Below are 121,857 nucleotides of genomic sequence, written 5' to 3'. Positions count from 1 at the left end.
TGGGAGAGGGTTTTTTACTGATTAATTAGTAGATAAGAAATGCTTTAGGTGAAGGGAAGGACAATACTCAATACATGGAAGGTCAGCTCAACTGGACTGGACCAAAAGCAAAGAAGTTTCCGGGATAAAATGAATGCTTCAAAGGTCAGTGGAGCAAGGGCGGGGGGTTTGGGGACCATGGTTTAAGGGGACCTCTAAGTCAATTGGCAAAATAATTCTATTGTGAAAACATCCTGCATCCCACTTTGAAATGTGGCGTCTGGGGTCTTAAATGCTAACAAGTGGCCATCTAAGATGCATCAATCGGTCTCAACCACCTGGATCAAAAGAGAATGAAGAACACCAAGGTCACACGATAACTAAGAGCCCAAGAGACAGAAAGGGCCACATGAACCAGAGACCTACATCATCCTGAGACCAGAAGAACTAGTTGGTGCCCGGCCACAATCGATGACTGCCCTGACAGGGAGCACAACAGAGAACCCCTGAGGGAGCAGGAGATCAGTGGGATGCAGACCTCAAATTCTCATAAAAAGACCATACTTAATGGTCTGACTGAGACTAGAGGAATCCCGGCGGTCATGGTCCCCAAACCTTCTGTTGGCCCAGGACAGGAACCATTCCCAAAGACAACTCATCAGACATGAGAGGGACTGGACAGTGGGTAGGAGAGAGATGCTGATGAAGAGTGAGCTAATTATATCAGGTGGACACTTGAGACTGTGTTGGCATCTCCTGTCTGGAGGGGGAATGGGAGGATAGAGAGAGTTGGAAGCTGGCAAAATTGTCACAAAAGGAGAGACTGGAAGGGCTGACTCATTAAGGGGGAGAGCAAGTGGGAGTACGGAGTAAGGTGTATATAAACTTATATGTGACAGTCTGACTTGATTTGTAAACATTCACTTGAAGCTCAATAAAAGTTTATAAAAAAAAAAAGTTCTATTCTGCTTAGCTCAGTTGATTTATGCTGCTTTTAAGTGAAAACCCTGCTTGATTTGGGGAGCATGTTATAGAGGAGACCGAAGGGTCAAAAGGAAGTTTTGCTGGCCTTGTTATCCTCTTCCTCCCTACACCTGAATCTAAGTAACTTGCCCGTGCTTACATAGCTAGTGGCATAGCCATCACTAAAACCTCTAACACCCCTCTAACAGACCTCCTGATTCTTAGCCCCGTTGATTTCCTCTATCCCTGCCTTACACTTGGGAGTCAAATCATAGTTTGCTTAACTTGCATTATGTGCTTTCCTATAGTTCTGTTTCTTGAATTTACTGGATCTCAAATTCCATTTAATGGGTCTGAAATACAACCAGTTAGGTAAGAGCGGGTGAGGGCCATCACACAAATTGAGGCCTTAGATAGGAGCTTGGATTACAGGCCAGTGTTAGTGGGGAAAACATAGTATATAGGTAAATAGACATGGAAGTTGATTAGTAGATTTTATTGGTGAGAGGATATGAAAACTCTCTCTGGTTCCTTCTGTTTTCTCAGTGAAATAAATGACAAGGTCACCACCTGAAAGCGGGAGTGGGAAAAGGGTGCTGGACATTTGAGAAGGAGAGAAGTGAAATGGTGTTCTAGGGGAGTGGGAGAGTGAATTTAACTAGGGGAATTATTAAGGCTGCGATGCACCACTGAGGCCCACTTGAGGACCAATTAGCATAATTGCATAATTTTCCATAGTCTTGTTCAGGTTTCAGCTGAGCTTCCAGACTAAGACACACTAGGAAAAAGGAACTGGCAGTCTACTTCTGAAAAGAATTAGCCAGTGAAAACCTTATGAATAGCAGCAGAGCACTGTCTGCTATAGTGGTGGAAGATGAGCCCCTCAGGCTCAAAGGCACTCCAAAGATGACTGGGGAAGAGCTGCCTTCTCAAAATAGAGTCGACCTTAATGATGTGGATGGAGTAAAGCTTTCAGGACCTTCATGTGCTGTTGTGGCATGACTTAAAATGAGAAGAAACAACTGCAATCATCCATTTATAGTTGGAACATGGAATGTATGAAGTATGAATCTAGGAAAACTGGAAATCGTCAAAAATGAAATCGAATGCATAAACATTGATATCCCAGGCATTAGTGAGCTGAAATGGACTGGTACTGGCCATTTTGAACTAGACAATCACATGGTATGCTATGCCGGGAACGACAGCTTGAAGAGGAATGGTATTGCATTCATTGTCAAAAAGAACATTTCAAGGTCTGTCCTGAAGTACAATTGCTGTCACTGATAGGATAACATCCATATACCTATAAGGAAGACCAGTTAATAGGACTATTATTCAAATTTACTCACCAACCACTAAGGTCAAAGATGAAGAAATTGAAGACTTTCATCAGCTTCTGCAGTCTGAAATTGATTGAATGTGCAATCACAATGCATTGATAATTATTGGTGATTAGAATGCGAAAGTTGGAAACGAAGAAGGATCGATAGTTGAAAAATATGGCCTTGCTGATAGAAACGATGCTGAAGATGGCATGATTGAATTTTGTACAACTAACCACTTCTTCATTGCAAATACCTTTTTTTACCAACATAAATGGTGACTATACACATGGATCTCACCAGATGGACTACACAGGAATAAAATTGACTACATCTGTGGAAAGAGAGGATGGAAAAGCTCAATATCATCAGTCAGAATAAGGCCAGGGGCTGACTGCAGAACAGACCATCAATTGCTCTTATGCAAGTTCAAGCTGAAACTGAAAAAAATTAGAACAAATCCATGAGAGCCAAAGAATGATTTTGAGTATATCCCACCTGAATTTAGAGACCATCTTGAGAATAGACTTGACAGGTTGAACACTAATGACCAAAGACCAGACCAGTTGTGAAGTGACATCAAGGACATCATCCATGAAGAAAGCAAGAGGTCATTAAAAAGACAGGAAAGAAGGAAGAGACCAAAATGGATGTCAGGAGAGACTTGGAAACTTGCTTTTGAAAGTTGAGTAGCTAAAGCAAATGGAAGAAATGATGAAGTGAAAGGAATGAACAGAAGATTTCAAAGGGCTACTTGAGAGGACAAAGTAAAGTATTATAATAATGTGTAAAGAGATGGAGATAGAAAGCCAAAAGGGAAAAACACGCTTGGCATTTCTCAAGCTGAAAGAGCTGAAGAAAAGATCCAAGCCTTGAGTTGCAACAGCGAGGGATCTTATGGGGAAAATATTAAACGATACAGGAAGTATCAAAAGAACATGGAAGGAATACACAGAGTCATTATACCAAAAAGGATTGTTCGACATTCAACAATTTCAAGAGGTAGCATATGATCGGGAACCGATGATACTGAAGGACGAAGTCCAAGCTGCACTGAAGGTATTGGTGAAAAACAAGGCTCCAGGAATTAATTGGATATCAATTGAGATGTTTCCACAAATGGATGCTGCGCTGGAAGTGCTCACTTGTCTATGCCAAGAAATTTGAAAGACAGCTACCTGGCCAACCAACTGGAAGAGATCCATACTTATTCCCATTCCCAAGAAAGGCGATCCAACCAAATGTGGAATTTATTGAACAATATCATTAATATCACATGCAAGTAAAATTTTGCCAATGATCATTCAAAAGCAGCTGCAGCAATATATTGACAGAGAACTGCCAAAAAATCAGGTCGGATTCAGAAGAGGATGTGGAAGCAGGGATATAATTGCTGATGTCAGATGGATCCGGGCTGAAAGCAGAGAACACCAGGAAGATGTTTACCTGTGTTTTATTGACTATGCAAAGGCATTTGACTGTGTGGATCATAACAAATTATGGATAACATTGGGAAGAATGGGAATTCCAGAGTGCTTAGAATTGTGCTCATGAGGAATCTGTACGTAGATCAAGAGGCAGTTGTTTGGACAGAACGAGGGGATACTGCATGGTTTAAAGTCAGGAAAGGTGTGTGTCAGGGTTGTATCCTTTCACATTACCTCTTCAATCTGTATGCTGAGCAAATAATCCGAGAAGCTGGACTATATAAAGAAGAACAGGGCACCCGGATTGGAGGGAGACTCATTAACAACCTGCATTATGCAGATGACACAACCTTGCTTGCTGAAAGTGAAGAGGACTTGAAGTAACTACTGATGAAAATCAAGACCACAGCCTTCAGTATGGATTACACCTCAACATAAAGAAAATAAAAATCCTCACAACTGGACCAAAAAGCAACAACATGATAAGTATAGACAAGACTGAAATTGTCAAGGATTTCATTTTACTTGGATCCACAATCAACACCCATGGAAACAGCAGTCAAGAAATCAAAAGTCGCATTGCGTTGGGCAAATCTGTTGCAAAAGACCTCTTTAAAGTGTTGAAAAGCAAAGATGTCACCTTGAAAACCTAGGTGCGCCTGACCCAAGACTTGGTATTTTCAATCGCCTTATATGCATGTGAAAGCTGGACAATGCGTAAGGAAGACCGAAGAAGAATTGATGCCTTTGAATTGTGGTGTTGGCAAAGAATATTGAATGTACCATGGAGTGCCAGAAGAACAAAAAAATCTGTCTTGGAAGAAGTACAGCAAGAGTGCTCCTTAGAAGCAAGGATGGCAAGACTATGTCTTACATACTTTGGACATGCTATCAGAAGGGATCAGTCCCTGGAGAAGGACATCATGCTTGGTAAGACAGAGCGTCAGCAAAAAAGAGGAAGGCCCTTAAGGAGATGGATTGACACAGTGGCTGCAACAATGGGCCGAAGTGTAACAACAATTGTGAGCACGGCACAGGACTGGGCAGTGTTTCTTTCTGTAGTACATAGGGTTGCTGTGAGTTGGAACTGACTCCACAGCACCTAACAACAACATACAGTTCACACATTTAAAAAACAATTAAATGGTGTTTAGGGTATTTAGTGTTGGGCAACCACCACCACAATCAATTTTAGAACAATGCTTTACCCCAAAAAGAAATCCAAACCCCTTAGCAGTTATTAGGAGTGAAGCCAGTGTCTTTTCCAGTTGGAAGACAAGTCTTCTTTCTAACCAACTGTTGTATAATGGCTTTGAGAACTGGGATATCATATCGGCAATGCTTATTGAACACCTACTATGTGCCAGACACTTCTAAGCATTCTGTAAGTATTAACTCATTTAATGGCACTCATTCGAAGGTTTTTTTTTTTCCAGTGCCTAAAATAATGCCTGGTCAATAATAATTGCTCAATATATCTTAACTGAATGAATAAATATCTATTGTGGTCATATTATTAAGGACCTTATGTGCCAGCTCAAAAAATGTATTCTTAATCTACAGGCTAGTAGTGATTATTTAAAAAAAAAATTTTAAAATCAATATTTTATTGAGTTTTTGGTGAAAGTTTATACAGCGAGTTATGTTCCCATTTGACAATTTCCACACAAATTGTTCAGTGACATTAGTTACATTTATCACAACATGTCAACATTCTCTTCAATTGTGTTCAGTTTGTTTCCTTTCCAGAACTCTAGTTTCCTTGCCCCCTTATCTTCTCATCTTTGCTTTTGAGTAATTGTTGACCTTTTGGTCTCATACTGATGGTTTTTCAGTAGGGCACCGATCTTATCCTTTCTTTTTGTGCCATTCTGCTATTTTGCCAAGAGATACTGTCTGGGAATAGGCTCAGTTCTAGGTTTAAGGAGTGTCTCAGAGCGATAGTCTCAGGGAGTCTTCTGTTTTCTACTGTTCTAGTTTGTCTGGATTCTTCTCTCTCTTTTTTTTTTAATACAAATTTGAGTTCCACTCCATATTTTTCTTCCATTCTGTCCAGGACCAACTATTGTGACCCCAGTCAGAATGACCAGTGGTGGTAGCCAGGCACCATCTAGTTCTTCTGGTCTCAAGGTAGATGAGGTCATGGCTTGAGTAGGCTTGTTTCTTCTCCAAGCTTTTGGTTACCTTCTTATTGTTTCTCTCCTGGTGACCAGAGACCTGTAGTTGTGTCTTAAAAGGCCACTTGCAAGCTTTTAAGACCCCAGACACTACTCACTTCACTAGGTTGAAGATCATGATTTTTGTGGACAATATTATGCCAATTGACCATGAGACTATATGGTCCTAAGCCTTCAAACCCAGAAAACCAAAGTTGGAAGGTGCTTGGTTATATCTGTGGAGTATCCATATTTGTGTTTTCAATGAATATATGTGCCTGCACCTACATAATTGTATTTGCATGTACCTACTGGAAACCCTGGTGGTGTAGTTGTTAAGAGCTAAGGCTGCTAGGCAAAAGGTCGGCAGTTTGAATCCACCAGGCGCTTCTTGGAAACCCTACGGGGGCAGTTCTACTCTGTCCGATAGGGTTGCTATGAGTTGGGATCGACTCGACAACAACGGGTTAGGTTTGGTTTTTGGTATAGATATTTCTACCTGTTCTCACCTATGTACACTCCTGTACCTGCCGGTATACCAGTTTGCCTATACCCATCCATATGTGCTTAAACACTCGTTTTTACTTTGATTGTGCTGTGCTCACTATATCCATATTCGGCGCCACTTTTCCCATCACCAGATGTAACTAGTCTCTATGGTATAAAATGTATTTTCCCCACCCCGGTAATCACCAATGAACACTGGTCTCTCTATATTTTTCTATTTTTGTGTTCTTACAAAAAAAGGATCATACAATATTTGTCCTTACATGCTTGACTTATTTCACTTAGCATTATGCCCTCCAGGTCCATCCATGTTATGTTTCACGGGCTCATCATTGTTCTTTATGGTTGTGTAGTATTCCTTTGTATGTATGTACCACAATTTGCTTATCTATTGATCCGCTGATGGGCACTTTGGTTGTTTCTACTTACTTGCTATTGCGAATAAACCAGCAATGAACACAGGTGTGCATATGTCTGTGTCATTATATTTAGGTCTCTAGGGTATATACCGGAATGCTGGTGGTGCACTGGTTAAGAGCTTAGCTGCTAACCAAAAGCTGGCAGTTTGAATCCACGAGCAGCTCTTTGGAAACCCTATAGCAGAGCCCAGGACACTTCTACTCTGTCCCTACAGGGTCACTATGAGTCGGAATCAATTTGAAGGCAACAGATTTGTTTTGTTTTTTAGGGTATACACCTAGAAGTGGGATTGTTGGATCATAGGGTAGTTCTATTTCTAGTTTCTTGAGACAGTGCCATACCATTTTCCATAGTGGTTGTACCATTTTACAGTCCTACCAGCAATGGCTAAGGTTCCAGTCTCCCCATATCCTTGTCAACATTTGCTGTTATCTGTATTTTTTTTTGTTAGTGCCATTTCAGCTGGGGTAAGATGGTAAATAATTGTAGTTTTGATTTGCGTCTCTCTAAAGGCTTATTGGAGCCCTGGGGGCACAATGGTTAAGCATTGTCTGCTAACCAAAAGTTTGGCAGTTCAAATCCACCAGTCACTCCTTGGAAACCCTGTGGGGCAGTTCAAATCCACCAGTCACTCCTTGGAAACCCCATGGGGCGGTTCTACTCCATCCTACAGGGTGGCTCTGAGTTGGAATTGACTTGACGGCAACAGCTTTTTTTTTTAATGGCTAATGGCGGAGCCCTGTAGTGCAGTAGTTAAAAGCTACAGCTGCAAACCAAAAGGTCGGCAGTTCAAATTTACCAGCCGCTCCTTGGAAACCCTATGGAGCAGTTCTACTCTGTCCTATAGGCTCACTATGAGTTGTAATTGACTTGACGGCAACAAGTTTGGCAATGGCTTGTGATCATGAACATCTTTTCATGTTTGTTGGCTGCTTGGATGTCCTCTTTGGTGAAGGTTCTGTTCATGTCTTTTGCGTATTTTGTGATTGGGTTGTTTGTCTTTTTGTTGTTGAGTTGTAGTTTTCTATAAATTTTAGAGATTAGACCCTTGTTGGATAAGTCATTTCTGAAGACTTTTCCCAGTCTGTAGGTTGTCTGTTTACTCATTTAATAAAGTCTTTTGAAGAGCATAGGTTTTTAATTTTTATGAGGTCTTATTTATCCATTTTGTCTTCTGCTCTTTGTGCAATTGTTGTAACGTTTGTTATTCTATTTTCATAAAAGATTAGTTCCCATAAATTTCTCCCTATGTTGTTTTGAAGGAATTTTACGGTTTTAGGTTTAACATTTAGGTCTTTGATCAATTTTGAGTTAGTTTTTGTGTCTAATGGGTCCTGTTTCATTTTTCTGCAGATGAATATCCAGTTTTGCAAGCACCATTTATTAAAGAGACTGTTTCTGCCCCACCGAATGGACTTTGACCCCTTGTCAAAAATCAGTTGTCCATAGATGGCTGGGTTTAATTCTGAGTTCTCAATTATATTCTACTGGTCTACATATCTGTCGTTGAACCAATACCAGGCTGTTTTGATTACAGTGGCTGCATAGTATGTTTTGATATTAGGGAGTGTGAGGCTTCCTGCTTTGTTCTTTTTCTTCAGTATTGCTTTAGCTATTCAGGGTTTCTTTCCATTCCATTTGAAGCTGGCCATTAGTTTTTCCATTTCAGTGAAGAATGTTGTTGAGCTTTGTATCAGGATTGCATTGTATCTGTAGATTGGTTTAAGTAAATTGACATTTTCACTATATTAAGCTTTCCAATCCATGGGCATGGGACGTCTTTCCGTTTTTGTAGGTGTCTTAGTGGGCAGTGGGTTTAGTTTCTTATAGTAGTGTTTTATAATTTTCTTTGTGTAAGTCTTTTACGGCCCTGGTTAAGTTTATTGCTAGGTATTTTATCGATTTGGGGACTATAGTAAATGGTATTGCTTTCTTAATTGATTTTTCAGAGTTGTCTTTGTTAGTGTAGAGGAACCCATCTGATTTTTGTGTGTTGATCTTATACCCAACAACATTGCTATTTTCTTCTATTTGTTCTAGCAGTTTCCTTATAGAATCTTTAGGGTCTTTTATGAATAGGATTATGTCATCTGAAAATAGAGATAGTTTTACTTTTTAATTTCTGATTTCTTTTATTTCTCTTTCTTGTCTTATTGCTCTAGCTAGGACTTTCAGTACAATGTTGAATAAGGGTGGTGATAATGGGCATCCGTGTCTCATTCCCTTTCTCAAAGGGAAGGCTTTTAGTCTTTCTCCATTGAGTATAATGTTGGCTGTTGGTTTGCACATATACCTTTAATTATGTTGAGCAATTTCCCTTCTATTTCTATTTTGCTGAGTGTTTTTATCAGGAAAGAGTGCGGAATTTTATCAAATGCCTTTTTTTGTATTGATTAGTATGATCATGTGGTTCTTTTCCTTTGTTTTATTTATGTGGTAGATTACATTGAGTGATTTTCTGATGTTGAACCACACTCATAATCTTGATATAAATCCCAGTGGATCATGATGTATGATTCTTTTGATATGTTGTTGAAGTCTGTTGGCTAGAATTTTGTTGAAAAATTTTGCATAAGGGATATAAGTCTGTAATTTGCTTTTTTTATGATGCTTTTGCCCTGGATTAGGTATTAGGGTTACGCTGGCTTCATAGAAAGAGTTTGGTAGTGTTCCTTCCTCTATGATGTTAATGAGGCAGGACACAATCTACAGGATTAGGTTGTATCTTGAGTTAATCTCTTTTGAGATAAAGAGAAGCGAGCAGAGAGGAAAGGGGTCTCATTGGAGCCAGGAACACAGTGTGTCACTTGGACCCGGGGTCCCTGCACCAAGAAGCTCCTAGACCAGGGGAAGATTGATTACAAGGACCTTTCCACAGAGCTAACAGAGGAAGAAATCTTTCCCCTGAAGCTGGCACCCTAAATTTGGTCTTCTAGCCTACTAGACTATGAGACAAAAAATTTCTGTTTGTTAAAGCCATCCACTTGTGGTATTTCTGTTATAGCACCACTGGATAACTAAGAAAGTGGTGTTTCTCCCATAGCTAGGATTCATGGGGCCAGGAATCAAGGGGTGGAAATGGGAGTGGCACCACTGACTATTACCCATAGTGACCCACTTGCAAAATTTTTGCTTCCTGTCCCCATGACCCTATGCTATGCAGGTCTAGAGGTCTTAGTTCCAAAGGGAGAAATGCTCCCACCATGAGACACAACACTGATTACGCTGAACTGGAAGTTAAGAATGCCACCTGGCCACTTTGGGCTCCTCATGTCTCTGGATCAACAGGCAAAGAAGGGAGTTACTGTATTGGCTGGTGTGATTGATCCTGATTATCAAGGGGAAATTGGATTGATATTACATAATGGAGGTAAAGAAAAATATGTCTGGAATACAGTAGATTCCTTACGATGTCTCTTAGTACTACCATCCCTTGCAATTAAAGTCAATGGAAAACTACAGCAACCCAATTTCCACATTTTTTACTAATGGCCCAGGCCCTTCAGGAATGAAGGTTTGGGTCACCCCACCAGACAAAGAACCACGACTAGCTGAGGTGCTTGCTGAAGGCAAAGGGAATATGGAATGGGTGGTGGAAGAAAGTAGTTCTAAATACCTGTTATGACCATGTGACCAGTTGCAGAAACGAGGACTGTAATTGTTATGAGTATTTCTTCCTTGTATGTGTCCACCAAATATTTTTGTTTTTTTCGCTTATAAAATATAAGATGAAAACAGGGCTAGCGCATTTTCAGTTGTCTGCATGTTTAGTTGTATCATGTTAGGTGCAAGTATAACTTTGTGATTGTCTTTATTTAGAGATTGTATATGGTTTAAGGGGATGTGTATAGGTGCCAAGTTTGCAAGGGGTGGATTGTGATGGCTAAGGTTGTGTGTCAATTTGGCTGGGCCATGATTCTTAGTGGTTTGGCAGTTATGTAATAATGTAATTTAGCAGTTATGTATCGATGTAGTTATCCTCCATTTTGTGATATAATTACCTTCATGATGTGATTCTTTTTGATCAGCCAATCAGTTGTAAGGGGAGTTTTCTCAGGGATGTGGCCTGCATTCAGTATACATGGACATTCTGGTAAAGCTCACTGGCTTTTGCTCAGTCTGGATTCTGCATCTGGCTCATTATCATCTGACCTCCAGTTCTTGGAATTTGAGCCAGTGGCCTGTTATATCCTGCTATACTGCCTGCTGATCTTGGGAAATATTAGCCTCTGCAGCTTGTGAACCAGCAGCCCACTGACCTGCCAATCTTGGGTTTGTCAGCCCCTGCAGCTACGTGAGTCAGGAGAAATCTCCAGCCTGATGCCTGACTCACAGACTTGGGACTTGCCAGCTTTTACAACTGCATGAGCCATTTCCTTGAGATAAATCTCTTTCTCTCTCTCCATCTCTAAGTATATGAAGCATATATATGTGCTTCACTGGTTTTGCTTCTCTAGAGAATGTAGCCAAAGACAACCAGATAGAGACGTGTAGGAAATTGGAAAAGCATGAATGGAGCATGGTCAGGACAGAACAGAGATTTGGAGGTGACCTACATGGAGGTTAGAGTTGAAACCATGAAATTGGATGTGAGAAATGTAAAAGAAGTATATTATTTTGGATGATATTTGGCTGCATGTAACAGAATATCTCACAATAACAGTGGTTTTAACAAGGTAAAAGTTTATGACTCTTTCATAGAAAAGAAGAGTGGATACCTGCAGTCCTGGGCTAGAATAGTGACTACATGCAGTTAACGGGGGTCCAGGCTCCTTTCAGTTCTCTACTTTGCCATCTGTAAGGTGTGATGTTCATCTTGCAGTCCACAATTGCTGCTGAATTCCAGTCATGTCATTCAAGTTTCAAGCAGCAAAGTGAATAAATGGATGGAGAATGGTGGGCCCTCTCCCTTTAGGGAGACTTCAGGAATATGAACTTCTGTTTTTATCTCACTGGCCAGAACTTTGGTCGTATGATGAAAGGGAGAAGGGGAAATCTTAATTCTTTGGGGGATTTATGGCCACCCTGAATAAAATCAGAGTTCTGTTACTAAACAGGAAGGAAAGAAGGAAGTTGGGTTAGATAAGTGGCAGTCACCAACTCTGACAGTAGTTCAACTAATTTACGTTTTTACTACTGAATGTTATGAGCTGCTTCACCTTTGAATCACAAAGCATCGATTAGGGGCATAAATGAACATGAATGTGCAAACAGTTTAAGAGGGACATAGCTCCCATGACCTCAGACCTGGTGCTCTCCAGGTCAGGGCTTGATAGGTTTCTTTTGGACTTTGGGCTGACACAGTCATGGTACCCTCCAGCCTACCTGACTCCAGGGACAGCTTCTGAATCTGGGTGCCAGAGGTAATTTAGGCCTATATACTCTGCCTGAGAGACTGAGAGAGTCTTCAGGTGTCTGAGTTATTAGATTTCTAGGAAGCTATGGCAGCATCCAAGTGTTTCCTTGAAGGCTGACCTGAGCAGGGCTCACGGGGGCATCCTTCGGGGCAGGCCTCAATGCCTGTGGGGTCCATGTGGAAGCCCTTGTTTGCACTTAGCCTGCCACTTTCCTTGCCAAATGAGTGTGATGAACACTAACAATAGTGCAAATACTGAAAGGGCCAGAAGTGTGAGCAGGTACAGACATTGCAGAGAAATAAGTTTGCTCAACACAAGGAGATTCTTGGATAAGACCTTTGTCTAGGTGATTGGAGGTGGGGGAGGAGACTGGAGAAAATGTCAGGGATGAAGGAAGCTGTTCAGAAGAATGCTCTGTTAAAGAAGCCAAGGGAGGATAGAGTGCGAAGGGGTGGTTGTCCCATAGCATTAAATGCTGTTAAGAGACCAAGAAAGATAAGAATTGGAAAAAGGTTGGGCTTGATAAAATGAGAGGAACACAGAGGAGGGCTTAGGGATAAGTCAATCAAGGAAGACTTCCTACAGAGGACTAATTTTGAATTAAGCCTCAGCAAATGTCAAGAATATGAATTGACAGAAGAGTAGGGAATCTAAGGCAAAAGGATAGGTTTAGGGAAAATGAAGGAGGAATGAACAAGCTTAGCACATGAAGCCCATTGATTTTATTGCCAAGAAAGGTGCTCGGGACAAAAAAGAAAAGAAAATCAATGGCACTGATGAGATTGGGGAGATAGTTATAAAAACTACATGGGGTGGAGTGTCTGACCTCCTCCATCCCCAGAATGGGGAATAAGAACCAAGTCAACAGCCCAAGGCTTATTCCTATGAGGCCTCGGTCAGACACGCCTCCTCTCTCCACTATCTTTACCTATTCTGACACCAACCATCCCTCCTACAGCATTCTCTACTTTTCTGCTGGGTTCAATAATTCCTTGCAATGGCTACACAAAACTCACAGACCATACTCACAATTATGGGGTTTATTAGGGAATTAACAGGTTACAGTTCAGGCTCGGGAACACTCAAGGATATAGTTCTTCCATCAGGACAGCCTCTACTCAGCCGTGCTCACAGGCATACCTCTCCCTGGCCCTCAGTCTCTGCCCTTGATGTTCTCTTGCTAAACATGAAGTATTTTACAGGACATCAACATCAGACAAGGCCACTCTGTGACCATGATGATTAAGACAAAAACAAGACCACTCCATAATCATATCTGAATACAGACAAAACATGAACATTGTCCAAGCCACAAAACACCAGACATTCCTCTATTCTGGCTGATACGAGTGACTGATGCTGTTTTACCAATTAGTTTTAGCTTTGCTCTAGTCTGCCATTTCTAGAAATGTCATTCATTGAGATGCCGAACCATAGAACTGTCCTTGCTTTCCGACAGCACCTAATCTAGAATAAATTCCCCACTTCCTTGTATCCTCTCCAGAATCACCCAACCAGAGCTCAGAGCCCTGGAGGTGCAGTGGTTAAGAGCTTGGTTGCTAACCAAAAGGTTGGCAGTTCAAATCTACCAGCTGCTCCTCGGAAACCCTACGGGGCAGATCTACTCTGCCCTATAGGCTCATTATCAGTCAGAATTGACTGGACAGTAACAGGTTTTTTAATTTTTATTTTTTTAGTACCCTCTGACTGAGGCACCCCACTGCTCCCCAAGGTATGTATTCTCCCTGCTGCAACAAGAAATATATTAAACTTGTTCAACTACAGGAGCGTTCAGCTAGTGGAGGACACTGACGGTGTTTAGGATTATAAAAATATAAGTTTGTGTTAAACTAAATTGAATCATTATGCTAACGAACTTATTTCCATGGTAATTATTTTTGTAGTATGTCAACCTGAAGACAAGTGCAAATTGTTTGCACCACACAGAGACCATCAAAATTCTTTAGGTAACTGAAAATGGTGCCCACTGTACCATGAGGGCTCCTAAAATGGTGGACTGATACTAAATTGAGTTAATTCATGGAGAATCATTGACAACCTAGATAATGTCAAAGTAATTTAGACTAATACAGTATAATATAGACTACAGAAACATTGATTATTACTAAGCACACATACTTTTGCTTCTTATTTTTGTATACTATAGAGAGGCTGTAGCTTTGGCTCATTAATGTGTTCATTTTCTACCACTTTAAGAAGTTGAAAAAGAGATGTATGTGGCTATAGAAAGTTGTATTATGTGTGTTTGAGAGCTTTGTTAATATTCTAAAATGCTCCTGTAAAATAGGAAGTTCTCATTTACTCATCTTCCCAGTTTCCTCTGTGCAATAGAAGTTAGTTTGTTGTTGTTATTGTTAGGTGCTGTCGAGTTGCTTCCAACTCATAGAGACCCTGTATACGACAGAACAAAACACTCAGTGCCTGGTCCTGCACCATTCTTACAATCCTTGTTAAGCTTGAGCCCATTGTTGCACCACTGTGTCAATCCATCTTGACACAAAGGGTCTTCCTCTTTTTCGCTGACCCTGTACTTTACTAAGCATGATGTCCTTCTCCAGGGACTGATCCCTTCTGACAACATGTTCAAAGTATGGAAGATGCAGTCTTGCCATCCCTGCTTCTAAGGAGCATTCTGGTTGTACTTCTTCCGAGACGGATTTGTTTGTTCTTTTGGCTGTCTGTGGTATATTCAATATTCTTTGCCAACACCACAATTCAAAGGCGTCAATTCTTCTTTGGTCTTCCTTATTCATTGTCCGGCTTTTGCATGCATATGGCGTGACTGAAAATAACATGGCTTGGGTCAGGCGCACCTTTGTCTTCAAGGTGACATCTTTGCTTTTCAACACTTTTGACCTCTTTAAAGTGTTGAAAAGCAAAGATGTCACCTTGAAAAGAAGTTAGTTACTTTGGCTGAGAGTTACAATTAGTATGAGTGGTTGAGACTATTCCAGGAACGATAGTTATAAAAAAATACAACTGTGAATGTCCTTTTGTTTTTCAAGGAAACAGAGTAGTTTTTATTCTAAAACAAAAATGCTCAGTTTTTTTGGTCTTCAGATTCCTTTACACTTATAGTTATCATATTGGAAATTGAAACCAAGAAAATATTTAAAGACTTTCATTTGATTCATTTGAAGATAGCAATGGTGATCCCGTTGCACATTAACATATTAACATCTTAGCATTATTATGAAAAGGTTTTGACTTCACGGACACCTGAGAAACACTGTCCTAAACTTTAGTAAGGTGTCAATTTGTTCCAGAATACTAAAGAGCGTGATGAAGGTTAAACCTTCAAAAGTGAATTTTATTTGCTTTGGCTTATGCTAACTGAATTTGAAAAGAAGCTGTAAAATGGGTTAATATTTTAGTCAAGTTCATTCTTTCTTGATGAGCTTTTTTCTTTGGTTTATTGATTAATGTCTTTGCTTATAATAAGAGAGGCTAGTCTTTACTTTCTGTGTAATATGCTTAGATAGCAAAGATATTGTGTCTTACTAGAATAATTTTCTGTGCTTTATGTTGAGTTTATTTTATTTATTTTTTTATTAACTTTTATTAAGCTTCAAGTAAACGTTTACAAATCCAATCAGTCTGTCACATATAAGTTTACATACATCTCACTCCCTACTCCCACTTGCTCTCCCCTTCTTGAGTCAGCCCTTTCAGTCTCTCCTTTCGTGACAATTTTGCCAGCTTCTCTCTCTCTCTATCCTCCCATCCCCACCCCAGACAAGAGTTGCCAACACAATCTCAAGTGTCCACCTGATATAATTAGCTCACTCTTCATCAGCATCTCTCTCCCACCCGCTGACCAGTCTCTTTCATGTCTGATGAGTTGTCTTCGGGGATGGTTCCTGTCCTGTGCCAACAGAAGGTCTGGGGACCATGGCTGCCAGGATTCCTCTAGTCTCAGTCAGACCATTAAGTTTGGTCTTTTTATGAGAATTTGGGGTCTGTATCCCACTGATCTCCTGCTCCCTCAGGGGTCCTCTGGTGTGCTCCCTGTCAGGGCAGTCATCGACTGTGGCCGGGCACCAACTAGTCCTTCTGATCTCAGGATGATGTAGGTCTCTGGTTCATGTGTCCCTTTCTGTCTCTTGGGCTCTTAGTTGTCGTGTGGCCTTGGTGTTCTTCATTCTCCTTTGATCCAGGTGGGTTGAGACCAATTGATGCATCTTAGATGGCCACTTGTTAGCATTTAAGACCCCAGACGCCACATTTCAAAGTGAGATGCAGAATGATTTCATAATAGAATTATTTTGCCAATTGACTTAGAAGTCCCCGCAAACCATGTTCCCCAGACCCCCGCCCTTGCTCCGCTGACCTTTGAAGCATTCATTTTATCCCGGAAACTTCTTTGCTTTTGGTCCAGTCCAATTGAGCTGACCTTCCATGTATTGAGTGTTGTCTTTCCCTTCACCTAAAGCATTTCTTATCTACTGATTAATCAGTAAAAAACCCTCTCCCACCCTCCCTCCCTCCCCCCCTCGTAACTACAAAAGTATGTGTTCTTCTCAGGTTTACTATTACTCAAGATTTTATAATAGTGGTCTTATACAATATTTGTCCTTTTGCCTCTGACTAATTTCGCTCAGCATAATGCCTTCCAGGTTCCTCCATGTTATGAAATGTTTCAGAGATTCGTCACTGTTCTTTATCGATGCGTAGTATTCCATTGTGTGAATATACCACAATTTATTTACCCATTCATCCGTTGATGGACACCTTGGTTGCTTCCAACTTTTTGCTATTGTAAACAGAGCCGCAATAAACATGGGTGTGCATATATCTGTTTGTATGAAGGCTCTTGTATCTCTAGGGTATATTCCCAGGAGTGGGATTTCTGGGTTGTATGGTAGTTCTATTTCTAACTGTTTAAGATAACGCCAGATAGATTTCCAAAGTGGTTGTACCATTTTACATCCCCACCAGCAGTGTATAAGAGTTCCAATCTCTCCGCAGCCTCTCCAACATTTATTATTTTGTGTTTTTTGGATTAATGCCAGCCTTGCCGGTGTGAGATGGAATCTCATCGTAGTTTTAATTTGCATTTCTCTAATGGCTAATGATCGGGAGCATTTTCTCATGTATCTGTTGGCTGCCTGAATATCTTCTTTAGTGAAATGTGTGTTCATATCCTTTGCCCACTTTTTGATTGGGTTGTCTGTCTTTTTGTGGTTGAGTTTTGACAGAATCATGTAGATTTTAGAGATCAGGCGCTGGTCGGAGATGTCATAGCTGAAAATTCTTTCCCAGTCTGTTGGTGGTCTTTTTACTCTTTTGGTGAAGTCTTTAGATGAGCATAGGTGTTTGATTTTTAGGAACTCCCAGTTATCGGGTTTCTCTTCATCATTTTTGGTAATGTTTTGTATTCTGTTTATGCCTTGTATTAGGGCTCCTAGGGTTGTCCCAATTTTTTCTTCCATGATCTTTATCGTTTTAGTCTTTATGTTTAGGTCTTTGATCCACTTGGAGTTAGTTTTTGTGCATGCTGTAAGGTATGGGTCCTGTTTCATTTTTTTGCAAATGAATATCCAGTTATGCCAGCACCATTTGTTAAAAAGGCTTTCTTTTCCCCAATTAATTGACACTGGTCCTTTGTCAAATATCAGCTGCTCTGTTGAGTTTATTTTGTCCATGATTATTTAAGACAGGAAAAACAACAAAGTTTACTTGCTTATGTAAAAGCTGAGGTTCTTTTTTTTCTTCTGATATAGGTGAAAGTTTGCAGAGAAAATTAGTTTCTCATTCAAAAGTTTATACACAAATTGATTCATGACACTGGCTGCAATCTCGCATTGTGTCAGCACGCTCCCCATTTCCCTTTCCACCCTGTGTTCATTGTATCCGTTCATCCAGTTTTCCTGTCCCCTACCACCTTCTCATCTTTGATCCCGTATACAAGTTTTAAATCTTGTATACTTGATTGATCTAAGAAGCACATTCCTTATGTATGTTATTGTTTGTCATATAGGCCTGCCTAATCTTTGGCTGAAAGGTGAACTACAGGAGTGGCTTCAAGACTGAATTAGAAGGGTGTCCGGAGGCCATAGTCTTGGGGGTTCCTCTAGTCTGTGTCAGGCCAGTAAGTCTGGTCTTTTTTGTGAATTAGAATTTTGTTCTACATTTTTCTCCAGCTCTGCCCTGGACCCTCTATTGCAATCCCAGTCAAAGTGGTTGGTAGTGGTAGCCCGGCACCATCTAGTTCTTTGGGTCTCAGGGTGGTTCATTTGGGTCTCTGTGGTTCATGTGGTCCATTAGTCCTTTGGATTAATTAGAGCTAAGGTTCTTTATAATCATGTTACTGTCTATGTTTATTTTGAAACATTTTATTGTTAACTTTATTTAAATAGGTAACAAAGTATTTTTTTCTCAGACACCAGTGTGATCCTATCTTAATCAAGAGTCCAAACCTCCTCTTACAACTCTTTGGCTTTCTGCCTTCCCCAGAACAGATCTTTTACACCTATAACTGCCTTTTAGACTTCCCAGAGGAACCCTGGAAAATAATGAAGTTTTTTGTTCTTTTACCTTACAAAAAGAGAGATGTTAGAAATAATTTGGTTTGTTTGAAACTGCATTATTTGGTTTAAGATTTTTTATGGGAAAAGCTGTCAAGCAGAAGAGATGCTAAACCTGCCCAGTTAAATTTGTATAGGTAAAATAGAATTGATATAAATATTTCAGAAATTGTATGCTTTAAAGAAAGTCCCTAAAGATTTTTTCAATGAATAGACTCTTTGGTTTAGGCTTGTGAGCTGACAACTTTCAGACTGTACTAGCGGATTGAGTCAGGATTCTCAGGGTTCTTTTTAGTCCAGAAGAAGTACTAGACAGCTTCATAAAAGACAACTGCTGACCCAAGGTCCAACAAACAGGAATTTAATTATGTAGGACCAAATGAAATGATGAACGGATTTTTATTTTGGTCATGTTTGGAATATTGATCTTGTTTTAATGTTCTTTTTTTCTATACATATAACAAAGCCCTTTATCTTTCTTCTTAAACTATTTCTAACCCACAATTTGGTAAGCTCTGCTTTTGTAAACTGAAATGAAACTTTTAAAAAATGGTATCTGAAAAATAATATTTGATTCTCACTAACCTCCCAGGGTTCAGAAACTCGTAATGCTTCCCTTTACTTTTTATGGCCATATACTTATTTGCATAGGCTCAATAAGAATGTCTTTCATTTTAACTGGATATAATTGGACAAATCTTTTGTACAACTAAAACCTTACCTGGAATGTCATATTTGAGAATGATGCTTATTTAATCAGATATGACCAGCCACTTTTAAGAAATTAAGGTTGATTTTACTTATGGATCTAATGCCTACAAAGTCCTCCCAGGAAAGCTGGCCTGGCATCTGGCTCACAGGGTCCCAGCCTTACAGGTTGTAAGGAAGATCACCTTCTGGTAGAACAAGAACTTTAGGAAATTTGGGGATACCTAGAAAAAAGAAGTCTCTGTGTGGTGCAAATGGTTAATGCCCTTGACTGCTAACCAAAAGGTTGGAGGTTTGAGTCCACCTGGAGGTGCCTCAGAAGAGAGGTCTGGCAATCTGATTCTGAAAAATCAGCTATTGAAAACCCTACAGAGCACAGTTCTGCTCTGACACATGTGGGTTAGCCGTGAGTTGGAATGGACCTGATGGCAACTGGTAAATATTAAGAAAAAAGAAATTCACCCCAATTTATAGGTACCTCTGGTAAAAAAAAAAAAAAAAAAAATGGAGTTTCTTGGGTATGATTTCCTAGTCTTGGGATAACATATAATAAAGGCTTTAAAAAGGCCAATCCAAAATTTCTTGTGAAAACTATATGACAACCCAATTTTAAAAATGGGCAAAGGACTTAATACACAAATGGCAGTAAGACATGAAAAGATGTTCAAAGTCTGTCATCTGGGAAATACAGCTCAAACCCACAGTGAGGTACCACTTCATACTCACTACAATGACTATTATCAGAAAAACAGGAAATAATAAGTGTTAGCAGGGATGTGCAGAAATTAGAATCTTCATCCATTGCTGGTAAGAATGTAAAATGGTGCAGCCATTGTGGAAAATAGTTTGGTGGTGCCTCAAAAACTCAAACATAGAATTAGAGATGAAGGCCACAAATGGGGCCAACAGCATGGATTCCTACTTACTAAGGCTGATTTAGCTACTGCTGCCTATGGATGGCCAACTTGTCATCAATGGAAACCAACAACAAGCCTCCAATATGGCACTATTCCTTCAGGAGACCAATTAGCCACATGGTGGCAAGTTGATTACATCTGGCCTCTTCTATCCACTTGGGAACTTCCTGGTACTCCTTTGCATATTGCAATGATGAATGGTTATATGCAACAAACCCAGACTGAGAAGGGTATGAAAAGGATTCAGACTCCTCAAGATAAAGATTTAAGTTGCACCACCAGGTAAGCCACTATCTTAATTATCTAGTGCTGCTATAACAGAAATACCACAAGTGGATAGCTTTAACAGAAATTTATTGTCTGACAGTCTAGTAGGCTTGAAGTCTGAATTCAGGGTGCCAGCTCCAGGGGTGGATTTTCTCTCTCTGTTGACTGTGGAGGAGGGTCCTTGTCATCAATCTTCCCCGGGTCTAGGAACTTCTCAGTGAAGGGACTCCCGGTCCAAAGAACATGCTCGGCTCCTGGCACTACTTTCGTGGTGGTATTAGGTACCCCTCCTCTCCACTTGCTTCTCTCTTTTATATTTCAAAAGAGATTGAGACATAACCTAATCCTGTAAATTGCATCCTGCCTCATTAACCATAACTGCTTCTAATCCTGCCTCATGAACATCACAGAGGTTAGGATTTATAACACATAGGATAAGTACATCAGATCATAAAATGGAGGAAAACCACACAATACTGGGAATCATGGCCTAGCCAAGTTGACACATGAATTTTGGGAGGACACAATTCAATACATAACAGCCATCAAGACCTGCTGAATTGGTAGCTAAGGGTGAGAGGAATTTAGAATGAACAGTGGAAGAGGAAGAGGATGAGAACTAGTCGAGGCCTTGAGATCAGCTGCAGCAATGGGTGCTGTAATTTGTCTTGCTCACCTCCCTCAGGAAGTTTCCGCTTAGGAAGAGATGCCCATGGGGATCGTGGAGGAGCTGCTCTCTAAAACTGGAGTGAGAAGTAGATCTGCATAGTGCAAGGGGTAGACCGTGTCAGCTATGAGAAAGTGCCTCTCAGGTTTCTGACTATAGGGGGCATAATTGACTGTGGGCCCCAGATACTGTGCTCTGAAATGTACCCTCATGTTTGTTTTGAGTTTCGTTCTTCCATGGGCTTCCCTCAGCCAGTGACTGAACATAGCAGGGATACTAAGGTAGTCTCCTTCCTGGGAGACTTGGTGCTCCTCTTATGGAGACTTCAGCTGGATGACCACTTGTTGGCCTGCCAAACTTTCTTTAGAATTATGTGACAGTCCAAGCACTCTACCCAATCTCTCTTTCTTCCTTCTCTCCTTCAATGGAGGCCAGATTTGCATTGTGATCTGACAGCTTTCTCAGCCTTCTCTGGCTCCCTATCCATTTTCTCTCTCATAGGTATTTCCCTAATATATTCTTTGCATGTTTAATCCTGCCTTGATGTCTGCTTTTCAGAGGACCAAGAAAACAAATAAACAAATTAACCAATTATCCATCCATCAATGTATATATTTACATAAAACCATGAATTCATGCTTCTTCCAATTCCAATCCAATACCATAGGGTTCACTCTAGCCTTCTTGCTTTCCATGTTTTTACTCTTTTCTGACAGTGAGAAATCTGGAAATTATCCACATATATTTGCTAATTTTCTCTATCCTAGAATACACAAAAGGTAGTTTCATAATTACTAACTTGTTCCATGGCAAAAAATAAACCTACTAACTAGAATTTAAAATTTGCTTATAATTCTTTTTGTTTTTAACGTCAGGGGATAAACAAATCTTCATTGAGTCAAAATACTATGTTCAAAAGTTACTTGGGTTAGTTACGTCACCCTTTAATTTTGACCATACTCTGTGGTCTGGTCTGGCTCATGATTTCAGTTAAGGGCTAATTCCAAAGCCAATGAAAATGCTAAACCAATCCATGACCAGTCCAAGCATATCAATTCAGAAGGCAGTTCACAAACCAGTCAGAACCCCAGCCAGTACCATCTCAATACATTATGGCATCCAGAGTTGTGTTGACGTAGATCGACAACCATGCTGACCTCAGCGAAGAGATCAGCTCAGGCTCAGAACATAATTATGTGCCAGTTCAGCTTGACATAGAAACCAAATCAGTTGAGACTATCCCAGATCAGAACCAAAACCTGATGTAAGACGGCTGAGAGCCCAGGATATGCTAGCTCATTCCCAGAGCTCATAATAGCATAAACTTGGCACAAACATGAGGATAAATTTCAGAGCACAGTAGCTGGGGCCTACATTCAATTATGTCCCCTATAGTCAGAGACCTGAAAGGCACTTTGTCATAGCTGTCATAGTCCACTCCTTGCATCATGCATATCTACTGCTCTCTACATTCATTCATTTATTTAACAATTATTTATCACAGGCTTACTATGTTCCTGGGACTACGGTAGATTCTTAAGCTTATCTGGATGTGAGAAAATTTCCTGGAGGCCTGTGCTACCCCAGTGGGCCCAGCTCCTCTTCCTGTTATAGTCAACCCTTTCAGACCATTGTCATCAGATAAATATTCATAGATTTTTCTCAAGGCGTAGTGTTTTGCTTCATCCTCCCTGGAAACTTTTTATTACATAGTTGCATGTCCCATCATGGCCCCATAACCTTATGAACTAAAACCAAAAACCAAATCCAGTACCGTCGAGTCGATTCCGACTCACAGCAACCCTACAGGACAGAGTAGATCTGCCCCATAGAGTTTCCAAGGAATGCCTGGTGGATTCAAACTGCCGTCCCTTTGGTTAGCAGCCGTAGCACTAAACCACTACACCACCAGGGTTTCCACCTTATGAACTAGGAGGGGAAAATTACTTTAGATTGAGGGGTCAGAGTGGGTTTTTCTTAGGGAATGGCATTTGACTGAGTTTTAATGAATGAGAAGAATTCAACCATGCAAAGTATAGGGAGAATAGTGGTCTACTTTAGTGGGCACAGCTTTGGCAAAGGCCTTAGGTGGGAATGATTTTGGAGTACCGAAAAACCAACATGGCTAGAGTACAGTGATTGTGAAGGAGGTAGAAGAATAAGTTGGGGAGAAAGATAGGAAACACATCATGCAGAGTCCTGACACAGTAATGAGTCTGGATTAGAAGTCATTGTTTTCAAATAAGGTAGTGCGGTAAAGAGGTCTTTTGCGGCAGATTTGCCCAACGCAATGCACGGTTTGATTTCTTAACTGCTGCATTTATTGTGGAACTGAGTAAAATGAAATCCTTGACAATTTCAACGTTTTCTCTGTTTATCATGATGTTGCTTTTTGGCCCAGTTGTGAGGATTTTTGTTCTCTTTATGTTGAGGTGTAATCCATACTGAAGGCTGTATTCTTCTATCTTCACCAGTAGGTGCTTCAAGTCCTTTTGGCTTTCAGCAAGCATGGTTGTGTCATCTGTGTATCACAGGTTGTTAATGAGTCTTCCTCCAATCCTGATGTCCGTTCTTCTTCATATAGTCCAGCTTCTTGGATTATTTGCTCAGCATACAGATTGTATAAGTATGGTGAAAGGATATAACCCTTATGCACAGCTTTCCTGACTTTAAACCACGCAGTATACCCTTGTTCTGTTCAAATGACTGGCTCTTGGTCTATGTAAGCTTCCACATGAGCACAATTAAGTGTTCTGGAATTCCCATTCTTCGAAATGTTATCTATAATTTGTTATGATCCACATAACAAAAAGTCAAATGCCTCTGCATAGTCAATAAAACACAGGTAAACATCTTTCTGGTATTCTTTGCTTTCAGCCAAGATCCATCTGACATGAGAAATGACATCCCTCCTTCTGCGTCCTCTTCTGAATACAGCTTGACTTTCTGGCAGTTCCCTGACGATGTACTGCTACAACTATTTTTGAATTATCTTCAGCAAAATTTTACTTGTGATATTAAAGATACTGTTTGACAATTTCTGCATTCTGTTGGATCACCTTTCTTTGGAATGGACACAAATATGGATCTCTTCCAATCAGTTGTTCAGGTAGCTAGCTGCCTTCCTAATTTCTTGGCATAGATGAGTGGGTACCTCCAGTGCTGCATCAGTTTGTTGAAACATCTCAACTGGTATTTCGTCAATCCCTGGAGCCTTGTTTTTCACCAATGCCTTCAGTGCTGCTTTGACTTCTTTTCTTCGATACCATTGGTTCTTGCTCATATGCTACTTCCTGAAATGTTGAATGTTGACCAATTCTTTTTGGTACAGTGACTCTGTGTATTTCTTCCGTGTTCTTTTGATGCTTCCTGCATCATTCAACATTTTGCCCATAGAATCCTTCAAAATTTCAAGTTGAAGCCTGAATGTTTTCTTCAGTTCTTTCAGCTTGAGAAAGGGCAAGCGTGTCCTTCCCTTTTGGTTTTCTAACTCTAGGTCTTTGTGCATATCATTATAATACTTTACTTTGTCTTCTGGAGCCTTCCTTCAAAATCTTCTGTTCAGCTCTTTTACTTCATCATTTCTTCCATTTGCTTTAGCTACTGTACATTCAAGACCAAGTTTCAGAGTCTCTTCCGACATCCATTTTGGTCTTTTTTTCTTTCCTGTCTTTACAAAGACTTTTTGCTTTCTTCATGTATGATGTCCTTGATGTCATCCCACAACTCGTCTGGTCTTTGGTCGTTACTGTTCAATGCATCAAATCTATTTTTGAGATGGTCTCCAAATTCAGGTGGGATATACTCAAGGTTGCATTTTGACTCTCAAGGACTTGTTTTAACTTTCTTCAAATTCAACAGGGACTTGTATATGAGCACTTGATGGTCTGTTCTGCAGTCGGCCCCTGGCTTTGTTCTGACTGAGATATTGAGCTTCTCCATTGTCTCTTTCCACATAGTCGGTTTGATTCCTGTGTATTGCATCTGGCAAGGTCCACGTATATAGTCACTGTTCCTGTTGTTTAGAAAAGGTATTTGCAATGAATAAGTCATTAGTCTTGCAAAATTCTATCATGCATGTCTGGCATTGTTTCTATCACCAAAGCAGTATTTTCCAACTACTGACCCTTCCTCTTTGTTTCCAACTTTCACATTCCAATCACCAGTAATTATCATTGCATCTTGATTGCATTCAGATCAATTTCAGACTGTAGAAGTTGGTAAAAATCTTCAGTTTCTTCATCTTTGGCATTAGTGGTTAGTGCATAAGTTTGAATAATAGTTGCATTAAGTGGTCTTCCTTGTAGGCATATGGATGTTATCCTATCACTGACAGTGTTGTACTTCAGGATAGATATTGAAATGTTCTTTTTGACAATGAATGTGATGCCATTCCTCTTCAATGTGTCACTCCCAGATTGTCCAATTCAAAATGGTCAATACCAGTCCATTTCAACTCACTAATGTCTAGGTGTCTTGGTCATCTAGTGCTGCTGTAAAAGAAATACCACAAGTGGATGGCTTTAACAAAGAGAAATTTGTTTTCTTACAGTCTATTAGGCTTGAAGTTCAAATTCAGGGTGTCAGCTCTAGGGGAAGGCTTTCTCTGTGGGCTCTGGAGGAAGGTCCGTGTAATCAATCTTCCCTTAGCCTAGAAGCTTCTCTGTGCAGAAACCTCAGGTCCAAAGGATGTGCTCTGCTCCTGGCACTGCTCTCTTGGTGGTATGAGGTCCCCCTGTCTCTCTTTTATATCTCAAAAGAGATTGTCTTAAGATACTATCTGATCTTGCAGATCTCATTAATATAACTGCTGCTAATCTATCTCATTAATATCATAGTGATAAGATTTACAACATATAGAAAAATCACATAAAATGGTGGACAATCACACAATATTGGGACTCACAGATCAGCTAAGTTGACAGATATTTTTGGGGGACACAATTCAATCCATGACACTAGGATATCAATCTTTATGCTTTCCATTTCATTTTTGATGACTTCCAATTTGCCAGGTTTATACTTTGTATATTCCACATTCTGATTATTAATGGATATTTGTAGCTGTTTCTTCCCATTTTGAGTCATGCCACATCAGCAAATGAAGGTCCCAAAAGCTTTACTCCATCCGTGTCATTAAGGTCAACTGTACTTTGAGGAGGCAGCTCTTCTCTAGTCATATCTTTAGTTCCAATCTCAGGGGGCTCATCTTCCAGCACTATATCAGACAACTGATTAAGATGAGGACAGAAAATTGTTCATTTAATGAGAGCAATCTCAGTGGTGTAGTGGGGATGGAAACTGGACTAGCATAAACTAAGAGTAAAAGGGAGGGGAGCAAGAAGATAAAGGAATTTTTCAAGAAATCTGAATGAACAAAAAGCAGGGAAACAAGTAGGAAAGTGATTTGGGGTCATGGAAGGAATTTTATTTCCAACATTATTTTATGAAAGTTTTAAACATACAAACAACAAACAAAATTGAGAGAACTTTACAGTAAATACACTAAATTCTATAATTAAAATTTTACTATACTTGTTTCATCACATCTTTTTATTTATCCATTAGAAAGGTATTTTAAAAATGGAAGACACTCCTAGAGCATGTTTGTATTCCTACAGTGTGATTCTATAGCTAGGGAAAGATTAATGATATAGGAAAAAAAGAGGACAGCCAAATGAAGGAATAACGTCCTTGAGAAGGTGAGGATAACGGGATTCAGAATATAGGTAAAAGGACTGCCTTTTTTTTTTTTAAATAATTTTTATTGTGCTTTAAGTGAAAGTTTACAAGTCAAGTCAGTCTGTCACATATAAGCTTATAAACACCTTACTCCATACTCCCACTTACTCTCCCCCAATGAGTCAGTCTGCCCCCTCCTTCCAGTCTCTCCTTTCGTGACCGTTTTGCCAGTTTCTAACCCTCTCTACCCTCCCATCTCCCCTCCAGATAGGAGATGCCAACACAGTCTCAAGTGTCCACCTGATACAAGTAGCTCACTCTTCATTAGCATCTCTCTCCAATCCATTGTCCAGTCCCTTCCATGTCTGATGAGTTGTCTTCGGGAATGGTTCCTGTCCTGGGCCAACAGAAGGTTTGGGGACCATGACTGCCGGGATTCTTCTAGTCTTAGTCAGACCGTTAAGTCTGGTCTTTTTATGAGAATTTGGGGTCTGCATCCCGCTGTTCTCCTGCTCCCTCAGGGGTTCTCTGTTGTGCTCCCTGTCAGGGCAGTCATCGATTGTGGCCGGGCAACATCTAGTTCTTCTGGTCTCAGGATGATGTAAGTCTCTGGTTCATGTGGCCCTTTCTGTCTCTTGGGCTCATAGTTATCATGTGACCTTGGTGTTCTTCATTCTCCTTTGATCCAGGTGGGTTGAGACCGATTGATGCATCTTAGATGGCCGCTTGTTAGCATTTAAGACCCCAGACGCCACACTTCAAAGTGGGATGCAGAATGTTTTCATAATAGAATTATTTTGCTAATTGACTTAGAAGTCCCCTTAAGCCATAGTCCCAAAACCCCCACCCTTGCTCCGCTGACCTTTGAAGCATTCAGGACTGCCTTTTGCTGTTAGAGAAGGGAAGAAAGAGGACACATGTACAGAGCTATGTGAGTTTGTGGATTTGATAGTGAGAAGGCAAGGCAGGCACTGTTGCTTAGCTAACTGGTAGCCTCTCTTTTCCCTTGCTAATAGAATCCAGCACACAGACCCAGGGCATTGTGTTTCATCTAAGCCAATCTTGACTATTGGATTCCCCTTGCCATCCTTGTAGTTGCAAGGTATGCTGGAAAATTTAGTATCTGGCAAAGGATAATGCAATGGACCAGATGTGTTGGCCTGGTTTCATGGAGGCAATATGAATGTGGGCTGAGTCCTTATCTGGGGTATTTTGACCCAAAACACATCCCATAGCAGAGAGTGGTCTATTAGCATATCCCTCCCCTTTTGCCCTGAGCACACGTCAATGTTTCCAGGAACTGCTTAGCTAAGTGTGTGCATTATTTGGCACCCGGCCAACCCCACTGCTATATATGTACCTGGGAGAGAGGGAATGGGGCCCTTGACCTGCAGCACAAGAGGGTATAAACAAACAATCTTCCTGCATCAGCTGTAGAGCAACACCTGCTGGCCATGGGGAACTGATATCCACTATTGAAGCTGATTTTGTTCTGTATTTTCTCTATGTGAATGAAGTACTGTTCCATCCATTGCCTGTGTGAGCTGTGTCTTTCTTGGCCAACTCAACACCTGCAAACAATGGAATGGGTTAACATCCTAGGGCTGCTGCTTGTGGTAGCAGGCATTATGCTCTTTGCTATCCTCCATGTGGTGGGGCTCGGCCCTTGGAGGTGGTAACAGGTGTCACTTATTCAACAATTTGGGAGTGATTTTACTGATAAACCAGAGAAATTAACATGGATAATGATGGAGAAAAAGACAGGAGAGAACTGATAAATAAAAACTAATAAAAAATATCAAGTCGATCCACATATCAGCAACATTGTTAGAAATACAAAAACTCAGCCCACCATCATAGATCTACTGAGTCAAGAATCTGCATTTTAAGAAGATCCCCAGGTTATTTTGGAGCCCTGGTGGCACAGTGATTAACAGCTTGGCTACTAGCCAAATGTTGGCAGTTCCAGTCCACCTTGGAAGTTCTATGGGGCAGTTCTACTCTGTCCTATAGGGTTGTATGAGTTGGAATCAAATCTACGGCAATAGATTCTGGAATGACATTGAGCATCTTTTCATGTACTTATTGGCCGTTTGTGTATCTTCTTTGGTGAAATGTCTTCAAATCCCTTGCCCATTTTTTGACTGGGTTGTCTTTTTGTTGTTAAGCTGCATCTTGCTATTTAGTATTATTGTCCTGTCTTCCTTGTCATCTTTTTCCTTCCTCCTAGAATACTGATGCGAATAATACCAACATTTCAGTCACCAAGCTAGTGTTTATCACCCTTTTCCTTTTATTATATTGTTGGATTAATCCAATCTTCTCATTTTCCAGGTTTTCCTCATCTCCACTGAATTACTGTAAGTAATCCAGATAGATTTTCACCACATCTCTTAGGCTTTACCCTTAGAGGGTCTATCCTAGATTTCAGTGCCTGGCTCAGGAATTGCGTGTTAGGCCCTGTGCTAGATATTGGGTAATAAAAATGGGCAAGATAGTTCCTGCCTTTTACAATCTAATGATTTTTACAGTGTTGGGATACAGTATTATTTTCTTGATCTGACATTGACAGTGATTACTAGTGATATATACACCAATACCCAGGAAATAATATTTCTTATATTTTTCAAATTGGAATTTAGTAAGAGGCCCTGGTGGCACAATGGTTAAGCACTCAGCTGCTAGGTGAAAGGTCAGTGGTTTGAATCCATCAGTTGCTCCATGGGAAAAAAGGCCTGGCAATTTGCTCTCATAAAGATTACAGCCTCAGAAACCCTATGGGGGACTTCTACTCTGAGTTGGAATGTGCTGAGTCGGAATCAACTCAACAGCGCACACCACCACCACCATAACAAGGTTCCTGGCTGGCACAAATGGTTCACACTTGACTACTAACCTCAAGGTTGGCATCTGAACCCACCCAGTGGTGCTACAGAAGAAAGGCCCGGAGATCTGTTTCCGTAAACATTATAGCCAGGAAAATCCTATGGAGCAGTTCTACTCTTTAACACATGGGGTCACCATGAGTCAAAATTAACTCGGTGACTCCATTTTTTTTTTAACACCGTAATCTCCTGAATATCCTTTGTTTCTCTAGTGTCTTTACTCTTCAGTCTATCCTTCAGCACTGAATATGTCTATTTCCCTTCCATTTGCTTCTGCTGTTAACCCTTCAGTGGAGACAGTTACTACATTCTTGGACTTTCATGATAAGGTAGATAGATTGAGATCTTCATTTAGAGAAAGTGGACAAGTGTCCCTGTGTAGTAAATGAGCTTGCCCAAAGAGAGGTTTGGCCTTTGCCCTTGGTTTCTGGGAGATAGATCTTTAAACCCTTGGAATATTATGCCTGAGTGTTTTTGTTTACCTGTGGGCTTTGGGTCATGCCTGGTAGTCTAAAAAAGTGATTTTTCAGTGGACACTGGCTACAACAGAGAGTCTAACAATGTGATTAAGGGTGGGGGCTTTGGTCACAAGGTATCAGCTCTCAGCTTGTTGTCTAAGAGGCTAGAGACTGCAATTAGCCACAGGGGCAAGTAACCATGCCTACATGATAGAGTCCTAATAAAAACTCTGGCCACCAAGGCTATGGTGAGTTTCCCTGGTTGGCAATACTCCATGTGTACTGTAATATGCATATTGCAACACAGTCTATGACTCTACAGGGAGAGGGCAACTGGAAGCTCTACATTTGAAACTTTGCTGAACTCTGTCCTATGCAAGTGTTCCCTTGGCTGATTTCAATCTGTATCCTTTAGCTGTAACAAACTGTAACCATGAATATAACAACTTTCAGTGAGTTCTGTGAGTCCCTCTAGCAAATCATCAAACCAAAGGGTGGCGCAATAGTTAAGAGCTTGGCTGCTAATCAAAAGGTTGGCAGTTTGAATCCACCAGCCACTCCTTGGAAAGCCTCTGGGGTAGTTCTTCTCTGTCCTATAGGGTTAAGGGTGGTCTTAGAACCCCTGAACTTGCAATTGGTGCAAAAAGTGAAGGTAGTCTTGTGGCCTGTTTCTCTAACCTTACAGTCCCCTTCTGAACCTCAAAGAGGAGATTAACTTTGAGGTACTGGTCTACGAGTAAGAGGTATTTAAGACTAAAGATTGCTGGTTTTGAAATCCAGAGACCTGAGTTATAGTCCTAGCTCAGTCACTAACCTGAGAGAGGCTAAAATTGAGCACTTACTAATGTTATATGAGCATTACATTATATTAATTAATTTGTTATGCTGCAAGGAGGAGTCCACCACCCATTGTCAGTCTGTTACGGTGTGGTGGCTTGTGTGTTGCTGTAACGCTGAAAGCTATGCCATCAGTATTTCAGATATCAGCAAGGTCACCCCTGCTGGACAGATTTCAGTGGAGTTTCCAGACTAAGACAGACTATGAAGAAAGGCCTGGCAATCCACTTGTGAAAAACAGCCAATGAAAACCCTAGGGATCACAACAGGATACTGTCCAATATAGTGCTGGAAGATGAGCCCCCTAGGTCAGAAGGCACTCAAAATACACAGTGGCTGCAACAATGGACTTGAGCATACTAATGATCATGAAGATGGCACAGAACTGGACAATGTTTAGGTCTGTACTTGGAATTGCCATGAGTTGTAGCTGGCTTGATGGCAGCTAACAGCAACAATAAGGAGGTGGTACTATTAGCATTCCCATTGTATAGGCAAGGAGACTGAGCACTTAAGTAACTTGCCTTCAGCCATGAATTCCTTCAGAGTAGAGTTGGGTCTTGCAACAGAGGCGGTCTGGCTCCATGTTGGTGCAGTTTCCTACTACGTTGTTAATTGCTGATAATAGTAGGTACCGTTACTAGCTACTGTTTAGCAGGTTCTGTATTATCATTATTTTTTTGGAATGTTATCCAATCTTCATTAACAATCCTGAGATGGATATATTACCTATTTTTATAGACGAGAGAACTAAGGCTCAGAGAGGTGCTACTACTTGGTAAACACAAGCTTTGAAATGAACCTCGAGGCTCCGAAAGTTTCTTTAGCACTCGAGTCACTTACATCTTTAAGCCTCAGTTTCCCCACCACGGGAAGCCCTGGTGGCGTAGTGGTTAAGTGCTATGGCTGCTAACCAAGTGGTCAGCAGTTCGAATCCACCAGGCGCTCCTTGGAGAATCTATGGTGCAGTTCTACTCTGTCCTATAGGGTCGCTATGAGTCGGAATCGACTCGAGGGCAGTGGGTTTGATTTTTTTTGTTTGTTTTCCCCATCTTTAAAATGAGGGGTTTGAATAGATGTCTCAGTTTTACAGGGGGAGAGTGTAGAAAAAGGAGATGTTTGCAGATGGATCTGATAGGTGAAGAGATAAATGCTATCAAGTCACAGTGACAGAGTAAGATACTCGCTATACAGGAGGTCCGGGGCGTCAGAGCACAGCGAGGCTTGTGGGCGAGAATGGGCCTGACCGTCACTCTCCGACTGATTGAGTCGCTGCCAGCGCGGGCCTGAAGCCAAGAAGGAGGAGATCCTTGGGGTTTTGTCCCAATCCAGGGGTAGCACCTCACCCGACCAAGACCTGCTCTACGGGCTCCTCCGGCAAATCGAGGGAAGGAAGAGGCGCGGCTTTCCAGCTCGGGTCGCAGAACGCCACGTCCCTCTAGGCTCAGTCTCCCCAGGCTCCTTCGCGCTCGCGCTCCACGCCGCCCGCCTCCCCCCTCGGGGGCGAGGCCTTGTCTCCGACGCAGCCAATTGGTGCCCTCCGCGATCCCGAGCCGGACCAATCAGTGACCGCCGGGGGGCGGGGGCTGTCGCCATGGCAGCGAGGGGGCGGGAGCGCGCGGTAGGTGGAGGGACCGAGCGAAGCCGCTGGCCCGGAGCTGGAGAGTCGGGCTAGTGCGTTGTGGACATTCAGCAAGCTCGCCGAGGCGGGGCTGGTGGCTTCGAGGTGGGTTCAGGTCAGCACGGCTGGAAGCCTGGGGCGGGTCCTGAGATAAGGCTCAGGCTTTCGCTCGCCCTGCTTGGGCAGCGTGAGGATGGCGGGGGCCGAAGAGGGGGCACGCACCGGTGGGGAGGGGGCGCCTACGGCGCGGGGTCCCCTTCTCCGCTCCTCTCGCTGTCTGCAGGGCCCCCAAGCTGTCTTAGGGGTCGATGAGGGAGGTGGGCTCTTGGCGAGGAGCAGGACCAGACGCCGGCGGGGGTCCAGGTCAGCGTTGGCCACCGGGACAGGTAGATAGGCTAAGGAGGTGCCCACTGGTGAGGAGGATGTACCCACCAGGTCTGAGCTGATACTACACCCGCGCCTCGGAGCAAAGCTAGGCCGGTGAATCCTGCTCTTCTGCCGGTTCTTTTAAGGCAGCAACCCCTGACGCCTCCTAGGAGAGAAAGTTCGTGCTAGTTGTGGTATTGTTTTCCCTTAGGTGACAAATTAGGTGAGCCCTTTCGATTTTAGGGAATGAGAAAGATGTTACTTCCTTGTTGCACCTGCTAAGTGGTCACTGAGAGAGCAAATGTGGTTTTTGTGGTTGGTGCTGGTAACGGTTTTAGGATGGCTATTTTACAATATGAGGGTGGGAGGGAAGAACAGGAACCATTATTCTGACATCTGGGAGACCAGAACCTCTTGAAACTCTCAAAGTGTCATCTGAACTCCTAAATTGGATAATGTACATTTTATGCAATTGAGTAAGTGCTACCATCTGAGGCTATTAAATCCATTAATGAACATGAATGCGAAACGGTAACAAAAATAAAACAAAAAAAGGAGCAAGGAAGGTTAAATGGAAAAATCTCTGATAGCCAATTTTGTTTGAAGGAGATTGTAGACTTTCTGTATACCAAAACCCAAACCCATTGCTGTCCAGTCGATTCCGACTCATAGCGACCCTATAGGACAGAGTAGAGCTGCCCCATATGGTTCCCAAGGATGGCCTGGTGAATTCGAACTGCCAACCCTTTGGTTAGCAGCCTAGCTCTTAACCACTACACACAAGTTTAAAGATGAACTGATTAGATAGTTGCTTCAAAGAACTGATTTAAAGCAGTATGACTAATGGTATGACAGACTTGGATCAGATGACCTATAGCTTCCTTTTTTATTTTAATTATTTCACCCTCAAGACCTTTCGTGTTAGATTCTGTTAAATATCTGGATTCAGGTAGCATCCAGATTCTTGCTTCTTTTTCTTGAAGGAGATTGTGAATTTTCCCTACAGGGGAGTTGAAAGAACTGACTGTTAGTAGGTGCTGTTGAGTTGATTTTGACTCATAGTGACACCATGTGACAGACTAGAACTGCCCCATAAGGTTTACTGGGTTATAATCTTTACTGGAGTAGATAGCCAGGTCTTTCTCCTGGACAAGTTCAAACCACCAGCCTGTCAGTTAGCAGTCTAACCCAGCACTTAACTATCGTGCCACAAAAAGGAAAAACAAAAACATGGCCATCCAGTCGATTCCGACTCATAGTTACCCTATAGGACAGAGTAGAATGGCCCCAAAAGGTTTCCAAGGAGCAGCTGGCGGATTCTAGCAGCTGTAGCTCGTTGTAGCTCTTAACCACTGCGCCACCAGGGCTCCATTGTGCCACTAAACCAAAAACCAAACCAAACCCACTGCCATAGAGTCGATTCTGACTCATGCCACTAGGGCTCCTTAAAGAAGTGATTAGACAGTTGCTTTAAGAAATTGGTTAAAAGCAGTATTACTAGTGGTGTGATAACTTTAGATCAGATAACCTATAGCTTCTTTTACAACCTTAAAAAAATTTTTTTTTTCCCTAAGGGCTTCCTTGGTAGATTCTGTTAAAATAATTAGATTCAGGGAATATCCAGATTCTTACATCTTTTCCTTTATAGAAACTGTCTCAGTATCCATCCTGATTTAAGCTGAGTGTGAGTTTTCGTTTTATAAAACCTGAAGTAGGTATGCAACAAATGTTCCTCAGCTAATAGGGTTAAAACTTTAAGATAAAACTGTGTAAATTTAGAATCAGAAATGAAATCTCAAATAACATTTGCAGTTTCACTCTTATTATTAGGGTGAATATGGAAACATATTTTTTATCTTGGTCCTGAGCCCCTCCATGATCTATCTGGTCAAATTTTCTAGTATGAGTGAAAAATTCATTCCTCTCTCCTTGTAGTTGCTCGTGCTGTCCTCTTCCCTCTATCCTAATTTTACCTATCTTCAAAGGCTCAGTCCATCTTATGCTTACCTTTCTTTCCTGGGAGATCATATCACACTTTTGGTACATACCCTTTCAGGGTGCCTTTTTCCAAGTTAGTTTGTGCTCTATAAATATCAGCTGAAATGAAATGTACAATTAAGGCAGTCAGGATACCTTTCAAAAACTAGTTATTAGTTATAGGCATTAATATACAGTATCAGTACCATGATCAATACCAGTAAATTTTTATTTGGGAATCTGTGTATCTCCACAGACAGACCAAATTAATTTTGCTTTACTGAGACTAATGTCTAAATTAGTTTCCAGTTTCTAAGGACCCTTTTGATGGCCAGAGTATGTGTACAGTCAGAGTACTGGGTATCTGTAGGAATCAAGTCTAAAATTTTTAAATGTATTGAAAACAATCCTTCAAGTAGATAATCTTTTAAGTATTATGAATAATTGAGTTGACTATATTTGGAGTGATAGATGATGAATTTTTTCTAAACACTCAAAGGTCTGGAAAGGAAAAATTTGTCAGTGGCCTGAAACAGATATTAGGATGTTTCTATGTTTGATACTTGCAGTTAGTTTATAGACTTTAAAAAGCAGGTTCCTAACAATTTCAAACCCACCCAGAGGTGCCTGAGAAGGCTGGCCTGGTGATCTACTTCTGAAAGTTCACAGCCTTAAAAACCCTGTGGTGCAGTTCTACTCTATATATGGGGTTGCCAAGAGTTGGAATTGACTCCACAGCAACTAACAACAAGTTAAAATAAAAAAGAACCTCAATAACTTTAATAATTTTTGATTCAAAACAAAAAACCCCCACCCCCAACAAAAAACAAGATCTGGTGGAATGTATACTTAATTCAGAATTTGATGGCCAGGTTTCAAACCTGGCTCTGCCAAATCCTGGCCAAGTCACTTAACTTCCTTGTGTGTTATAATCTTTTATAAAAGTAGGCACTGAATCAGATCACCTCTAAGATAATTTCTGGTCTGAGAATTCTCTGATTCTAAAATTCTAGAGCAACTTAATGGAAATTGCGATAGTAGTTACATGCTTTTATTTTTTTGCAAAGCTTTTTGACTTGTTATATTTTAATTGTCTCTTGGTGGCACAGATGTTTAAGCTCTTGGCTACTAACTGAAAGACTGACAGTTTGAATCCATACTGAGGTGCTTCGAAAGAAAGCCCTGGTGATCTGCTTCCAAAAGATCACAACCGTTGCAAACCCTGTGGTCCAGCTGTGCCTGAAACATACGGGGTTGCCATCAGCCTGAATTGGCTCATGGAACTGTTTGTTGTTTTTTTTTTGTATTTTATTTATGTGAAGTACATGTAAACAATGAAGACATGGTAATTTTAATAAATATGCTCGTGAATGATACAGACAAGCAACAGTATGTTTTTCATGATCCCCAGTGGTGCAGTGGTTAAGGGCTCAGGCTGCTCACCAAAAGGTTGGTAGTTCTAATCTACCAGCTGCTCCTTGGAAACTCTATGGGGCAGTTCTACTCTGTCCTGCAGGGTCGCTATGGGTCAGAATTGACTCTTCGGCAACAGATTAGGTGTTGGTTTATTACCAGATATTGCAACCGCTTGTTAAGATGGAACAAAAGGAGATATAATGACTTCTTTGATTGATGTCCTTTTCTACAGTTAAAGGCATCAGAGATTTTAAGTCTATACTGGTGGTCTCGATACAGGCAAGGTTGGAGTCCAGCTCACCTGGTCATACGTCTGATGACTTTGTTCGTGACTTTCCCATTGATTCTCATTTTTAAAGGGAAAAATGTAGTTGAACACCCACTTACCTGTTATCCTTGTCACTGCTGCCATCGAGAAACTCAAAAGCCATTTAATTTTTTTTTTCCCTACCCCTTTTCATTGTCAGAAGTATGACATTGCCAGTGAGAAAAAGCAACCCAGGTCTCCTGGCTCAGGGCAGTGTCTTGGAGGAAGAAACCTGGGTCTCTTGCAACTTGCTGTTTGAATGGCTGGGAGGAAGAGCTTGTGTTCCTCTTTTGTTGGACATATTCCTTCCTCTGGCCTGCGGCTGCATCAGGGCTCTGGCTGTGGCAATGCTCAGAGGAGAGCTCTAATGTGGCCTTTCAAAAAATGACATTTAAAGGCTGTGTGTCCAACTGGTTCCTTGCTTAAGTTCTATATCTTTGGGTATTTGTGAACAGATTTTCATTAAGGGCAAGAGGGAAAGGGCATGCATATTTACTGAGAATTTATTATTGATGTGCATTGTATTAGTCACTTTGCCTTCATTCTTATTTTCATCATGTCAACAAGCATGTGAAGTAGTATTAGCTCAGTTTTATAAGTAGGAAAACCAGAGAGGCAAAGTGCCTTGCCAGTAAATGAGGTTAGAATTCAATCTGCTGTTTATTTTTTTTACCATATTGTCTGCATAATAGTCGTAAACCTTTTCTAACATACAACATACATGTGATCACTCTTTCCCATAGATAACTTGATGTTAAGTGTAACATATAAAGAAATATGTGTTTTTAGAATTTGAAGACATTTTATTTGCTTATTTTCTTTCCAGACTGCTTAGAAATAATTGATTATATTCTCCAGTTAGTTTATACATGAGCTAAATGCCTTGTATTTTACAGTTAGGTAGTGGGGTTTCAAAAAAGAATTTGGGATGCTTCTTATTACTGATCTCTGCCACTGAGACTAGGGCCAGGATTAATTTTAAAATTGGTGGTAAGAGTGAAGAAAAGTTCCAGTTAAGAATTTTTAAGAAAAAGTTCATTTAAGGATTTAACGGGAAAACTTATCATATATTGTAAAGTCTCATTACTGAGAAAAATAAGCTTTTAAACTGAATCCTTTTTAGTTACTTAAGAAGGGAGGGATACAGTAAAACTTAGGGACAATAAATCATATCTCTGTTTGCTCTGGTCTTTGATTCTATTTATTTGCTATTATCCTCCCTCCCATTGAAATATAATTTAGTCTCCATCCATATCATAAAAATTTAGTGCTTTTTCTTTTTACAGTGTGTGACAAATGATGCCCTATCATGTACCATTGTCACTGTAACAAAGCTAAATTTATGCCTGTACTTATTGTGTTTTTTCGTTTTTTATTTTTATACAGCTAGGACTGCTTAAGAGGCAGTTTTTAGTGAAAAAACATCGGGCTGAGATCAAGACCCATCTCTTCACTAATTTGACAGTGTGCAAGTTCTCCAACCTCTTTGGATCTCATTTGCTTCATCTGTAAAGAAGAAATAAACATTCTTTACCTGTCTGAAGGTAAGTGATCAGTTAAGAATTGTGTTTGGTTGCAATAAAAACAAAAACGGAGACTTAACAATGATGACTTAATTACACAATATTTTATTTTCCCATAAAAATAATTCTGGGAGTAGCCAGTCCAGGATAGGTATTATGGCTTCACAAAGTCATAGTACCTAAACTTCTTCCAGTTCTTTGGTCTCCTATTCCTAAGGTATGGCTCTTACCCTCATAGTCCAAGATAGCTGCTAGCGCTCTAACCATCACAGCCAAGTTCTAGGAAGCAAGGAAAAGGCAAAGAAGTATGCATCTCCCCTATTAAGGAGACTTCTGAATCAAAGCTCAGTCTAATGGCTACAGCTAAGCGACTCGGGCCTTGGGAAATGTAGCTGAATGCAATACACGGGCCTTGGGAAATGTAGCTGAATGCATGGCTGCCCTGAATAAAATTGGGCTTTGTTACTGAGGAGAAAGGAGAGATTTAGATATTCACAGGCAAATAGAAGTCTTTGCCACAGTATGAATCTTTTCCTCTTTTATCTCTGAGATCTGTAAGCTATGATTACCATTCGTGGAAGCTTCAGTAATTTGCATGGCAAAGCTTTAAATCTCACCATTGTCTACAGAAGGATATATCCATCATCTAATACTTTGTTATCCCATGGTTCATTATAGAATCCTTTCTGTCGTCATTGGATATTTGCTCTGTTTATTTTTTAAAATTACCCATAAATGCTCAATAAACATTTGTTGTTAATAAATGTGTTGAAACAACCTAATATCAGTGGTGTCTTAGAGTTGATGAAATACCATATCTTGAGTTTTAAATCTGCCACCTTCTTTTGGACTTCTTATTAGTTCTACGTGCTTAATGTTTCTTTTCTCCCCTTTCTTGCCTTTTTTGGTTTTGGTTGATGGAGATTTTTTTTTTTTTTTTAATTTTTATTGTGATTTAAGTGAAAGTTTACAAATCAAGTCAGTCTCTCATACAAAAATTTATATACACCCTGGTATATACTCCTAGTTGCTCTCCCCCTAATGAGACAGCACACTTCTTCCCTCCACTCCTTCTTTTCGTGATGGAGAATTTTTCTTTTTTTTAATAATTTTTATTGTGCTTTAAGTGAAAGTTTACAAATCAACTCTCACATAAAAACTTATTTACACCTTGCTACATACTCCCAATTACTCTCCCCATAATGAGACAGTCCACTCCCTCCCTGCACTCTTTCTTTTCTTGTCCATTTTGCCAGCTTCTAACCCCCTCTACCCTCTCATCTCCCCTCCAGGCAGGAGATGCCAACATAGTCTCAAGTGTCCACCTGATCCAAGAAGCTCACTCCTCGCCAGCATCCCTCTCCAACCCATTGTCCAGTCCAATTCATGTCTGACGAGTTGGCTTCGGGAATGGTTCCTGTCCTGGGCCAACAGAAGGTCTGGGGGCCATAACCAGCGGGGTCCTTCTAGTCTCAGTCAGACCATTCAGTCTAGTCCTTTTATGAGAATTTGGGATCTGCATCCCACTATTCTCCTGCTCCCTCAGGGGTTCTCTGTTGTGTTCCCTGTCAGGGCAGTCATCGGTTGTGGCTGGGCACCATCTGGTTCTTCTGGTCTCAGGCTGATGTAGTCTCTGGTTCATGTGGCCCTTTCTGTCTCTTGGGCTCGTAATTACCTTGTGTCTTTGGTGTTCTTCATTCCCCTTTGATCCAGATGGGTTGAGACTCATCGATGCATCTTAGATGGCCACTTGCTAGCGTTTAAGACCCCAGACACCACTCTTCAAAGTAGGATGCAGAATGTTTTCTTAATAGATTTTATTATGCTAATTGACTTAGATGTCCCCTGAAACCATGGTCCCCAAACCCCTGCCCCTGCTACGCTAGCCTTCAACACATTCAGTTTATTCAGGAAACTTCTTTGCTTTTGGTTTAGTCCAGTTGTGCTGACCTCCCATGTATTGAGTGTTGTCTTTCCCTTCACCTAAAGTAGTTCTTACCTACTATCTAATTAGTATATACCCCCTCCCACCCTTCCTCCCTCCCCCCTCTTGTAACCACAAAAGAATGTGTTCTTCTCAGTTTAAACTATTTTTCAAGTTCTTATAATAGTGGTCTTATACAATGTTTGTCCTTTTGCAACTGACTAATTTCACTCAGCATAATGCCTTCCAGGTTCCTCCATGTTATGAAATGTTTCACAGATTCATCGTGATGGAGAATTTTTGAAATACACTTTTTCCCCTCTACTAGTTTCTATTCTTGTGGTGTTTATTCTAGAAAAAACTAGAATAACTAACTTAGCAAAGTCTAAAATTAATTAAAATATTTAATCCTTAATAAGGCCTCAATAAATGTTAACTTATCGTAAAAGAAAAAATGGAATGTGTTCTAGCACATTAGATAGAAAATTAACGATAGAAAAATCTCTTTAAATACCAAGATAATGTCAAATGTGTCAGAGATAGGTTGTAAGGATTTTTATGAACTGGAAAATACACAAATATCCATACAAGAGATGCAGAGGTGAGAGGTAAGGAGAGGCAATGGGAAGAAGAGGCAACTAACCAAATTTTCTTCCATTATAAGGTCAGTAAGTTTGGCCTTCTCTTTTCTTTATCCCTCTCTTCTTCCATAAGAAGGATAAAGACTTGAAGAGGAGACACTGGGCTGAACTAGGCTGAAACAACAGACTGATGCAAACTAGGGTGGGCTGGTAAATTGTTTGTCCAAAGTAGAAAAATGTGAAATCCTAAATGAAGCAGTCATCCCAAAACAGCAGGGAGAACATTGATCCCACAGGCATCAGAGACTTGGGAAATTGCAAAGCAGAGTTCCTGAGCCTCTCAGAGCATTCAGTAGATAAAAAATAATTTCCCTAAATTCCTAAATACCAAAAGGAATCTTGTCTCCCTTTCCCTGTCTTAACCAAATCACGTAGAGGCGGACTTCTTAGTTATTGACTCATACCATATCTAGATTAAGTTTATCTGATACATATGTAAAACAAACAAACAAAAAACCAAACCAGTTGCTGTCAAGTAGATTTTGGCTTATGGTGACCCTATGAGTTACAGAGCAGAACTGCACTCCATAGGGTTTTCAAGGTTGTGACCTTTCAAAAGCAGATTGCCAGGCCTTTATTCTGAGGTTCCTCTGGGTGGGTTCAAACCACCAACCTTCAGTCAGTAGTCCAATGTGTAACAGTTAGCACCACCCGGGGACTCCACTGTGTATATAAATGCCTTTAAACTAACAGATAAAACCAAAACACATTGCCATCAAGTCAATTCCAACTTATAGCGACCCTATAAGACAGAGTAGTGCTGCCCCAAAGGGTTTCCAAGGAGTGGCTGGGGGATTTGAACTGCTCAGCTTTTGGTTAGCAGCCATAGCTCTTAACCACTGCTCCACCAGGGCTCCATAAATCTGATGTATTGTGCAAGCCAGTCCAGGGAAATAGATCACCCACTTCTGATGCCAAATGGTGTGGTGGATAACAAATCCCATGCCAGCGGAGTCCTGTGGAAATCTCAGCTTCTCTTCCCTGTTAAGTTCAGACCCAGCTGCCAGTGTGGCCCCTCTCTATCTCATTCCTAGCCACCCAGGACTAGGTCATGGGTACCAGCCACAAGCTTGAGAGTGCACATGACTCCCTCCACTTCAGACCAGCCAGCCGCAAATTTGGGGTTTTTGTCTATCACTTCCAGGGTACCAGCCACAAGCTCTGGAGTCCATATGACTCCCTCCATGTCAGGCCAGCCTTTGGGTCCTATAATTCGCTGAAACAACTCACAGAGTTCACAGGAAACACCGAACCTGCAATAACAGCTTTAGTGTAACGAAAAAGGGTACAAATGAAGAAACACATAGGGTGAGGCACAGATCTCCCATGTCTCCAAGAGGGATAGGCCACCCTCCCGAGAGCAGATGTTCACTCTTACCAAGCAGGAAGCTCCATCTGAGCCTTAGGACTCAGGGCTTTTATTGCCCTCACCATGTGACCATGTTAGATTACATCATGCATTATGAGTCTTAATCAGCACTGGGGCCTCCAACTGGTCCCTCATGATCTGATCAACCCCCATTCATTAGCCTTAGGTGTTAGTGCAGCTAGCAAGAACCAAGAACAAAAAGCCAAACTGCTTTCTGCAAGGTGATTCCACAACTCACATATGTACATATATCAGACAGCTTCCTGTTAATGACTGTGGGGAGAGATCCTGGAAGCAGTTAAAAAGAATGGTTATGGGTGAGAGGAGTAGGAGAGTACAGAAGACTGAACCTGGTCTTTCTCTTTCCTTGTGATAGTCTCTCATTTATTTTTTCCTCCTGCCCTCAACCCTCTTCTTTTACTCCTCTCTCATTTAAATTTAAGGTTGAATAGATGTATGTTTTCTTAGATCAGTTACATGTATTTATTAATTTGACAAATATTTATTAAGTACCCACCATGTACCAAGTGGAAACCCTGGTGGCATGGGGGTTAAGTGCTACAGCTGCTACACAAAAGGTCAGCAGTTGGAATCCACCAGGTGCTCCTTGGGAACTCTATGGGGCAGTTCTACCCTGTCCTATAGGGTTGCTATGAGTCGGAATTGACTCGATGGCAGTGGGTTTGGTTTTGTTTTGGTATGTACCAAATGGAGCCCTGGTGGCACAGTGCTTAAGAGCTACGGCAAGCTACGGCTGCTAACCAAAAGGTTGGCAGTTCAAATCCACCAGCCACTGCTTGGAAACCCTATGGAGCAGTTCTTCTCCATCCCATAGGGTCGCTATGAGTCAGAATCTACTTGACGGCAGTGGGTAATATGGGTGTGTACTAGGTAAAGGAGCAGTCGGAATCGACTCGATGGCAACAGAATGTGCCAGGTATTATGCTGGAATTTAAAGATAAGTTACACAGAGATGGTCCCTACCCTTATAGCATGGAAGACAGCCAATTAAACAAGCAATTGCAGTGTAAAGAAAAAAAGTAACTTATAAAACAATGCACAGCATGATCCTATTCGTTAATTTAAAAAAAAAAGGGGGGGAAGGCATTAAAATGGTATTCAGCAAGTAGACATTTTCAGCTCCGTGAAGAAAACTAGGCTGTTTTTATACTAATAAGGCTTCTGGTTATTTTGTTAATTTGGGTGAATGGTTCTAGATTTTTTTTTTTTTTTTATAATAACTTTTATTAAGCTTCAAGTGAACGTTTACAAATCCAATCAGTCTGTCACATATAAGTTTACATACATCTCACTCCCTACTCCCACTTACTTTCCCCGTCTTGAGTCAGCCCTTTCAGTCTCTCCTTTCTTGACAATTTTGCCGGCTTCCCTCTCTCTCTATCCTCCCATCCCCCCTCCAGGCAAGAGTTGCCAACACAATCTCAAGTGTCCACCTGATATAATTAGCTCACTCTTCATCAGCATCTCTCTCCCACCCGCTGACCAGTCCCTTTCATTTCTGATGAGTTGTCTTCGGGGATGGTTCCTGTCCTGTGTCAACAGAAGGTCTGGGGAGCATGGCCGCCGGGATTCCTCCAGTCTCAGTCAGACCATTAAGTTTGGTCTTCTTATGAGAATTTGGGGTCTGCATCCCACTGATCTCCTGCTCCCTCAGGGGTCCTCTGCTGAGCTCCCTGTCAGGGCAGTCATCGATTGTGGCCGGGCACCAACTAGTTCTTCTGGTCTCAGGATGATGTAGGTCTCTGGTTCATGTGGCCCTTTCTGTCTCTTGGGCTCTTAGTTGTCATGTGGGCTTGGTGTTCTTCATTTTCCTTTGCTCCAGGTGGGTTGAGACCAATTGCTGCATCTTAGATGGCTGCTTGTTAGCATTTAAGACCCCAGACGCCACATTTCAAAGTGGGATGCAGAATGATTTCATAATAGAATTATTTTGCCAATTGACTTAGAAGTCCCCGCAAACCATGTTCCCCAGACCCCTGCGCTTGCTCCGCTGACCTTTGAAGCATTCATTTTATCCCGGAAACTTCTTTGCTTTTGGTCCAGTCCAATTGAGCTGACCTTCCATGTATTGAGTGTTGTCTTTCCCTTCACCTAAAGCAGTTCTTATCTACTGATTAATCAATAAAAAACCCTCTCCCACCCTCCCTCCCTCCCCCCCTCGTAACCACAAAAGTATGTGTTCTTCTCAGGTTTACTATTTCTCAAGATCTTATAATAGTGGTCTTATACAATATTTGTCCTTTTGCCTCTGACTGATTTCGCTCAGCATAATGCCTTCCAGGTTCCTCCATGTTATGAAATGTTTCAGAGATTCGTCACTGTTCTTTATCGATGCGTAGTATTCCATTGTGTGAATATACCACAATTTATTTACCCATTCATCCGTTGATGGACACCTTGGTTGCTTCCAACTTTTTGCTATTGTAAACAGAGCTGCAATAAACATGGGTGTGCATATATCTGTTTGTATGAAGGCTCTTGTATCTCTAGGGTATATTCCTAGGAGTGGGATTTCTGGGTTGTATGGTAGTTCTATTTCTAACTGTTTAAGATAACGCCAGATAGATTTCCAAAGTGGTTGTACCATTTTACATTCCCACCAGCAGTGTATGAGAGTTCCAATCTCTCCGCAGCCTCTCCAACATTTATTATTTTGTGTTTTTTGGATTAATGCCAGCCTTGCTGGTGTGAGATGGAATCTCATCGTAGTTTTAATTTGCATTTCTCTAATGGCTAATGATCGAGAGCATTTTCTCATGTATCTGTTGGCTGCCTGAATATCTTCTTTAGAGAAATGTGTGTTCATATCCTTTGCCCACTTCTTGATTGGGTTGTTTATCTTTTTGTGGTTGAGTTTTGACAGAATCATGTAGATTTTAGAGATCAGGCGCTGGTCGGAGATGTCATAGCTGAAAATTCTTTCCCAATCTGTAGGTGGTCTTTTTACTCTTTTGGTGAAGTCTTTAGATGAGCATAGGTGTTTGATTTTTAGGAGCTCCCAGTTATCGGGTTTCTCTTCATCATTTTTGGTAATGTTTTGTATTCTGTTTATACCTTGTATTAGGGCTCCTAGGGTTGTCCCAATTTTTTCTTCCATGATCTTTATCGTTTTAGTCTTTATGTTTAGGTCTTTGATCCACTTGGAGTTAGTTTTTGTGCATGGTGTGAGGTATGGGTCCTGTTTCATTTTTTTGCAAATGGATATCCAGTTATGCCAGCACCATTTGTTAAAAAGGCTATCTTTTCCCCAGTTAATTGACACTGGTCCTTTGTCAAATATCAGCTGCTCATACGTGGATGGATCTATGTCTGGGTTCTCAATTCTGTTCCATTGGTCTATGTGTCTGTTGTTGTACCAATACCAGGCTGTTTTGACTACTGTGGCTGTATAATAGGTTCTGAAGTCAGGTAAGGTGAGGCCTCCCACTTTCTTCTTCTTTTTCAGTAGTGCTTTGCTTATCCGGGGCTTCTTTCCGTTCCATATGAAATTGGTGATTTGTTTCTCTATCCCCTTAAAATATGACATTGGAATTTGGATCGGAAGTGTGTTAAATGTATAGATGGCTTTTGGTAGAATAGACATTTTTACTATGTTAAGTCTTCCTATCCATGAGCAAGGTATGTTTTTCCACTTATGTCCTTTTGAATTCCTTGTAGTAGAGCTTTGTAGTTTTCTTTGTATAGGTCTTTTACATCCTTGGTAAGATTTATTCCTAAGTATCTTATCTTCTTGGGGGCTATTGTGAATGGTATTGATTTGGTAATTTCCTCTTCGGTGTTCTTTTTGTTGATGTAGAGGAATCCAAGTGATTTTTGTATGTTTATTTTATAACCTGAGACTCTGCCAAACTCTTCTATTAGTTTCAGTAGTTTTCTGGAGGATTCCTTAGGGTTTTCTGTGTATATAATCATGTCATCTGCAAATAGTGATAACTTTACTTCTTCCTTGCCAATCCGGATACCTTTTATTTCTTTGTCTAGCCTGATTGCCCTGGCTAAGACTTCCAACACGATGTTGAATAAGAGCGGTGATAAAGGGCATCCTTGTCTGGTTCCCGTTCTCAAGGGAAATGCTTTCAGGTTCTCTCCATTTAGAGTGATATTGGCTGTTGGCTTTGCATAGATGCCCTTTATTATGTTGAGGAATTTTCCTTCAATTCCTATTTTGGTGAGAGTTTTTATCATGAATGGGTGTTGGACTTTGTCAAATGCCTTTTCTGCATCAATTGATAAGATCATGTGGTTTTTGTCTTTTGATTTATTTATGTGATGGATTACATTAATGGTTTTTCTGATATTAAACCAGCCTTGCATACCTGGTATAAATCCCACTTGATCAGGGTGAATTATTTTTTTGATGTGTCGTTGGATTCTATTGGCTAGAATTTTGTTGAGGATTTTTGCATCAATGTTCATGAGGGATATAGGTCTATAATTTTCTTTTTTTGTAATGTCTTTACCTGGTTTTGGTATCAGGGAGATGGTGGCTTCATAGAATGAGTTGGGTAGTATTCCGTCATTTTCTATGCTTTGGAATACCTTTAGTAGTAGTGGTGTTAACTCTTCTCTGAAAATTTGGTAGAACTCTGCAGTGAAGCCGTCCGGGCCAGGACTTTTTTTTGTTGGGAGTTTTTTGATTACCGTTTCAATCTCTTTTTTTGTTATGGGTCTATTTAGTTGTTCTACTTCTGAATGTGTTAGTTTAGGTAGATAGTGTTTTTCCAGGAATTCATCCATTTCTTCAAGGTTTTCAAATTTGTTAGAGTACAATTTTTCATAATAATCTGAAATGATTCTTTTAATTTCATTTGGTTCTGTTGTGATGTGGTCCTTCTCATTTCTTATTCGGGTTATTTGTTTCCTTTCCTGTATTTCTTTAGTCAGTCTAGCCAATGGTTTATCAATTTTGTTAATTTTTTCAAAGAACCAGCTTTTGGCTTTGTTAATTCTTTCAATTGTTTTTCTGTTCTCTAATTCATTTAGTTCAGCTCTAATTTTTATTATTTGTTTTCTTCTGGTGCCTGATGGATTCTTTTGTTGCTCACTTTCTATTTGTTCAAGTTGTAGGGACAGTTCTCTGATTTTGGCTCTTTCTTCTTTTTGTATGTGTGCATTTATTGATATAAATTGGCCTCTGAGCACTGCTTTTGCTGTGTCCCAGAGGTTTTGATAGGAAGTATTTTCATTCTCGTTGCTTTCTATGAATTTCCTTATTCCCTCCTTGATGTCTTCTATAACCCAGTCTTTTTTCAGGAGGGTATTGTTCATTTTCCAAGTATTTGATTTCTTTTCCCTCGTTTTTCTGTTATTGATCTCTAGTTTTATTGCCTTGTGGTCTGAGAAGATGCTTTGTAATATTTCGATGTTTTGGACTCTGCAAAGGTTTGTTTTATGACCTAATATGTGGTCTATTCTAGAGAATGTTCCATGTGCGCTGGAAAAAAAAGTATATTTTGCAGCAGTTGGGTGGAGAGTTCTGTATAAGTCAATGAGGTCAAGTTGGTTGATTGTTGTAATTAGATCTTCCGTATCTCTGTTGAGCTTCTTACTGGATGTCCTGTCCTTCTCCGACAGTGGTGTGTTGAAGTCTCCTACTATAACTGTGGAGGTATCTATCTCGCTTTTCAGTTCTGTTAAAATTTGATTTATGTATCTTGCAGCCCTGTCATTGGGTGCGTAAATATTTAATATGGTTATGTCTTCCTGATCAATTGTCCCTTTTATCATTATATAGTGTCCTTCTTTATCCTTTGTGGTGGATTTAAGTCTAAAGTCTATTTTGTCAGAAATTAATATTGCTACTCCTCTTCTTTTTTGTTTATTGTTTGCTTGATATACTTTTTTCCATCCTTTGAGTTTTAGTTTGTTTGTGTCTCTAAGTCTAAGGTGTGTCTCTTGTAGGCAGCATATAGATGGATCGTGTTTCTTTATCCAGTCTGTGACTCTCTGTCTCTTTATTGGTGCATTTAGTCCATTTACATTCAGGGTAATTATAGATAAATAAGTTTTTAGTGCTGTCATTTTGATGCCTTTTTATGTGTGTTGTTGACAATTTCATTTTTCCACATACTTTTTTGTGCTGAGGCGTTTTTCTTAGTAAATTGTGAGATCCTCATTTTCATAGTGTTTGACTTTATGTTAGTTGAGTCGTTACGTTTTTCTTGGCTTTTATCTTGAGTTATAGAGTTGTTATACCTTTTTGTGGTTACCTCATTATATACCCCTATTTTACTAAGTAAAAACCTAACTTGTATTGTTCTATATCGCCTTGTATCACTCTCCATATGGCAGTTCAATGCCTCCTGTATTTAGTCCCTCTTTTTGATTATTGTGATCTTTTACCTATTGACTTCCATGATTCCCTGTTATGTGTATTTTTTTTTTTTAATTAATCTTAATTTGTTTGTTTTTGTGATTTCCCTATTTGAGTTGATATCAGAACGTTCTGTTTTGTGACCTTGTGTTGTGCTGATATCTGATATTATTGGTTCTGTGACCAAACAATATCCTTTAGTATTTCTTGTAGCTTTGGTTTGGTTTTTGCAAATTCTCTAAACTTGTGTTTGTCTGTAAATATCTTAATTTCGCCTTCATATTTCAGAGAGAGTTTTGCTGGATATATGATCCTTGGTTGGCAGTTTTTCTCCTTCAGTGTTCTGTATATGTCGTCCCATTCCCTTCTTGCCTGCATGGTTTCTGCTGAGTAGTCAGAACATATTCTTACTGATTCTCCCTTGAAGGAAACCTTTCTTTTCTCCCTGGCTGCTTTTAAAATTTTCTGTTTGTCTTTGGTTTTGGCAAGTTTGATGATAATATGTCTTGGTGTTTTTCTTTTTGTATCAATCTTAAATGGGGTTCGATGAGCATCTTGGATAGATATCCTTTCGTCTTTCATGATGTCAGGGAAGTTTTCTGTCAGAAGTTCTTCAACTATTTTCTCTGTGTTTTCTGTCCCCCCTCCCTGTTCTGGGACTCCAATCACCCGCAGGTTATCCTTCTTGATAGAGTCCCACATAATTCTTAGGGTTTCTTCATTTTTTTTAATTCTTTTATCTGATTTTTTTTCAGCTATGTTGGTGTTGATTCCCTGGTCCTCCAGATGTCCCAGTCTGCATTCTAATTGCTCGAGTCTGCTCCTCTGACTTCCTAGTGTGTTGTCTAATTCTGTTATTTTATTGTTAATCTTTTGGATTTCTACATGTTGTCTCTCTATGGATTCTTGCAACTTATTAATTTTTCCAGTATGTTCTTGAATAATCTTTTTGAGTTCTTCAACAGTTTTATCAGTGTGTTCCTTGGCTTTTTCTGCAGATATCCTAATTTCATTTGTGATATCATTAAGCATTCTGTAGATTAGTTTTTTATATTCTGTATCTGATAATTCCAAAATTGTATCTTCATTTGGGAAAGATTTTGATTCTTTTGTTTGGGGGGTTGGAGAAGCTGTCACGGTCTGCTTCTTTAAGTGGTTTGATATGGATTGTTGTCTCCGAGCCATCACTGGGAAACTAGTTTTTCCAGAAAACCCGCTAAGAAAAAACTGCAGTCAGATCCCTATCAGAGTTCTCCCTCTGGCTCAGGCTATTCAGATGTTAATGAAGCCGCCTGGGGAGGGTGGAGGAGGGAACAGAGAGATAGGAGAGTAGCACCTCAGAATATAGCCAGAGTTGCTTGTCTTGCTTGGAATGACTGTTATATCTGAGATTCCCGCGGGCGCGTCTCCTATGTGTGCTGGCTGTGCGGAGATTGCCCCCAGGGGGTCTGGCCCGCTGGAGTTACGGTCAGATCCTCCGCTTCCAGCCCCACGCCCAGCGTCAAGGCTCCGCTACTGGGACGGTGCACTCTCAACTCCAAAATCAGTCGCTGCCTCCCGGGGACTTCTCGTCTCTCCAGCCGTGTGGCCTTGCCACCCCCGTGAACCAGGTGGGCCCCCTCCCGGGGTTAGTTCAGATGGGTGGAGTAGCTCCCCGTGCTTGTGCCGCGACCGAGTGTCCCAGCTGGAACGCTGTTCTCCCCACTCCAATACCAGTCGCCGCCTCCCGGGGACTTCTCCTACCGGCTGCGTCCCACGCCGCCCGCGCGACCCGGCTGGTCCCCTTCCCGGGGTTAGTTCAGGGGGTGGAGCAACTCTCCGTGTTTATGGCGTACCTGCGTGCAGTCCAAATCCCTGCGGGACGGTTCTCTGGCTCGGATGCTGCTCTTTCTGCTCCAAGATCAGTCACTGCCTCCCGGGGACTTCTCCTACCGGCTGCGTCCCACGCCGCCCGTGGAACCGGCTGGTCTCCCTCCCGGGGTTAGTTCGGGGGGGTGGAGCAGGTCTCTGTGCTTGTGCCGTACCTGACTGGTACTCTGGCTCCAGGCTCTGGAAACTATCGCTGCTTCCCCGTATTAGTTCGTTCTCCGTCTCTAAATCTGTGTTTGTTGTTCAGGGTTCGTAGATTGTTATGTATGTGATCGATTCACTTGTTTTTCCGTGTCTTTGTTGTAAGAGGGATCCGAGGTAACGTCTGCCTAGTCCGCCATCTTGGCTCCGCCTCCGGTTCTAGATTTTTTAAAAAAGGAAATTGAAGTATTAGTAGTAAAAGAATTACTGTGCTTTTTGTCTAAGTAACACAAGAGAAAATTTAAAAACTTTCAAAAATACAAATATTCTTTGTAGAAATAAAATATTTGCTCCTTATCTACCTTCTAAAATCCCTAAGAGACTGGCTCAATCTTTAGATGCTTCACCACTCCAATTTCCATCCCCTGGATTTCAGTTTGCTTTTCTCTGGCATGGAAGCCCTGATGGCACAGTGGTTAAGAGCTATGGCTGCTAACCAAGAGTTTGGCAATTCAAAACCACCAGCCGTTCCTTGGAAACCAAATAGGGCAGTTCTACTCTATCCTATAGGGTCACTATGAGTCAGAATCAACTCAACAGATAGTTAAAACTCAAGATGTGGTATTTCAGCACCTCTAAGGCACCACTGATATTAAGACACACCATTATATTCCTTATAGAAAAAATGCTGCCAATTAAACTGTGACACTGTGCCTTATCACTTATGATTCTATTTTATCCTCATTGAAAAAGCTTTTTTAGATTTTTTTAGATTTAGACATATCAGATTTTTCTCACACCACTTTTGTGCATACACACAACAAAATTAAAAGTGAAATAAATTGGTCAAGGTATTCTTAAAACTTCTTCACATTCATAGTCTATTTAAAAAAAATTTTTATTGTGCTTTAAGTGAAAGTTTACAAATCAAGTCAGTCTCTCATATAAAAATTTATATACCCCTTGCTATATATTCCTAATTGCTCTCCCCCTAATGAGACAGCACATTTCCTCCTTCCCTCCACTCTCTCTTTTCATGTCCATTCAGCCAGCTTCTGACCCCCTCTGCCCTCTTATCTCCTCTCCAGACAGGAGATGCCAACATAGTCTCATGTGTCACCAGTATCATTTTCTATCCCATTGTCCAGTCCAATCCTTGTCTGAAGAGTTGGCTATGGGAATGGTTCCTGTCTTGGGCTAAGAGAAGGTCTGGGGACTATGACCTTCAGGGTCCTTCTAGTCTCAGTCAGACCGTTAAGTCTGGTCTTTTTACAAGAATTTGGGGTCTGTATCCCATTGCCCTCCTGCTCCCTCAGGGGTCCTTTGTTGTGTTCCCTGTCAGGGCAGTCATCGGTTGTGGCTGGGCACCATCTGGTTCTTCTGGTCTCAGGCTGATGTAGTCTCTGGTTCATGTGACCCTTTCTGTCTCTTGGGCTCCTAATTACCTTGTGTCTTTGGTGTTCTTCATTTTCTTTTGCTCCAGGTGGGTTGAGATCAATTGATGCATCTTAGATGGCCACTTGCTAGCGTTTAAGACCCCAGACGCCACTCTTCAAAGTGGGATGCAGAATGTTTTCTTAATAGATTTTATTATGCCAGTTGATTTAGATGTCCTCCAAAACCTTGGTCCCCAAATCCCCACTCCTGCTACGCTGACCTTCAAAGCATTCAGTTTATTCAGGAAACTTCTTTGCTTTTGGTTTAGTCCAGTTATGCTGACCTCTCCTGTACTGTGTGTTGTCTTTCCCTTCACCTAAAATAGTTCTTACCTACTATCTAATTAGTGAATACTCCTTTCCACCCTCCCTCCCTCCCCGCTCTTGTAACCATCAAAGAATATTTTCTTCTCTGTTTAAACTATTTTTTGAGTTCTTATAATAGTGGTCTCGTACAATATTTGTCCTTTTGCAACTGACTAATTTCACTCAGCATAATGCCTTCCAGATTCCTCCATGTTATGAAATGTTTCACAGATGATAATCTGACTATTTTGAAATATTTTTTTGACTCAGAATTGTCAATGTCCGTATTTCTCTACTATGGAGAATAAAGGTAATTTTCTTCTAGAATTTTCTTCAAGCCCCTTTGTTTGGGATTCTCTTCCAGGATTCTGACAGCCATTTTACAAGCTTTGGTGGTGGTGCCTTCTTGATCCTACCAGAAGATGAAACACATTTACTTACAACAATCATGATGTCCAAGTGTCTTAGAGAAGAGTTTTTCTTGGGCTTGTGTGTATATAAGAATCGCCTGGAAAGTTTGCTAAAACACAGACTCCTGCGCCCCACCCCAGAGATTTTAATTCAGATCTTGGTGCAGCCCAAGAAGTTGCATTTCTGCTAAGTGCTCAGGTGATGTGATCTTTCAGGTTTAGAACTAAACTTTGAGTAGCATCTCTACAGAATACTTTAAAAAATTATATCCCTTTGAATGTGAGAGACTTTCTGGGTCCCTAGGTTTTTTTTTTTTTTTTTCACATATATATCTTTTTTTTTTTAAATATTTTGTTTTTGGTGAAAATATACACAACAAAGCCTGCTCCCATTCCACAGTTTCTAGACATAATAATCAGTGACATTTCTTATATTCTTCACATTGTGTCAACATTCTTGTTATTTCTGTTCTAGTTGCTTCACTTCCATTAACTAAAACTCCCTGCCCCCCAACCTTCTCATCTATGCTTTATAAAGCTGTTGATCACTAGATGTTAGTTTTTTTTAAAGGAAGCAATACTCAAGGATAACCTTCTTTACTTTCTGAGATAAACTGTTAACTTAGTTTAAAGGTGATTTCAGGGGATAGTTTCAATTCAAGGTTTGAAGAGTAACCCAGGGCCATGGTCTCCAGGGCTCCTCCAGCCTTAGTAGGTCCAGTAAGTCTGGATTCTTTAAGAATTTGAAGTTCTATTCCGCATTTTTCTCCCTTTCTATCAGTGCCCATCTGTTGTGTTCCTAGGCGGTCTCTTTAGGGCTCCTCTTGAAATTTTTTTTTTTTTTTTTTTTTTTCTGTGCTTTAAGTGCAAGTTTACAAATCAAGTCAGTTTCTCATACAAAAATTTATATACATCTTGCTATATACTCCTAATTGCTCTCCTCTGGGGTCCCTAATTTTTATGGTCTTCATGAATGCATATAAATAGCCTCATGATTACATATACATAATTAGATCCCTTTAGGAGTATACTGGAAAGAGTACTGATCTAAGAATGAAAGGAAGAGGTATTTTAAGAAAACCAATTATGACTGTAACTCAGATTCTGAGCTACCATTTCTAAGCTTTGTGACTTTAGGCCAGAATATGATGGTATTTCAAACAAGGGGAATAGTGTGCACAAAGTCAAATGAGAACTATCATAGTGAGACAGAGTTTAGAGTTTAACCAACTGCAAAGGTTAGAGGGAACAGTCCACATAAGACTGCCCTCACTTCTGACACCAATTGCAAGCTTGGGAGTTTCCCAAATCACACTCAGTTTTGATCATCTTTAGAAGGACTCACCAAACTCACTGGACACTGTTACACTAACAGTTAGGGTTTATCACGGGGAGAGGATACAGATTAAAATCAGCTAGTGGAAGAAATGCATAGAGCAGAGTCCAGGGGAAGTACCAAACTTGGAGCATCCGTCATTCTCCCCCGCTGGAGTCAGGACAGCATATTACTCTCTCAATATCAGGGTGACAGTACACACAGAGTATTGCCAACCAGGAAGCCTGCTCAAGCCTTTGGTATCCAGAGTATTGGGGCTCAATCATATACTTCTCACATTGCTGACCTTTAGTGGTTAACCCTTCCTGGAAGTTGGGCTAATACCTTTAGTCTCTAGTTTCTCTGGGGACAGAACTGCGTGGCCCTAAGCCCGCATCATAAATCACAAAGCCCCCAGGCAAATGAAGACAGCCCTGTTAGGCAGGACATTCTAAGAGCCTAGAGGTCACTTCCTAGTAGCCAAGGGAAAGGACTAGTCCTCTCTTTGGGTCAGGTTCTTCACTACACACATAGCATATGCTGATTTCAAGCTAGTTTGTTTGGCTGGAGTGTGAAATACAAGACAGAGAATAATGAAAGATGTATTGGCTCATACTGATATCTAGAGACAGGGTAGATTTCAGGTTAGTTTTGGTCCAGTAGCTCTTTGCCCTCTAGAATGTAAGCTCCTTGTGGGCTGGAATTTCTGTCTTGTTTACTGCCGTGTTTCCAGTATCTAATACACTACCTGCATTGGTGTATATTCAGTAAATTCATGTTGCATGAAAAAAAAAAAGGAATCAAGTACTGATACATGTTACAATGTGGATGAACCTTGAAAACATCATGCTAAGTGAAAGAAGCCAAACATAAAAGACCACCAATTGTATGATTCCATTTATATGAAATGTCCAGAATAGGCAAATCCTTTCAAACAGAAAGTAGATTAGTGGTCGCCAGGGGTTGTGGAGAGTAGGGGTGAGGGTGGCTACTAATGGGTACAGGGTTTCTTTTTTGGGTGATGAAAATGTTCTGGAATTAGATAGTGGTGATGGGTGGACAAATTGGTGAATATACTAAAACTGTTAAATTGTATATTTTGGGTAAATTTTATGGCATGAGGATTATATCTCAATAAAGATATATCAAAATTGGTAGGCTAACAATAACAATGAAATGTGAGTTCTAGTGGTATTTTTTAATGACAAGACAGTACTCCATAAGCTAATTGGTTTAAGCATTAATTTTTTCATCTATAAAATGAGTCACTGCCCTACGTACCTCTGTAAAAATGGCGTGGCGTCAGAGGTCGTCTAATTTCCGGGATGGGGGCAGGATAATCGTCACCATCAGCATCAGCCCAAGGCTGAGGTGGAGGTCAGACATACTTCCACTCTCCAAGTTTTTTACCAATTCCGACACCAGCTGTCCTTCCCACGGCACTTTCTACTTCTGAGTTGGATAATTTGTTGCAGTGGCCACAACTCACAGACTGTACTCATGATTATGGAATTTACTAGGGAAGGAACAGGTACCACTCAGGATCAGGATCAACAGGCTGCAATTCAGGATCAGGAAGCACGTAGGCAAAGTCTGGAAGCCTCCCCTGAAGGGGAGAGCACATCCTTCCCTTCATCAGTGCTGGACAGCCTCTCAGCTCCTCTTGCCCTGCAACCAAGCAGGCCCTTCTCTGCTGTGCTTGCCCCCTAATGGCAGGCCTCCTCTTGGCCCCCTGAGGACAGGCTGCCTCTTGGCCCTGGCCTGTGCCCTACTAGGGCAAGTGTTACAAAGCTCTTTAGCTCCTCATATAAGTGCCCAGAGGCACACCACTCTGCCAGGAAGCCTCTAGACAGAAGATGCTCAGCTGTCTTGCTCTGTGGGTTGGCAGGCCAGCTGTGGCCACCACACTCTGTGGGCCAGGAAGACCCTCCAGAGCTACCAAGATCCTTATGGAGTAGAAGCAGTTTGAGTAAGCAAATTTGACAATTATGATAAAATAATATTTAATAAGATTAAGAGAATATTTGTAGCTAGTCATTTGTCTCTTTAATCAGTTGATGTTCATAGAGCATATTTACTTCCAACATTAGATTGGAACTAAATTAAATACCGTATCAGGAGATAATTTTGACCCTCTGGCATTTTAATTGGAAACCCTGATGGTGTAGTGGTTAAGTGTTACAGCTGCTAACCAAAAGGTCAGCAGTTTGAATCCGCCAGGTGCTCCTTGGAAACTCTACGGGGCAGTTCTACGCTGTCCTGTAGGGTTGCTACGAGTCGGAATCGACTTGACGGCAGTGGGTTTTGGGTATTTTAATTGAGAAATACAGTTCTTACTTTCTCTTTTCCTAAACTTATTTATTTTTTTTAAATTTTGGGTTGCTCATTAGTATCTTTATTTGAAGCTTTTGTTGTTAACCAAACATTTTCATGTGTTACGTAAGCAATTTAAACTTAAAAAATTTTTGTTTTCTTGCCTTTTTAATTTTGGCTAGAAAACATTTCTCTCCTGATTTTCTTTAGTTATCTATTTTAAGTATTATTTTTGATGAGTTACAATATCTTTTTACCCTTCCCCAGAATTCTTTCGTTGTATTAAACTTCTTGAGATTGAATATGTTATTAATGTGGCTTTGGGAATGCATATACAGGTAATTTTAATGCATAATTTCATGACTTTACTGTAATTATTCTTTTTTTTTCAGATGAGGTGGAGGACCATCCTACCACAATATTGTTTGCTCTTGATTACCTGTCTGCTTAGTGCTTTCGAAGCTGTGCCTATAGACATAGACAAGACGAAAGTAAAAAATACCGAACCTGTGGAAAGTGCAAAGATAGAACCACCAGTGAGTGAAATGATAAAGATAATCCTGTGGGAGGAATTATAGCTAAAATATTGCTAGTATTTATTACTTATAAAATTGGACATTTAGCAACTATTTCTAAATAGCAATGAAAAGAGTATTGAATATATATATGTTGTTTGATCTTAGACAATGTTTATTTAATGTAGTTTTGTTTGCTCTTAGCGATGTTTATTTAGTGTAGTTAGGATATTAGATAGTGCATAGGAGAATTAACCATAACACATTTCCAACATAGAGCTAACCAGCCAAGAAGGCATTGTATTGTATTCAAAGCAGAGCCAGAAGACAATAAGAGACAGAAGACAGTGGGGGAGAAAACAACGTAATTGGTTTAGTCTTCATTGACTAAGGCATATAGGAATTCTTCCTTTATGTAACAGTAAAACATGGGTATTGGTTCTGATACAAAACCCTTCATTCGAGTTTTGAATACAGCTTTTTTACTTGACTGTCAAAACAGGTACGCCTTAATGCCATTTTGCTAGAAATTGTTTTTCAAGATTGAGATCTTTAGATGCAGAGAAGGCAGAATTTCAGAAACATTACTGTTTGTTTCTTAATTTGAAGGATACTGGACTTTATTATGATGAATATCTCAAGCAAGTGATTGATGTGCTGGAAACAGATAAATATTTCAGAGAAAAGCTCCAGAAAGCAGACATAGAGGAAATAAAGGTAAATGTAAATAATTATTTAACTGACATTTGAGCATGCTAGACATTGAGCTAAGTACTAGGGATGTAAAGATGAGACTCATTTCTAGCCCTTAAGGAACCCTCAAGGGAGAATCATATCCAGAAATAGAATATTAGGATGAATGCATAATGAGCATATAAAATATTATGGAGATAAAGAGGAAGGACACATAATCTAGTAAAATGCAATCAGAGAAAGTGGGAGGTCATTCTTTCTGGTGGAGATTATGCCAGTGCTTAAAGGTGTAATTGAGGGAAGGTCTAGTAGGTACCCTAGACAAAGATACAGGAGCACAGAGACAAGAGGTATATAGGTAACTGGAAGAAGTTACTATTGCTGGAACCTAGAGCGGGAAGTGGAGTCCATGAGTAGCAAAAAGATGAGGTTGGAAAGATAGCCATGGGCTATATGACATCGAGCCTTATGTGCTCGATCTGAGGATCATGTTAAGGACCATGATCTGAGGACCAAAGCCAAAACCTGTTGCCATCGTCTGAGGACAGCAGGAAGCTATTCAAAGATTTAGAATACACTGGATTCTGGTGTTTTAATCAGGTCCAGATTAACAGAAGAGTAATAGACCATGTCTCATGTCATGTCAATAGGGGAGGTTTAACCACTTGCCTCTGCCCTGAGAACAATATTGGATATAATCTTAGCCCTGGGCATCTCCTTTTGTTGTTGTTAGGTGCTGTGGAGTTGTTTTCAACTGATAGCAACTCCATGGGACAGAGTAGAACTACCTCATTTTGGATTTTCTTGGCTGTAATCTTTATGGAATCAGGTATTTCTTCCCGTGGAGGTGCCTAGTGGGTTCGTTTGTACACCTAGGGCTCTTTAGTTTTCAAAATCCATCTAGTTGGGTTGATCCTAGAGTCAGTGAATAGGAAAAAAAAATTTCCGGGGATTTAATTTTAGGCTATCACTTATGCCTCCCGAGATAGTTTGTTGATACTATTTTGTTTGTTTTTAATTTTCCTCAAAAACTATCTCATCTGTCTCTGGAATGGGAATTAGAAAACTGTGTTTGAAGGAACCTTTCTGGGCCAAACATCTTTCTTATTTTTGGCTCTGTCCCTAGCGTGAGCCCCATTTGAAGGACTGACAAACATCAGGTAGTGGTATCTATTGGAGCCTGTGGATTTTAGTTCACAACTCTCCTCATGAAGGCTGTTAATTGTTCTGGGAAAAGATAATAGCATTATGCCAGTAATTCCCCTGAATTGTCTTTGGGGATAATCTTGCAGTTCCTCTGAAGGATTAATACGACCTGTGAAACCAGTTTCCTAGGTCAAATGGTATTTAATGTAGAACTTCCAATGTCTTCTACCCAGCTGAAATTAGGATGTAGAACACTATTTGAAGGTAACATAAAAAATGTGGATAATGGGAGGCACTATGTAGAGCTAACCAGGGGAAAGAAGATGATACATTTCCTGATTTGGGAGAGGGGTTACTTTTATAATTGTCTTCCTTTCTCAGTCAATTCTAGTCGGATTCAACTCGATGGCAGTGGGTTTGGTTTTTGGTTTATAGAAGAAAATGGAAACCCTGGTGGTATAGTGGTTAAGTGCTACAGCTGCTAACCAAAAGATCAGCAGTTCGAATTTACCAGGCGTTCCTTGGAAACTCTATGGGGCAGTTCTACTCTGTCCTATAGGGTTGCTAGGAGTTGGAATCAACTCAACAGCAGTGGGTTTTTTTGGTTTATAGAAGAAAATAAAACAAAATAAATTAAATAGTTATCCAATGAAAAAAGAAATGATTAAAAACAGACAATAAAACTCAAGTCAGCAGAATCACTACAAGTAGCCAAACAAAGACTCTTGTCTCAATTGGGGAAAACTTAAAAAATAAAAATAAATTAGAACTTGTCATTTCCTTTTTAGCCAAGCTTCTGAAGGGAGAGTCATACTACATTTCTTCACTTTCCAAACATTCCCTAACTGGAAAATAATACGGCTTTTCTTTACTGCTCCACAGAATGTTATTCTCATGGAGGTTGTCAGTGACTTCTTAATTGCCAAATCCAGTGAGCACCTTTTAGGCCTCATGTTATTGGGCTCTTTTATTTTATCTGAATGATTCTCAGATTTTAGAGTTGTTAAAGCACGGATTTCTGGGCCCCACCTCCAGAATTTCTGATTCAGTAAGTCTTAGCCTACATTTTTAACAAGTTCACAGGTGGTGCTGATAATTCTGGTTGGGCCCATGCTTTGTGAACCATTGTTTTATCTGATAATAAGAACCATTTTCTTCTTGAGATGTACTGTTCTTTTTGCTTTGATAACAGCATACTGTCCTAATTCTTCTCCTACCTCTCTGGCCATTACTTCTTTGTAGGGTTTCCTTTCCTTACCTTCCTCTGCAGGCCCCATTGACTCAGTCCTTAAAATCAGCCCTTGACTAGCTGATTGCTAGTTAGACCTGCAGCCTGTGATTGCAGATGCATCTATAAACAAGAGAGAGTAAACCACTAGCTATTCTGTTTCTTAAATTTTGGAATATGTATCTAATCACTTATCTATAAAAAGTCATCAAAGGAGAAAATCTGTAAAAGATGAATTTTGAAAAGCTATTTACATATGGAATGGCTAATGACAAATGACTTAAAGATGTTACTTTTTTTTTAATAACAACTTAATTGAAATTCACATACCATAAAATTCATCGTTTTAAAGTATATAATTTAGTGGTTTTAAATATATTCAGAGTCACGAAACTATACCACTATGTAATTTTAGAACATGTTCATCACCTCTAAAAGAAATCTTATACCCATTAAGTAGTTACTTACCATTTCCCTCTTCTCCCCAGCCCCGGGCAGCTACTAACTCACTTTCTGTCTCTATGGATTTGCCTGTTTTGGACGTTTCGTATAAATGGAGTCATACAATATCTGGCCTTTTGTAGGTGGCATCTTTCACTTAGCATATTTTCAGGGTTCATCTGTATTGTGGTATGTATCAATACTTCATTCCTTTTTATGGCCAAATAATATTCCATTGTATGGATATACCACATTTTGTTTATCCATTCATCAGTTGATGAACATTTGGATTCTTTTTGGCTGTTATAAATAATGCTGCTGTGAACATTCATGTTCACATTTTTTTGTGAACATGTTTTCAGTTCTCTTGGGTATTTACATAGGAATGGGACTGCTGGGTCATATGGTAACTCTATATTTAATTTTTGAGGAACTGCCAAAATGTTTTCTAAAGTGGTTGCATCATTTTACAATTTAAGTTACTTTTTGAAGTTTTCCTTTGTGCTTTAATTATCCTTTTTTAAATTGTATGGTTTTTAGACGTCTTGATTTTAAAGTTACAAACTTAATCTGTTCTGAAAGTAATACTTTGTGATAGCAAATTTACCTAAAGCCAAAATTTTTGATCATTATTACAACCCTTTTAAAATATATCTGGTCTAAAAATGAAAAGTAATTATAAAACTAATTTTATTAACAGAGTGGAAAGCTAAGCAAAGAGCTGGATTTAGTAAGTCACCATGTGAGGACAAAACTAGATGAACTGAAAAGGCAAGAAGTAGCAAGGTTAAGAATGCTAATTAAAGCTAAAATGGATTCCCTTCAAGGTAAGTGCTAAGAGAAAAGGTAGGAAAAAATTGAATATTTGGTTATTGAGATCAGTTTACATTTTTTGTTGAGATCAGTTTACATTTTATTAATAAAAAAGCTGGGATCGTAATTACAGTAACACATACCATGTTCTTCTAGTCAAAATTTAATGTTGATTTGACTCTATAATTTTTAAAATTTAATTTTTTTGGGTAGGTAGTATGCTCACTAAAAAATCAAAATGATTAGCTTTAAATAGTTAAATTTAAATATGCAAAAAGGAAGAATGAAAATAAACAACTGATTTTTAAAAAAGAAAAATAACGTCAAAAGAAAGCAGAGAGAGAAAATCTAATTAGAACAATTCCCATAGATAAAGTAGAAAAATTGTCAGAGAGCTAACTCTGTAAAAAACACCAGACCCAGGTAGTTTCACAAGGGAATTCTATCAAACTGTTAAACAGCAGATTGTCAGTGCTATTTGTATTATTTCAACATATAGAATAAGAAGAAAGGCTTCCACATTCTTATTATATATTGATGCCAAAATCGAAATTATTATTTGTCAAAAGAATACTATGTCGCAGCAAGCAGATTTATTTCAGTGATGAAAGCTTGACTTAATATTAGGAAATCTAATACTATAAATCATCATGTGAAGAGAACTAAGGAGAAAAAATGGGCACCCTGGAGGTGCAGTGGTTAAGTGCTCTGCTTCCAATCCAGAGGTCGGTGGTTGGAACCCACCAGCCAACCCTGTACGAGAAAGATGTGGCAGTCTACTTCCATAGAGATTTACAGCCTTGGAAACCCTATGAAGCAGTTCTACTCTGTCCTGTAGGGTTGCTGTTAGTTGGAATCAACTTGATGGCAGTGAGTTAAAAAGAAAAAAACTATTAGCATGGTAAAAAAATAAAAAAATAAATAAAATCAAAGGATAAATGATAAAGAGGAGTAAATATTTGAAACTCATATTCTTTTATGTTTAGCCTGAGAAAATTAAATAGCTATGAATTTTTGAAGTGCAAGGGTATCGTAACATTTATCTCATAGGTCATATATATGATCATATCTACCTGTACAGAAAAGGCATTCAACAAAATTTATTACCCGTTCTTGACTGAATAAAAGTAATGTAATAAATAGACAGTGCTGTAATATGATCAATTATATCCAATTTATTCTCATCGTACTTGATGGGGAAACACAGTATATATTCTGACTAAAATCAGGAACAATACAAAGATGCCCACTATCAACACTGCTAATTAACTTTGTATTGGAGGTACTAGCCAAAACAATTAAACAAAAGAAAAAAATTGGAGGTAAAGTCATTGGAAAGGAGGCGATAAAACTATCTCTATTTGCAGGTGATATAATTGAATACGTGAAAAACCCAAAACGATCACTGAAAAACTTATTATAAACTGTAAGAAAATTTAGCAAGGTAAACTGTAGAAATCAATAGTTTTCATATGTACAAACAACACTTACTTAGAAGATGTAATGGAAGACTCCATTTACAATAGCAGAAAAAGATAAAATACCAGAATAAACCTATTAAGAAATGTGCAGGACTTTTAGGCAAAAACTTAACACTACTTCTGAAGGACACAAAAGCAGATTTGAATAAATGGGAAAGCGTAATGTCTTTTTGATAGACTCAATATCATAAACATGTCAGTTATCCTTCGTTTAATTTTTAAATTGAACATGATCCAAATAAAAATATGTAGTTTTTTTTTCCTCGTACTAAAAGCCAGAAAACCAAACCTGATGCCATTGTGTCAATTCTGACTCATAGCGACCCTATAGGACAGAGTAGAACTGCCCCATAGGGTTTCCAAGAAGTGGTTAGTGGATTCAAACTGCTGACCTTTTGGTTAGCAACCAAGCTCTTAACCACTGTGTCAAGAGGGTTCCTTCCTGGTACTAGATAAGCTAATTTTAAAACTCATATAAAAAAAGAAACAAGCAAGAAAAGCCAGGTACTTATGTAAAAGGAAAACAATGAAGAGGGACTAGATGTATTAGATGTTAAAAGGTATCATTAAGCCTCAGTGATTAAAACTGTGTTGTTTTGGCATATAAGCAGACAGAGCAGTGAAGAGAATAGAAATTCTAGATGTAGACTTAAATACGTACGAAATTTAGTTTAAAATAATAGTGGCATCTCATATTAGTCAGATAAAGGTAAAACTTTAAATAAATGGTGTTGACACAACTGGCTAGCCATTTGGAAAAAGGTACAGTTAGATCTATCATCTCGTATCTTACATCAGGATAAACTGCAAATGAATCAGAGATTTAAGTGTAGAAAATGAAATCATAAAAGAACTAGATGAAAACATAGCCAAATTCCTTTGTTATCCTGAGTTGAGCCAGCTTTGGCCAGTGGGAGACCCTTCAAGCTAGCGATTGTGTCCTTGTAACACACCCCTACAGGTTGATTACCTAAGTGGTTCATCATCATTAATAACATTTGAATACTTGCTCTTGATGGAATACCAAGTCCGTTGCCACTGAGTCGATTCTGACTCATAGTGACCCTCTAGGACAGAATAGAACTGCAGATCACCACATCTTCCACCTGTGGAAGGGCTTGTGGGTTTGAACCCGACCTTTTGCTTAGCAGCCAAGTGCTTTAACCACTGCGCCACCAGGGCTGCTTCTTGGTGGAATGGTTGTGCTTAAACTTTAGAATGCATAAGAATCACCTGGAGAGTTTGTTAAACATGCGAATTACTGGATATCACCTTCAGAGATTCTGAGTCTGGGGATCAGTAATCTGGATTTTACTTGAGCACTTCTGCTCATTTTGGAGAAATGCTGGTGTAAAGCATTAAACTGCTTTAAATAGACTTAGAAAAGAAGTACCAAATACTCATTATCCTAAAATTAAAGATCTCAGTGAGAGGTAGATTGAGCTCATGTCATACCACCTGAGGTAGTCAAACACCCAGGGTAGTTCCATCCTGGAAGCCCTGCCTAAGGTGTTTGGAGATTTCTTTCCCCTTAGGCAATCTCCATCACCTCAATCTTGGCAGTCTTTTCTTTAGTCCGAGGTAGGTCCTGAGTTTCATTATTTAAAGAAAACAGTCTAATGTGATTTAGAAAATTTATGAATATTTCCTCATTGATCCTAAATTGATGAATTGAAATTTCTGGTAACTTGAAAAAGGGTTTAAACAGTCTTAGTTTTTTTTTTTTTTTTTTGGTGTAATTTTTAAAGTAGGCCAGACATCCACATAGTTTAAAAACTAAAAAGTATAAAAAGGTATGTAGTAAAAATCTGCCTGATATCTTTGTACTCTATCCATTTCCGCTGCCTCCAGCACCATCTTTCCTGAGTTTCTTTATTCTCATATAATACAAATAGAAGTTTTTATTTTTCCTCTGTTATACAAAACATGGCATAAAATATGCATTTTGTACTTTGTGTTTTTCCTTTAATAATATATTCTGGAGATATTTTCATATTAGTACCTGGACACCATCTTCATCTTTTCTTCTTACAGCTGTGTATAATTCCATTATGTGGATATACCATAATTGATTTAACCAGGCCCCTGTTGATGGACATTTGAGTTATTTCTAGTGAACAGTTTTGTACATAGATCATTATGTATACATGTAAGATAATTTGTAGGATAAGTTCAAGTGAAATTGATAAATCAAAAGGTGTATGCACTTGTAATTTTGATAGATATTGCCAAATTTGCCCCCATGGAGGTTGTATCAATACACATTCCCACCAACAATAATTCCTCACAGCCTTGCCATTGGTATGTGTCATCAAACTGTATGAGTTTTGTAGTTCTGTTATATGGTATGATAGTGCAATTTCAACATGTATTCCTCTTAAGTGAGGCTAAGTGTCTTTTCGTATCTTTCTGTTCATATACTTTAGGGCTAGGTTTTATAAAAGATATTTTCATTGTAAGTAAAACTCCTAGTATGGTGGCATGCTAAGAATTAAGTGAAAACTTGGCTGAACAAAAGTTATTTTCTGGCATAATAAGATATTCCAGGCTTATCTTGTACCTACCCAGCCCTGGAATCAGTCATTTCTCTGAGGAGCCCTAGTTCTTTTTAGTGGAGAATGGTATTTCAGATGGAGCACTATGTGTGCTTATTGCTAGTGGAGTGCGTTTTCTTCTTGGCAATTTCATCGCTCAGAATTAAGAAATATGCATATCTATACACATAAACATATACACATTATATTCATACACAAAAAGTATACATATTTTCGGAATCATGAGTTCACACAGATAGCACTAATTCCATCCATCTCCACAGTCTTCTTTCTTGCCTCATACCATTTCATATTTGTATATCCCTTCTTCATCAGTGAGGACTCTGACTTCCAACATTAACACATGTTCAGTTCTATAATATAATAAAATAGTCCAGAATTGCTTCTTCCTTCAATTACAATAAACTAGAGCTTGTGTTTTCTATTTTTTACAAAAAACTTGATGTTTCTTTAAAAATATGTCATAATTCAAATGAATTTTACCTGAATTAGATTTTTATTGTCCTGTAAAGGATTCATTGGAATAGTGCAAACTATTCCATCATATAAATTTTAAGCATTTATTTATTTATTTATATTGTGCGTTAAGTGAAAGTTTACAAATCAGGTCGGACTCTCATGCAAAAATTTATAAACACCTTGCTGTATACTCCTAATTGGTCTCCTGCTAATGAGACAGCACACTCCTTCCCTCTGCCCTCTCTTTTCGTGTCCATTCGGCCAGCTTCTGACCCCCTCTACCCTCTCATCTCCCCTCCAGACAGGAGATGCCAACATAGTCTAATGTGTCTACTTGATCCAAGAAGCTTATTCTTCTCCAGTATCATTATCTATCCCATAGTCCAGTCCAATCCCTGTCTGAAGAGTTGGCTTTGGGAATGGTTCCTGTCTTGGGCTAACAGAAGGCCTGGGGACCATGACCACTGGGATGCTTCTAGTCTCAGACCATTAAGTCTGGTCTTTTTACAAGAATTTGGGGTCTACATCCCACTGCTCTCCTGCTCCCTCAGGGGTTCTTTGTTGTGTTCCCTGTCAGGGCAGTCATCGGTTGTAGCTGGGCACCAGTGAGTTCTTCTGGTCTCAGGCTAATGTAGTCTCTGCTTTACGTGGCCCTTTCTGCCTCTTGCTCTCATAATTACCATGTGTGTTTGGTGTTCTTCATTCTCCTTTGTAGAGCAATTATCTTTAGAAATTCTACTTAGACCTTTGATGAGGGCACTATATTAGAGTTTATCTAATTAAAAGTAGAAAATTTGATAGTTTCTAAATAATAAAAAAGTATTTACTATTAATTGTACTGGTAGTCAACTAGTCTTTCTAAAAACAGTATAAAAATGTACATTTTAAATTGTATTCCTTTCTAGATTCAGGGACATCACCTTTACTTAGAATAATAATATGTACAATATTTTAAAAGAAAATATGAACCCTTAACTTAAAATTTTCAATTTTCTCATAAAATCCTATAGGAATAAATACGAATGCTTATCTTATGTATCGTTAATGTAAATGTTTCTAGCTTCTAGCAATTGATCATTTACAGTTTTTTCATTGTCTTTCAGATACAGGCATAGACCACCAAGCTCTTCTAAAACAGTTTGATCACCTAAACCACATGAATCCTCATACGTTTGAATCCACAGATTTAGATATGCTAATCAAAGCGGTGAGAATAATTCCAAAAAATGTTATTTTTATTGTGCTTTTCAGGTCTTGTAATTTGACAAGTAAACTCAATGAAGTAGTAACATAACTTTTATATACTCTCTAGAATATCTTCAAAGGGAGGTAGTTTAACCCCTATTAATACAGATATTAATATTAATACAGATATTAACAAGAGCAGCTTAACCCTTATTGGTACAGATATTAATCTATTTTATCCACAATTTCAAAATCCAGAGAACTCTAAAAACTGAAACTTGACCTGAAATAAACTAACCCATTATAGTAAGGCTATTTAAAGTTTTTATTTAGTCCACTCAGTGTGGGTGTTCATAGATTTTGCTAAAGAAATACTAATCTAATTATAAACACTAAAAATTTGTTCTGTATATGGCCTATGTGCCGTATTACCTTTCTAAAAACCTAGTAAATTCTGAAACAAATAATGGCCTCGGGGTTTTAAATAAGAGTTTGTAGACCTCTTGTATTACTGTCTGAAGTTACCAAACTGGATGTCCTAACTTAGCAGTTATTAGATTTAGTTAAATGGTTCAAAACTATCCTAGTTTCCTGTATAGGTTTGTATAGCCCCCTTCTTTCTTTCTCTTTTTTAAATCAGTTTATGTATTACTTGCTTATGCGGAACTTACTAAAGTTGCAGTTAGCTTTGAACATTTATTTTCTTTGAATGCCTATACCTCTGGTAATAATAATGACTTAACATAAAAGGTTCCGACTCATAGAGCTCCTGGTGGAAACCCTGGTGGCATAGAGGTTAAGTGCTTCCCCTACTAACCAAAAGGTTGGCAGTTCGAATCCACCAGGTACTCCTTGGAAACTCTGTCAGGCAGTTCTACTCTGTCCTATAGGGTCGCTATGAGTTGGAATCAGCTGGACGGCAACGGGTTTTTTTTTTTTTTTACATAAAAGATAGTATTAAAAAGGAAGTCTGGTTGGTATTTTTTGGTTCCCTCCCCTACATGAGCTTCTGTTAGAGAGTATGCTGTATTCAGGAATTATTTGTATTTTCAAAATACATCTTTTTATTTAATTTAAATGCGTTTTGTATTATAGCCCTGGTGGCGCAGTGGTTAAGAGCTCGGCTGCTAACCAAAAAGGTCGGCAGTTTGAATCCACTAACAGCTCCTTGGAAACCTTATAGGGTAGTTATACTCTGACCTATAGGGTTGCTATGAGTCAGAATCGACTTGACGGCAATAGATTTTTTTTTTGGCATTGTGTTATAGGCTACAAGTGACCTGGAACACTATGACAAAACTCGACATGAAGAATTTAAAAAATATGAAATGTTGAAGGAACATGAAAGAAGAGAATATTTAAAAACACTGAATGAAGAAAAGAGAAAAGAAGAAGAATCTAAATTTGAAGAAATGAAGAAAAAGCACGAAAATCATCCCAAAGTTAACCATCCAGTGAGGATTGTGACTTTATGAAACCATATTCCGATAAGACTCTTATTTGTACCAGCTAGCAGAATTTTATTATAAATTATTAGTACTTAAATCTTGATTATTAATTCTGTAAAGTTCCTCAAATTTGTATTTCATTTTGAGACTATACATATAGATTATATTTTGAGTAATTTTAAAAAATTAATTCACAGGGAAGCAAAGATCAACTGAAAGAGGTATGGGAAGAAGCTGATGGATTGGATCCTAATGACTTTGACCCCAAGACATTTTTCAAATTACATGGTAACAGATTTGATACAAATATTAATATTTATGTCTTTGAAAAAAATCATAGTTGCTTTATTCTTACTTGATTTCTGCCAAGGTCTGCTACTAAATTCTTTTGATAGTAAATGTTTAGAGTTTTTCTCTTAGGTAGTATAATAGTCTTTATTGCTGATCTGTGGTATAAAGTATTTTAGGTCAATAGCTTTGTCTTTATACCTGTTTTACTGCTGAGTCATTATGACTTATTAAAAGGTTCTGTATAAACTGAAGGTGTTTCTATGACTAGGTGATGACAGGCTTCCTGATGTAGTATTAAAATTTACTTGTACAGCATATTGTTTTGCTTGAAGTTTTGGGAAAAACTGGCTAAGATGTTTTTCTAAAATTATAGCTAAATATTGAATTGTTATTATTGGGGTGATCTGAGGCTTTATAAAAAAAAACTTTCTACAGCACATTGATGGTTTATGTCAGTAGTACTTTTGCAAACCATTTGTAAATAATTGTATTTTAATTATTTTTTTAAGGCATTAAAATCATTTTTTGCATTTGTAACATTTAAACTTTAGATGTCAATAATGATGGCTTCCTGGATGAACAAGAATTAGAAGCCCTGTTTACTAAAGAGGTAAATGAATTTATTGTGTACTCAGTGTTTTTGCTCATATTCTCTCTTTCCCTTTTTTCTCTTCTACTGCCTTTTTTTCTTTTAAGCCAGTTTTAACATTTTCTTTTTAGTTGGAGAAAGTATATGACCCCAAAAATGAAGAGGATGATATGATAGAAATGGAGGAAGAAAGGCTTAGAATGAGGGAACATGTAATGAATGAGGTATGTTTTAAAAGTTTAGATTATATGCTACGTCTATTAATTATTCAAATTCTTGCAATGTATCTTACCATAAGATGGAAAGTAAGTATAGAAATAAGGTAGATAATTGAATTTTACCTTTTTGATCCAGACTGTTCAGTAGATTCCTTTAGTGTAAATAAGATAATTTGTAACTACTTTAAAAAAGTTTTAAAAATTAAGATAATGCTACATATCGGCTATAAAACATTCTTTTAGATATGAAAAACAATGAAGTTCAATATGTGATGTTTAAAAAACCTGTGTTAGTTTTTGCTAAGAAAAAACAAAAACTCTGATGACTTAATGGCTTATAACAACAAGTATTTATTTCTTGTTCACATGACATAAGCTTTAAGGGTTGATTATAGCTAGGTATGGCAGGGCTAGTCTGAATTTGACTGGTTTGGCCATGGCTGGCTTTGGCTGTATGTTCTTTCCGTTCCCAGGCTAAGTCACCTACCTCCCAGCCAAACTATGTAACAGTATTTATAACTTATGCTCAGATGTGGCATACCTCATGTCCACTTACAACCCATTGGCAAAGCATGTCTGTGGCAAGCCCAAAGTCAGTGATGAGCAGATGCATAACCCTGCTGTATCCTGCTGTATCAAAGCAGTGGAATGTAGAATAGATTAACATGAAATGTGCTAACTGGTGTCACTTTAGCCTTAGGGCCACAAATCACTAGCAGGCCTGTAGCACAGCTTGACAATTCCACCATGCTTGCCTGGTCCATTCACTTTCCCACCCTCAGAGTCTGATAGTTTTACACATTCTCCCCTTTCCTTAAACCTTTAAGATGCTTCTTCCCCCTTCTCTGCCCTTGACTCTTATTTTACTCAGAAAATAGAAACAATTAAGAGTTACTTATCTTCCCACTCTCAAATCTACTAATCAGTCTGCACCTGTATCCATTTATTTTGCCTTGTCTTCTATTAACAGTGGCTGAACTGTTGCTGTTCCCATTGAAGATCTTCTCCTCCATTTGTTCCTTAGATCCCGTTCTCTATCTCCTATTCAAGAGCTTTGTTCATGCCATTATCCCCTCTGTCTCTTGCGTCAGTTTTTCCCACTCTACTGGATCATTCCCATCAGGTTACAAACATGCTCTAATATATTCCATCTTAAACACAAAAAGGAAGCTCTGACTACTGGCCTATTTCTCTGCTCCCCTTTACAGCAAAACTCTTCCACTGAGTTGTCTATAGTTTCTGTTTCTTCTTCCTCACCTTCCATTTTCTCCTTAACCTACCATGCTGTAGCCCTTACTATTTCCTTGAAACTCCTGGTAGGTGATCTCTGCCTTGTCGAATTTAGTGTTCTCATCCTATATGACCCCTTAGCAGCATTTGATATAGTTGATCCTTCCCCCTTTCTTGAAATGCGTCCTTCACATGGCTTCTGGGAAAACACATTTTCTTAGTTTCCTCATACCGCTTTTACTTTTTCTTCTCAATCTTCTTTGCTGGCTCTTCCTTCTCTTCCCATGTCCTAAATCGCCCATTCCCTGCCTGTGTTCACTTACCTATCTGCTTTCTCTGTCTAGGTACCCTTATTGAGTCATTATGTATGCTCCATATACTCATGAATCTCAAATTTTTATCCCTAGCTTTTTCCTTTACTCTGACCTCCAGGTTTGTTTGAGCTTATTTCATATCTCCTACTAGACATATAGTAAGTATCTTCAGTCCCAGGCTTGGTTCTCCCTCAGTGTTCTTCATTTCAGCAAATGGATCACCATTCACCAAGTTGTTCAAGGCCAAAGTTATCTTTAACTCCTTTTTTCCTCATACCCTACATCCAATCTATGAGTCCTGTTTGATCTGCCTTTCAAACAGATCAAGAATTGATTACTTCTCCCCACTTCTACTACCAACAACTCCAAGCAAATCTCTGACCTGAGCTACTACATTAGCCACCTAACTGGTATCTTTACTTCTATTCTTTACCCTACTGCATACAGCAGGAAGAGAGACCTTTTAAAAGCTTAAATCAGGTCATATTGCTCTCTTGCTCAAAACACTTCAGTGGCTTTTTATTTTACTCAGAATAAAATCCAGAATTGCTCTTATGGCCAAAGTCATGGCATGATCTCACCCTTACCTTTCTCTCTGATCTCGTCTCTCTGGCTTTGTCTGACTTTACTCTAGGTACACTGGCCTTCTTGGCATTTCCACCCTAACCAAGCTTGTTCCCACCTTAGAGGCTTTTCACTTAACATTTCTTCTTCCTGAAACACTCTTCCTCCAGATCGTCACATAGTCCCACCTCCATCAGGTCTGTGCTTAATGTCCACTTTGCAGATAAGCCTCCATTACCAACCTAAGTAAAATATTTGCTTCTCTCTACAGTCCTACTCTGCCTACTTCCCACTAAACAAAAAACTCTGGTATAGACATCATATGCAGGGTGATTGAAGTCCACTGTTTTGCTTCGGTGATTTTCATTTGATATTTGAGCTGTTAATGCTGAATTGGGATCTGTGTTGACTGCTAACATTCCAAGTATCAAATGAATTTATTTGACCAGTACAGAGCTTACCTTGTATCTGAATTTTCGATAGTCTGTAAAAGCCATTGAAGAGAATTTGCAGAGCTTGTCAACTTTAGTTTTAAGTTGTTTGTTTTTAAGAAAAAAGTTGAGAGGATTTTAATTTAAACTCTTTTACTTTTGGCTAAAACAGTCCTCTTTTTGGATAGGTTGTTTTTCTTGTTCAAGCACATGGTGTGATGAGGGTAGAAGAGAAAATACCATCCTTACCAGTTAGATCATCAGACTCAAACTTGGTGATCATTGGAGTATTTAAAAATAAAAATTAAAACAACAACAGCCCATTGCCCTCGAGATTTTGATTCATGGCAACCCATGTGCTATAGAGTAGAACTGCTCTCATAGGGTTTTCTCGGCTGTAGTCTTTACAGAAGCAAATTGCTGGATCTTTCTTCCACAGCACTGCTGGGTGGGTTCGAACCATCAACCTTTAGGCTAGTAGTTGAGTGCAAACCGTTTGAGCCATCCAGGGACCTTTTTGGGGTATCAGGTATCTAAATATCTCATATTTTATAATTTGAATTATATAGAAGAGAAAGATATTTTATCTTCTATTTTTAGTATAATATTGAATGTCCTGATTAATCCCAGCCCCCCCACCCCAGTTTCTATGAATGTTTAGGCTGTTTTCAATTGCCATATGTTTATGTAGTAACATGTATTAAAAGACAGTTTCTAATATCCAAATAGTATGAGAGAGTTATTTTACATTACATATGCATTTTCCTTTAATCAGATTGATGCTAACAAAGACCGATTGGTGACTCTGGAAGAGTTTTTAAGAGCTACAGAAAAAAAAGAATTCTTGGAGCCAGAGAGCTGGGAGGTAATAGAACCTACTTTAAATGGGATGTATAGTTTAAGAAATTCTACATCAGTGTACCTAGTTTTTACTTACACTCCCCGTTATGTTCACATGTATAGCCTTACTAGTATTATCTTTTTATACAAAATGTCAATATGAAGTAATACACTTGATTTTTTGAAAAGCTTTTGGCAATTGATTATTTTGTAATCACAGTATATGTAATTAGAAATCATCTTGAAAACTATACTTTTTCTAAGTGTAAAATAATGTTCATTATTGAAGATTAGAAATATAGGTGCATTTAAAGAATAAATTAGAAGTCACCTGTAAAGACACTTAAATTATACAATGTGTTATTTCTATTTGGAAATACAGGCAGTCCCTGGATTACGGATAAGCTCTGTTCCTAAGTCTGTCTTTAAGTTGAATTTGTACATAAGTTGGAACAGTTAGGTGTAGTTCATATCTAACGTCAGTTAGTCAAATGTTTGTCTTAATATATAGTATATAGTTTGTTTTAGTATATAGTATATAATGTACCTTTCTGTGTATAAGAGATGTTAAACAATCACTTCCAGATACACTAAAACCTCTTTAACATAATAAATACGGTAATAATAATAATGTTTTGATGTGTTTCGCAAAGTTAGTGCCTTTTTTTTTTATTATAAACCATTGTACATACTTCGAATTTTAATAGGCTTTGTGGGGGTTGGTTCATAACTGCAGGTCGTACGTAAGTCGGATGTTCATAACCCAGAGATAGAACTACCCTCAAGGTGAATGAACATTTTTTAGTTTCTCAATATACCTTGCCAAATTGCTCCAGAAAGATATACCAATTTTTAACATAGCCAACTGTGTATAAATGAGTGCATAGACAATTTTTAAAAGAATCATTGAATGGTACTGACCAGTATAGATTGAAATTGTCTTTTTCTACATAAAATATAAGATAAAAATATTAACATTTTAATTAGCTTTTTAATTGTCCAGAAAATAGTTTGAGATAGGGTGACCAACCATCCTGGCTTACCTGGTACTAAGGGGTTTCTGGGATGTAGGGCTTTTCAGTGCTAAAAGCAGGACAGTTCCAGGCAGACTGAAACAACTACTCATACTAGTTTGAGATCAAAGAAATCAGCTTTGTTTTATTTTAAGTTTTACTTTAACATTTGAAATACTTCTGGACTTTTGTGAAGAAGAAGAATGCTAGCATAATTTAAATGTACATTCCTGTTAGTGCTTCTGGTGAACTAGAAGATTCATAGCTAATTCTAAATTTTTTTTAATTTGACATAATTTCAGATTTACATAAAAGCTGCAAGAATAAACAAGGAATTTTGGAATACCTTTCGCCTAGATTTCCCATTTTACTACATTTGCTTTATCGCTCTATTTTTTTGTCTTCCCCTCTTTATATGTGTGTATATAAAACTGTATATTAATATTCAGTTTTTTTTACCCATTTAAGAGTAAGTTTCACATGATGCTGCTTTAACCCTAAATACGTTAACATGTATTTCCTATGAACTAGGATTTTCTCTTCCATAATTACAGTAAATTATCAATATCAGGAAATTAATACTAAAACTTTACTATTCTCAATCTTCAGACCTTATTGATAGTTTGTTAATTTTCCCTATAATGTCCTTACAGGGCAAAAGAAAATCCAAGGTCATCTATTGAATTCTGTTGTCATGTCTGTTTATCAGTTACATTGAGTCAATTTTGACTCATAGATTGTCAGAGCAGAACTGTGCTCCATAAAGTTTTCGGTGGGTGACTTTTCAAAAGTAGATCACCAGGTCTTTCCTCTGAGGTGCCTCTGGGTGGACTCAAACCTCACCTTTAGGTTAGCAACTGGACACATCAACTGTTTGCACCACCCAGGAACTCCTTTAGTCTCGCTTAATCTGAAACGGTGCCTGAGTCTTTCTTTGTATTTTACAGCATTGACATTTTTGAAGAGTACAAACCATTTATTTTGTAGAATGTACCTCTGTTTGAGTTTGTCCGATGTTTCCTCATGATTCCTACCTTTGATGGAATAAACAGAAGGAGTGCTGTGTTCTCCTCAGGGTATCACATCAGGAAGCAGATGCTGTTGATTATTCCCGTAACTGGCAACGTTAACTCTGATTATGTGGTTCAGGTGATGTCTAACAGGTTGCCTCACGGTAAAGTCACTATTTTACTTTTTGTCATTAAAGAAGTATCTTATCTGACCCACCATACTCCCAGAATCAGAAGTCAGCTTTTTTGATTCATTTGACATTCTATCGAAAGTATTTCTGCATAATATTTGTAAGCATAGTTTTAATAACTATGGAGGCACTTAACCATTCTCTCAGGGTTAGTCATTTAACTCATCTCCAGTCTTTAACTGTTATTATAAAAAGTGCGGCTATCAACACATTTTCATATAAAGCTTTTTATGTGTTTAGGTGTATTTTATAGGACAGATTTTCAATGTAGCATTACCAAGGCCAAGAGGATATTTTTGAAGGATGTTGATATACTTTGCAAAAATGCTTTTTATAAGTTTTACCTATTTATATTTCCAACAATAAAAAATGAGAGTTCTCATTATCCACGAAATTTAAAATCCATTGATGATCCTAGCCAGAGTCTATTATTATTATGACAGTTGACAAATGGTGATTTTCTAGTCCCATCATTCCTTTGACATTTATGAGTTGGCTTTCTACTGTAAGGAAAAACTATCCTCTCATCTGTCCATCTGCCTGTCCACCCGCCTGTCAGTCCGTCCATCCATCCATCCGTCCATCCATCTATCCACCTATCCACCTACCTACCTATATCAATGTGGGCTCATGGATTCTTATTTTATTCAGTAGGCTCTAATCCTTACTTTCATTATTTTGATGCTCAGATTGTCTCAGATTTGGCCAGTGAGAGTTTCTTCACTTTGGCTTTTGTGTCCTTCTGACGTGTTCATCATTCTTTGAAGACTTCCTTATTCTCTAGCATAACAAGATGTTCAAGGCTCATCTTATCTTTCCCTACCCCACTCCTGGAGTCAGCCATTCTCTTAGGAAGCCTTGGTTGCTTTTAGTGGAGACTGATATTATAGAACAAGATCTGGCATTGGATGTGCTCCTTGCTACTGGAGTATCATTGCTTCTAGACCTTGTCAGATAATATAGCTGGGGAATTAAAAAAGCATGTGTGTGTGTTTGTTTATATGTATGTGCATATGTACATATACATGCATGTGCACACACACACATATATACACCTATACGTATCTATATTCTGTCAGTTATCTTACTTAAAATAAAAATTCTGTTAATTTGCTTCTATATGTATTCAATTTTTAGGATTTTCCCATTTTGTGGACTTTCTTTTCTTTCTTTTGAGTATGTGAAACATGAACAAGTTTCTAAAAATCAAATCTGTACAAGAAAGTTTATTCAGAAAATGTCATTTCTCTTTCCATATTTTCTTTGTCCTTTCCACCCAATTCTTACCCTTGAAGTACCAATTTTATTAGTGTCTGAGTTTCCTTTTGCTCAAATATTTTCTCTTTTCCTCTTTCTTACTGAAAAGGTATCATGTTAGAGATTTTCTTCTGCACTTCGCTAATCATAGAATTTTAAAGCTGAATCATACCTTATTGTTGTATTTCTAAGATTATCTTTCCTCATTTTTTTTCTTTTAGACATTGGATCAGCAACAGTTCTTCACAGAGGAAGAACTGAAAGAATATGAAAATCATATCTCTTTACAAGAAGATGAACTTAGGAAGAAGGCAGATGAGCTTCAGAAACAAAAAGAAGAGTTACAACGTCAGCACGACCAACTTCAGGCTCAGAAGATGGAATTTCATCAGGTGGTATTTTGTAAAACGACTGTGGCATTAAAAAGTATTTTTATGCGCTTTACTGAAAGTCAGTATTTTTGTAATAGAATATTTCAAAATACTATTAGTTATATAGTATTTTTTTAATTGCTATATTTTTATGTTAAATATTAATCTAAATGTTTTAGAGTTTGAATATTTTTCATTTTGGAAAACAGTTTGTTGTGCTTTGTCAAAAATCTTAAAAGTTCTTATTTTTAAGACTTTATTTTTCTGTTCACTAGGCCGTACAGCAGATGGAACAAAAAAAATTACAACAGGGAATTCCTCCATCAGGGCCAGCTGGAGAACTGAAATTTCAGCCACGTATGTAATTTTGTTTGTTTGTCTGTTTAAGGATATAAACAATTAAATAAATTGAAACCCACATTTGTTACAAATATAATTTTAAATTATTAAGATTTAAGTTACTTTTTATGTATTTGTAGACTTATATTACAGAAAAATGAGAAGTCCTCTGAAATGTTTATGCATCAGCACATATCAAATGCGGTATAACTTGATAGCCATATTTGTAGTGAAATGGTTTATTTCAACATTATTCATAATTCTTCCTAATCAAGTTGTATTGATCTTTCCAGTGAACATTTTTTAAGTTGTAGTCTGTAATTAACCAAGCATATTAAAAAACAAATACTCAATATATCTATATATAAAAGGAACATTCAGAATAAATGAAGATGCTTCTAAAATGAGAGCATATTTTTTTTGACACAGACATTTAAAGTCAGAAGTCCACCAGGACCTGGAAGAAAACGGTTAACTCAGCATCTGTTTCATCTTTTTACCTCCCTTCCTTTTTCTTTGCTCAGCAAATATCTTAAAATATATTTGGAATAAAGAAAGATACCTTTGAAATGAGAACACATTTTTTTTTTTGGACACAGATATTTAAGGACTGAAGTCTACCAGAATAAGAAAAAAACTTAATATTTGCTCTCACCTTCATACCTTCCTTCCTTTTTTTTGCTCTCCTTCACTGATTGAATTAAGTGGCCTTGTGGCATAATTTAAGGAGTCTATCAGTAATTATTTAAGTGAGAATCTCTGCCTATTGCTTTTGAAATAAATTGGTGTCTCTTTACTCATGAAGATAGATACTCTTTCATGGGTACTTATCCTCTCTCAAAAAACTTCGGTATTAACAATTCTTCCCCTAAGTAGGCTTAGTATTCACTGGTAACTTTTTCCTACTTTTAACAACCTTACCTGTCTAAAAATTCTTCAACTGAAGGGCTTTTACTACTGCTTCAGATCATTTTTCATTCATATTTTTGCTTTATTACTTTATCATTTACGATTAGGTTTAGCTACATGTAACGTAAAAACCAAAGATAATAGTGGTTTAAACTAAATAGGAGTTTTTCTCTCTTACATAAAAGAAATCTAGAAGTATGTGGTGTCCAGATTCCTATCTTTCTGCTCTGCTATCCTCATTGCGTGTTTTTTATCCTCAAAGTACCTCACTGTCTTTGCTGCTTGAGCTGGTGAGGAAGGGCAAGAAAAGGAGCTTTCCTCAGTTGAAGCGGCTTCCTTTTAGGTAATTTTCCCAAGAACTACACAACACTAAAACTTACATCCCCTTGCCAGAACTGAGTCACTTGGCCACACCTAACTGCAGAGGAAGCTGAGAAATCCGTGTGTTAATAAGACCAGTTAAAAGTTGTTATTAGGTGCCGTAGAGTCGATTTTGGCTCATAGTGACCCCATGTGACAAAGTAGAGCTGTCCCATAGAGTTTTCTTGGTTGTAATTTTTACAGAAACAGATTGCCAGGTCTTTCCCTCGTGGAGATACTGGGTGCATTTGAACCACCAACCTGTGGGTTAGCAGCTGAGCACTTAGCCGTTTGTGCCACCAGGGTGCCTTTACAATACTGTAAGTAAGAAGGGAAAAAGGAATGTTTGATAAGCAACTTTCAGTTTTAACCGCAATCAGCCTTGTTGGCTACCTAAATCTCTAGGTCCATTCTTCAGAAAATACCCATTTCACATCCTCCCCCCTCCAAAGGAAGCCCCTTAAATCCAATTTATTATTGCATATAGCTCAAAGTCCGTAGTATCTAGATGTAGTCTCTTCTGTCTTGTTAGGATGTATTTCCTTGTGTTTTGGCCATTTACAAACTAAAAGGCAATACTTCTGTCCCAAGAGTACCATATGCATAATGGTGGTATAAGTGTAGGGTAACTACAATAAAACCTACCTTTTAGAAAAGGCAAGAGTGGGAAACATAGCTATCACTGATCCATAGCAATTAAATACTGCTTGGCAAAAATAGCAAGGACTTTCTACTCTGTCCGTGAATATATATTCCTTGGTTTACCCATAAGACAACCCCTGATTCAACTTTCTGGGAAGAATGTTGTTGTTGTTAGGTGCTGTTGAGTCGGTTCCGACTCAAAGTGATCCTATGCACAACAGAACAAATCCCTGCCCGGTCCTGCACCATCCTCACAATCATTGTCATGCTTGAGCTCACTGTTGCAGCCACTGTGTCAGTCCATCTTTTTGAAGGTCTTACTCTTTTCCGCTGACCCTGTACTTTGCCAAGCATTATGTCTTTCTCCAGAGACTGATCCCTTCTGGCAACATGTCCAAAGTATGTAAGACGCAGTCTCACCATCCCTGCTTCTAAGGAGCATTCTGGTTGTACTTCTTCTAAGACAGATTTGCTCATTCTTTTGACAGTCCATGGTGTATTTAATATTCTTCACCAACACCACAATTCAAAGATGTCAATTCTAATGTTCAGAGGGGTCTTTAGCTTTGCCCTGGGGGAAGTTTTTATTGTTCATTAACATTTATTGTCCATTAATTTTCGATAGAAAGTATACCCTTCTAGGGGACCACAGCTTTAGCAGTTCACTTCCTGTTTGTATGGGTTTGAAGGCTCAGGGATTATTTTAGATAGTTAATAGTTGCAAACTGTTGTAGGTCAGGTTTGGGGTTCTTATTTGTTTTTGTTTTGTTTTTTGACAAAATGACTTCCTAAAAACTTAGGAAGTTTCTAGTCTGTTTTCTTCAATCATTTCCATGAGTAACCATAGTAAAGAACTTGCCAAAATATTAATAGCTTTCAACACTGAAGAACTTCATCTTTTGCTTGGCAGCCTCTTTGCTCTCCCCATTCCCTTGGGTCTTAAATGAATGGTACCTAACTGAGACCGTTTTAAACTATAGGCTTGGATGGGATGGCCACAGTCTTAATCTGGTCTTTTTCCCAAGGATGGCTCCTATTAGCAGAAAGATTCTTAAGGGAAGGTTCTTGAAAAAAAGTTGAAGAAGCTGCTAAAGCTGCTTTCTTAGAGCCTTATAAAAACAGTTTTAGCTTGAAGTACAGAAATAGCTGAACTTTTCAGTTCTTCAGGACTCCGTATTTGGGACTCTTGTCAATTTATATTGTAAACAGAGAGCAATTCCCTCAGCAAAGCTATATTCTCTTGCATCTCTGCAGACTTGTTAACTTAGCCTGAGTCACGTCTCTCATGTAGGACTTTGCTCAAAAAGGCAGGAAGCAGCCACACATGCTAGCATTCAGTTCTACCACCACTTTCTCTAACACCTTAACTTCAGTTGACATGAGGTCTCATTGCCCAAAGCCCTACCTCCTCAACTAAGCCAACACCACGTTTAAGATTCTTTCTCTTGCTCTGTACCTTACTTCTGGCTATCAAAAATTCTGTGTAGGTTAGGATTCTTGGCTGTAGGCAACAAAATTATCTTTAGCTATTAAACAGAAAGGGATTTATTGAGAGGGATAGATAGATCACAGAATCCTTGGGAGGGCTGAAGAAACAGAGCCTAGGCTGAGCTTCTAGGAACCACATCGCAAGAATGGACCACCAAAGGAGCTGCTTCTTCTGGAACAATCAAGAAACTGCCTTCCAGATCAGGAAGCTGCCTACTGGACTAGGAAGCCATGAACAATTGCCAGCTCCCGAACCACAGCACCTCTGCCACCCTTTGTGCCAGCAAAATTGGATACCTCATGTCCTGCCTCTCTCCCCATGTAACTCGATTCTGAGTAAAAGTCTTATTCAAGTGAGTGCATTTGATGAATGGGACCAATCACATCTGGAACCCTAGCTACAAGGGCAATTGGGATATGTAGTGTTTGACTTTGCAACCTCCCTAGTACAGGAATGTATGTCTGAAGCTGTTGAGTGAACTAATCTACTATAATACCTCATAATTTTGTTTCTCTTAACCATAATAATTGAAAAAAAATTTTACAAGTTTTTAAATGATCATTGCATACTCCTCCATACATACTTCAGATTTATTCTTAAATAATGGATCCCCAAAATTAAATATAACAATCTACAGAAGTTCTGCTTATGTAAAGCTTAAATTAAAAAAAAGAAAACCAAAACCACTCAACATAGTAGTAGTGCTATGTTTCTTTAGAGATGGAGAAAAATCCCTACCTCTATTGTCTGAATCGTAGGAAATTCACTGGTACATCCTTTTGTCAATGACTTCTGTCTGTGACCAGAAAGTGTGATAAGACAGGAATTCTAAGGTAAACTTTTTTAGATGGTGGACTGGTGTTAAATCAGAAAGTAGTGGGAGGAGAACTTAGAGCATTTTCTTGAAGTGCTTTTTCTGGCATGAATAGATAATAAATAGGTGGATATTAATGTAGATGTACCTTACAGTTTCTGACCAGTTATTATAATTTATATTATTCAAAAAAGAATGACTGGCCTAAAATTATTTATGGACTTAAGGAATTCCAGTTCTTGTGAGTACTGGGCATTTGTGAGTGAATATTATTTCTGAGAGAATTGCTAATGGTATTCTTTCCAGCTCTGTTATAAAGTATGGGCCTTATGTTTAATTTATGCTGTTCTACTTCATACTTCTTGAGAAATAGTCATTAATTTATCTTACATATTTTTTTTTTAGTGGTATGTACTATTAGTAATTTGGAACTTTGTTTTCTATTTGAATTTTCCTGAGGCATATAAATGTTGGATATATATAATTAAAATTAGATTTTAAAAAGTGATGACCTCTAGAATATTTAACTCTCACTTAAAGAAAATTATGATTTAGATGTAGTCATCCTCTGAAACTTGGCTACACATTTTTTTAAACCAAGATTTGTTTGCAATAGTATGGTTTTTCATGCTAATTGAACAGATTTGTGTTACTATAAGCCTAAATGCAAATCTGTTTTTCACATGAGGAAAAATATAAAAGAAAAATTTAGCGTTTTGTGATAATGTGATTTTTAAGATAGAATAGCCAGTAGAAGAGGGAGTAAAGAAATCTAGAGAGAAAACTCAGTTCTGGTTGGTGCATGAATTTTAATCTTTGCTTTATAGCTGTGCAGTACAATCAAGAAGAAATAGAAAAAGAACCAGAGTTAGATGACGAACTTCATCGTTTCCATGCAAGATTTTTATCCCCTGAAGAACCTGCTAGAGAAGTCCACCTTCACCCTTAACCACTGTGCCTCAACTTAATACTTTTTTAATTCACTTGTTTTTGTTGGAATTTGGAGAATAAGATGTATTAAGTAAAATGCAAACATTACTTTCTTGTTTCTTGTAAGTGATATAATGGGAAGATTGTAATTATAATTTGTCGATAACTGAATTTATATTCATCTCTCTTCATTTAATTTTATTTTCATGGTGTGAGATTTGAAGGAAACCGTATATTTTCTTGCTTTTTTTTTTTTTTTTAAACAAACTATCATTAGTAGGATTGCCTTCTTTTCCTCTTCTTTAAATTTCCTCTTTTAGAATGAATAGTTAGCTATGAATTAGTAACCATTCTTGGAGACTCTAAGAACTGAGCTAGAACAAGCAACAGTAGCAAGGGGTGAAGACACTGAATTGAAAAATTTAGATCAATGGTTTCCAGCACTGCCAACCTGTTTATTGAGACAAAAGCAAAACCAAACCAAACCAATGAAACCTTTGATTTAATTTTAGTAATTTAGATTTTTCAAAAATTGTCTATAGGCTTATGTAGAAAAGCAACTACATTTCATGTTTACAGATGTCTACAGCTTTCACTGCAGAGCTTTTAGTATACATTTAATTGATGTCACTCACCCTCTTGGTGAGGTTGGATGCAACAGACCAGCTTGGTTGTCAGCCAGCCCTTGCCCGTTTACTTTTCCCTATATACCCATCCTTCTGGTTGCCCTCAAAGTTTTGCATGGCTGTGTAAATAAGCTTTGTTTTGTTTATAATCTACTGCATGGAATAGATTTCACTTTGGCTGTGCAGAGTTGCCTACCTCCTTTTGTTTTATCCTTAGTGAATAGGTATATTTTGCAAGACTTCCCAGGTTTATGACTATGTATATCTTATAATTAAAGTGTTGAAATATCTATTTTACAATTCTTACAATTTTGTTATTTCAAGGAACTTTTTAAAATGAGCAATGATTATCTTCCACACGATTTTAAAGTTATGACTTGTCTGAGTGCTTTAAAAGTGAGAGAGGAAAAAATATAATTTTATCTAGTTCTCTTTGCCATCTCTCATGAGTCATTGTATTTAGCTTATTATTTTTGTTCCCTTTTAGTCCATCTTAAATGTTCATTTTTAGTGATAGCGGAGTATGTGTCATCTAATTAAATTCCTACCCTCACTTTAGATTTCCTGTTTAAGGGGTATGAAATACATATACAACCCATGCTGGCCGGCCTGTATTTGTTTTGCACTATGTTGCTTTGCATATTTTGCTGTCCACTGTTACGCTTGATTTGTTTAAGTGATTTGGATTTGCTTTACTCTTGATTTTTACCCTTTCTGTTCTTGGTGTAACTACTTTCTAAAATATTTCCTCATTAGGATAGTGATGTCTTAAAGATAATTCCCTTTTTAAAACATTTGCCCTGTCTCTTAATTTTTTAAACATTTTTATAGCAATATTGAAGCATTTTTGTGAAACATAATTCACAACTTTTATCATCTTTGTTTAGGGATTCCTTCTTGTGATGCATTGAGTGATGTACCTTAGAATTTGCATCTTAATTTTTTCTGACTAAATCTCAGTTCTAATCCTGTATGCATTTCTTATTTCCCTTGCTATGCATGTATTTTTATTCTCTTTGGTGTTCATAGTATGTTTCAAGAAGATTGGAGGTTGACCTTGAGGAAAAGAAAACCACCTTTGCAGAAAAGTCAGCTTTTCTAGCACTAGTTAGATGAGCAGGCAATCGTTCTTGGAGTGGCTTCTGAGCACTGTGAAGAGTGCTTTTAATTTTTTTAATTTCTAACGCATGGGTAGGATCCTTGACTCCTGATGCTTTACCTTTGACGGAGTCAACAAGGTTGTGGTGCAAATGCCTGGTTAGAGCATAGCATTCAGACCCCGATGAATGTCCTTTGTTCAATTCTTTGGCTTTTTTGTACGCTCCATAAAAAATAATCATTTTTAAAATAAACCGAAGCCCATCTATTGTACCTTGTGCATCCTAGCAGACATTTTGTATCTTGAAGTTGTTAATAAAGGGGAAAAAATTGTTTGGTACAGAAAGACCAGGGACCTGAATTCAGTAATGTCTGATTAGAAAAACAGTTTACTGTTTCATTACTTTTGCCTGGACGATTCTGAGATTTAATAAAGTTCTTCTGCCTCTGTGTACTCTTCCACTTTCCCACTTTTGGACTGACTTGCCCTGGACTTGATCTGCATTTCTAATATGGCTCCCTCATCACTGGAGAAAGCTTTGAGGTATGCAGGGTGTTGTAGCACCCTTGTCAGCTACCTTCAAGTATCATAACCACCAACTTCATGGGGGTAATAATCAGACCTTTCAAATAAACTCCCCTTCCCTCACAATCCCAAGCAATTTATCTTTTCTCTAATTAAGACTCGGAGGTAACTTTATTAACCCTGTGGTGGTTTTCTTAAAGATTTATATGAAAGGTAAAACAGAGGTAATTGTTTTAAGGACAACAATTTCAAGCCAGAAATTCAAGGCTATAGTGACAGTTTTATTCTTATGCGATGACTCTGGTGACTGTGATATAAGCCAGATAGTTCTGTCTGCACCTTTCTATCCAGTTACAAGGCCTAAGAACGGACGAGCCCTGGAGGCCCAAAGTACTATAGACAAGGTGAAAGTAGGAGCCCATTTTCAGTCTCTTTCTCTGAAACTGTCAGTTCAGAATCTTAGTACACATGAAAATTATGAGTCCTTGCAACTTTAAAGAAGTGTCTGTATAGTTAATGCTGTCTGCCAACTTATGTACTGTATTTTTTCACAAATAACATGTCCACGTAAACAGCGCACCTACACATATAAGGCATATGTTGCGCCTAGTAAAACAGTGCACGAGGGGGTTGCATTGGTGGCAAAAGCGTGTAATGCACATGGTATTTGTGTAAAAATATGGTAGTCTCTAATTGAAGGATCTTATCTTTGGAAAGAATATATTTGTGTTTATGTGCAAGCTTGTGCCTAAAATACATCTGGGTGGAAGACCATTAGCTTATTCAGTGTCTTCTGTGTAATTAAAACATGAAAAAAAATTTTTTTCATTATTGCTTTTCTGTTAATGAAAGAACCCAGTGCTGCATAATCTGTATTTTATCAATATTTATTATGTTTTTAAAACCGTTTAATGATAATGGCTTATACATTCTGTCTTAAGGTCAAGGAGCCCTGGTGGCCTAGTGGTTAAGCTCTTGGCTGCTAACCGAGAAGTTGGTGATTCGAACCCATCAGCCACTCTGTGGGAGAAAGATGTGACAGTCTGCCCCCATAAAGAATTCAGGCTTGGAAACCCTACCGGGCAGTTCTACCCTGTCCCGTAGGGTCGCTGTGAGTCAGAATCGACTCAACGGCAATAGGTTTGATATTTTAAAGTCAGGATTTTAAAGACCTTTTATTTATTTGTTACTAATTGTGTGGGGGGGGGGGAGGATTTTGAAGGTTTTTTCCTCCATTTAAATGTTGAAATTAAAAATGTAACCTTTTATAAATTTGTGACTGAAACTATCCTGTTAATTTTAAACTTCATAAAGTAGTTCTACTAATCTGAAGACCACTTAGATATAATTCTTCTTGATTGATTTGGATATTTGGACTATTTTTAAAACTACAAATAATTGGTTTTTAATTTCATAGGGAATCAGAAAGATAGAGACTTTATACAAGTTTTGTTATATTTGAATGTTTTTTGAATATATGTTGTAAAAATTCTTCCAGTACAATGTATGTTGGAAAATATTATTCTAGTCATTGTTTGTATAGGTTCATTTTCAATTGTATTAAACAAGAAATCAGAAAAATGTGTAATACTTGTTATTTTCTGGGGAAAATACAAATTTAACAATATTGTAAGAATGAACTGAATGCAAAAGTGCTAACATTAGAGAATCATGGAGCCTTGGGGTTGGATTGCGCCTCAGAGATCATCTACCAACGAAGGAGCTCCTTCTGCAGCGTTCCTACTAGATGATTATTTAGGCTCTGCTTCAAGGCTTGCAGTGACAGCGGTGAAGTAGAAATCACAGTGGTTTCCCAGCTTGCCTGTAGATTGGAATCATTTAAGAGCTTCAAAAACTACTGATGCCAGGGTCCCCTCTCCAGAGATTGTGATTGAATTGGTCTGGAGTGTGACTTGGGCTTTGGGATTTTTCAGAGCTCTCCAGGTGATTCTAATGTGCAGACAAGTTTGGGGAGAAGCCACATTGGGGAGCAAACTTGACGAATGCCATGAAGATTCTATAGGCATTTAGATGTCACTTCAGAAGATTTATAGCTGAACACACACACACACACAACAGTATTTGTGTAATATACAGGAAACATTTCCACTTCATTCAAGAACAATTTAATAGGAAGATATTACACTGTAGAGAGGAGTCCTTGATGATGGTATAGTGTGAAATATTTGAGTGGCTGTCAGGACACTGGCTCTGTCACTCTTAACTAAATGATTTTTCCCCTCTAGAGTTAGAGGGAAAAGAGTAGAAGTTGTGAAGGTTTAAACTTTTTTGCCTTCTAATTCTAAAATAATTTCAGACTTACAAAAACTTGCAAATAATACAAAAACTTTACACATGCTCCTCACCTAGCTTCCCCAAATGTTAACATCTTATATAACCACAGTTTAATTATTAACATCAGAAATTAACATTGATACAATTCTATTAACTAATATGTGGACCTTATTTAAATTTTACTACTTATCCCACTAATATACTTTTTCTGGGCTTGGATCCAAACCAAATCACACATTGTATTTAGGGGTGTGTGTGTGTATGTTTTCAATTATTTTGGATAAAAAGCCCCTCAGCCTTTTTTTTGTCTTTCACGACACTGACATTTTGAAGAGTACAGGCTAGTTGTTTTACAGAAGGGCCTTCAATTTGCATTTGTCTAGTTCACTGCTACTCAAAGTTTGGTCTACAGACTGGTGCTGGCCTCTGAATGGTTGTCAGAAATTGAGATCATTTACGCCTTTGGAAACTTTTATGGCGATTTAACAATTTCTCATAAAATTATAAAAATTGGAGGCTTTTTATGTCTTTTATAATCATTTTTATGGTATTTTACAAAATATTGGTCCTCAAAGGGTTGGAATTTTTTTTTTTAAATAAAAAGATTCTTCATCGCAGCTAGTTTGAGCAGCCCTGGTCTAGACCATGAACTTTTTTTTTTTTTTATTAACTTTTATTGAGCTTCAAGTGAACGTTTACAAATCAAGTCAGACTGTCACATATAAGTTTACATACACCTTACTCCGTACTCCCACTTCCTCTCCCCCTAATGAGTCAGCCCTTCCAGTCTCTCCTTTCGTGACGATTTTGCCAGCTTCCAACTCTCTCTATCCTCCCATCCCCCCTCCAGACAGGAGATGCCAACATAGTCTCAAGTGTCCACCTGATATAATTAGCTCACTCTTCATCAGCAACCATGCATTTTTTGAGGGCAAGGACTGTGCCTGTTCATATCCGTATCCCTTACACCTAGACTGTGCCTGCACAGAATAGATGTCCAATAAATAGTTTTCATTACTTTTTTTGGTAATTTCTCTAACTTTCTCTGGGGCGGTATGTATATGTCACACCTTTGTCAATTGCTCTTCTGAACAAGTATAGGAATTCATATGTTCCCATTGGGGACATTATTTAATGATATCGATAATGCCGGAAGAGGTCTTATTTTTAGGTGGGGCTCCCTAGGGGAGGTAGTAGTTGAGAGGGGCCGTAATTTAGGGTTTTGGAACTCTATACCTAGACCTAATCTGGCAGATTTCTGCCTGTTACAACTATGGCCCCCAAAATTGTAAACTTCTGAAGGCTTCTCAGCTAATTGGTGCCAGTGTGAGCAACCCCACTCCTGGCCTGGTTCTATGCTTTTTTCACTGTGCCTGCTGTTTGTGCTCTGGCAGATAAGTGAGAATGTAAATACTTGCTTAGTCAGTGACTGTACCACTAACTCTAAATTCACTACAGCAATAAGACTTGTCCTTATGGAGGATTTGCTCCACACCCCACCTGTACATTGATTCTGTAGTCCTTACAACAGCCCCGGCAAGGAAGATTTTACTCTCTCAATTACAGAGAAATTGAAACTAAGCCTGAAAATGTGAGGTGACTTGCCCACTGTTCTACTATCAACAACTGATGCCAGAGGGGCAAGTACCTGAGTCCAGATCTGTCCGTGCTTTTTTGTACATTCCACCCTTTTTAATGATGTGAAAGGGGGAAAATTAGGTAGGATCAGCCAGATAACTGGAATGCAAGATGCTGTGGAAAGAGGTGTGTGCATCGATGATAGCACGCCACCTGTGTAGTGAGTTTTGCAGTTAAATTTTGAAACTGGTCTGGAGGTGTGAAACTTGGTCACTGAATTATTTTAGGATTTGCTTGATGAGGTCACACACCACTTCTTGGGCAGTAAGGAGAGGAAAAATTAAGCCCCACCCGTGAGGAGGCCTTTAACCTAAGCGTCTTGTAGGTTTAATCTGGCTTTTGATTGAAGCAATGTTAAGTTTATCACGTCTACGGTAAGAACAGCCACCCTGATGCATTCGCCAAGCTCTGCCTTTCACTAACCGCGGCCACCACCTTTAATTAATCCTTTTTTAGAGCAGCTTGGGGGCAGATTGGATCCCGGCCATTATTCTACAAAAAGAACCGAGAGGCGGATCGGAATCCGAGGCTGCGCCGACCCCTCTGGACGGCCTCAGGCCACGACATCCCTGCCCCTTCCGGCAGAGGGTGTCTGCCCACTGCGATGCCCCACCCGTTCCTCGGTCGCTGAAAGGAGGCGCGTCGCGCGGAGTCCCAACTTCCTTTGAGAGTTTTCAAACTTCGCGAAATTGCTGAGAGGCCACACGGATCAACACGGCGTGAGGTACCCTCTGCATCTACGCGGAGTCGCTCTGCGTTCCTTCTGCCCACGCACTCTTCCGATTACTGATAGGTTAGCTCCAGTCAGGCAAGGCAGGACTTTCCAGGGGGACGTCCTGGGAAAGCGGTGACCGGTGCGAGTGGTCCCAATTTACTCCAGCTGAGAAGGCTGTAGACATGGTCACGCGGCCAGCAGCCCACGGGCTGTGGGGCTTCGTGGGGCGGCTCCTGGTTCTGGTCCTGTGCTCGCTGCAGCTCGCAGGTAGGACCGCGGGATGGCAGGGAGGAGTGACTGGGTAACTGCTACGAGGTGGCTGACTGGCCGCTAGTCGGCTCCCGGGCTCCAATGAATGGGGTGCGGGGGACGGGGAGGGGAGAATCGCAGCCGCCTGGGGCTGTTCTTTAAAGTCTCCGGACTCTGAGCTCTACTTTGTGAAATGCGATTTATCGATTCAACAGATTTTATTGGAGGCATTAGTATGCTGTCTTAGTTATCCAGTGCTGCCAAAACAGAAATACAAGTTAGGGTCTTTAATAAACAGAAATTTGCTTTCTCACAGTTTAGGAAGCTAGAAGTCCAAATTCAGGGCGTCAGCTCTAGGGGAAATCTTTCTCTCTGTAGCTCTGGAGGCAGGTCCTTGTCTCTTCAGCTTCTGGTTCCTGGTTCCTTGGAGAGCACTATGTGTCTTGGCATCTATCTTACCCCATCTGTGCTCTGCTTGCTTGTTTTATCTCTTTTATACCTCAAAAGAGATTGACTCAAAATACACCCTGTGCTAATCCTGCCTCTTTAACATAACAAAGACAACTCATTTCAGAATGAGATTGTAACGACAGGCATAGAGATTAGGATTTACAGTACGTATTTTGTGGGGACAAAATTCACTCCATGACTTATGTGCAAACCTGAAACTCTGCCTCCTTAAATTTTGTGCCCTGGGTACCTCTCTTACATCACCCTAGGTAATGAAATCACTGTAAGGAAGAAAATAAACCAAAGCAAATCCATTACTGTAGTGGATTCCACTCATGGCGACCCTACGCATTACAGAGTAGAACTGTTCCATAGGGTTTTCTTGGTTGTAATCATTACGGAAGTGAGTCACCAGGCCTTTCTTTTTTGGTGCGGCTGGGTGGGTTCCAAAGGCCAACCTTTAGTAGTGGAGGGCAAACTGGGCCAACCAGGGACCTAAGGAAGAAAATAGAAAGGGGTGAAATGAGAAAAAAACTCCACCTGTGAATCCGTGAAGCATCTGGACTTTATTAAGGTCTACTGAGAGTGGAAGGGGAGTGTTTTTACCTCATGGTGACATTCAGACATTCTCTTTTTACTTTTTGGGGAACACTGATGGACACCTATCTTTCTAATATGGAGTAAGAAACCAAAAGGATGAAAAGCATATGATGAGATACTTAACTCTTGACTAGAGATGAATAGAAATGAAAACAACAATGAGATTATCACTTGACACTTGTTACAATGGACAAAATGTACTGGGCAGGGTCAGGTGGTGGGGAGGATGTGGGAGTTAGATGAGTCAAATGCTGATGCTAACCATGGAGAACCAGGTAGCAGCTGCAAACACTAGACTGCCTGTACGCATAGCTACGTGGAAGACTCTTGAAAGCATAGTGCTGAGAGGGGAAACGATGAGACATACAACTCAATACCAATTTTGGTAAGTTTTTGAAAATGCACACAAAACAAGACAGTTTTAAAGGGAACAAAAACATAGGCATTAAATACCTTAGAATTGTTGCCTGATGGGAGAGGAAAATGGGAATAGAAAAGAATAAATAATATTTATATGCACTTGGAATGAACAATCTAAAAATGAAAGAAAAAAATAATTATATTTACAGTATCATCAAAAAGAATAAAATACTTAGGAATAAATTTAACAAGGGAAGTGTGGAACTTAACACTTTGGAAACAACAAAACATTGTTGAAAGAAATTAAAGAAGATCTAAATAAATGAAAACACATCCCAGGTTCATGGATTGAAAGACATAACATTGTTAAGACAACAATACTACCCAAATTGACCCACAGATTCAGTACAGTCCCTATCAGAATCCCATCTAACTTCTTTGTAGAAGTTGACACGCTGATTCTAAAATTCATTTGAAATTGCAAGGGACCCAGAATAGCCAAAACAATTTTGAAAAAGAACAAAGTAGGAGGACTCATACTTCTAAATTTCAACACTTAATATAAAGCAGCAGGAATTAAGACCATGTGGTACTAGCACAAGGATAGACATATAGATCAATGGGATAGAATTGAGAATCTAGCAATCAACCAGTATATCTATGTTCAACTGATTTTTGACAAGGGTGCCAAGACCATTTGTTTTAGTCACATAGTGCTGCCATAACAAAAATACCTCAAATGAGTGACTTTAAAAAACCGAAATTTATTGTCTCACAGTTCTGGAGGCTAGAAGTATAAGTCAGGTCATCGGCTCTCTGGGAGGGTCCTTCCTTGTCAGTAGCCCTGGGTGCACCTTGGCGTTCCTTGGCTTGTAGATGGTTCCGCACATGGTCTCTTCCCCCTGTGTGTGTATGTGTGTGTGTATTCTGCTCTTTTATAAAAGATGTCACTGAGAAGGGATTAGGTTTAGGACCCACTCCACTCTGGTATGACCCCATTAACATAAAAAAGTCTCTATTTCCAAACAGGGTCATATTTACAGGTAAAGAGGTTAGGAATTCAACATAACTTTTGGGGGAACAAAACTCAATTCATAACACCATTCACTGGTGAAATAATAATGTTTTCAGCAAATGGAGCTGGGACACCTGTATAGCCATGTGCAAAAGAATGAAGTTGGATCATTACCTCATACCATATACAAAAATGAACTCAAAACGGATCAAAGACCTAAATGTAAGAACTAAAAGCGTAAAACTCTTAGAAGAAAATATAGAGGTAAAGTTTCATGACCTTGAATTTGGCAAGAGATTCTTAGATATAAAACGATGAACATCAATAGAAAAAATAGATAAATGAGACTTCATTAAAATTAAAAAATTTTTGCGCTTCAAAGGCTAACATAAAAAGGAAAAAGACAACCTACAGAGTGGGAGAAAATATTTGCAAATCATATATCTGATAAGGGACTTGTATCTAGAATATATAAAGAACTCTTACAACTCAATGATGAAAAGACAACCCAATTTTAAAATGGGCAAAGGATCTGAATAGACATTTCTCCAGGGAAGATATACAAATGGGCAATAAGCACATAAAAAAAAAAAAATACTCAACTTCATTATTTATCAGAAAAATGCAAATCAAAGCCACAGTGAGATACTACTTCACACCCATTAGGATAGCTATTATCAGAAAATGGAAAACAAGAAGTTTTGGTGAGGATGTGGAGAAATTGGAAGCCTCATTCACTACTGGTGGAAATATAAAAAGGTGCAGCAGCTTTGGAAAACAGTCTGGTAGTTCCTCAAATGAGTAAACATAGAGTACCATATGACCCAGTAATGCCACTATTAGATATATACTCAGGAGTAATGGAAACATATGTCCACACATAAACTTGTGCATAGCAATGCTATTTATCATAGCAAAAATGTGGAAGCAACCTAAATGTCTATTAACTGATGAATGGATAAACAAATGGTGGTATAGCCACACAATGGAATATTATTTGACTATAAAAAGGAATGCAGTACTGATAACATGCTACAACATGGATGAACCTCAAAAAACATTTTGCTAAGTGAAAGAAAGAAACAAAGAAACAAAAAACCCAAACCTGTTGCCGTCAAGTCAATTCTGACTCAATAGCGACCCTATAGGACAGAGTAGAACTGCCCCATAGCGTTTCCAAAGAGTGCCTGGTGGATCTGAACTGCCAACTTTTTGGTTAGCAGCCATAGCACTTACCCACTATGCCACCAGGGTTTCCAAAGGTTGTCTTGTCAGGAGTGGGAGCTGCTAGTCACAAAAGACCGCATATGTTTCTGTCCATATGAAAGTCCAGAATAGGGAAATCTCTAGAGATAGCAGATTAATTGTTGGTCTGAGTGTTGCAAATGGTCAACACATTTGGCTACTAACCAAAAGTTTGGAGGTTCGAGTCCATCCAGAGGCACCTCAGAAGAAAGACCTGGCAATCTACTTCTGAGAAATTAGCCATTGAAAACCCTATGGAGCACAGTTCTACTCTAACACATTTGGGGAACTGGAACCGACTCGATGGCAATTGGTACTGGTACTGGTACTGGCAGTATGGGAGTGCTATCTAAAGGATACATGGATTTTTTCCGAGGTGATGGAATGTTCTAAAATTGACTGTGATGATACATATATCTGTGAACACAGTAAAAACCAGTGACTTGTACACTTAAGATGGGTGAATTATAAGTTATGTGAATTATATGTCGATTATCTGTTTTCTGAAAAAGGATAAATAAATGAAAGAAGACAGGGACCTTATATGGACCTCACTGAGAGGCCATAAACTGAGGGCCCCTGTAGCTGAGGCCCAACCCTCTCTTCTCCCAAAGCCCACCTCCCCCCCGCCAAAAGATATTTGTTTCCAATTACATGGTAGTGTTTGAGAGCGTCAGGCTTGTGTTTTGTCCAAGTGTCTTCCATAACTGAGTTCTCTTACTGGTGCAAGTTTCCTGGAAGTGAAAATGGCAGGGAGGACTCAGATCGTGTTGCTGAATGCCAATGCCACCATCTGCTGCAAGATCCCTGGTTCCCCACAGCTGGACATCAGTATTATGGGTATCTCCTGGTTTTGGAAAAGGCAGAAATCTTCAGAGGAGGTCAAACTATTTGAGTTTTTTGGAGATCACTGTAAGACAATCCGACCTGGAGCCACTGTATCTCAGAAGAGCCTAGAGAGTGGGGATGCTTCACTGCAGCTGCCTGGAGTGCAGCTGGAGGAAGCAGGAGAGTACCGGTGTGAGGTGGTGGTCACCCCTCAGAAGGCACAAGGATCGGTCCAGCTGGAGGTTGTGGGTGCGTACTTGGGGACAGTGCTCCTATGGTTCCCATGGTGCTGGAGGCTGGGGTGATGCAGATGCGCCGAATGGAGTGGAGGTTTAGAGCATGGGCCCAGGAGTAAGAAAGACATAGGTTCGAGTCTTAGGCTTCCATGGACAGCTGAGAAACATTGAGGCAGTTATTGATCACCCTGAACCTCAATGCCCTTCCTGCTAAACAAGAAATAGGTGGTGCAGTGGTTAAGCTCTCAGCTGCTAACTGAAAGGTTGGCAGTTGAACCCCCCAGATGCTCCGCAGGAAAAAGAAGTGGCATTCTGCTTCCATAAAGATTTACAGCCTTGGAAATCCTGTGGCGTAGTTCCACCCTCTCCTGTAAGGTCGTTAGGAGTCAGAATTGACTCAACAGCATCAGGGTTTTTTTTTTGTTTAAGAGGATCGTAGGGAAGAGTCTATAAAAAATTTAGGTAATGTGCTTAGCATTTTGCAAATGCTCAGTAAAAGATGGGGGGGCACTGGTGGTTCAGTGGTAGAATTCTTGCTTCCCATCCGGAAGACTCGAGGTCTCTTCCTGGCCAATGCACCTCATTCACAGCCACCACTCATTTGTCATTGGAGGCTTGTGTGTTGCTCTGATGCTGAACAGTTTTCAGCAGAGTGTCAAAGACAGACTAGGAAGAAAGACCTGGAATCTAATTCTGAAAATCAGCCAATGGAAACTCTGTGGAATATAACAGTCCAGTTTGCAACTGATCATGGGAATGGTGCAGAACCAGGCAGCATTTAGTTCTGTTGTGCATGGGGTCACCATGAGTCAGGGGCTGACTCAATGCTGCTAATAAAAAATAGCCATATTGTTGTTTTTGTGTGCCATTGAGTCATAGCGACCCGATATGACAGAGTAGAACTGTCTTATAGGATTCCCTAGGCTGTAATCTTTATGGGAGCAGATCGCCAGGTTTTCTTCTCCAGTGGAGCAGCTGGTGGGTTCAAACCACCAACCTTCTGGTCAGCAGCCCAGCTCTGAATTGTTGTGCCACTAGGATCCTTAAATACAGCAATAGTAGTTATTATATAATTCATCTACTGTGTAGACAGTCTTCACCAAAGAGGTAGCTTTGGGAGGTAGCTAGGAAAGGACAGAGCTGCTGGGTTCTGACTCCACAGGTCTGAATCGTGTTCCAGCTTTGCTACCTCCGAACTGGGTGATTGGGTCATCCATTTAATATATTTGGACCTGAGTTTGTGAGGTGGGTGCTTGGTCAAGACATATAACAATAACATCCGCAAAACACCTCTTTGAGCTCCACTTTCCACTGTTATAAAATGGCCTGATAACCTGTGAACGACCTTGAGGGGGAAATGGGGCAGTGTCTTATGAGCCCTCCAAAACTGTATGGAAGACTTTGAGTCTTTTGGGAGAAAGTATGTTAGTTAGAATTCATTTGCTCTGCAACTGATAGGCTAAAATAGCTGGCTTAAAAACAAAAAAATTAATGGAGTTTATTTTTTACAATAGTTGTCCATTTACAGAAAAGTTGGGCAGACAATACAGCGATTTCTCATATTACCCACACCATCCTACCTCATTGCCAACACTGTTTCCTCAATTGTTAACATCTTTCAGTACCGTACATTTGTTATAATTAATGAACCAATATTGATAATTATTATTAATTCAAGTCCATACTTTATCCAAATTTCCCTAGTTTTTAAGTAATGTCCTTTTTCTGTTCTAGGATCCCGTTCAGGATACCACATTATATTTAGTTGTCATGTCTCCTTAGGTTTCTCTTTCTGTGACAGTGTCTTTGACTTTCCTTGTTTTTGACCTTGACAGTACTGAGGAATACTGGTCAGGTCTATTGTAGAATGTCCTTCTATTGAAATTTGTTGTTTTTCTTATAATTAGACTGGGGTTATAGGTTTTGGGGAGGATGATCACAGAGCTAGAGTGCCATTTTCACCATATCATGTCATCAAGGGTACATACTATCAACATGATTTATGACTGTTGATGTTGACATCGTCACCTGGCTGAAGAACTGTTTGCCAGGTTGCTTCACAGAAAAGTTATCCCCTCTCCCTTGACTTTCCATACTATACTTTTGAAAGGAAGTCACTATGTGCAGCCCACATTTAGGTGTGGGAAATTAGGCTTCCCTTTTTTTTTTTAGGGTGCAGTTGTTAGTTGCTGTTGAGTTGATTCCAACTCATGGCAATGTATCTACATAATTTGTTTGGAATTCTTCTGCAAGGGAGATTTGCCTCTTCTTTCCCACTTATTAATTTATTTAACCCTTTATTTAAATCAGTATGGAGTCCCTGGGTGGTACAAATGGTTAAGCATGCTTGGCTGCTAGCTGAAAGGCTGGAGATTTGAGTCTACTCAGAGGCACCTTGGAAAAAAGGCTGGCCATATATTTCTGAAAAATCAGCCAATGAAAACCCTATAGAGCAAAGTTCTACTCTGACACACAGGGGTCACTATGAGTTAGAGTCGAGTCGACATCAACTGGTTGTGGACTTATGGATATTTATTTTATACTTTGGGTTATAATCAAATACTGCCCTATTTATTTTGTTGCTCAAATTATTCCAGTTTTGGCCATTGGGAGCTCTTTCGGTTGGCTCCTGTGTACCTTTGACATACCCCATTTTCATATTTTGTTGTTGTTTGTTTTTTTTAAGCACTCCCTTACTTTCTTGCACTGCAAGATACTCCAGGCTCATCTTTTATGTTTCCTGCCCCAGTCCTAGAACCAGCCAATTCTCCGAGGAGCTCTGTCTTAGTCATCTAGTGCTGCTATAACAGAAATACCACAAGTGGATCACTTCAAGAAAGAGAAATTTATTCTTTCACAGTCTACTAGGCTAGAAGTCTAAATTCAGGGTGTCGGCTCCATCGGAAGGCTTTCTCCGTCGGCTCTGGAGGAAGGTCCTTGTCATCAATCTTCCCCTGGACTAGGAGCTTCTCCACTCAGGAACCCTGGGTCTCCCAGTCCTGCTTTCTTGGTGGTATGAGGTCCCCAACTCTCTGCTTGCTTCCCTTTCCCTTTATCTCTTGTAAGATAAAAGGTGGTGCAGGCCAAACCCAGGGAAACTCCCTTTACATTGAATCAGGGATGTGACCTGAGCAAGGGTATTACATCTCACCCTAATCCTCTTTAACCACAGGCAGAGATTATGATTTATAACACATTGAAAAATCACAAAATGGAGGACAACCACACAATACTAGGAATCATGGTCTAACCAAGTTGACACATATTTTGGGGGGACACAACTCAATCCATTTAAAGCCCCGATTCCTTTTACTTGAGAAAGGTATTAGAAATCAAGACCTGGGCCCTAGGTATGCTTGTTGCTTCCAGGGTGTCATTACATCTAGGCCCTGTCAGCTGACAGAGCAAGGAAATATATGTGGCACAAATGGTTAAGTACTTGACTGCTAACTGAAAGATTGGTGGTTCAAACCCACCAGTGGCTCCTCAGGAGAAAGACCTGGCAATCTACTGCCATAAAGATTAAACAAAACTAAAAAGCCATTGCCATCAAGTCAATTCCAACTAATAGCCATTCTATAGGACAGAGTAGAACTGCCCCATAGGGCTTCCAAGGCTGTAATCTTTACGAACAAATCTGTCTTGAAAGTACAAGCAGAATGCTCCTTAGAAAGAAGGATGGCGAGACTACGTCTCACATACTTTGAACATGTTATCAGGAGGGATCAATCCCTGGAGAAGGACATCATGCTTGGTAGAGTGTCAGAAAAAAAAGACAAAGACCCTCGATGAGATGGATTGACACAGTGACTGCAACAATGGCCTCAAACATAGTGACGATTGTGAGGATGGTATAGGACCAGGCAGTGTTTTGTTCTATTGTACATAGGATTGCTATGAGTTGGAAGCAACTCCATGGCACCTAACAGCAACAGCAGTCTTTACGAAGCAGATTGCTAATCTTTCTCCTGCGGAGCAGCTTGTGGGTTTGAATCGTCAGCCTTTTGGTTAGCAGCTGAGTGCTTAACCACTGTGCCATCAGGGCTCCCCCATAAAGATTACAGCCTAGAAAACCCTATGAGGCAGTTCTACTCTGTCAAATGGAGTCACTATGATCCAGAAGTGACTCTGTGGCACCTAACAATTAAGAATATTACTAACCTGTGTATATATATGAATCAAATATTTCTTTGGAGCCCTGACAGTGCAATAGTTAAGAGCTGGGGTGCGAACCAAGAGTTCGGGAGTTTGAATCCACCAACCACTCCTTAGAAACTCTATGGGGCAATTCTGCTCTGTCCTCTAGGGTTGCTATGTGTCGGAATCAACTTGACAACACATAACAACAACAAATATTTCTTTGTATAACCATTTGTATCTATATTAAGTTAAACATGAGTTCTTGCTGAAGTCTCCAACTTTAATCTGTTAACACATGGATTATTCTAGCCTGTCCCCTGCTTATCTGTAAATCTTTACTCCAGCAGCAAGAAATCAGACTCTTGTTATCCACTATTTACTTAATTCTTCAATTTCATTATACATTCGTAGGATATCAGAACTGTTAACCTATTCCCTGGTATTTTAGGCTGAGTTCTTTAGAGAAGCAAAACCAGCAAAGTGTATATAAATATATATATAGTGAGAGAGATTTATATCAAGGAAACGGCTCACAGGTTGTAGAGGATGTAACGTCCCAAGTCTGTGGGTCAGGATAGAGGCTTCTTCTAATTCATGTAGCCCCAGGGGCTGGCTAACCCAAGATCAGCAGGTCGGGGAGCAGGGCTCTTGCTCACAGGCCGTGAAGATCGACAGATCCCAAGATCAGCAGGCATGACCTCAGGTAAGCTGCTAGCTCCAATCCCAAGAATGGGAGGTCAGATAAACAGGAGCCAGCTGCAGGATCCAGAATGAGCAAAAGCCCCTGATCCCTGCCAGAACATCTGCCCACACTCGATGCAGGCCACACACCCAAGGAAACTCCCATTCAACCAATTGGCTACTCACAGCAGATCCCATCATGCAGTGATTACATATCAGAGCTCAACAGGGAAGCGACCACAGCATCACACAACTGCCAAAACACTGAGAATTTGTGGCCCAGCCAAGCTGACACACAATCTTAGCTATCACACCTGGGAAACAACTTTATCAACTAGAGTGCAGTGTATATTCTCAGTTTGCTTTGTTTTTGCCTTTAGTATTACAAATTCCATTCGTTTTCCAAGTTACTTAGGCCAGCTCTGATTTTCCCTCACCCTCTTCAGTGAAGTTGCCTCATACATCTGTAATACAATTAAATTCTGTTGTCATAGTCTGCATTTTTTCCTGGGATTCTCCAACTTCCTAAATTTTTTTTTTTTTGTATACCTTAAGTTTTACTCTTTGTGATGTACAGGTCTACGGACTTTGACAAATGTATAACGTCATGTATCCACCATTACAGTATCATGCAGAATAGTTGCTCCGTGCTCCACCTATTCATCCTTTCCCCTGAACCCCTGAAAACCACTGATGTTTTTAAATTTTTATTGTGCTTCAAGTGAAAGTTTACAAATCCAGTCAGTCTCTCATACAAAAATTTATGTACACCTTGCTATATACGCCTTATTGCTCTCCCCCTAATGAGACAGCACACTCCTTCCCTCCACTCTCTCTTTTCATGTCCATTGGGCCAGCTTCTGACCCCCTCTGCCCTCTCATCTCCCCTCCAGACAGGAGATGCCAACATAGTCTCATGTGTCTACTTGATTCAAGAAGCTCATTCTTCACCAGTATCGTTTTCTATCCCATTGTCCAGCCCAATCCCTGTCTGAAGAGTTGGCCTTGGGAATGGTTCCTGTCTTGGGCTAACAGAAGGTCTGGGACCATTACCACCAGGGTCCTTCTAGTCTCAGTCAGACCATTAAGTCTGGTCTTCTTATGAGAATTTGGGGTCTGCATCCCACTGCTTTCCTGCTCCCTCAGGGGTTCTCTGTTGTGTTCTCTGTCAGGGCAGTCATCGGTTATAGCCGGGCACTATCTAGTTCTTCTCTCTCAGGCTGATGTAGTTTCTGGTTTATGTGGCCCTTTCTGTCTCTTGGGCTCATAATTACCTTGTGTCTTTGGTGTTCTTCGTTTTCTTTTGCTCCAGGTGGGTTGAAACCAATTGATGCACTTTAGATGGCCGCTTGCTAGTGTATAAGTCCCCAGGTACCACTCTCCAAAGTGGGATGCAGAATGTTTTCTTAATAGATTTTATTATGCCAATTGACTTAGATGTCCCCTGAAACCTTGGTCCCCAAACCCCCATCCCTGCTACCCTGACCTTTGAAGCATTCAGTTTATTCAGGAAACTTCTTTGCTTTTGGTTTAGTCCAGTTAGGCTGACCTCTCCTGTATTGTGTGTTGTCTTTCCCTTCACCTAAAATAGTTCATATCTACTATCTAATTAGTGAAAACCCCTCTCCCTCCCTCCCCCGCCCCGTAACCATCAAAGAATATTTTCTTCTCTGTTTAAACTATTTCTTGAGTTCTCGTAATAGTGGTCTTATACATTTGTCCTTTTGCAACTGATTAATTTCACTCAGCATAATACCTTCCAGATTCCTCCATGTTATGAAATGATTCACGGTTTCATCATTGTTCTTTATCGATGCGTAGTATTCCATTGTGTGAATATACCATAATTATTTATCTATTCATCTGTTGATGGGCACCTTGTTTGCTTCTGTCTTTTTGTTATTGTAAACAGTGCTGCAGTGAACATGGGTGTGCATATATCTGTTTGTGTAAAGGCTCTTATTTCTCTAGGATATATTCCAAGGAATGGGATTGCTGGATTGTATGATAGTTTCATTTCTAGCTTTTTAGGGAAGCGCCATATCGATTTCCAAAGTGACTGTATCATTTTCCATTCCCACCAGCAGTGTATAAGCGTTCCAGACTCTCTGCAACCTCTCCAACATTTATTATTTTGTGTTTTTTGGATTAATGCCAGCCTTGTTGGAGTGGGACGGAACCTCGTTGTACCTTAGATTTGCTTTTTAATGGCTAATGATCGTGAGCATTTCCTCATGTATCTGTTAGCCACCTGAATGTCTTCTTTGATAAAGTGCCTGTTCATATCCTTTGCCCATTTTTTAATTGGGTTATTTGTCTTTTTGTCGTTGAGGTTTGGCAGTATCTTGTAGATTTTAGAGATTAGACACTGATGGGATTTGTTGTAGCCAAAATTTTTTTCCCAGTCTGTAGGTTGTCTTTTTACTCTTTTGGTGAAGTCTTTTGATGAGCATAAGCGTGTTTGATTTTTAGGAGCTCCCAGTTATCTAGTTTCTCTTCTGGTGTTTGTGCATTGTTACTAATGCTTTGTATTCTGTTTATGCCATATATTAGGGCTCTCAGTGTTGTCTCTGTTTTTTCTTCCATGATCTTTATCGTTTGAGATTTTATATTTAGGTTTTTGATCCATTTTGAGTTTGTTTTTTTGCGTGGTGTGAGGTATGGGTCTTGTTTCCCCCCAATAAATGGATTTTGGGCCTTTGGCAAATATCAGCTGCTCATAGGTGGATGAATTTATGTCTGGATTCTCAATTCTGTTCCATTGGTTTATGTATCTGTTGTTGTACCAATACCAGGCTGTTTTGACTACCATGACGGTATAATACCCATTGCTGTCGAGTTGATTCCAACTCATAGCGACCCTATAGGACAGTGTAGAACTACCCCATAGAGTTTCCAGGGAACACCTGGTGGATTTCAACCCTGACCTTTTGGTTAGCAGCTGTAGCACTTAACCACTACACCACCAGGATTTCCATGGTAGTATTATAATAGGTTCTAAAATCGGGTAGTGTGAGGCCTCCTACTTTGTTCTTCTTCTTTAGTAATGCTTTACTTATCTGGGGGCCTCTTCCCATCCCATATGGAGTTGGTGATTTGTTTCTCCATCTCATTAAAAAATGCCTTTGGAATTTGGATCAGGAATGCACTGTATCTGTAGATTGCTTTGGGTAGAATAGACATTTTCACAGTGCTGAGTCTTCCTATTCATGAGCAAGGTATGTTTTTCCACTTATATAGGTCTCTTTTGGTTTCTTGCAGTAGTATCTTGTGGTTTTCTTTGTATAGGTCTTTTATGTCTCTGGTTAGATTATTCCTATTTCATCTTCTTGGGGGCTGTTGTAAATGGTATTAATTTGGTGATTTCCTCTTCAAAGTTCTCTTTGTTGGTGTAGAGGAATCCAAGTGATTTTTGTATTTTTCTTTTGTATCCTGATACTCTGTAGAACTATTCTATTAGTTTCAGTAGTTAGCCTGAGGATTCTTGAGGATTTTCTGTGTATAAGATTACGTCATCTGCAAATAGAGATATTTTTATTTCTTTCTTGCCAATCTGGATGCCCTTTATTTCTTTTTCTAGCCTAATTGCTCTGGCTAGGACCTCTAGCACAGTGTTGAATAAGAGTGGTGATAAAGGGCATTCTTGTCTGTTTACCGTTCTCAAGGGGAATGCTTTGAGACTCTCTCCATTTAGAATGATGTTGGCTGTTGGCTTCACACAAATGCCCTTTATTATGCTGAGGAATTTCACTTCTGTTCCTATTTTGCTGAGAGTTTTTGTCATGAATGTGTGTTGAACTTTGTCAAATACCTTTTCAGCGTCAATTGATAAGATCATATGGTTCTTGTCTTTTGTTTTATTTATGTGATGGATTACACTGATTGTTTTTCTAACATTGAACCATACCTGGTATGAATCCCACTTGGTCATGGTGAATTATTTTTAGGATATGTTGTTGAATTTTATTGGCTAGAATTTTGTTGAGAATTTTTGAGTTTATGTTCATGAGGGATATCAGTTTGTAGTTTTTTTGTGGTGTCTTTATCTGGTTTTGGTATCAGGGTTATGCTGGCTTTATAGAATGAGTTTGGGAGTGTTCCATCCTTTTCTATGCTCTGAAACACCTTTAGTAGTAACTGTTAACTATTCTCTGAAAGTTTGATAGAATTCTCCAGTGAAACCATCAGGGCCAGGGTTTTTTTTGTTGTTGTTGGGAGTTTTAAAATTACATTTTCAATCTTTTCTTTTGTTATAGGTTTATTTAGTTGTTCTACCTCTCTTTGTGTTAGTTTAGGTAGGTAGTGTGTTTCTAGAAATTTGCCCATTTTCTCTAGGTTCACAACTTTGTTAGAGTATAGTTTTTCATAGTATTCTCTTATGGTTCTTTTAATTTCAGTTGGGTCTGTTGTGATATCACCTATCTCATTTCTTATTTGGGTTGTTTGCTTCCTCTCCTGTTTTTCTTTTTGTCATTTTGGCCATTGGTTTATCAATTTTTTTAAATCTTTTCAAAGAACCAGCTTTTGGTCTTGTTAACTCTTTCAGTTGTTTTTCTATTTCATTTAATTCTGCACTAATTTTTATTATTTGCTTTCTTCTGGTGCCCGAGGGCTTCTTTTGCTGCTCTCTTTTTATTTGTTTGAGTTGTAAGGTTAATGTTTTGATTTTGGCCTTGTCATGGATTGAGTTATGTCCCCCAAAGAATGTGTGTATCAACTTGGTTAGGCCATGATTTCCAGTACTATGTGCTTGCCCTCCGTTTTGTGATTGTAATTTTATGTTAGAGAGGTTTAGGGTTGGATTGTAACACCCTTACCAGATCACATCCCTGATCCAATGTAAGGGAGTTTCCCTGTGATGTGACCTGCACCACCTTTTACCTTACAAGGGATAAAAGGAAAGGGTAGAAAGCAGAGAGTTGGGGACCTCATACCACCAAGAAGGCAGTGCCAGGAGCAGAGCGCGTCCTTTGGAGCTGAGGTTCCTGTGCTGAGATGCTTCCAGACTAAGGGAAGGTAGAGGACAAGGACCTTCCTCCAGAGCTGACACAGAGAGAAAACCTTCCTCTGGAGCTGACACCCTGAATTTGGACTTCTATCCTACTAGACTCTAAGAAAATAAATTTCTCTTTGTTAAAGTCATCCACTTGTCGTATTTCTGTTACAGGGGCAGTAGATAACTAAAAGACGTCCTTTCTTCTTTTTGGATGTGTGCATTTATTGCTATAAATTGACCTGTGACCACTGCTTTTGCTGTGTCCCAAAGGCTCTGGTAGGATGTGTTTCATTCTCATTTGATTCTATAAATTTCTTTATTCCATCCTCAATTTTTTCTGTAACTCAATAGTTTTTGAGAAAGGTGTCATTCAGTTTCCATGTGTTTGATTTTTTTTCCCCCTTGTTTTCTCTGTTTTTGATTTCTACTTTTACGGCTTTATATGCTTTGTAATATAAAGATGCTTTGTAATATTTCAATGCTTTGAATTCTGTTAAGACTTGCTTTATGGCCTAATATGTGGTCTATTCTGGAGAATGTTCCATGTGCATTGGAAAAGAAAGTACACTTGGGTGCTGTTGGGTGGCATGTTCTGTATACATCTATGATATCAAGTTGGTTGACTGTGGCATTTAGATCTTAAGTGTCTTTATTGAGCTTCTTTCTGGATGTTCTGTCCTTCACCAAAAGTGGTGTGTTGAAGACTCTTATTATGTGGAGCTGTCTATCTCTCTTTTCAATGCTGTTAGAGTTTGTTTTATGTATTTTGGAGCCGGGTCATTGGGTACATATATATTTATTATGGTTATGTCCTCCTGGTGTGTTGACCTTTTAATCATTATGTACTGTCTTTCCTTATCCTTTTTGGTGGATTTTACTTTAAAGTCTGTTTTGTCAGAGATTAATATTGCCACTACTGCTCTTTTTGGATTGTTGTTTGCTTTATATATATTTTTCCATCCTTTGAGTTTTAGTTTGTGTCTTTAAGTCTAAGGTATGTCTATTGTAGGCAGTATGTAGACAGATTGTGTTTTTTTTTTTTTAATCCATTCTGCCACTCTCTGTTTATTGCTGCATTTAGTCCATTTACATTCAGCGCAATTATTTTTATGAGTCTAGTGCTGTCATTTTGATGTCTTCTTTTTTTTTTTTTTGAGTTGTTCACAGTTTCTTGGTCCACTTAATTTTCTGTGCTGAGTCATTTTTCTTTATGTATTTTGTTTTCATCTTTCTCATTGTTGATGATTTTGTATTTGCTAAGTCTTTATGTTTTTCTTGTTTTTTTATTTTGATATGTAGAATTATTAGTTTCCTTTGTGGTTACCTTAATATTTACCCCTATTTTTCTAAGTTTAAACCAATCTTTTATTTCTTTTTATCGCCTTTACGTCCTCTCTATATGAAAGATCTATGGCTTTATGTTTTTCTTGTTTTTTTATTTTGATATGTAGAATTATTAGTTTCCTTTGTGGTTACCTTAATATTTACCCCTATTTTTCTAAGTTTAAACCAATCTTTTATTTCTTTTTATCGCCTTTACGTCCTCTCTATATGAAAGATCTATGGCTACATTTTTTAGCCCCTCTTTTTTGTTTTAATGTTGTCATCTTTTACATATTGTTGTCTTTGTTTCCCTATTTTCAGTGTTTTAGCTTTGATTTATTTTTGTGACTTCCCTATCTGGGTGGATATCTGGTTGCTCTGTCCTGTGTTCTAGTCTTGGGCTGTTATCTGATGTTGTTGATTTTCTAACCAGAGGACTCCATTTAGTATTACTTGTAATTTTGGTTAGTTTTTGCAAACTCCTTAAACTTCTGTTTGTCTGGAAATGCCATAATTTCACCATCATTTTTGACAGACAGTGCTGCTGGATATATAATTCTTGGCTGGTGATTTTTTTTGCTTCAAGGCTTTATATAGGTCATCCCATTGCCTTCTTGTTTTCATGGTTTCTGCTGAGTAGTCCAAGTGTGGTCTTATTGACTCTCCTTTGTAGATGGCTTTTTGTTTATCCCCAGCCACTCTTAAAATTCTTTATCTTTGGTTTTGTTAAGTTTGATTATAATGTGTCTTGGTGATTTTCTTTTGGAATCTACCAAGATAAACATCTTGGATAGATACTGTCTCTTCTTTCACATTATCAAGGAAGTTTTCTGCCAACAAATCTTCAACAGTTCCCCCCCCCCCCATTCTGGTACTCCAGTCACTTGTAGATTATTCCTCTTAATAGAGTCCTACATAATTCTTACGAGTTTCTTCATTTTTTTAAATTCTTTTATCTGATTTTTCCTCAAATAAGTTGGCATCAAGTGCTTTATCTTCAATCTCACAAATTCTGACTTCCATTGCCTCGATTCTGCTCCTATTACTTTCTATTGAGTTGTCTAATTCTGCTATTTTATCATTAATCTTCTGAATTTCTATTTGCTGTCCTTCTGTGGTTTCTTGCAGGCTGTTAGATTTGTCGTTGTGTTCTTCTATAATCTTCTTAAGTTCCTCTATTGGTTTGTCTTTGTGTTCCTTGGCTTGTTCTGTGTTTTGTCTGATCTCTTTTTTTAAAAAAATAATTTTTATCGTGCTTTAAGTGAAAGTTTACAAATCAAGTCAGTCTCTCACATATGAACTTATATACACCTTACTACATATTCCCATTTACTCTCCCCCTAATGAGTCAGCCCGCTCCCTCCTTCCAGTCTCTCCTTTCGTGACCGTTTTGCCCATTTTTAACCCTCTCTACCCTCCCATCTCCCCTCCAGACAGGAGATGCCAACACAGTCTCAAGTGTCTACCTGATACAAGTAGCTCACTCCTCATCAGCATCTCTCTCCAACCCATTGTCCAGTCCATTCCATGTCTGATGAGTTGTCTTCGGGAATGGTACCTATCCTGGGCCAACAGAAGGTTTGGGGACCATGACTGCTGGGATTCTTCTAGTCTCAGTCAGACCGTTAAGTCTGGTCTTTTTATGAGAATTTGGGATCTGCATCCCACTGTTCTCCTGCTCCCTCAGGGGTTCTCTGTTGTGGCTGGGCACCATCTAGTTCTTCTGGTCTCAGGATGATGTAAGTCTCTAGTTCCTGTGGCCCTTTCTGTCTCTTGGGCTCATAATTATCTTGCGACCTTGGTGTTCTTCATTCTCCTTTGATCCAGGTGGGTTGAGACCAATTGATGCATCTTAGATGGCCGCTTGCTAGCATTTAAGACCCCAGACGCCACACTTCAAAGTGGGATGCAGAATGTTTTCTTAATAGAATTTATTTTGCCAATTGACTTAGATGTCCCCTGAAGCCATAGTCCCCAAGCCCCCGCCCTTGCTCCATTGACCTTTGAAGCATTCAGTTTATCCAGGAAACTTCTTTGCTTTTGGTCCAGTCCAGTTGATCTGACTTTCCCTGTATTGAGTGTTGTCCTTCCCTTCACCTAAAGTAGTTCTTATCTACTATCTAATCAGTAAATAACCCTCTCTCAGCCTCCCTCCCTCTCCCCTCTCGTAACCACAAAAGAATGTGTACTTCTCAGTTTCACTATTTCTCAAGATCTTATAATAGTGGTCTTATACAATATTTGTCCTTTTGCCTGTGACTAATTTCACTCAGCATAATGCCTTCCAGGTTCCTCCATGTTATGAAATGTTTCACAGATTCCTCACTGTTCTTTATCAATGCATAGTATTCCATTGTGTGAATATACCATAATTTATTTATCCATTCATCTGTTGATGGACACCTTGGTTGCTTCCAGCTTTTTGCTATTGTAAACACTGCTGCAATAAACATGGGTGTGCCTATGTCTGTTCGTGTAAAGGCTCTTATTTCTCCAGGATATATTCCTAGGAGTGGGATTTCTGGGTTGTATGGTAGTTCTATTTCTAACTGTTTAAGAAAATGCCAGATAGATTTCCAAAGTGGTTGTACCATTTTACATCCCCACCAGCAGTGTATAAGAGTTCCAATCTCTCCGCAGCATCTCCAACATTTATTATTTTGTGTTTTTTTGATAAATGCCAGCCTTGTTGGAGTGAGATGGAATCTCATTGTAGTTTTTTTTTTTTTTTTTTTAACAAAGAGAAATTTATTTTCTCACAGTCTAGTAGGTTGCAAGTCCAAATTCAGGGCATCAGCTCCAGGGGAAGGCTTTCTCTCTCTGTGGGCTCTGGAGGAAGGTCCTTCTCATCAATCTTCCCCTGGTGGCGGAGCTTCTCAGACACAGGGACCCCGTGTCCAAAGGACACGCTCTGCTCCTGGTGCTGCTTTCTTGGTGGTATGAGGTCCCCAACTCTCTGCTTGCTTCCCTTTCCTTTTTTTTTTTATTGAGCTTCAAGTGAACGTTTACAAATCAAGTCAGACTGTCACATATAAGTTTATATACACCTTACTCCATACTCCCACTTGCTCTCCCCCTAATGAGTCAGCCCTTCCAGTCTCTCCTTTCGTGACAATTTTGCCAGCTTCCAACTCTCTCTATCCTCCCATCTCCCCTCCAGACAGGAGATGCCAACACAGTCTCAAGTGTCTACCTGATACAAGTAGCTCACTCCTCATCAGCATCTCTCTTCTACCCACTGTCCAGTCCCTTTCATGTCTGATGAGTTGTCTTCGGGAATGGTTCCTGTCCTGGGCCAACAGAAGGTTTGGGGACCATGACCACCGGGATTCCTCTAGTCTCAGTCAGACCATTAAGTATGGTCTTTTTGTGAGAATTTGGGGTCTGCATCCCACTGATCTCCTGCTCCCTCAGGGGTTCTCTGTTGTGCTCCCTGTCAGGGCAGTCATCAATTGTGGCCGGGCACCAACTAGTTCTTCTGGTCTCAGGATGATGTAGGTCTCTGGTTCATGTGGCCCTTTCTGTCTTTTGGGCTCTTAGTTATCTTGTGACCTTGGTGTTCTTCATTCTCCTTTGCTCCAGGTGGGTTGAGACTGATTGATGCATCTTAGATGGCCGCTTGTTAGCATTTAAGACCCCAGATGCCACATTTCAAAGTGGGATGCGGAATGTTTTCATAATAGAATTATTTTTCCAATTGACTTAGAAGTCCCCTTAGAGCATGGTTTATCCCAGAAACTTCTTTGCTTTTGGTCCAGTCCAGCTGAGCTGACCTTCCATGTATTGAGTATTGTCCTTCCCTTCACCTAAAGCAGTTCTTATTTACTAGTTAATCAGTAAAAAACCCTCTCCCACCCTCCCTCCCTCCCCCCCTTGTAACCACAAAAGTATGTGTTCTTCTCAGTTTATACTATTTCTCAAGATCTTATAATAGTGGTCTTATACAATATTTGTCCTTTTGCCTGTGACTAATTTCACTCAGCATAATGCCTTCCAGGTTCCTCCATGTTATGAAATGTTTCACAGATTCGTCACTGTTCTTTATCGATGCGTAGTATTCCATTGTGTGAATATACCACAATTTATTTAACCATTCTTCTGTTGATGGACACCTTGGTTGCATCCAGCTTTTTGCTATTGTAAACAGAGCTGCAATAAACATGGGTGTGCATATATCTGTTTGTGCGAAGGCTCTTATTTCTCTAGGGTATATTCCTAGGAGTGGGATTTCTGGGTTGTATGGTAGTTCTATTTCTAACTGTTTAAGAAAACGCCAGATAGATTTCCAAAGTGGTTGTACCATTTTACATTCCCACCAGCAGTGTATAAGAGTTCCAATCTCTCCGCAGCCTCTCCAACATTTATTATTTTGTGTTTTTTGGATTAATGCCAGTCTTGTTGAAGTGAGATGGAATCTCATCGTGGTTTTAATTTGCATTTCTCTAATGGCTAACGATCGAGAGCATTTTCTCATGTATCTGTTAGCTGCCTGAATATCTTCTTTAGTGAAGTGTGTGTTCATATCCTTTGCCCAATTTTTAATTGGGTTGTTTATCTTTTTGTGGTTGAGTTTGAACAGAATCATATAGGTTTTAGAGATCAGATGCTGGTCGGAGATGTCATAGCTGAAAATTTTTTCCCAATCTGTAGGTGGTCTTTTTACTCTTTTGGTGAAGTCTTTAGATGAGCATAGGTGTTTGATTTTTAGGAGCTCCCAGTTATCTGGTTTCTCTTCGTCATTTTTGGTAATGTTTTGTATTCTGTTTATGCCTTGTATTAGGGCTCCTAAGGTTGTCCCTATTTTTTCTTCCATGATCCTTATCGTTTTAGTCTTTATGTTTAGGTCTTTGATCCACTTGGAGTTAGTTTTTGTGCATGGTGTGAGGTATGGGTCCTGTTTCATTTTTTTGCAAATGGATATCCAGTTATGCCAGCACCATTTGTTAAAAAGACTATCTTTTCCCCAGTTAATTGACACTGTTCCTTTGTCAAATACCAGCTGCTTATGTATGGATGGATTTATATCTGGGTTCTCAATTCTGTTCCATTGGTCTATGTGCGTGTTGTTGTACCAGTACCAGGCTGTTTTGACTACTATGGCAGTATAATATGTTCTAACATCAGGTAGAGTGAGGCCTTCCACTTTCTTCTTCTTTTTCAGTAATGCTTTACTTATCCGGGGCTTCTTTCCCTTCCGTATGGAGTTCGTAATTTGTTTCTCCATCACATTAAAAAATGTCGTTGGAATTTGAATCAGAAGTGCATTGTATATATAGAGGGCTTTTGGTAGAATAGACATTTTTACTATGTTAAGTCTTCCTATCCATGAGCAAGGTATGTTTTTCCACTTATGTAGGTCCCTTTTAGTTTCTTGCACTAGTACTTTGTAGTTTTCTTTGTATAGGTCTTTTACTTGGTACAATTTATTCCTAAGTATTTTATCTTCTTGGGGTCTACTGTGAATGGTATTGATTTGGTGATTTCCTCTTCGATGTTCTTTTTGTTGATGTAGAGGAATCCAAGTGATTTTTCTATTTTTATCTTTTAACCCGAAACTCTGCTGAACTCTTCTATTAGTTTCAATAGTTTTCTGGAGGATTTAGTAGTTTTCTGGAGGATTCCTTAGGTTTCTTAGCCTAATTGCTCTGGCTAGGACCTCTAGCACAATGTTGAATAAGAGCGGTGATAAAGGGCATCCTTGTCTGGTTCCCGTTCTCAAGGGAAATGCTTTCAGGCTCTCTCCATTCAGAATGATGTTCACTGTTGACTTTGTATAGATGCCCTTTATTATGTTGAGGAATTTTCCTTCAATTCCTATTTTGCTGAGAGGTTTTATCATGAATGGGTGTTGGACTTTGTCAAATGCCTTTTCTGCATCAATTGATAAGATCAGGTGGTTTTGTCTTGTTTTATTTATATGGTGGATTACATGAATGGTTTTTCTAATATTCAACCAACCTTGCATACCTGGTATAAATCCCACGTGGTCATGGTGGATTATTTTTTTTGATATGTTGTTGAATTCTATTGGCTAGAATTTTGTTGAGGGTTTTTGCATCTATGTTCATGAGGGAAATAGGTCTGTAATTTTCCTTTTTTGTGGTGTCTTTACCTGGTTTTGGTATCAGGGATATGCTGGCTTTATAGAATGAGTTAGGTGGTATTCCATCATTTTCTATGCTTTGAAATACCTTTAGTAGTAGTGGTGTTACCTCTTCTCTGAAAGTTTGGTAGAACTCTGCAGTGAAGCCGTCCGGGCCAGGGCTTTTTTTTGTCGGGAGTTTTTTGATTACCTTTTCAATCTCTTTTTTTGTTATGGGTCTATTTAGTTGTTCTACTTCTGATTGTATTAGTTTAGGTAGGTAGTGTTTTTCTAGGAATTCGTCCATTTCTTTTAGGTTTGCAAATTTGTTAGAGTACAATTTTTCGTAATAATCTGATATGATTCTTTTAATTTCCATTGGGTCTGTTGTGATATGGCCCATCTCGTTTCTTATTCGGGTTATTTGTTTCCTTGCCTGTATTTCTTTAGTCGGTCTGGCCAATGGTTTATCAATTCTGTTAATTTTTTCAAAGAACCAACTTTTGGCTTTGTTAATTCTTTCAATTGTTTTTCTGTTCTTTGATTCATTTAATTCAGCTCTAATTTTTATTATGTTTTCTTCTGGTGCCTGATGGATTCTTTTGTTGCTCACTTTCTATTTGTTTAAGTTGTAGGGACAGTTCTCTGATTTTGGCTCTTTCTTCTTTATGTATGTGTGCATTTATTGATATAAATTGAGCTCTGAGCACTGCTTTTGCTGTGTCCCAGAGGTTTTGATAGGAAGTGTTTTCATTCTCATTGCATTCTATGAATTACTTTATTCCCTCCTTAATGTCTTCTATAACCCAATCTTTTTTTGAGCAGGGTATTGTTCAGTTTCCAAGTATTTGATTTCTTTTCACTGATTTTTCTGTTATTGATTTCCACTTTTATGGCCTTGTGGTCTGAGAAGATGCTTTGTAATATTTTGATGTTTTGGATTCTGCAAAGGTTTGTTTTATGACCTAATATGTGATCTATTCTAGAGAATGTTCCGTGTGCAATAGAAAAAAAAGTATACTTTGCAGCTGTTGGGTGGAGTGTTCTGTATATGTCTATGAGGTCAAGTTGGTTGATTGTAGCAATTAAGTCTTCCGTGTCTCTATTGAGCTTCTTACTGGAAGTCCTATCCTTCTCCGAAAGTGGTGTGTTGAAGTCTCCTACTATAATTGTAGAGGTGTCTATCTCACTTTTCAGTTCCATTAAAGTTTGTTTTATGTATCTTGCAGCCCTGTCACTGGGTGCATAAATATTTAATATGGTTATATCTTCCTGGTCAATTGTCCCTTTAATCAGTATGTAGTGTCCTTCTTTATCCTTTGTGGTGGATTTAAGTTTAAAGTCTATTTTGTCAGAAATTAATATTGCTACTCCTGCTCTTTTTTGATTGTTGTTTGCTTGATATATTTTTTTCCAACCTTTAAGTTTTAGTTTGTTTGTGTCTCTAAGTCTAAGGTGTGTCTCTTGTAGGCAGCATATAGACGGATCGTGTTTCTTTATCCAGTCTGAGACTCTGTGTCTCTTTATTGGCACATTTAGTCCATTTACATTCAGCATAATTATAGATAAGTATGAGTTTAGTGCTGTCATTTTGATGCCTTTTTGTGTGTGTTGTTGACCATTTCATTTTTCCACTTCCTTTTTTGTGCTGAGACTTTTTCTTTGTAAATTGTGTGTTCCTCATTTTCATAGTAGTTGAATTTATGTTTGCTGAGTCATTATGTTTTTCTTGGTTTTTATTTTGAATTATGGAATTGTTAGACCTCTTTGTGGTTACCTTAATATTTACCCCTATTTTTCTAAGTAGAAACTTAACTTGTATCGTCCTATATTGCCTTGCTTTGCTCTCCATATGGAAGATCTATGCCTCCTGTATTTAGTCCCTCTTTTTGATTATTGTGATCTTTTACGTAATGACTTCAATGATTCCCTGTTTTGAGCATTTTTTTCTTTTTAAAATTAATCTTAATTTGTTTTGTGATTTCCCTATTTGAGTTGATATCAGAATGTTCTGTTCTATGACCTTGCGTTGGTACCTGATATTATTGATTTTCTGACCAATTTCCTTTAGTAATTCTTGTAGCTTTGGTTTGGTTTTTGCAAATTCTCTAAGCTTTTGCTTATCTGTAAATGTTTCAATTTCAACTTCATATTTGAGAGAGAGTTTTGCTGGATATATGATCCTTGACTGGCAGTTTGTCTCCTTCAGTGCTCTATATATGTCATCCCATTGCTTTCTTGATGCATGGTTTCTGCTGAGTAGTCTGAACTTATACTTATTGATTCTCCTTTGTAGGAGACTTTTCTTTTATCCCTGTTTGCTTTTCAAATTTTCTCTTTATCTTTGGTTTTGGCAAGTTTGATGATAATATGCCTTGGTGATTTTCTTTTTGGATCAATCTTATATGGAGTTCGATGAGCATCTTGGATAGATATCCTTTCGTCTTTCATGATGCCAGGGAAGTTTTCTACCCACAGATCTTCAACTATTCTCTCTGTATTTTCTGTTATCCCTCCCTGTTCTGGAACTCCAATCACATGCAAGTTATTCTTCTTGATAGAGTCCCACATGATTCTTAGGGTTTCTTCAATTTTTTTTTAATTCTTTCATCTGATTTTTCTTCAACTATATTGGTGTCAATTGCCTTATCCTCCACCTCCCCCACTCTGCATTCCAATTGCTCGATTCTGCTCCTCTGACTTCCTATGGAGTTGTCTAATTCTGCAATTTTACTGTTAATCTTTTGGATTTCTGAATGCTATCTGTCTATGGATTCTTGCAGCTTATTAATTTTTCCACTATGTTCTTGAATAATCTTTTTGATTTCTTCAACTGCTTTATCAGTGTGTTCCTTGGCTTTTTCTGTAGATTGCCTTATTTCATTTCTGAGGTCATCCCTGATGTCTTGAAGCATTCTGTATATTAGTTTTTTATATTCTGCATCTGGCAATTCCGGGATTGTATCTTCATTTGGGAAAGATTTTGCTTCTTTAATTTGGGGAGTTGTAGAAGCAATCATGGTCTGCTTCTTTATGTGGTTTGATATCGACTGCTGTCTCCGAGCCATCTATAAGATATTGTAAAGATTTATTTTATATTTGCTCACTGAGTCTTATCTTGTTTTGTTTTCTTTCAATATACACAGATGGACTACTAGATTGCACTGTCTTGATTGTTGTAGCCTTTGAATCACTTATGTCCTATTACCAGCTGGTTTGGGCTGTTACCAGATATATAATGCTAAGAGTCCATTCACTATTCTTGATTAGAATCAGCTTAGGTGTTCTGATTTTGGGTCACCAAGAGTGTTGTGTAGGCTGTCATCTATTAACTTAGAGGAGTAGTGGTGATAGTTGTGTGCACCAGATTCTAGTAGCAGCGGGGGGGTGGTCACACTCCGGGGGGGGGCAGAATGCTGACAGCCTGTGCCAGTGAGGTAGGTGTGTCTCTATTCCTAAAGCACTTTGGTGGGTGAGCTCTGCAGCTGTACCTTGGGCACCCAATGCATGTACCTCTAACGATTGGTAGGTGTCAGTATCCTCAGACCCCTTTGGCAGGTGGCTAGGTGGTTTGGGTGGAGCTTCAGCCCTCAGTTCCCCGTTGTGGATCAGTGAGGGCTCTGTTTAATAGGTAGAGATATCAGACCTGGAAAACTTGTCTTTCCAGTGCTCCGCTAAAACAATTACAGTCAGATCTCTATCAGAATTGTCTTTGCATTATAATAGCCACCTTGTTCCCTGTAGGGATGAAATCTCAAGACTGTGGATCTCATATGCTTGGCTGGAGCTGGTTCTGTATTGTTATTCCAGTTTAGGGAAGTCAGGAAAGGGTTTTTGGTCCCTGGGTTTTTTGTAGCTGCTTCTCTCAGACCAGGAGAATGGGTTAGGAAAAGAAAAAAAAAAAAACAAAAACCTCAAAGCACTTCACTCCCTGGCCCAGGAAATCGAAGCCGCCTGGGAAGGGAGGGGAGGGATCAGATAGATAGGAGAGAGTAGCACCCAGGAATATAGACAAAGTTACTTAACTTGTTTGGTGATGACTGATTTATCTGAGATTCCTGAGGGGCATGTAGACTGTGTGCTCTGGCTGGGTCGAGATTGCCCCCGAGGGTCAGGCCCCCATCCTGTGCTTGTGCTGTCTCAGAAGCCGTGGTCAGCTCCTCCGCCCCCAGTCTAAAGCCCCAGCGCCGAGGTTCCCAGTCTGGGACACCGCACTCCAGGCTCCAAAACCAGTCACTGCCTCCCGGTGACTTCTCCTGTTAGCCGCATTGTTGTGCTGCCTGCATGCGCTGGCTGGGCTTCCCCTGAGGTCATTTTAGGGGGCTAGGGCTGCGTCCTGTGTTTGTGCCATCTCAGGAAGCCATGCTCAGCTCCCCTGTGCCCAGTCCAAAGCCTGGCACCAAGGTTTTCTGACTGGGACACTGGCTCCAGGCTCCAAAAACAGTCGCTCCTTCCCCGTGGTTGCTCGTTCTCTTGTTAGCTCCATCAGTGTGCAGCCTGCTTGTGCTGGCTGAGTCTCTACCGAGGTTACCCCAGGGGGCTAGGGGTTAGGGCTGTGTCCCGTGCCTGTCCCGCCTCAGCAAGCCGCAATCAGCCCACCACTCGGCACCCGGGAACCCCGAGGGCTCAAGACTGTGGAGCTGGACGCCGGTTCCAGAAGCGGTTGCTACTTCAGGGTGCAGCTTTTCATTCCCCTGTCACTCAGGTCAACTCTTTAGATCTGTGTTTGATGGTCAGGGTTTGTAGATTGTCATGTATGTGATCCATTCACTTGTTTTTCTGAGTCTTTGTGGCAAGAGGGATCCGAGGTAGCGTCTACCTAGTCAGCCATCTTGCTCCCCCCCCTTCCTGATCTCTCGAAGAGTTCTGTATATTAATCTTTGGTATTCTACCTCTGGTAATTCCAAGAAATTCTCTTCCTGTGGAAGGTTTCTTGATTCTTTGTTTTGGGAGCTTGTGGAAGCCATCATGTCCTGCCTCTTTATGTGATTTGTTATTGATTGTTGTCTCCGGGCCATCAGTAAGTTATTGTATTTATTTATTTTATGTTTGCTTACTGCATCCTAGCTTCTTGTTTTGATATGCCTAAATAGGCTGCTCGTGTGAGCTAGTTTGATTATTGATGCCTTTGAAGTTCTAACGTCCTGTCACCAGGTGATTAGGTCTGTTACTAGGTATGTGAGCTCAAAAGTCCATTTACTTCTCTGGTATGGATTCAGCTCAGGTGTCCAGGTAGTCCATCACCAAGTGTGTGGTGCAGGCTCTCACCTACAGTCCTAGATGGGCAGGGGTGCTTGGAATAGGTACCAGCATCTGGCTGCAGTCGGGGGTCACGTGCTGGGCAAGGCAGGAGGCTGACGGCTGCCCCTGAGTGTCTGGGAGGAAAGCATGTCCCTGTTCCCTAGAGCACATAGGTGGGTGGGTTTTGCAGCCAGACTATGGGCACCCAATGTTGCTGGCTGTAAGGACTGGGAGGCACCACTTATTCTTGGAGCCCTGTCCCAGGTGGCTAGGTGGTGTGGGTGGAGCCACCAGTCCTCAGGCCCCTAAGGTGAGTAGGTGAGGACCCTGCTTAATGGGTAGAGCAGTGTCAGATGCTACAAACCTACCACTCCACCATATAGCTAATACAGTGAAGTTAGGCTTCAGGTATATACCCTGTTGTACTGTGCTAATGAGGGCCTATGCTGTTGAAATGGGCCCACAACACAGGTCTGTGCAGGGATGAAAGGTATTCAAAGTCTGTGAACCACTTATGCCTGTGCCTAGGCAAAGAAGCTATGCCTGCCTTGAGTTCCCAGCTTAGGAAAGCTGGCAGATTATTTTTTCCTGTTTATTAATTTGTTCCCTCTCCAAGGCTGGAAGAATGGTTCAGAGTGTGCAATGGGTCCTACTTCTGGCCCAGGGGAGGCAGCAGTTGCTGAAGCCAGCCCAGGACCCAGTGTAGTGTGGGAGGAAGCAGGTGAATAGGAGAGAGGTTTTTCCCAAACGGGGTGTTTTTTGTTCTGCATGGTAGGTTAGATGCATGTACTTACTTTTTGCCAATTAAGCTCTGCTTTTTACTGGTTCTGGAGGCTTGAGTAGACTGTCCGCTGCCTGGTGTGTAAAATGTGTCCTGAATGCCACTGCTTGCCTCACTGCACACACCAGTAGATTGGCCTCAGGGGGCCAGTTCCCCGCCCCCCCCCCCCCGCCAAGGTCAGGTCTGGCAACTCCTCGCTGCCTCTGAACCATCTCTCCCTCCCCCTGCCACTCAGTCTGATTCTTCAACTTTGTCTTTGATGTTCAGGGCTTCTAGATTGTCATATATAATCGATTCACTTGTTTTTTCAAGTCTTTGTTGTAAGAGGGACCACTAAAAGCATCTCACTACTCCTCCATCTTGGCCCTGCCTTTCTCAAAGTATTTTATCAATGTCACTGAATTGTACATGTAGAAACTTTTGAATTGGTGTATGTTTTGCTGTGTATATCCTCAACGACAAAATAAATGAAGTAAAAAAGAGTACCTTTTACAGAGCATAAATTTTTAGTTTTAATAAAGTCCAGCTCATCAATTTTTCCTTTTACGAATCATGGTTTTGGTGTTTTACCTAAAAACTCATTACCAAACCCCCAGATCACCTGGATTTTCTTCTATGTTATCTTCTAGAGTTACATAGTTATGTTTTACATTTAGGTCTATGATCCATTTTGAGTTAATTTTTGTGATTGGTGTAAACTCTGTGTCCAGATTCTTTGTGTGTATGTGTGTGCATGGACGTCCAATTGTTCCAGCATCATTTGTTGAAAACATTACACTTTCTCCATTTAATTGCCTTTGCTATTTTATCAAAGATTGGTTGACTACATTTGTGTGGATCTATTTCTGAGCTCTCTATTTTGTTCCATTGATCTTTTTGCCTGTTCTTTTGCCAGTATCATACTGTCTTGATAACTGTAGCTTATTGTAAGTCTTGAAGTCAGGTAGTGTCACTCCTATAATTTTATTCTTCTTCTTCAGTATTTTGTTGGCTACTCTGGGTCTTGTCTTTTCATATAAACTTGAGAATCAGTTTGTTGCTGTCCACAAAATATCTTGCTGAGATTTCTATTGGGATTGTGTTGAATCTTTAGATCAAGTTGGGAAGAATTGACAGATTAACAATATTGAATCTTCTTATCCATAACACTATCTCCCATTTATTTAGGTCATCTTTGATTTTTTTCATTGGATCTTTGTACTTTTCCTCATATGGATTCTGTACATAACTTGTTAGATTTATAAATATTTGTATTTCATTTTGGGGATACTAATGTAAATGGTGTTGTGTTCTTAATTTCAAACTCTAGTTGTTAATTGCTGGTATATAGAAAAGCAATTGACTTTAATAAATTTTCTAAAATTTTGGTAAATATTTAGGTAACAAAACGTTTGCCATTTCAACAATCTTGACATGTACAGTTCAGTATGACATTAAATATGCTCATCATGTTGCTCAACCATTACCACTAACTGTTCCTGAATGCAACTGACTTTTGTATATTAACCTTGTATCCTGCAACCTTGCTATAATCACTCACTAGTTTCAGGAGGTTTTTTTTTTCTTTTTTAATGTTTGTTTTTTGTTTTGTCAAATCTTTGGGATTTTCTACGTAAAAAAACCACGCTGTCTGTGAACAAAGACATTTTTATTTCTTCCTTTTAAATCTGTATACCTTTTGTTTCCTTTTCTTGCCTTATTTCCAATAACTGGGGCTTTCAGTGTGATGTTGAATGTAATTGGTGAGAAGGGACATAGTATATTGTAGCTATTATTTTTAATTATCAGTTATCTCTTAAGTCAGTTAAGAATAAGAAAAATTTAAGATTTTATTTTACCTTTATATTTTTTTTTCTTGATCACTCTTCCTTTCTTTATGTGGATCTGAGCTTTCATCTATATCATTCTTCTTCTCTCCGAAGAACTTCTTTTAACATTTCTTGCAGAGCAGGCCTAGTGGTGAAAGAGTCCCTCAGTTTTTGTTTGTCTGAGAAAACCTTTATTTCCCCTTCAATTTAGAGGGATAATTTTTCTGGATACACAATTTAGGCTGGTGTTTCTTTGTTTGTTTGTTTTTTCTTTCAACACTTTAAATATTTTACTCTACTTTATTCTTGTTTGCATGATTTCTGAAGAGAAATCCAACGAAATTCTTGTCCTTTTTTCTCTATAGGTAAGGTGTTTTTCCCCTCTGGCTTCTTTCAAGATTTTCTCTTTGTCTTTGGTTTTCTGCAGTTTGAATATGATATGCCTTGTCGTTGTTGTTAGCTACCGTTGATTTGGCCCCTGGCTCATGGCAATGCTGGGCACAGTGGAACAAAATGCTGCCCCATTCCACACCATCCCTATGATCAGTTTTGAATTGGATCATCACGATCCATAGAGTTTTTACTGGTTGATTTTTGGAAGTAGATCACTAGGCCTTTCTAGTCTGTCTTAGTCTGGAACCTCTGTTGAACTTGTTCAGCATCATAGCAACGTGCATGCCTTCACTGACAGGTGGGCAGTAGCTGTGTGTGAGGTGCACTGGCTGGAAATTCTACTACTGAATCAACACTGCCCCCATATGCCCAGGTGTAGTTATTTTGGTATTTATCCTGCTTGGTTTTCTTTGAACTTCCTGGATCTGTGGTTTCGGTGTCTGTCAATAGTTCTGGAACATTGTCAGCCATTGTTACTTCAAATATTTCTTCTCTTTATTTCTCTCTTCCTTTTCCTTCTGATATTCCCATTACACATATGTTACATCTTTTCTAATTGTCCCACAGTTCTTGAATATTTTGTTCACCTTTTTTCCTCCAGTATTTTTTTGTCTGCTTTTCAGTTTAGGAAGTATTTATTGACATATCTTCAACCTCACTGATTCTTTCCTTGTCTGTGTCCCTTTTACTTATGAACCCATCCAAGGCATTCATAATTTCTGTTCCAATTTTTTATATTTTTTGCATTTTATTTTTATTTCTTCTTAGAGTTTCCATCTCTCTGCTTACATTACCCATCTGTTCTTGTGTGTTGTCCACTTTTTTATTAGAGTCCTTAGCATATTAATCATAGTTATTTTAAATTCTTTATATTGATAATTATAAAATCTCTGCTATGTCTGAGTCTTGCTCTGAAGCTTGCCCTGTCTTCTCAGACTGTATTTTAGCATACTTTTTAATTTTTGATTTAAGGCCAGACTTGATGTATCAGATAAAAGGAACTGAGTTGCCTCAGGGTCCCCATCTTTAAAAAGAGTGAGCATCCTACAGCTTTTTGTCTTGCCTGGGTGCAGTAGTAGTGATGCACAGGTGTATAGATATGGTGGAAGCCAGTTAGCATAAGGAGTGGGAAGAGAAAACAGCAGCTTGGGTGTTGGATCTAACTCTGTATGTCTTCTTTCCTCTGGCAGCTTACCCAGCCAGCAGCTTGTTGCCAGAGACAGCTATGGTAGAAATTAATGAAGAAAAAACTCTTGTGTGTGAGTCCAGTGGGTTCTACCCAGAATCCATTAACATAACATGGAAGAAGTGGACCAAGAAAGGTCCTCAGTTCATGGAGATTTCTGAGGGCATCACCACTGGCCCCACCATCAAGAGCAAGGATGGCACATTTAATACCACTAGCTCCTTGAAGCTGAAGCTCACTCTGGAAGACAGTGGGAACATCTATCAGTGTGTGGTATGGCATGAGTACTTGTCCACCTCTTTGAGGTTCAACTCCACCCTGATTGTGAACAGTAAGCATCCTGCTGGGCATTTCCCCTGCCCTTCTCCTTGAAGAGGCATAACATAAAACTTTGCTTCCCAGGTAGTTTAAGATCTTTGCTGGGAGCCAGTAGGAAGAATAGAAAACTTGGACCAGAGATGGGGCCTGGTCTAGCTCAGCCCCAAAGTTAGCAGTCCAAACCTAGGACCCTGAGCCAGGCCACATGGTCTGGTGAGTGGAGAGTGGTGACAATAGTCCTCAGGAGGAAACAGGGCTACTTGTCAGCTCATGGCAGCTTCAAAGTTTTGGGAGGTCGGTATGGCTTGGATTAAGAAGCTTGCCAGGTGCTATAGACACAGGAGCAGGATTTTGCCCATGTCCCCTGAGGATAATGGGTTGTCAGGGACCAGGGGCCCAGCCCTGCCAGTAGTCATTCTTGTCCACTGCAAACTGGTGGCTGGTAGAGGCTGAATCAGAAGTCCTGTCTTATATAACCTGTGTCCCAAAGTGGGGGAGGCCATAATAAGGTGGTTCTGCAGGACTTTCTATACTGGATCTTTAGCTTAGGACAACACAACTCACTGGTGTTTGGGGTTTCGCTGGGCTCATATCCTGGCTGCTCTGGTTATGGCTTTGGTCCAGGGTGGGAATGACACTGCTGGCCAGTGCATCTGCTAGGAGCTGAGAGGAATAGGGAAGGCAGGGACTGACTTGAGGTCCTGGGATATGTAGTCTGAGTGTGCCTGATAGGGCCTGGGATGAGGGGGAGAGGGATTGCTTTTGGAAATAAGAGGTGGGAGTTTGTGTGGGTGATATGTTCCGGGGTTTGTCCAGGGTATGTGTGAGGAATGGGGAGTATGGAATTGGAATATGCTTTGTGTGTGTAGTAAGAGGTGTATGTTTGGGTG

General features: G+C 39.4%; 2 protein-coding genes across 6 annotated transcripts; both read left to right on the top strand.

Moving 5' to 3' along the window:
- The first annotated feature begins 32,724 nt into the window (after positions 1–32,724).
- NUCB2 (nucleobindin 2) lies at positions 32,725–85,955 on the top strand. Of its 5 annotated transcripts, none has more exons than XM_064288372.1 (14): positions 32,725–32,829; positions 38,177–38,334; positions 56,764–56,907; positions 57,496–57,603; positions 61,095–61,221; positions 66,806–66,909; positions 68,156–68,341; positions 68,533–68,623; positions 69,178–69,236; positions 69,347–69,439; positions 72,748–72,837; positions 76,505–76,675; positions 76,930–77,011; positions 85,329–85,955. In XM_064288372.1, the coding sequence occupies exons 3-14, from the start codon at positions 56,764–56,766 to the stop codon at positions 85,349–85,351; spliced, it is 1,278 nt and encodes a 425-aa protein (XP_064144442.1). In that variant the 5' UTR covers positions 32,725–32,829; positions 38,177–38,334; the 3' UTR covers positions 85,352–85,955. The 5 variants fall into 5 exon arrangements, with proteins under 5 accessions (XP_064144442.1, XP_010590509.1, XP_003412036.1 ...); XM_010592207.3 differs by lacking the exon at positions 85,329–85,955 and adding an exon at positions 82,035–82,370; XM_003411988.4 differs by lacking the exon at positions 85,329–85,955 and adding an exon at positions 77,423–77,569.
- Positions 85,956–93,086: 7,131 nt separating this feature from the next.
- Positions 93,087–121,021, top strand: NCR3LG1 (natural killer cell cytotoxicity receptor 3 ligand 1). Its single transcript, XM_010592305.3, has 2 exons — positions 93,087–94,031; positions 120,654–121,021. Exons 1-2 carry the CDS (start codon positions 93,701–93,703, stop codon positions 121,019–121,021), a joined length of 699 nt encoding a protein of 232 aa, XP_010590607.3. The 5' UTR covers positions 93,087–93,700.
- The last annotated feature ends 836 nt before the right edge of the window (positions 121,022–121,857 follow it).

Source organism: Loxodonta africana, chromosome 7 (genome assembly GCF_030014295.1).
Source record: "Loxodonta africana isolate mLoxAfr1 chromosome 7, mLoxAfr1.hap2, whole genome shotgun sequence".
In the NCBI taxonomy this organism is placed as follows: Eukaryota; Metazoa; Chordata; class Mammalia; order Proboscidea; family Elephantidae; genus Loxodonta; species Loxodonta africana.
Note: the sequence above shows the minus strand (reverse complement) of the source record. Positions and strands in the feature narration are given on the sequence as shown.

Bases quoted from the DNA above. Each gene is read 5' to 3' on its own strand.
- NCR3LG1 (XM_010592305.3), top strand. From the start codon at position 93,701: ATGGCAGGGAGGACTCAGATCGTGTTGCTGAATGCCAATGCCACCATC. The intron at 94,032-120,653 runs GTGCGTACTTGG...TTCCTCTGGCAG, and splicing joins GGTCCAGCTGGAGGTTGTGG to CTTACCCAGCCAGCAGCTTG.
- NUCB2 (XM_064288371.1), top strand. From the start codon at position 56,764: ATGAGGTGGAGGACCATCCTACCACAATATTGTTTGCTCTTGATTACC. The intron at 68,624-69,177 runs GTAACAGATTTG...TTTAAACTTTAG, and splicing joins GACATTTTTCAAATTACATG to ATGTCAATAATGATGGCTTC. The intron at 69,440-72,747 runs GTATGTTTTAAA...TCCTTTAATCAG, and splicing joins GGGAACATGTAATGAATGAG to ATTGATGCTAACAAAGACCG.